Here is a 116,649-nt window from a genome sequence, read left to right as displayed (position 1 = left end):
GACTCCAATGTGACACTTTACCATAAACTAAACCAAAGCCTAGATCCCGGCCCCCCCACTCAGGTTTCAAAATGACCGCATGCGTGTTGCCAAAATGTCCTTTTCGTAACAAAAGAAAAAGGTCGAGCCGTATTGACTTTACACACCGGACTTTTGCTGAAGGGGGGGGGGGGGGGGGGGGGGGGGGGGGGGTGCGGAAAAAGGCTCGTATACAAAAGAAAAAGGTCGAGCCGTATTGACTTTACATACCGGACTTTTGCTGAAAAGGGGGGGTCGGTTGGAACACGCATATGCGTACCCTAAATAACACTGAGTGGGGGGGGGCGGGGCCTAGATCCTCTTATTTTGATAGTAGAGAGAACAGAGCCTATTGTAGACTCATAGTGCAGACACTTTACGCACGGCGACTGACACAGTGCCCCCCCCCCCCCCCACTTTGTCAGGTACCCCAAAGTGCCCCTTTTCCTCTGTAAACTAGAACTGCAGCCCTATAATTGTGATACCCCCCCCCCACACACACACACACACACACACTTTTTTGTCATAAGATTCCCTTCACTTTTTCATAAATGACTCTTTTCACCTCTGGTAAATGCCCCTATTAAGATCTAATAAGTTCCATTTTCCTTCGACAACTCGGCTCCTTTTCCTTTGCAATATGTGCCCCTTTTTCTCATAAATGCCCTTTTTCATCTGTGATAAGTGCCCCTTGTACGAGAAGAATCCCTTAACACCTCCTCAGTGATAAGTGCCCCCTTTACCTCTGATAATTACCCCTATTTAAATCTGACAGGTAAACGATTTAACAAGCCGTGCTCTTTTTCCTTTGTAATAATTGCCCCATTCCCCTTCTAATAAGAGCTCTCTTTCTTCTTTGGTGAGTTCCCCTGTTTACCTCTGGTAAGTGCCCCTTTTCCTTCTCATAAGTACCTCTTTTCCTTCTCATAAATGCCCCCTTTTCACCTTCAATAACTGCCAGTGCCACGTACTACCAAAATCTGACAGGTGCCTCTTTTCTTATATAATAAACGCCCTTTTCCATTCTCATAAGTGCCCTTGTTCACTTCTGATGAGTGCCTCTTTTTAAGTGCGAGATTTTCCCCTTTTCACCTCTTATTTGTTGCACTTTGACTTGTGTCCATTATCCTTTGTAATAAGTACACTTTTTTTCTTCTGATAAGTGCCCTTTTTCCTTCGTTATAAGAACCCCGTCCTTTTCTCTGAAATGCCACTTTTTTGTTGTTTACCTTTGATAAGTGCCCCTTTTATTTTGACAAGTGTCCCTTTTCCTTTCTAATAACCAGTGGCGTACCTGGGGTACTCCGTCAGGGGGGGCAAGCGACCGAAACAAACAAAAAAGGCGATGCTAATTTTCACTTCTGGCGAGCGAGCGAGCGAGCAAAAAAAAAATCTTTAAGTAACGTTTGGTATATAAACTGGTATTGTTGCAAGTTGGGGGTGGGAACATTCACTTGTTAGCGACGTTAATTTCATTTTTTTGCAAACTAGTGTAGCGAGCAAAAAAAAAAATCACTTCTTTTTTAATAATTGCCACTTAAACTTGGTTCAATTGTCCCATGCAGGGCGCGGGAACAATATTGTGTTTAGGGTGATTTTATACCCATTTTAGCTAGCGAGCGAAAATACATCTTTCTCTCAATGAATTGCTATATAAAATTTGTTTCATTGTTGCAGGTAGGGGGCGGGCACAATCGTGTTTAAGGCAATGTCAATCCCATTTTGGCGGGCAGGCAACCCCTACATTTCTCTTTTTAATGATATTGTAGCAGGTTAGTGGTGGGCACATAATTCCACGAGCTAGCGAGCGTAGCGAGCGAAAAAAAATCACTTTTCTTTTATAGGGAAAATATGGTACATAAAACTTGGGTTCATTATTCCATGTCAGGGACGTGATTATTAAAAGCGGTGTTAATAGCGAGCGTAGCGAGCGAGCAAAAAAAAATCACTTCTCTTTATAGGGAAAATATGGTATATAAACTTGGTTTAATTGTTCCATGTCAGGGACGTGATTATTAAAAGCGGTGTTATTTCTATTTTGGCGAGCGAGCGTAGCGAGCGAGCAAAATTTTTGTAATGATAATTGGTTCATAAATTTCAGATTTTTTTGTTGCAGGGCAGGGCTTACACAATCATGTCTAAGGTGATGTTAATTCCGTTTTGGCGAGCACGAGCACACCAAAACTTCTTTGAATAACGTTTCGTACATAATTATTAACTGGTTGTTGCAGGTTGGGGCGGGCACGTTAGCGGTGTCAATTCCATTTTGGCGAGCGAGCATAGCGAGCAAGCAAAAAAATAAATTCTCTTTTAATAGAAATTAATAAATAAACTTGTTTTTATTGGTGCAGGTCAGGATGGACGCAATCGCGTTTAACGCGATTCAATTCCTTTTTGGCGAGAGGGCGAAAAAACTCTTCCATTTTTAATGATATTGTTGCAGGTCAAGGATGGGCACAATTGTTTCCAAAGCAATGTCTATTCATTTTATTCGCGAGCGAGTGTAGCGAGCGAGAAAAATGAATTAGTCTCTTTTAGTAACATTTGGTACATATATTGTGTGTTATTGTTGCCATGGTTGCAGGTCGGGGCCCGTCGGGGCAGGCACAATTGTATTCTAGGCAATACTAATCCTTTTCTTTTTTCAGGGGGACGAGGAAGTGAAAACATTTAATACAAAATAGGCTAGCAAGCAGTTCGCGCCAGCGAAGAGTCTCAAATTTGTTATATCACTTATATTTTCCTATTTTCATTTGTTTTAATTTTTCAGGGCCGTATGCGGAATATTTTTCTGATGGGGGAAGGGGGAAAGATGCGTTAAAAGTTTTCGAAGAATCTCAAAAGCAAAAGGAGTGAAGGGAGTTCGAGCGACCGAACTGGTCATGAGGGTACTTTTGCATTTTCAAAAGTAGAATTGAAGGATTTGGTATAGGCCTACACTACATTTTCAGGAAAAAAACTGTACGATTTCAAAATATCTGGGGTCAACTGCCCCCCCCCCTGGTGCTTACGGCCATGTTCTTTATTTTTTTTCTCCCATTTTTATTCCTTTCCTTTTCTTTTCCCTTTTTCTTCCTTTTCTCTTCTTCTTCCTTTTTTCTTTCCTTTTTTTCCTTTTTTCTCTTTCTTTCCTTTTTTCTTTCCTTTTCCTTTTTTCTTTTTCTTTCCTTTCCCTTTCTTTTCTTTTCTTTCCCCTTTTTCTTTTTTCCCCCTGGAGCCCGTCAGGGGGGCACTCTGCCCCCCTGCCCCCCCATAGGTACGCCAGTGCTAATAACTGTCCTTTTCCCTTCTGATAAGTGCCTATCATTTTTCCTTTCTGCATAACATGCACCCCTGATTCATATAGCGACTGAGAGCATTTTTTCCATGCAAGCTCGCTTGCATTTATAGTCGTTATAATTAGGTAGCTTATAAAAGAACTTTTCAGTCCTTCTTCATTAAATAGTGCTTAAAACCCATCAGGGTTTGATTTTGTGTGCTCTTTATAAGATGTAATCCCCCCCCCCCCCCCCACTCCGTGAACGCTGAGGGACCGCATTCATGTTCCTAAAATGTCCGATAAAGGGTATACTTTATACCCCCTTCACATACACAGATTTTTCTTACGAGTCCTCACGGATCGCCAACTCGTAGACATTATTAATCCAAGCTTCTGTAAATAACTCGCTGGCATCCGTAAATAACTCTTCACAATTCGCAACAACTCGTAGACACTCTTAAGGATCCGTGAAAGGAGAGGCAAATTTTTTGATATGTCAAAAATCTTCTTACGATTGTCCACGGATTGATTTGTCCGTAAATAGCTCGTAAATAGCTCGTAACAATCCGTAACCATCCTTAAATAGCTCGCAACAACACGTAACTATCCGTAAACTGCTCGCAAGAATCCGTAAATGACTCGTAACAGATTTTGTGTAACGATTCGTTACGGTTAGTTTACGATTTTATTACAGATTACATACGGATTATTGCGAGCAGTTTACGGATGGTTACGTGTGCTTACGTGTTGTTTACGACTTTATTCGGGTCATTTTACGATGGCTTTATGGATTGATATGGGTTATTACGAGCATTTTACGTGTAGTTACGAGTACTTTACGAATAGATGCGTATACTTTACGTATGCTTACGAACTGTTTACGATTTGGGGAAAGGTATAAAAGCTGCAAATTCGAACACTTCATTTTAAGTTGTTTTTTTTTTGCTAAAAATCGTAAGGACTCGTAATCGTAACTTACTCGTAACTATTCGTAACAACACGTAAACAGGTCGTAACTAACACGTTAGTTGCTCGTAGTTATCCGAGGCAACTCGTAACAAATCTCGGACTGTTGCCGTATACATCGTAATAACTCGTAATAATCCGTAATAAACCGCAAACAGCTCGTAATAACTCTTAAACCGGTCGTAAAAGTGGCCAAATCGTAAGGATCCGTAAGAAAAATCCATGTATGTGAAGGGGGTATTACACGCAGAAAAGTCCGGCTCGTAACCCAAAAAAAAATCGGCCCGTATTGACTTTACTCACGGAATTAGGGAGGTGTTTTCAAAAGGAGGGAACATGCATACACGCGTACCCTAAATAACACTGAGAGAGGGGGGTGATTTTTCGCACTGCGGCCTCCCAAATATCTTCTTTTTTTTGCTCACTCTGTTTAATACCATCACATAATCACACCTAACTGCAAAGTATGTTGCTTAAAGGTATTACAAAGTTTTGGGAAATTTTGAAAAATGGGTGGATAGTAATTCTTTACAATTTTGATATATTTGGATGCCCCTGTGGATGTATTAAAAACACCAGAAATTTTAGCCCCTAAAACACTTCTACTTTCGAGAAAAATTGAATATAAAGATTTACCGGTGCTCCCGGTAAATTTTGATAAATTTCAAATAGCTCCTACGGCCGTTCACCCGGTGGGGTCACTCAATGTGACTTCCGGACCGCATGACCGTTACCAAAATCGCGGAAAAAGGGGTCAATTTCAAGCAATGTCCGCGGACAAAATATTCCTTGAAATAAAGAAAATAGGGGTGCACAGGTGTCCCCGAAATTGATAAATAGGGGTCAGGAAAAGGGAAAAGAGAAAACCAAGAAGAAAAATTCTCGGAGCCGAGTCTTGTCCTTTAAATATGGTAAAATAGGGGTAAATTTGCGAAAGTGTCCTTACAATCTTATAAATAGGGGTATTCCAAAGAAGGATTTTGTCCTTGTTTTGACGTAAAAAAGGGGGTTAAATTTCACAAAATTTTCTTGAAATTGACCGCAAAAGGGGGTTATATGCATTGGTGGTAACGGTCATACGTGTCGCTCTTTGCAGGGGAGTGACCCCACCGGGGCCGTTCAATGGTAGCTGCGACCATGAAAATCTCAGAGTATGTAGTTGGGGTATAAAATTTCCGAACGAGAATAGCTAATCAGTCAATTTTAGTCAATAAACATTGTTTTATAGCTTAATTAATATCTTGACCTTGAGAGGGAGCTATTCAACATAAAGAGTTTATTATTTACAATTTCATAACTTTAGAGTCGATTTCGACCGCGACAACGATCACTGAATATTGTAGGATCGTATATGCTTCCAATATGTTCATTTGAACCAAATTCATGACCCCATACCAAAACTTTGTATTACCTTTAAGCAGTATTTTGAACCACGTAAAGATAGAGACAAATATCATCCCTGCATGGTAGTGTAATCACAATCATGACGATGCAGGGATACTTACCAAATTCTAAAAATGGTGTATGTTAACTTTGAGGTTTACCTTTGTAGATGCCCTTTTTTTTAGAACTTTGCGTGCCTTTTTTGTTGGTGCCCGAAAGACGAGAAACCACAACCCTTTCAAGTATTTTGAACAAAAAAGGGTAAGTTTGAAACTGATCGATAATTTTGGAGGGAATCTCGGTCAAGAGAAGGTTTCTTCAACAATGGAGTTACATAAGCAATTTTCAATGAGGAATGAACGTTTGCCTTCATGCTCTAAACTCAAATTAACCAAGTAAAAGAGGGTGAAAGCGAATGTGGAAGTTAGAATAATCCTTTCATTTAGTGGGAACAGGGTACTTGATAATCTTTTCTGCGCCCAGCGTGATCTTGTCAATAATATTCCTTTTGTGAAAAGGACGAAGCGCTCCTATACCTTGTGGGTCTTTACACTTTACACCTCTGATAAGAGCCGCTTTTATTTTGACCCGTGCCCCTTGTCCCTTTCTAATAAGTTCCCGTTTTCCTTTTGGAAAATGCCCCTATTAAAAATGTCCCTTTTCCATTCTCTTTAGTGCCTTTTTCACCTCTTTTTTTAAAACTTTAACACTAGCTCCTTTTCTTTTCAAATATTTGTAGCCCCCACCTTCTTTTTCGATAATCTGTTCCCCTAATTTAAAGCAACTTGTTCTTCAATTTTCCCAAATGTTCACTAGCTAGGCTCGCTCGCATTAATAGTTATAATAATAACAATAATAATGATAATAAAATATCTTGTTAAACCAAGGTAGCCCCATTAGTAAACAAAAATGTTCTTTCTAAGGGCCCTGATCGATGTAGGCCTAATAATTTCTCGCTCTGCGACCTCACAAATCTTAATTTTGTTTAAATTGAATATTTAGACAATGATCATCACACCAAAATGATGTTTAAGCAGTATTTTGGATCATATAGTAACAAATATTGAAATCGTCCACGATAAAGGTAATAATATTTTAGTCCGTTCTCGTATAACGCATAACACATCAAGTGGAAATTTTGAATGGAAAATGAAGTGGAAAATTTTTGTATATATTATGTAGGGGTATATACCAATGTCTAAAAACAGGATGTTTTCGCTTTGAGCCTAGATGCTCTCTTTTTCCAGGAAATTGCCCTGTTTTGTATTTTGTAGGTGCCCCCACCCAGTGGCGGATCCAGGGTTTGCCGATAGGGGTGGCCTATAATGTGAAAATCGCGCCGACCAATAATTCGCTCAGTAGGGGAGGGGGGGGGGGGGGTAGTGAGCATAATATTTTTTTTTTTTTTTTTGCCCCCGGAAATTTAAAAATCGCTCAGATCGTTATTTTCGCTTTGTGGGGGGGGGGGGGCGGGAGGTATTTTGAGCACTAACTAAATAAATATAATTACATACAATTTAAGGGGAAAAAAAAGAAAAAAGGGGCCGGGCCCGTTGGGACCCCCGTGGATCCGCGCCTGCCCCCACCCCCATTTTGTAAGTTGTTCGGCCGCCTTTTAACACTTTGATTACTGAATGAGATTATAACATTTTCCATTGAAATTGCCAAACAGATCGATTCACTGAATTCTGAATCTGAGGTATATGCACATAAACAAATACATGTATGTATCAATATTCGATTCTTATGAATATCTTGATACTACATTTGTAAAAAAACAAATATTACTTAATTTATTTTTGTTTAACTCTTTATTTTTACATTTTTTCCCTCTAACATAATTTCCTTTTGCATGTTTTTCTTTAATAATAATAATAATAATAATAATAATAATAGTACATTTATAAAGCGCAGAAACTATCCAACATTAGGTATATATTCTACTGCGCTACAAGAGCTCCTGATATGCTTAGATTTACGGTACAGTTAATTAAAAAGAAGTGTTTTCAGTTTTGACTTAAAGACGTTTACAGATGGTGATTTCCTGACTTCAAATGGCAAGTTATTCCAGAGTTTTGGGGCTGCACAAGCAAATGCTCGATCACCTAGCGTTATCTTTGACATTGTATTACTCCGTCTGACATTTTTAATATCTGGAACAGGCAATTTAGAGTGAATAGAGGTCAGACTATAGGTCAGACCCCAAATAAAGCATACACTGCAGGCATATTGTAGATATGTGCACTAATTTTTGATTTTTGTTTCCCAATTCGTGAAGAAAAAAAATTGTAAATAATGTTTTCATATTTTTATAAGTATTATTTTTTTTGCCGGGGGGGGGGGGCTACCCCTGGACATCCATCCCCCGGATAACCACCCCAGTCAACTACCTCCTGAGACAACTACCCCCTAGAACAACTTCCCCCTATATAGGAAAACTATCCCCTAGGACAACTGCCCCCTAGAACCCCCTGGGACAACTACCCCCGGTCAACTACCCCCTAGGGCGACCTCGATCCGCCTCTAGGACGGCTACCTCCGGGGCAACATCCCCCCGACATCTGCCCCCAGACAACTACCCCCTACGACAACCATCCTCTAGGACAACTAACTCCCCCCCCCCCCCCCCCCGATGACTATCCTATGGGGTAGTTGTCCGGGTGGTAGTTGTCCGGACGGTGGTAGTTGTCCTATGAAGAAAGTTGTCCTAGGGGGTTGTTGTCCTAGGTGGTAGTTGTCTGGGGGTAGTTGTCCAGGGGGTAGTCGTCCTAAAGGGTGGTTGCCCTAGTGGGTAGTGGTCCTAGAGGGGGGGGGGGGGGGGTTGACCAGGGGTTGGTTATCCGAGGGTGGATTTCCAGGGGGTGTCCGGATCGGTCCTGATACGATTCCTGTGATGGCTCATTACCGACACACAGGCACTAGTACCCTAGGTACCCTAGTACTAGGTAGTAGTACGGTCACCACGTGGGTATGTTTACATTTTACCAACGCATTTCGCGAGACAAGCGGCTTCAATTGCAATTTAGTGTCTGTCGCTTGAAGATGATCAGCATCAGTCATGAATTTTTCATACAAGGTAATAAATTCATATACGAGTACAATTCATGTAGACAAGTGTTCACATATTAAACTGAACGTAAGTTTTGGTTGATTTCTGTCGTGCCGTGAGCGGTGCTTGTGGTAGAATATATGTTACACTGTTGTCCCACTCGTGCTGTTACATGTTTGTTATATTTTGGTTGTTATAGACTAGACTATAGACTACTCTAGTCTAGATTAATTCAAATAACAATTTACTGGTGCCAGTAACTTTCTTTTTCAATTTCTTTCATTTACCAGGGGGGTGGTGGTTAATATTGTAAACCAAAGAGGGAGAGATGATATAGATTTCTAGGTCTAGATCTACAGTGTGAAATTGACAAATTCAAAATGATTGTAAACTTCTCCAATGCCAATGGCAATGCCCCAATATCATTATATTATACCAATATAGGGGCACTCCGGCAAAGCATAGAGTCGTAGACAGCAATAACCATCTGATTTGGGTCATTTCTTTAATAAAACTGACATTTGTTGTCATTCCCCAATACAGATGGCAACCCAGAGATCTCGTACCGTGGGGGTAAATTAGAGCCACAGCGTAACAGCTTTTCGTTACCGACATTTCTCCCCCGATTTTCTTTATTTAGATCTAATTTCCTGATTTCTAAATCAGATGTAAATTAGGTTGGTCTATATATCTCCTAATTACAGTTTTCAAAATTTGCTAACCTATTATAGAATGTGAAATTTTCGGACTTACTTATATGAATTATCCAATTTGTTCCTCAGAACCGCGAAGCACTTACGTTCATGCATTCGAAATATTACCCGGCGGCCGATATATTTCCGGGTCCACCTACCAAAACATAGCCAATGGCCAATCAGAGCACTCGTTTCGTGGGAGTTCGTTGGTCAAGCCGGGCCGACTCGTATGTAGCTACGGTAGCTATTGGACGTTCGAAAAGAAAAAATTAATATTCATCAACTAAAACCAAGACGGATAATGTTGACGACGAGACTTTCTCGGATTAATCATTAATTTAGGATCTAAATGAGCAAGCTATCGTAAGTCAAATAAGCTATATATATGTTATTTTTAATTAGACTCTAATTATTGTCATATTGCAGCATGTGTGAGGATGTAAAGAGTGAAAATCTCGTAGCATATCTCATTCATCGCGGTCCTGCCGAACCGAACCATTGGTTCCGTACAGTCCCGATAGGACAATCTTCAGTCTCTATAATCGGAGGTCTAGTGGAGCCAGACGTAGTCTCAGTGGTTCCTAACGCTTGGTTCCTAACGGAACGTTGAGGAGTACTCCCGAAGAAGAAGAAGAACAACCGACGATTAGAGAGACTGAAGTTTTCGGTGTAAGAGAGTCGATGCTAATGTGTATTGACCTCTAGCACGTGAGGCAGGTATTATTATACCCATACACAAATATACACACCACACAATATCGCATAGACTCTACACAATCATGCTGATGCAGCTGTACGTAAGCAAAGTTTGACACTAGATTAGACTTACAATTTGAATTTTTAAATTATTCTTTTTAACATCAGTAGATTCTAAGTTTTAAAAAATGTATTTTACTGCTATTTAGGTGTCATCAATTGTCACTAAAGTACCGATTTTTAGTGAAATCAGTTGAGTTTTGTACAGTGGTGTTTGAAATGTTGAGAATCAAAAGCACAGCTTTTACTACACAGCCAGGATAGTGATGCTCATATGTGTGTATAGGGGCTGGTGTTGGTGAATTGGAAAATTACACATGAATCGTCAACATCAACCTCTGGAATAATGCGTTTAATGGTCCCTTTTCAGGAAATTATGGGTCTAAACCGACATCCATGTTAATAATCTTGCAGCCGTATTTTAAACTCTCGCTGCGCATGACATCATCTAAATCTCATCCCTTCTAGTTAGGCACATTCATGGGGCACTAGAGGGCGCTTTGCGCGCGTACGAAAATCTGAATGGCCTTGCTGCGGTGGGTCGGCAATAATCAGCCCAAAACTTGGATATGGGAGGGTGGAAGGATATATCTTTTTTTATAATGTTATCTGGTCTTACCCTTAACCATCCTATGTTTAATCTATGTAGAAATAACATGCGAGTACGATAAGAGAAACATCGGGCCCATTACTGATGCAACTTTTAAAATATTAGCCTAGAAATGACCACCAAACGGAAAAAATTGACTTTTTTTTCCCGACAAATCTTCATAAAATCTGATTTATAAACAAGTCACATCTAGGTACACTAATACAAATACGATTTTCTGAAAATTCAGGTATTATTTTTTAAGTTTCTTTCAAGTATATTTCTGCGCATTGCAGCGCCAATGTTCTTCACTGCTTCAAAATCACCCTTAAAATTTTTTTTTGGCAACGAATTTGTTACGAGGTCCGCGAGTGTTCCCCGTTCCTTGCGTGTTGAAAGTTTGGTAATACATAGTTTACATTGACTCGCGCACGAAAAAATGGTCGAAAACAAGATGTCAAATGAAGAAATAAACAAGCTTTTGTATAGTTATAAGAGTTCTACCGAGGTTTCTTTGTCGATTTAATTTATTATATACAGGGTGCTACAAGAATTTTTTTCACCACTTGCCCTGTCGGGCAAGTGGGTTTTCAATTTACTTGCCCAAACAATATTTCCACTTGCCCAAAACTTTAAAGCGAAAAAGGACTCGAGGTTAAAGCATTTATTATCTCGTAATGATAAGTTAGTGTTTTAGATAGCAAATTAATGCACATACATGTACAGTGTAACTGTACTGAATAATAACCTAATATGTCAAAGAAAATGGTCAACAAAGGATGGTTGAAGGTTTAAAAAACGCATTTTATTGATTCTCCATAAATAATCAGATTCACATGAATCTCGGCAAGGTAGAATGGTTCAAGCAGGTTTAAGTTTTTAATATTCAGTCATGTAAAAAAGCATAATGACCCTGTTGTAAAAAATATGATACAAACATGTCATTAATGGTAGCCACATGTACCATGGTGCAACATCACATGTGTGTCTGTGCAAGCCGCTGTCATTTGGAAACGTAGGCTAATTTTCAGCTGTTAATAATTTGGGTCAACTCTTCCATCAAGAAACGTCATGTAAATAATGGGTAATCAACTATTTTAAATAAAGTACGGACATTTTTATTTCATCATTCACTGCTATAAATATCATGCCAAAATTTGTAAATTCTTACTAAATAATAATATTGAAGATATTTTACGATAAATCTCGGATAAGTATGCGAAAACTAGACTAAACAACGTCGCTAAAACCATGAAAACAAAACAACGGCTTATAGACCTATTCTGAGGGTCTCGATACTATTATCAAAATGACTCGCTCGGTCGGATCTTGAGACCGCAGTAATAAATTGAAAACGAGACAAAAACATTCATCTGATTTATATGAGCAGCGAGTTTTAAATAATATATTCACAATCATTAACAGTCATTATGAATAAATATCAAACATTTGACTTTTTGTACTTACTAGAAAATCCCTGTTGTTTATTCCATTCCGATTCGCACGTGTTCATTTCCCTAGAATAATGACGTCATATTTGGCGTGATTCAACCAATCGGCAATCAGAGAATAGCAAAGGCCTGTCGGTGCGGCCTGCAGAGCTAGAGAGAGAGAGCGCGAATAAGCTCGCAGCTGGTACGATCGCGCTAGCTGTCTCTAGCTAGCTCACGGCCGGCCGTGCGTGGAGGCGGAGCGGCATTCATGGCTTGAAGTGTCACTGTTGCATGCGCGCTGAGCTAGCTGAGCTGGCTAGCTGTCTGTGAAGTTTTTTCGAAATCGGAACGATCGCTTTTTTGCTTCTGGATTTTGACGACGGGTAAGAAGTTGACGGGTGAATGGTAGAGTTCTTGGACACTAGGAAATTACTGTAAAAGTATCACTTGCCCGAATCGGGCAAGTGATAATTTGATTTACTTGCCCGACGGCTCAATTTGGTTGCCCCGGGACGTCGGGCAAGCGGGTTTGTCGCGCCCTGAGTCTCAATTAGAATTCAGAATTATCTCACTGAAAAGTTAAGAAACCGACGATGTTCTCGATCGTAGTTATTTTCATTTTGCCAGCAGCTGATCTAGCGTTGTTTGGGCTAGGCCGCTGCCTTCCCATCGCAAACCTTTCCGAGTCCCGCTAAAATGGCGTGCTGCGGAGCTCCGAAGCTGCGTTGGTATCGCTGCAAACTCTCAGCCGGCTACAGTAGCTCCCCAAGACGGACCATTCGCGGTATGGCGAGATTGTGTGTGTGAGGTACGATTTTGGATTCGAGAACGCACTTAATGCAACCGTGCGCGTCATATTCAGCTGTCGAATGTCTACGACCAATTTTACATGTACGATTTTTAGTACAGATACTTGGTCAGTTTTCTTCTTATATCTTTGGTTTTACATTTAAAAATATAATTTCTTCAAATTTGCTCCTGACTCGGTTCAGACTAATTGTGTGATGTGTTTTCAAGTCAATTTTTTTAATATATTTTTTTGCATGAATTTGCCTATTCTAGCAGGGTGTGTGGATGATTTTTTAATCTTCAATTTGGGATCGTTTTTCACCATTTTTTTTTTTTTGTGAATGAAAAATGTAATCAGAATAATACATTTCAAATTTCAAGGCTTACTGATGTTTCTATCAAAAGATACAGCCCCTCCAAAACTCTGCAATATTCATAGCATTTTGGTCAGACGAAAAAGATGTAAACGCAGAGTTACGTTGTTTTGCTAAATTTAGCCAAACAGCTCTATCGCCCAATATGCATGCGTATGCATAGCGTACGCATGTTGCTAAGCTGAATGTGCAAATTGAGCACGTTGTCTCGGCGATACCGCCATTGACTATAACGTGTATTCACTTCCGGGTTTCATTCCCCTATTATACATACGCGGTACGAATGCATATTTATGTGCAGATGTTACGCGATGTAACGATGGTTTGGGCTGAGCGAAGCACACGCCTCCCTAATTAGCTGATCCAACATATAGGGGAAGGGTATTTTTAAACTGTTGGGGGGAGTGATCTCCTGGGGCTAACAAAAAAATAAGTGCATATATATTTTCCTTACGTCTAGCCGGACATAAGCCCGGGAGGCGCGGTCTAGGAAAGTGGCAAATTTTGGAGCTAGGAAACAACATTTTAATCGCTGTTTTGACCAAGATATTTTTAGAATTTCGGGGGTGCGGCCTTTTGGGGAATATGGAAAAAAACCTGCTCTTTCATACAGGTATGACACCTCATTTATTGAGTTTCACCTTCAGGACACGAGGAATAAAGGTTTGAATTTCAATTTGTTCATAAAATCATTGACCAATTTTGCATGATCGCTCAATGCACGTGGACTGCATAGGGATGCGTGCAATCTCTATGGGAAGGATTTTAGCACACAACATCGGGTGCGCGATCAGACACCCTACTTCTAGTCTACGCACAAGACAAAATGATTATGAAGGAAAAACTGCACCAGCTACAAGTTATTTGACGTTATCACAGTTTTTCCTTCATAAGCGAGCCCCCTCCCCCTTCCCCCAAGGGGAAAACATTTATCTTCATGATTTTTGTCGATGGCTGAACGTTTATCTTTTTCTATACACATCCATATTCTTACCTCATTGCACCTCAAGGCCTCACTCAACACATGTTTAACTATGGGAATACTTTAAAAAGTAGGTGTTGCCTTGTTAAAATTATCATTTTGGAGGGGAAAGAGACCATAAAACAGAAATTTAATTAGTACTGGTACATGTTTCTGTTCATTTTTCACAATTTGATGTTTATATAATAATAATTAGAAAACAAAAGGAAGAATTGAAAGAAAATTGCTCTCACATTGATGCAAGGATTCAAAATTTGTAATGGAGAATTGAATATGGAAATTCAAAATTACTGTCATTTGCTGCCCTTTATATCCTAAATTTAAAAAAATTGGCCACTACTAGTTTCTTGTAATTTGAACTCTAGGCAACATTTCAGTCCAGGTTTTAGAATGAGGAATATAGTTTTTAATTGATATTTTATACTCATGTTAAAAAGAATAATTGATGTTTATGTTCCTTACAGTTTTCGAACCTCTTGGGATGTGTGTATCGCCGAGGCAATCTTGCATTCACAGCTGATGGTGATAGTGTAGTGAGCCCTGTTGGTAACAGAGTTACAAGATTTGATCTCAAAAAGTAAGCAGATTACCATTTTTTTTATATACATATCTATAGGTGCGTTAAAGTAACATGGAGTCTAACCCTGTAACCAATGATTGGGTACAGATCATCGGCCGATCAGCTGAAATCAGAGAATAGATAGATGAAAATGAAAATTATTAAAAAGTAATCAGTAAAATAAAAGAGTTTGGGGCTATCAAATACTTTTAAAAAATTGCATGGCTAGGATTATTTTGTCATTTGAAGTTGTTGTACACTATGTTTGTTGATACGTGTCTTTTCATGAATTTGAAATTAATAATATTAGTCTAAAAAAAGAGGTAAAACATGCGAGTTGCCATTTTGGATTATAATGTAGGCACACATTTTTATGCCTCCGCCACCGAAGGTGGTGCCGGAGGCATCATGTTTTCGGGTTGTCCGTCCCGTTTGACCGTTATCACAATATTTAAAGAACCATTTAAGATTTAAACTTAAGACTCGGGAATAGTATTTATCACCATAGGAAGACGATCTGATTAGATTTTGGAGTACGTAGGTCAAAGGTCACAGGTCACAGGTCAACTTATGAAATTCCTTGTATTGAGTTTGTTAGCGCGATATCTCAAGAACCATTCGAGATTTAAACTTCAAACTTAAGGATAGTATGTATCACCATAGGAAGACGATCTGATTAGATTTTGGAGCACGTATGTCAAAGGTCAAGGGTCACAGAGGTCAACTTATGAAATTCCATACATTGAGATTGTTATCATGATATCTCAAGAACCACTGGAGATTTAAACTTCAAACTTAGTGATAGTGTGTATCACTATAGGAAAACAATCTGATTACATTTTGGAGCACGTAGGTCAAAGGTCAAGGGTCAAGGGTCACAGAGGTCAACTTATGAAATTCCATACATTGAGATTGTTATCATAATATCTCAAGAACCACTGGAGATTTAAACTTCAAACTTAATGATAGTGTGTATCACCATAAGAAGACAATCTGATTAGATTTTGGAGCACGTAGGTCAAAGGTCGGGGGTCACAGAGGTCAACTTATGAAATTCCATACATTGAGATCGTTATCGCGATATCTCAAGAACCACTGGAGAATTTTCACTTCAAACTTAATGATAGTATGTATCACCATATCATAATATCTCAAGAACCACTGGAGATTTAAACTTCAAACTTAATGATAGTGTGTATCACCATAGGAAGACAATCTGATTAGATTTTGGAGCACGTAGGTCAAAGGTCAAGGGTCACAGAGGTCAACTTATGAAATTCCATACATTGAGATTGTTATCATGATATCTCAAGAACCACTGGAGATTTAAACTCCAAACTTGTTTAAATTGCTCTATGGCGGAGGCATCATTTTCGACTGCGCACAGTCAAAATTCCATCTAGTTTTCTAATGTCATTATAATCCAAGATGGCGGCTTGCATGTTTTGCCTCTTCTCTTGGACTAATATTATTAATTTCATAGTCATGGAAAGACCCTTAATATCTTTTGGAGAGGAAAGTACATGTAGGTCAAACTTCCCATTTACATGGTGCTTTGTTTCAGCACTTTATGTTGGTTCAATTTAATTTTCTGTGTTTTTAATAATGTTTGTATTGTTTTGTATGTTGCATCTTTCAGCAGCAAATCAGAGACCTTTGCCATCGAGTCAAGGCTGAACATTGTGTGTGTAGCATTATCACCAGATGGATTCTCTGCTGTTTTTGTTGATGAAGGTTTGTTTCTCATTTTAAGTTTTAAAAAAATTATATCTCAAGGGCTCATACTTTACTTTAAACCTAGTTTAACTGATTTATGGAATGCCAAGTATCAAGTTTTTTTTTCTGTCCAAATTCCATTTAACTACCTGTATGTGACAAAATGAATCAGACTACCGGTATAAAATAAAATGAGAAGTTGAAGTCACAAATATATGATTTTTATTTGTTCAATAGTATACAAAATAATGGTAACCTTTGATAGATGGAACATGTTGGTATTTGTTGCTTTGATTCTTAGGATTTTAGGGTCAGATGTTAGAAGTTATGAAATTGCTAGCCTCTTTAATCTCAATATTTAGAGCTCTGAGAGGCATGAGCTTCAAACTTGGTGCTATGATATATAGAGAGATGGACTGCTGATAAAGATATTGCAGTAAGTAGGTCCAAGGACAAACTAGATGGCTCACACCATCCCAGTATAGCTTCCTGAGTGAGCTGCCAAAGGGATTACCCAACCAAGTACCAAGTCATAAAGACAAAGGTCAATCAGTGCCTTTGGTAATGATGAGTTTCTAGTCATGTAAAGGAATCACAGTCTCATAAAACCCATCAATGGATGTAAATCAAGTAGCATGCAACATCAGAAGGAGGTACAGGAAGCTGAGTTTAGAGACAGGTCATATGATATAATTATGAAAATCCCACTTTTGGAAAGTATACAAAATGTAGTAGAAATTAGTAAGAATGAATTGACTGAATGTAGGCAGAAGCATATTGAAGATGCAGTCGCATTCAACATGCTCATATGTTTGCCACATTTTGTATTTGATTCCATTTCCTTTGTAGCACGAAGTATAAAGGAATTGAACATTCAGAGTTAATGTGTCAATAAATCATTTTGGATGTATTTAGCATGAATTTGAAAATGAGAAAAGAGCAAATTCGGAATTGAAAAAATATATATACATTGTAGTATAATATAACAACATGATTCATATGACTGTTTTGTTCCCAAGGAGGAGGAGCTCTTTTATGCAGTCTTCTGAGTAAGACAGTGCTCCATCATTTTAGCTTCAACCGTCCTGTATCATGTGTTAAGTACAGTCCCGATGGAAAGTGAGTAATAATCATATAGTTACACTAACATTGCACTGTCACATTAATCTTTCAGTTGTAGCCACATAGTCTTCTTTGTCAGTAAAATATAGCTAGTACACAAGACATGAGATCACAATTTCATATAACAAAGTGTAATCATATAGCAGATATTGACTGGTAGGGTGTGTAATATAATGGTTTTCGGACCACAAGGGAGTTTTATTTTCCCTCATCACTGCATGCGCTGTGAAAATATAACCCCCGTTGGCAGTCAAAAAATGTTACATTACACAAACTTCCATTCAATATCTCTGGTATTATTTTTAGTAGATATTGTATTATATTATATTGCTTTATATTGTATTATATTATATTGTACTATACTTATATAATATTGACTGGCCTTGAGGGGTATATCAGAAATATTGACCAAGCTCAGATCATATTGCCCCGAGTCGAAAGACGAGGGCAATATGGTCTTAGCGCGGTCAATATTTCTGATATCCCCCGAAAGTAAAGCCAGTCAATATTTTTATTGTTATCCAAATCAGACATCTAGAGCAAATACAGACATCCACCATGACAATCTCAAGAACTGAACAAACTTTGTCAAACCAACACTGTGCATCCAGTGCTTGACAAAATTTTCGATACACTACAAACAGTGTGTATTTGGTGTGATTATTACGTCACAATAGAGTGCGCGCAAAGTGCGCAGGTTCTCGTACGTATAATATTAATAGATGCGCCCTGAAAATGCGAGACCGTGGAAAATACCAAGGTATATTTTCACTCGTCTCTACACGCAAAGTCAATACGCGCAGGGAGGCCAAGGAAAATACAAAGAATATACCCCTCCGTTCCCACTGCTAGTGAAAACTAGGGCAATACGGTTTTGTAAATGACCAGCTCAGATGTCTGATACGGGTAATAATATAATATATTATACTATACTATAATATATTATATTACATTCTACAAAATATCATACAGATATATTATTTTTTGTGAATTTGACTGCTGAATGAAGTTACATTTTTACGAAGCGCGCAGCACTTAGAGAAAATGTTATCACGAGGGAAAATATATAACTTGTGTGCGTCCAAAAATGTTATATTACACATCCTACCAGTCAATGTTTGTTACATTAGATAGCAGCCATTACACTTTGTTAAATAAAATCAAGGATAATTGCGATCTCATGCTTTGTTTCTTTCTCAACCTTCAGTGTCAAATATGTGTGACCCCAAAGCAGGTTATATTTTCCTGGAGCATGATGGTAGTACTAGTATCTAATATTATCTTATATTATTGTTGTTGCTGTTGTCATTAGTAGTTGTAAATGTAGTAGTAGTCATAGTACAAGTAGTAGTAGTAGTTGTTGTGGTACATGTAATATTATTGTATTTTTAATGAAGTGTTCAAATTACTCAGCATTTACATAGAGAGTATAGGATAGCCATAAAAGAAAGGATTACAACAATCCAGTGTTACTTACTCACTAGAAGTGCTACAAGCAGAAGTACAGTTTTCTGTCATACAGGAAATTCAAGGTGATTGAAATCATGACAGGAAGCTCTATTGCTCTCTTTGTGTCATTATACAACCAATATAGAGTGGTCAAGTGTGACGTCATAACAAAACTGTTTATAGAGTTTCCAAATTTGAACTTCATTTTCCGAAAGAACATCAAAAATAATCTCCATATGTTGAAAACCAATTCAATATGTTAAGTGTTGGCTGAGATACATTATGGCCATCCAAATAAATAGAGTTCAATGGGAAATCACTGTTACTTTGCTCTGGCTTGTAATGTTATGAATCAGAGCAAAATAACAGTGATCTCCAATTGAACTCTATTTATTCGGATGGTCATATCTCAGCCAATACTTTAAATATTCGATTGTTTTTCGACATTTGGACGTTATTTTTTATGCTCTTTTAGAAAATGAAGTTCAAATTGAGAAATTATACAAATAGATTTGAATGTGTGATGTCACTGCTTCGGTTCTCAATCATGGAATACAGAAAGACTGTAAAGGTACCTACATGTATGTTTTATAAGAGTTGTTTACATGGATATGATGATTTTTTGTTAAAACCTATTGAAGGATAAGTAGATCAATTGGGGAAAATTATGTACATGTATAATGTAGGTGATGGCATTATGGTCATGTAGTCACATCCATATTATCATTATTCCTATTATTATTAATATTATTATTATTATTATTATTATCATTATCATTATTATTTATACTACTTTCTTAATTATTTGTATCATTATCATTATTATAATTAGTATACATGATGTTGGGTTATATTATATTATATTACATTACAGTATATTGTTAGTTGTTGTAGAAGTAAAGTAGTAGTAATAGTAAATGTAGTAGTACGGTTGTGGTACATGCAATATTATTTCAATTTTAGTAAAGATCACTCGACATTTAGAATTTTACGTACATTAAGAGAGTTTAGAATAGAAAGAAAAAAAAATTAACAAAAAAGTGTCATATTAGCAATGAAAGAGTTACATGAGTGTATAAAGCAGGAGTACAGTATTCAGTCACACAGGAAGGTGATTAAAATCATGACAGGAACTTGATTGCTTTTCTTTGTGTTCAGGAAGTTCACGATATACAGAAGTTAGTTTGTTGTATATTGGTAGAGTTATGTGCAATAGCAGAAAATAACTGCATCTTTTAATCATCCACCTACATGTAAATCGCAAACATACTGTGATAAATTTGTGAATAATATTCCATAGTTTGTAAAGGTCACTGGAAGCGAATAGAATTAAAGGAAAGTCAAACCTTGATAAACAAGTACATGTCCTCTAAAATCAAGCAGAACCTTAGCAAATGTATTTTAAAATACAGCATTACCATGCTCTTCTTAAGTTATTAAGCAAAAGTTGTATGTTTCAATTAAAATGTTATGCAAACTTCACAGAGTTCTAAGGTCAAAGTTTGTTTGTTTGTTGTTTGATGTTTTTTTTTCTGCATCACTGCCACTATTTTGTGTCATATCTAAATGTAAAATAAGTGGTCACTCAGACTGACCATACATGTATTTCATGCCCGTGGCTGTTCTACAAAACCATTCAAGAACTATTAGAATACTTTCTAACTGTCCAAGTGACATGCATGGAATCGCCCATCATAATGTTCAAGCTAGTGTAATAATATAACATGGTCTAAGCTGTCAAATGCCTTTGAATCTAGTGGAATGAATACATTTTCTTTACACTCCGTATTATCTGTGTTACTTCTTAACAATTATACTGTTTAAATATACTGAATGTTCATTACAAGTTCAAGGGTGTTCTAAGAATAATTGATCATGATCACCCATTCAGTACAGGATATAGGATCTAAATCCTTCAAGATTACAGTGCACCATCTCACAACCTGTGTGTGTGTGTGTGTCAATATGATGTACATGTAGGTGAACTTGGTCTTGTGACTGTTTTGTGAGATAGGTTCTGGTACAAAGGTACAAACCAGAAGGTGTCAACAAAAAAAACTAAACCACAGTTGTAGACAGTTTGCCTACATATACACTACACCTTATCTATTGGGCAATTCCACGGTAACGGAAGGACACTCAGACAAGATTTTTGAACTTCAGGTTCATACTAAAAGAAATGTTTTATTAGTATGTATTAAACTATGGGGAACAAAATGTGTTTCAGTCAAGTGGAAAGCTTCATCAACTTCACAAAGTTTGGATAAACACTAATTAACTGGAAAAACCATGTCCATTTTTATGTCCTTCCGTTACCGAGATAATTAATATGCACATTCTTAAACTACTTAACTATAATGACAATTTTTTTTTGGAGAATTAAAGGCACTTTTATAGGTATTATATCTGTACTGTTTCACATCTTATACTAATTAAACAGTTCTTTTAGTATGAACCTGAAGTTCAAAAATCTTGTCTGAGTGTCCTTCCGTTACCGTGGAATTGCCCTATTGACTTTGTAGCCCATGATATAAGTTTGTGGATTTTGTTTTGTTTCTGTTAGTTTGATTGTTGAACCTTGTATTTTTCTTGCAGGAAGCTTGCTGTAACTAAGGAGAATGTTGCCCTTGTATACACCACACCATGCAGTAGTAGTAGAGAGTTCAACCCTCTTACCCTTCACAGAACATACTATGGAGCATATGATGAAACAACATGCATTGACTGGACATCAGATTCAAGGTATGTTGATCAGAGTCAAATCAACTTTTATTTCAGGATTTTCTGCCTTTCTTTTTATTTGTATTAGTTGTAATGATACTAATATGGGATATTTTTATAGTGCACATAACCACAATGCAAGGTGCTCAAGGCGCTCCAATTTAACCTGGGCTGTATTGAGAATGGGTTAGCAGATTTCATGTGTTTAATTTTTTTTTCCTTCAAGATGGCCACCCAATGATGGTCAAAGGATTGTCTTATAGATTCCTCATAAGCAGAAAAGAAATGGCCGAACCCTGAATCATATTCTCCCCCCCCCCCCCTATAATATATCAGCCTAAGAAAGTGTGAAGGGCTTGCAATATTGCACAGCGTTGACAAGATTGTATGCACCACAAGTATTCATACTTTGTGATATAAAATAGGGTATTTGTGAGAGAGCATCCTATTGGTTGAGAACATGGTTGAAAATACACTGGGGCAATGGACGATCTCGCCCCCGTGAGTCTCAAAATAGCCCCCTAAAGTCCTTAAAACCATACTTGAAGTCATATGCATCTTTTATCTGTTAAAGTTTCAGTGTACTTTGAAATGAAACCTTACTTTGAATGAAAACCATTAATAATGATGTTGTATTTTGTACAGAGCATTTGCTGTTGGTTCCAAGGACATGAACACCAGGGTGTTTGCTGTAGATGACATGGATCATCTTATTGTTTACTCACTGGCAGGACATAAGGACTCTATCGTAGCTTGCTTCTTTGAACAGAATTCACTTGATGTATCCTTTTTAACATCTTATATTCGTAGCATGGTCTTTTTACTTTACTTGACATAATTGTTTTTCCTTTTTTAAGCACCAGATTTTCAGGGAATGCCAATTTTTGTATAAGGTCATAACAAAAAAATATACAAATAATACACAGCAGTGAGAGCATTAGTAAGAATTACCCACACAAGGTACCTTTGGAACAGCTAACACGCCTGAGGCAGTAGTCGAGGGTGTTTGGACTGTTTTGAAGGTACCGAGTGTGGGTAATTTTATAAATGCCAGAACAAAATGTGTATTATTTGTTTTATAACATTATTTGACTAATGACCGGTCATTAGAATTGGATAATGACCGGTCATTATCCAAATTACGCGTTAGGAAAAATAAATGCCTGGTCACGTTCACGCTTTCAACCAATCATTTGATTAGGATCCACGTCATCATCTTATAACATCCGTTAACCTATTTTAATTGATAGTTCACGGAGCTAACCATAAGGTAACATTTCTATGCCTCCGCCACTGAGGTGCTGGATGCTTTATGGTTTCAGATTAATCGTCCAGCCGTTCTATTTATTGTTACCATGATAATTTGAGAACTATTGAATGGATTTTAACCGAACTTGGCTCAAGTATTATAAACATGTATAACCATGACAAGACAATTGGATAATATTTTTAGGTAAGTAGATCAAACGTGGTAGAGGACGATATCTGAAATTACAGGTTTTAGCCTCATTTTCTCAAGAACCATTTGAGGCAAGAATTTCAAACCTGGTGGTAGTATGTACCGCCCATAGAAATACAATCTGACTAGATCTTGGGGTAAGTAGGTCAAATGCTAGAGGTCAATTCTCATGAAATTCCAGGCTCTAATAGCCCCTTAAAAATATGTCAAAGAACCATTTGAACCATGAACTTCAACCTTGGTACTGGTATGCCTCACCTAGTGAGGCCAATTGATTAGATTTTTGGTTAAGAAGGTCAAGGTCATAAAGGTTCTATACATATTATCAAAGGTGTTTTGAGTCATGGTATCACCATATAAAATATTTTAGCTGTGAGCTTCATAAAGTGGAGACAAGTGATCATCAGGTTTTGGGGTTGGTACATGTAGGTTGTAATTATCTAGGCTTAGTATTCCCATTGTTGGGATTATTCAGGAACAATTTGAGCTGGAGGCATATATAGAAATGAATTCCCATTTATCTTTTTTTATACAAATGTTTGTGAACGACCTTAAGCAACTCAGTATTATTATTCTCTCATTGCCTTCTGAGACAAATCCTATCCAGTAGGAAAAAAGTATTGTTATAGTAAAACCACTTGATGTGGTCAGTATTCTATTTTATGTTCTTATTTTAATTACCGGTAGATATTTACATGAGTATATCCATCTATTACTGTATTTTGAAAGTCTAGAGCATTTGCCTTAATGTATGAGAGCTATCTAGTCTTTTCTAAAAATAGCTGAATGCAACACAAGGTGGCAGTATTACAGGTAACCATGATTCTTTTGACATCCAGGATATTAAAATGGATAATAATGTGTGGCATGAAGATTACATTGATAGATTTGCAAAGGTATTTGCCTTAATTGATATAATTCAGTTGTACACATTAAGCAGAAGAGCAGATCTCATTGTGTGGGAATGTGACACAGACCTTGATGTGCTCCAACCTGCCACGCAACACAGTCACAACCCTCTGCACAAGAAAGGAAGGAAAGAGAAAATCAACAAGGAGGAGGAGGAGGAAATGGAAGAAGAGAAACAGAACAAAATCAAGTACAAGAGAATTGCCAAGTAAATATACAGCACTTTAAAAAAAGTTTTATACATTGGGGTAGAACTAGGAATGAGTCACAATGATAAACCACAATGTCATGTTTATTAAACCAGTTTAAAAGCCTCTTTGTAAAGTTAATTGAAAAGTTAGAAATTAAATAAATAATAAAATAGGAACCAATTCACTACATACAGAGTATTGTGCCAAATTGCTTGTGTAAATAATATATATAAAAAAGGTTTAACTCTTAAAATCAACAATCAAACACTAGGCCAGGCCCTAGGTTGTGTAACCTTTGATATTTTAATTCTCCCTACTGCATATAGCTGAAAGCAGGCCATCGTAAGTGGCGCTCTATTTCTACTAATGAATTTGCCGGCATTTTGTAGTCACTTGAACTTCTGGTCAAACCGGGCCACACAGTATTGGACACTTTACTGTCAATAGGACTATAATTAGAATGAGAAATAAGGTTTTGCCTAAATCTGTAATGATGCAAATTTATTAAAAATGTAGACCTTTGTTTTCTTTAAATATGTGACCCTGCTGTATATTACGGGAAATTCTTAAAAATTACTGACAGTAGTGCACAATAATGGCTTGGGAAAAGAAGTCACTTGTGTTGCAGCGTGCCAAGTTTCTGTACAAGTGTCCTATCCATGGCCTAGCTCATGAGGTCCATGGTGCCTTATCAGAACCAAAAAGGAATATTCAATATAATGGAGGAATTAGCTCCCTCATGCCCTGTTTACAACTAAGCAATCTAATGATCATTATACTTTGCAAAAATATTTGAAGTCTCATTGATGGGTAGACTTTACATTCATTACTTTTTTTCTTTCTTTTTATTGTATGTGCAAATAGAGATACATTTAGCATCCAATCATACTTTCAAAGGAAAAGTGAAAACACAGGAATCAAAGAATCCCTGTGTTGAATTAAAGGTGATCCCAACTATTATTGTTATTGTTGTTTTTATAGTGGAGTTCACTGTATTAATCATCACATGTCTAAAGTATAGTAAATACTGCACTGAAGCATCATGAATCTTTGACTTGTGAATTAAGATTGCTCTCCATGCTTTATGAAGAACACAAAGCATATGAAGGTCTTAAATAAATAACATTTAATATGATGTGTATTTTGATTTGCAGGCATTATTATAACAAATCTGGTGACTTTGATGACTTGACTTGTGCAGACTATCACAAGAAAAACAGAATTCTTGTGGCTGGATTTGCTTCAGGAGTCTTCCACTTACACGAGATGCCAGACTATAACCTCATCCATACTCTCAGGTAAGTATACAATCTCATCTGTACACTCTTCCACTCAAGTTAAATAGGATATATTATTGACCTGGCCGACCCTCTTCAAAAAGTATTTGGTAAATCATGATTAACTCAGGAAAATGGCAGCAACAGAAAAATGGTAAAGAATGGAAAAAAATCTGCATAGTGGAAAATCTCTAGAAAAAGGGAGAAACTGCCAAATTAGTTCACCCCTTTTTATATGCCCCGAAAGAAGTGCCATGTGGAGCACCCCCCCCCCCCCCCAAAAAAAAGGGCATGTCACTATGACAAAGTTCGACAAATATCTCTCAAAAGCTATACACGCCCATGTTAAAGGTACTTTACTAATTGATAAAGTAAATTTCCAGAGTTGAGTTCTCCGGCTTGCCCGCACTTCTTGTAACTTAGATAACCCATGCACCTGTACTCTTTCTCTAATTGTTCCATTCCACACCTGTCATAGCTCTTAACCATCTGACCCACCTGTACCCTTGTGCTCTTCCTCTCTCTCTCTCTCTCTCTCTCTCTATCTCTATCTCTCTTCCCCTCTCTCTCTCTCTCTCTCTTTCTCTATCTCTCTTCCCCTCTCTCTTTCTCTATCTCTCTTCCCCTCTCCCTCTGATGAATGCAGACAGGTCAGAAAACAAGTCCTAGAAAGAATCAATTCAAAATTGAAATTAGTACTTTGTACGACAAGGGCATGCACCTTTAAAGGACCTTAGGGGAGCCTTCCAAAGTTGCGACTGTGCCCGGACGCGTCGGGGCGCGATGAATAGAACAGTCGCGTCCCAAGAGACGCATTGAGGCGCAAAGGGGCGCGAAGGGGCGCAATAGTCACCCTCACCTGATTCTTGCATATGAAAAGAAACCGTCTATTGTTAGTATAAACCCGCTCTATTCTTCTTGCGCCCTTTTGCGCCCCACCAGGCGATGGAAGATTATCTCTCCCGTCATTGTTCTCGCTCGTGATGCGCGGTACAGCTTAAACTTGATATACAGAAAGTATTTCTCGGCCAAAGCCTGTCTTCCCCTCCTCCGGTTTTCGTTCTGATAAACTTTCCATTGTTTGTACAAAATTGATGTATTCTTCTCGCGTCGCGATCTATTCTTCTCGCGCCGTTTTGCGTCGTAACGGGCGGGGTATTACCTTTCCAATCATTGTGGCGAAGCTTTGCGATGTACATTACTACAGCACAGCATGAACTTCTCTGGTGGGATCGTCTTTGTTTTGGGGGGCAATCAACACACTCGTTCATCTTGATCAGAATACATTATGATTTATTTTTGTTGGGTTTAATACGCCTCCTTTTAATTTTTGTGACGACTGTATGAAATGTGAAATAAAGATGACTATGTACGAGTAATGGTTGTTTAATTGCGAGCTTAATTGTCCCCAACAAAAAAAAATAAAAGACGAATGATGTGAATGACTACATGTATGCGGTTATAGTCGGCAAATTGATTACTGTTTGGGTCGCTTGTGTATGTTTGTAATTTGAATGATTATCAACATATTTGTATAATTCCCACATCGCGATATGATTCTAGCATCGTATAATGGACAAAGGAATTATCTTTCTCTCCCGTCATTCATATTCACGCTACGCGTTGCCACAGCCTGAGCTTGGAAGAATTTATATTTTGTCAGTCAAATCCTTTTTTTTCTCCTCCCATGACTTGGTTCTAATAAATTGAAGGTTTGCTTATTAGGGATAAGAAGGATAACATCAAACAAACGATTTACTCAAGATGACGCTCTTTTCATTTCACCTCGCTGTTTGATAAAGTAGAGTTTTACGGAGCGAATACAAAAGAAAAGTTCGCTCTAAGGCCAAATAAAAAAATGTGTTATTAGTGTCCTGTTTTTTCGAAAACTAGGAAGGAGGAGGCCCTCTCTTTTCTTTTTTTTTCTTTCAAAATGGCCGCTCGGTACATTTTCCTGACAGTCGGGCTAGTTTTCAAGATGGCCGCCGACATCTTTTAACTTTTAAAAAAAAATCAGTAATAGATACATTTTAGTATTGTTTTTCATGTTGTTTTTTTCAAAAATTATTTAAAAAAAAAAAAAAAAAAAAAAAAAAAATTAAAACAAATTTCCCCAAAAATAAACTTAGGAGGCGGCCCCCAAAAAGAAGCAGCCGGGACGCTAAACATGAATATTTTGTTAAGTGGCCTCAGGGAAAAAAAAAACATAAAATGCCGTGGCAGGATTTCACGCCCGAGATTTGCCTTCGAAAATTGCCCGTCTAAAAGGCGTTTTAAATCATAATAATTCCATAGCTCTTTTTAAAAGTGGAATAAATAGACAAAAGAGTCCGGGAACTATATCGAGATTATAAAACATGTTTGTCATGAAGATGAAAACAAAAAAGCGTAGCCTGATGGTGATAAAGTTGAGCAGCAATTGGAAATGCAATACAAAACATTAATCAGTTCATGATGATAGTTAATCATTCGACACAAATACAAACATTGATTTCTGCTCTAACATTCGAATCATTTATTCGTAGATTTGTATAATTAAGTGGCGAAAGTGAAATTTTGAAATCTTAATGCACAGATGCAAAAACATACAAAACATGTTTTGATTCTTATTCTAAAAAAAAAAAAAAACCGGCAAATTTTAAAAGATCTTTTTAAAAGGAGGGAGGCGCTATAGCCCAGTGGTAGAGCAGAGCACCTCGTAACCGGGAGCTCCCTGGTTAGAAACCAAGTCGATATGCTATTGTAAGGCATAACTCAACATTACATTTCGTTCGGAGAGGATCTTAAACCCGCCGGTCCCCTGTTTGCGTAATTCAGAGCATACACATGCTTCATATAGCAGTCAGGAAAAAAAAGCGAACGGTACAGGAAGCTACCTTTTATGGATATGCCTAAATTGAAGGTTTGGCTTAACTAGGGAGAAGAAGGATAACATCAAACAATAGATCTACTCATGATGACGCTCTTTTCATTTCACCTCGCTGTAAGATAAAGTAGAGTTCTATGGAGCGAATACAAAAGAAAAGTTCGCTCTAAAGGTAAAAACATTTCACGCGGCCGAGCAAGACTATTGTTTGATCGCTATAATTGTCCGACTTGCTATAGATTCTTGTTTAGCTACACATTAATGTTGCGTATTATGTGTGTGTGTGTGTGAGGGAGGGGGGCGGCGAAGTGAACGGCCGGACCAAAATGGCAGAGGTCAATCACGAGGGCTCCGCTCGCTAGTTATAAGGACCGCTATTCATTGGACAACTATTCATGAAGACCGCTATTCGTAATTTGAGAACATGGTCATTATGTATAAGGGTCATGAATTCGTAATACGACATTCCCCCTCCCCAAAACTAAATAAATAAATAGAAAACATGAATAGATTAATAAACTTAACTAATGATACAATAACAAATAATGCCCGGTGATTGGGAATAGCCGCCTATGAGCGGAACAATGGGCGCAACAACTATTAGCTGCTCAAAGAGCTGTCTTTTGTCATTGCGTTGCAAAAACAAAGTGCTTTTAAAAGTTACATGTACTATAATATCCGTATGCTATATAACACCCAATGTGAACATGACGTGTTCAGGCCTTATAACTATATACAGTGCACGTTAAAACAAAAGACTTTACTAGCGCTAGCTAACAAATATGAAACGTCAAAACGTCACGAACATTGAAGATAACAAATTGTTAAGACAAATGACACCACCAATAAAGTTTCTTCGCGAAGAAATATTCGATCGAATTTCATGTTCGGAACAGATAGGCGATTTCGAATTGTTCCATCTACCGAAACGTTTTGATGATGCAGGCTCCCGACAATACGACTATCATTTTTGTAATATCTTTAATTTGCAGATGTTTGTTTGTTTTGTATGACATATTTATAAACGCCCTGTAATCTTATTTCAAGCAGAATCTTTCAATCTCTTTGATTATAAGTATCATTTTTAAATCACGGGTATTTAATACAATAGCTGATTTTGCGAAGATTTAGAGAACCTACGTTTCTATTCTTTAAATCGATCTTGCATGAGAAAGAACAGAGTGATGATATAGATATATGACCTATTTTGATCGGATGACAGAACAAAATAAATGTAATATGAAACAAATAATGTGTCAAAACATACAGAAGGAATACAATTATACATATCGTTTTTGTTTTGTTCGTGAAGAAATTAATATAATACAAGTATTGAACACATTGATGAACAGAAATGAACAATCATAACAACGTCAACGCCTACACAACTACGATGTTTGGGAGGAAAATAACAATCAGAACAACAATCTAAATCAATGTCTTGTACGTAAAATAATAATAAAACATATCAGTAGCCAAAGTGAAAATTTTAGAGTCAAATCTTTCAAGACGAGAGCGGACACACACGCGGGGATTACATGAATAACTAATGCGTAGGAACGGGCGCGAAAGCTTTTCAAATTCACAAATTCACAATTCACAAAAAGCGCTTCGCCTTTAAGCGCACCCCTCCCCCCCCCCCCCCACCCCCGAATGAGTGTTATGTAGGGTACGCACATGCATTTTCCCTCCTTTTGAAAACAGTCCCCTAAGTCCGGTGTGTAAAGTCAATACGGGCCGGATTTGTGTGTACTAGACGAGCCGGACTTTGGTGCGTGAAAAGTACCCCTTTACCAGATAGTAACAATGAGTCTCCAAACAATAGCCAGATTTGATATTCATATTGTGAGCATGTGCTTAGTTATATCAGGATTCCCTGGTTATATTGAAGACGTGGGCTAATATCTGTTTGCCCAGTACTTCTCGCTGATTGTTTGACCAACATTAAATTGCTATTGTCCAGCTGACTTTTCTAAAGGCTTTTCTACCCTCGGCGCTAAAGGGATTGCGGAAAATTTCAACACTATTTGTGTTTCTTGATGACCCAGTAGAAGAAGAATAAGGGCTACCCTGCCCCCCCCCCCCCGAAAAAAAAAGTCCCAAAACAACCCAATCATTATTAATTCCGTTTACCAACACGTGCATGATGGATCCCCCGGATGGATCCTTATTTAGACAGTGAGACAGTTCTGTTACGAGAAGCAATTCAACGAATTGCCATGGCTTGTATTTGTTCTAGAACGTACTACGCTCTTTCGATAACATGTGGCCCCTATTCAGCACAATATATACGCATTTTAGTTATTCTTAACAATGACCTAGATCTAAAACTGGCCGCGGATGTAACCCCCCCCCCCCCCCCCCCCCCATTCGTCGCAAAGAAATATTCGATAAAATTCTTTGACACAGAATGATAAACTAATTTCTTCTTGAGATATGTTTGGGGTGAAATTTCAAACATCATTTCCTGGTAACTCTCTTCTTTTTTAATGCATGCTCTATTCTTACGATTTAGGCATAATTTACTATGTTGATTTGCAATTGATAATCTCCCTGGGAGTTTTGCGATATCCCCGATGATACGGGTACAGTGTATTTAATTTTGTTCGTAACATTAGTGTTTTGCAAAGAAAGAACATTCTGAAAATGAGCGTCTTCCTTCTAACGAAACATATTGATGATGTTCCCGACAATACGGATATCATTTGCTTAAAAAATCGTAATACAGATAAAACGCTTTTTAAATCCAATTCAAGGAGAAACTATGACATTCTTGATTAAGTATCATTTTTAACATCACGGATTTTAAAATACGTTCTCTAATTTTAAGAAGATTCAAAGGATCTATGTATTGAAATAACAGACGGATGATATAATTATATGATTTATAATGATCATACGACAGAACTGTTTACAAGATGCAACAAAAATTGTTTAAAAAAAAAACAAGAAAATCGAAACATGCGATAACATCGCTATAAGGAAATATAAAATTACAATTAAAGTGTCAAAACATGCACGAGGAAAACAATGTCAGAGAGAGTGGGGTAAGTATAAAATAAATTTGTTTTTTTTTAACAAATCAATTTGTATTAAAGTATATTGAACACAATCATGAACAGAACAGGAGGAGATGAAAAAATGAACAATCATGCCAACGTTAACGCCTACAGAACTCCGATTTTGAGAGGAAAATAAACAAACATTGTAACCAATGTCATGTACGTAAAATAATATTAAAACAAATCAGTAGCCAAAGTAATGCTTTTCAGAGTCAAATCTCGCAAGACGAGAGCGACACACAAGCGGGCACTACATGAATAACTAATGCGCCGGACCGGGCGCGAAAGGGCGCGAAAGCTATTCAAAGTTTAAGCTCCCATTCACAAATGTCAAGTGCTTCACCGGGGCGCGCCCTGGCGGGGTAATTTCGTAACAATGAGACTCCAAACAATAGCCAGATTTTAATGAGCTGGCAACCAACTGAAGTCCTCTCCTATCCGACGCAAAAAGGCGCTAATGGGCGCATAAAGGCGCCTCCTTTGTTCTCATATCCTGCTCTGCGCCCCGACGCGTCGCGGCACAGTCGCAACTTTGGAAGGCTCCCCTTATACACTTTCTAAACACACGTACTTGCTCCTTCTAAACACCTGCCTAGTAAGGGGCAAACCCTAGCAACACTGGCAAACCAACTCCCCTCCCCCCCCCCCCCCCCCTTCCCTTGAAAAAAAACACAAAAACACAAAAATAGTATTGGTTATTCTCATTAATAATGCCATCAAAACAACACCCCAACAATAAATCTAAAATAGTTTTAAAATAATCAAAGATGTTTATTTCCATAGGGTTTTATATTCCTAATGTCAACCTGTCCCAGAAATTGACAACATAAGAAACTTTTCTTAATGAAAACAAATTGTGCAATTCTATGCAACTACATATTACATCTACCTTGCTATGAGTCTATCTACCACTATTTGCTACTTGCCAAGTACCTCAAATACATGTAGATACCAGTGTAAATATAAATCACTTTCTTTAATGGCTCTCAGCAATATGACAGGAAACAAGTGATATCCTATAATGCTTATTTTGTAAAAACAAACGTTTTCTGAATCATATATTATCCTGTCTTTTAAAAATCATATGAACCAAATCTAGAAGCCATCTACTAATTTTTGACAATTCATCACCAACCCCAAGGGAAGAAAAGTTGTCCTCATTTTCTTGTTGCCGTGTACTGTATAAACCTGCTCCAATTCTTGGAAGTTAGGGAAAAGTGTCGACTCTGTTTGTTTGTTTCAATTTTTGTTTCAGTCTATCAAATATCTGTATTATTTATTTTAATAACCATTATTAGAAAAGGGGTGAATTATTTGAACACAACTCTCTCAATGCATCATTCGTGTTACTCAGGTGATGGTCTTTTATCATACGTACGTCAACGTGCCATACCATACCCTTGTAAAGTAAGTCATATACATAGCATACCAAGTGAACAACTAGGTCTTTCTATATAAAGGGAAAATGTGTTTAAAAATATGCGTAATTTTTTACTTATAATGGTCTACCACAGAGCAATGGCTCAGTGGTAAAGCAGTAGTATCATTATTGGGATGTCCTGGGTTCAAAACCAAGTCAAAACACTAGTTCCCTTTGGTAAGACACTTATCCTCATTTATTAGGCCCTCGGAGATGGTTTAGAACCATTGGTCCCCTGGTTGCTTACTTACTCACACACACACATTCTTTTTAGCAGTCAGTTAAAAACAACCATCAAACCAAACCAGTTAGCAGTGGATCATTTCTGAGCCGGTAATTCCTTGTGTTTTGTTGCAGCATCTCTGAGCAGCGTGTAGCATCAGTAGTATTCAATGCTCCAGGAGATTGGATTGCGTTTGGCTGTCTTGGTTTAGGACAGTTGTTGGTATGGGAGTGGCAAAGTGAGAGCTATGTTCTGAAGCAGCAGGGGCATTTCAACAATATGACATGTGTAGACTACTCTAGAGACGGCATGCTGATTGCTACAGGTGCTGAAGATGGCAAGGTAGGAACCTCTTAGTTGGGGAGCAATGCAAGCCAGGCTGTTAGTGTCTGCCTACAATTATCAATTTATTGCTCCAATTATCTACCAGTACTTAATTTGTATATATGTAGATATTTTATCTAACATTGTTTTTATTCACACATTGCATTTATTGCACATCAGTATGTAGTTACTCTCCAAATTTAAGGCAATAAATTATATATAATATTAGCATAGATTTTGGGAGTTTTTGGACGCTGTAAACAATTTTACTGCTGCCTTTTAAAACCCGCTCTTGTGGGAAACAGCCAGGACCAGCCACAAAGCTGTGTCCCGCAGGGTTCATACATGTATGTAGAGAAATGCTGTATTTGTTCTATTATTGATTATTTCACATTCACGACATTGAAAAGTAAAATATAACAAAATAATCATCTTTTATTTTATAACAGGTCAAAATATGGAATCTATCCAGTGGATTTTGTTTTGTGACATTCAGCGAGCACAGTGGAGGCGTGAGTGGTGTGTGTTTTAATGAGGCTGGTAAAGTGGTGGTTTCTGCTTCATTAGATGGTACCGTCAGAGCATTCGACCTTCACAGGTGAGTCATTCTCATTGTAAGCTCCATTATACCATGTACCTACTGGGTTTGTTGTAATGGTTTCTGCTTCATTAGATGGTACCGTCATTCCCATGGTATGCTCATTATACCATGTACCTACTGGGTTTGTTGTGGTGGTTTCTGCTTCATTAGATGGTACCATCAGAGCATTTGACCTTCACAGGTGAGTCATTCACATGGTATGCTCATTATACCATGTACCTACTGGGTTTGTTTCAATACATCAGTATTAATGTTATAGATAGCTTGGTATTTTTACAACTTTTTATGCGTCCGTTACGAAGTAGCCAGAGGCATTATGTTTTCGGGTTGTCCGTCCGTCCCGTTCTTGTGATCGCGTTATCTCGAGAACCGACAGATGGATTCTTACCAAACTTTGGTCATGTATGTAACTTACAGAGCCAATGAACTGATTAGATTTTGGGGTCATGAGGTCAAAGGTCACGGGGCTCATTATGTATGCAAAAATAGCTTGTGACCGTGTTATCACAAGAACTGATTGATGGATTCCCGCCAAACTAAGGACATGTATGTATCTTGCTGAGGCAATGAACTGATTAGATTTTGGGGGTCAAGGTCAAAGGTCATGGGGCTCATTATGTATGCAAAAATAGCTTGTGATCGCATTATCATTAGAACCGATGGATTGATTACCATCAAACTCAAGACATGTATGTATCTTGCAGAGCCAATGAACTGAGTAGATTTTGGGGTCTTGAGGTCAAAGATCAAAGTGTCATACATGTATATGAGAAATAGCTTGTAATCATGATATTCTGAGAACCTGTTAATGGATTACATTCAAACTTCAATTTGAAAATTTCTTCTGTTATGGTTTGTAAAATTGCTCTGACGGAGGCATCATTTTCGACTGCATGCAGTCAAAGTTCCATCTAGTTTCTGTGGGTATAGTTGATCTTTCTTTATGTGTATTTCAAGTAAAATGCCGGATTTAGTGTGCAAGGTTAATCTGTTTTGTAAAACCTCATTTACCATCCTTCTCTGGGAATGTTGATCTGTACCATTGCAGGTATCGGAACTTTCGGACATTTACATCTCCACAGCCAGTGCAGTTCTCCTGTTTAGCTCTTGATGCTAGTGGTGAAATTGTATGTGCTGCAGGTCTAGATGTGTTTGAGATCTTTATGTGGTCAATGCAGACGGGAAGATTACTTGAGGTAAGTCTTTCAATGAACATCTACTGAATCCAGTTGGTTACAGATTAAATGCGACCGGCACCACAAAACTACAAAAAATTAAAGTTACCAGAAAAGATATTTTTGTTGAGATTTACAGATTGTCCTTAATTTTGGCACACAAATTAAGCACATTGTGTTCTATATTTTGTCCAGGTATCAATATAAAAGCCTACCCTTTTTTAAAGCCATAGGAGATCAAAATGAGCCAGTAGCCAGGGTCATTAAGAAATTCAAGCTACTACAGAAACCTCAAAATCAAACCAACGTGTAGGTCTGTAGATCTACCCAATAATTCATATTCATCTCTTAAATGATGCATTCCGACTTCCTGTGTAGGGAAAGAACAGTGTTGGAGAACCAGACAAGGGCATCATCTGATACAAGATAGAATTGCATGATATCACTTGGAAACATCTTTTAGTGTGTATATATGTGTCTCATGGTTTAGTGGATAAATCACTAGTAAACTTGTCAATTTCCGAATCTCAGTTACCACATTTGTTTTTCCTTTGGCAGAGTTATTGTATATATATAGATTGCCACGTCTTGTAGTTGTACAAGAGGAAATAGGAGACAATAATTTCTTTTTCAATTAGTGAGTGCCAAATATACTCACCTATAGATATGAGCAGTGCAAATATGCTTCATATGGAATTGAGATATCCAATTGACTAAACAAAAGGTTGTATACATGTAGTTCTTAATACTTCTTAATTACTCAATACGTTCCAGTGTATATGTTGATGTTATCATATTGCAGAATGAAAAAATATACATTATAGATTTGTTTCTTCTACAGGTCCTCTCAGGTCACGAAGCTCCAGTTTCTGGTCTAAGTTTTGGTCCAAGTGGCTCTCAGCTAGCCAGCTCTTCCTGGGATAAGTCTGTTAGACTATGGGATGTCTTTGGGCGCTCAGGATCTAGAGAGGCACTCAGGCTCTCATCAGATGGTAAGGCTCTGTTTCGCCCAACAGAAAAAACGTGGTCACTCAAATAAATATCAATGAATAAAGCAATTGTTCTATTTATCTTTAAAAATTGTTACTTATGACATTCAATATTTTATAAATTGAGCAAATGAAGTTGTTTTTGCAATCTACTCATCTAAAATTGTGAAATACTTGTATGAGTACATGTATGAGATGAGGGCAGGGGCATAGGCCATGACTGCAAAACATTACATTTGCACACACTTCTAAATATCATATAATTGCTGTTTATAAAATTGCTTAATATATTATACCGATTTTTAAAGAACATTTTAAAAATGCAGTTTGTGAGTCCAATAATGTGTGGCCCATTTTGACTGGAAGTTCATGTGACTGCAAAATAGAGCACCACTTATGTTGGCTCGTTTTCTCTATATTTGGTAGGAAGAAATGACTGAGAGGCTAATTGGCCACTGCACAATTTTTAATTCAGGGTAAACATTTTTCCCACTTTATTACCCCTTTTCAGTTAAACCTGTGAACTATTGAATTCTCTCCTTCCCATAGACTTGTTACAAGAACCACCATGTTCCAGTTAGTAATGAGTTAATCTCTTTTCCTGCTTGTAGGTATGTGCGTCACAATGAGCCCTAGTGGGGAGGAGCTGGCAGTAGCTACTCTTGACTACCAGATAACATTCTGGAATGTACAGACTGCTGTTCAGACTGGTTCTATTGAAGGCAAGCAAGATCTGGGCAGTGGTCGCAGGAGTGATGACATGGTCACTGCAAAGACATCTTCTGCTGCAAAGTAAGCACATTCTTTCGGAGTCCCAATCCCAAGATCTTACACAAGTTCTTTAATGACCTATAGACTTAGATGAGACTTCAGAATGAGATAGAAGTTGCAGACCTAGAATGTGAGAAAAAAGGGAAATAAAAAAAAGGGAAATGATAAAAGTGTCAAATTTGTGCCTATTTTTTTCTTTGATATTTTAAATCTTCAGTGTTTTATGTCGAAATTCCCTGGGAAAAGGTAGAAGGTAAAAATAAAAGTTTTGTTCTTATTTATTCATTTTGTTATTACTTATTATAATCATTTATTATTATTATTTATTTATCTATTTATTATTTTTTGTTGGAGGGGGCGACTAGATTGATTTTTCAGGCAGTGGGCAAGACTTAATCTTTTGAAGAACTAGATCACGCTATTACCTACATCCTTGTGCACCTTTAACGCATGGCTTGTTCAGATATGACGTGACAAAGCAATAGTGTTTTTTTTAAACAAAAAACGTTAATTATAATATGCTTCATGTTTCTGTATCTTCGAACACAGAGCACTTAAAAAAAAACTGTGGCCACTTTCTATCTGAATGAGTTTTTATTCAGTAAACCTTCCTAGTCATTATATACACTGTATGTTTCTTTTCACCAATTTATATGGGCTAAATAAGCTGATGTCACCTTGGATCCATGTAAAAAAAGCCTAGTTATAAGATTTTCCCTTTCTTATCACTGAAACTTTGGGTGCCTTTTCATAAAAGAGCGTGATGAATGGAAGATTATAAAACAAAATATCTACACATACATTGAATTTATATTGAAAATATAATAATTATTTTTTGCTTTATAGCCTCTCTTAACCCTTTCATTACTGAACCATCCAAGACCACATAAATGATGCACTGTAACTGAAAAAGTAGGGGATTTTAGGCGATTAAATGTTGTGTGTGCTATCTTAGAATGTTCCTCTTTTTGAGTCTGCATTGAATACAATGTGTTATTGAGGAAAGTCTTTTTGTAAGATAGAGAGTCGTTCCTGAACTAAGTAAAATCAGTTCAAAAAAGCTGCATGTGCATGATACTTTCTGACATGTTAATCTGTGATGTGTGAAGGTTACACATTTCACAAAGATATTGTGAGAGAATCTGAGGATTTTAGAGGAGGGATTCATGATAAATTTGCAAAGTGCATCAACATTTTCAGACTCAAATAGTACAAGATCTGATCCAAGTTTTTGAATGCAAAGAGGGGATGTGAGTGAACTCGGCCTGAAACAAGCCGATTTGAGTTTTGTTGCTAACTTATCTTCAAAAGGCCAAATATTCCAAAGCAGTATAATACAGTATAATTAAATGTTACGAATATGTGTTTTAATTGTCTGCTACTTCTTCTCATCTTGTTTTTCAATATGATGGCAGGTCTTTCACCACATTGTGTTACTCTGCCGATGGGTCTTACATCTTAGCAGCCGGACGCTCCAAATACATCTGTATCTATCACATTCAAGAACAACTTCTAGTGAAGAAGTTTGAAATCTCCTGCAACATGTCTCTAGACGCTATGGAGGTAAGAATCTTTGGCTTTTCAGTGCTTTTCAAAATCAAGAGAGAGAAAAAATCTTGGCTGGATATAAATTTTCTGTGACATTTGAGAGGGAGGATCTTTTCATTATAGGCCCAACCTCTTTCCAAGTATTGGTAAACATGCTTATGATTTCATGTTGTACTTTATGACTCTTTTACCCTGAAATTTGTTGGCAAATTTTGATACCATGTTTGTCAAAATCGGATATGAATGTCAGGTGTTACATACCAATTGGTATGTGCATGTCATAAAAATGTGCTATACTTGCATATACATGTACAGGCAGAAATATGAATAAAGACTCAGACATATTTGTTCATAAATAGAAGATGTGTATTGATATCAGATTGTTGGGTTCTTGTATAGCACTTGTGTTTGTCATACATGATACTCCACTACCATACATGGCACTTGACTGTTATTACCTCGGCTCTAGCATGGCTGCTATTTTAACGCTCTCTCATTTGAAGGATCAATTTCCTTTTAAGTAACAATTTACTTCACTCGGGTGGAGAGTGGCATATATGTAGATAATGTCTTGCCAATGGACCTTAGTGTGGTGACGGGAATCGAACCCTGTTGCGTGTGTTTCATAGTCGAGGGAATTATCCATTAAAGCACGACACCTCTTTGTGTTTTTCAAAGCAATTTTGGGAATTCTAGAACAAAAGAATACATTGAAAGTAGACAATACAATACAAAATTAATTGTTTTTCAAAAAAAGAAATACACATACATTATAGAATGAAATGATGAATTTCAACCCAATATTGCATGAAAACATTTTGAGGTGAAGCTAAGGGATGTATTAGGTGAAGTCTTGTTATTAGGGCAAGGGTTAGAATTTTCATCCCTGGAACATAAGTGAATTTGAAAAGTAGCACACAAGTTTGAGTAATATAAAGATCTCTTTAATACCTGTATATTTCTATGATTAACATGAATTTTCAGAAATATTGGTCACAGTAGGGTGATCATAGCTGCAGGATCTATTCAAATGTAAATCAATGTTCCAAGGGGAGAGATCAGTGATGGAGAAAAAAGAAATTGTCAAGTATGCTAGTTAAGGCTGTGCACAACAGTGTAATGAGGTACCGAGTACACTCCCAGGCTTACAAGCGAATACTCGAATGCCATGTTTTTATGCCTCCGCTACAAAGTAGCCGGAGGCATTATGTTTTCTGGTTGTCCGTCCGTCCGTACGTCCGTCCGTACGTACGTCCGTCCGTACGTCCGTACGTCCCGTTCTCGTGATCGCGTTATCTCAAGAACCAATTGATGGATTCTCTCTAAACTTGGATCATGTATGTATCTTGCAGAGCCAATGAACTGATTAGATTTTGGGGTCACGAGGTCGAAGGTCAAAGGTCACAGGGCTCATTATGTATTCAAAAATAGCTTGTGATCGCAATATCTCAAGAACCGATCAATGGATTCCTGCCAAACTTGGGTCATATATGTATCTAACAGAGCCAATGAACTGATTAGATTTTGGGGTCACGAGGTCGGAGGTCAAAGGTCACAGGGCTCATTATGTATACAAAAATAGCTTGTGATCGCGTTATCTCAAGAACCGATCGATGGATTCGTGCCAAACTTGGGTCATGTATGTATCTAACAGAGCCAATGGACTGATTAGATTTTGGGGTCACGAGGTCGAAGGTCACAGGGCTCATTATGTCTACAAAAATAGCTTGTGATCGCGTTATCTCAAGAACCGGTCAATGGATTCCTGCCAAACTTGGGTCATGTATGTATCTAACAGAGCCAATGAACTGATTATATTTTGGGGTCATGAGGTCAAAGGTCACAGGGCTCATTATGTATGCACAAATAGCTTGTGATCGCATTATAATGAGAACCAATAGACAGATTACTATCAAACTCAAGACATGTATATATGTATCTTGCAGAGCCAATTAACTGATTAGATTTTAGGGTCATCAGGTCAAAGGTCATGGGGCTCATTATGTATGACTATAAATAGCTTGTGAATGCATTATTATTAAAACCGACAGATGGATTACAATCAAACTTGAATTTTAAAAATTGCTTCCGTTTTGGTTTGTAAAGTTGCTCTATGGCGGAGGCATCATTTTTGACTGCGCGCAGTAAAAATTCCATCTAGTTTCATAATTTTTTTCATAATTTTTTTGATATTTTTTTTGAATTTTTTAGATTTTTGTTTGGATTTTTTTTTGGATTTTTTTTTTTGCCACCACCATTCCTTTGGAGCAGTATACCAGTTCTGTCGCCGAAAACGCCTGCAATTTTACTTCGAGTTGCAGTTGAAGGCACCGATTTAATAATAATAATAACAGTAAACGATGCTGTTTTAAAAACCAAAGATGGCAGAATAATCAATTTTCCTACAAGTCCAAACAGAAATCCAGACATTTGGTCCCAGTTTTTGAGTGGTGAGTTTGACAGTGCTTGAGTTGGGAAACATTTTTACCAACGGCACCATGCCAGCAGCCGCCGCTCACCCAGGCACGGGTAAGCGTGGGCCTCGACAGATTTTTTTTTTTTTTTTTTTTGTGGCCGAATATTCGGGTACAAGAAATTGTACCCGAGTAGTTGTCAACCGTGCAGGTACTCAAGCATTCGACTACACATCGCAGCCCTAATGCTAGTCAATCCCAATGGTCAACTTTTAGTCATTGATATTTAAAAAAACAAAAGTTTATGTTTTTAGCTAGTCTAAGTGAGCTATTGCCATCTCTTTTTGGCAATTGGCAATTGTCCGTCGTCTGTAAACTTTTTACATTTTCAACTTCCCTCTCAAAAAATGCATTGCTGGATTTTAACCAAACTTAGTAGGAATTATCCTTAGGGTTAAGTTGTTCAAATGGGGTACGTAGCCCTAAGGGGTCCTAGAGACAGCGCCGTAGTTCCTCAGTGGCAGTAATTGCAAATTTTCTTCATATTCTTGAAACCCATAGCTGGATTTGAACCAAAATTTGTAGGAATCAGAAGGAGTGGAGATCTAAAGTTATTTAAATGGGGTATATACCCCCAATGGCAAGAATAATCCTTTTTTTTTTTAATTCAAAATTAATGTAAAGATTTTGACTGAACTTGATATGCCCTCTGGCTTACATTTCCTTTTCAAAATGCAATCTCGGATTTTCAACAAACTTGGTAGGAATCATCCTGGCCAAGCATGATCTAAAGTTGTTCAAATGGGATATAACCCCCCCCCCCCCCCCCCACATGGGTGCTCAGGACAGCCTTCAATATCCACGATTCATACAACAATTGGAGCACAGCAAACCTAAAATGTGCACACATGAATCTAGAAAACTGTAGAAAAATGGTTTAGAAATTGTTCCATTTGAATCAAGGATACCTCTTCAAAATGGCTAGTTACCCTCATTTTCTATTTCATATTCTATTGGATCATGTAATGTAGATATGATTTCATATCAAAATGTTGATATGGATTCTGGCTAAACAAATGTAGGGAACATATTTATGTGAAGGAGACCTTAATTGATTTGAATGTGATACCTGCCCCTGCAGGGAATGTGGGAGCAGCACTCCTAAATTGCCATACTGTTCCTCTTACAAAGGGGATAGGAGCTAGGTACCTTATTGCGAGGCCTCTATTATCATCAGCTCAAGTGAGCGTAAGGCCCGTGGATGTCTTCTTATTGTGTACTCACATTTTTAAAAGTGGTTTTTCAATTTTCATGAATCTTTTACACAAGCATAACTGGGTAAAACAATGTGATATGAATTTCAGATTAAAGGTCAAAGTCAGTAGTTCAGTTAAGGTCAATTAATTATGTTTGAAAAACATAACCTAAGGTAATCTTTGACATTTTACTCTCATTTTAGAAGTATTTAAAAAGTAGAAGCAACTCACGGAAAAAGTAAGATTTACAATGTATTTGCAGCAGGCAATTAATAATGTGGTATTATGGTGAGCTAACTTTATCATTTGCATGTGATTTGCATAAATGATAGCCTCAAAGGACATGATCTGGGCAAGATGGACTTTACATGAATGAAGTTTACGCTGTTGTTGATTTCTTCCCAGGAGGCAATATATGTTAAAGGGCTTTTTGTCAATGTCACTGAGGCTTTAGGTAGAAGTACCCCATCTCTGTTCTCAAAGTGTACAATGTTCATTTGTACTGAATAAAAGTATCAGGAATTGCTACAAATATGATAGATAGGATGTAGTGGACATATTGCATTTATTCAGAAGTGGTGTTGAGTTTGATTTGTAAAATATTGCTCCTGTAATATGGATATTCTAAGCAATGACAAGCATATTGTCGGCAGTTTCCATGCGAAGTATGACATGATGCCCTGGCATCAAACTTTATGGAAGTAACCTTAGAGGAGAAGTCCACCCTGATAGTTAGTAGGTTTGAATAAAAGCAGAAATGCAAGAGAAATAGATCATTAAAAGTTGGAGCAAAATTTGTTAGAAATAAGAAAGCTATTAATTTTTTAAGTTGTAATCATTCAAACATAAATTGGCAATGCTGTGACATATTTTGTTAGGACCTTTTCCATTGCTGTGTAGAGAAAGTTGAGTAATTTCCATTTTGTTAGTTGTTGATGTACGTATATACATGTATATGTAGGAACATATATTTTCATACAGGGGTTGTGAAAAAACATTGAATTGTTATATCTAGGGGGCATGTGCAGTGCATGATGAAATAATCTGTACAGAATAAATAGAATTTTTGATTTTTGTAAAAAGAGAGCAAATGGAAGAGGACCTCGCAAGATACATTACAAAGGTACAAAATTGTGTCTGCTTGATTCAGACTTCAAAACTTAACTTCTTTTTTTGTTTTTGATTTTGCTCAAAGTTTTCATTGATCTATTTCACTAATTTTTCTGCTTTTATTAAACCAACTTCATATTAGGATTGGTGTCCCCTTACAAGCCTTGCACACAGCAAAACTATATGATCAAAAGTTTGTTTATAAACTACGGTAGATAAACATCAACTAATGAGATATATTACAAGTTAAAAATGTTAAATATGAAAGTTATAAGCTTACAAAAATGATACTTACATGTAACTATACGTGTAGAACATACATGTACTTACAATTCATCATTGATACTACTCCCTTAATACATGAAATCGTCCGTTGTTCGTTGTTCATCCACAATTTCAAAATGCTTCTCCTTCATTTTTTTCTCATCCAAATTTGATTCTGTTTGCTTTATATGATAGGGCTAGGTGAGGGAATGGAAACTTCTACAAAAAATTGTTAAATTCAGTAATTATTCTATTTTATGCAAATTTTGTCAAATTCACAAAAAAAATATTTTGATTTTTGTCTTCTTCTTTATCTTGTAAAGCTAAGGAAGATACACAGAACTTCTGAACAGAATAATATTAACATTTTGTATCAAACACGACTTTCATAAATTTATGCAAATTTATTCACCTAATAACAAGGAAATACAAAAAAAGCTTTTTCTCCATCATTTATTGACCGATTTTGATTTAGTTTGTTTCTTTGATAGGGCTAAATTTATAGATATATAGAAATTCTACACAGGATGTTGAAATTTTTTCTCAAATATTGATTATGATAATTAATACAGATTTATTAATAATTTCAACAGATTCTTCGTCTCCTTCATTTATTGCCTTATTTTGATCTGTTTGTTTCAGTGTGTAGAGCTAAGTGAGATACACAGAATTGTACAGGGAATTTTGACATGTTGCGTCAAAAATTAGTTGTGATAATTTATGAAAATGCATTAATTTGTAATGCTTACTTCTTCCAAATTACCCAACCAATTTAATAGAGAAATGAAAATCATGGCAATTGCTATAGCAGGATGCAGGATGAGCACTACATGTACGCCATTGACATTCTCGTTCTTTTTTTTAGCAACAATGATATGTTTTTTTTAAGTTCAAGTATATTGATGATAAAAAGAAGAAGAAAAGAAAGAGAGCAAAGGTATGTTAGTTTTTTTAGAAATGACGTAATGATGTATCCTCTGCTCAGAGCCAGAACGGTGTTCACTCATTTAACATTTGATACAGGGTTCATGTCTTTCTGGCTGACAACAGACAATATAACTTATTATAGACCTATATTAAAGATAAAGTTGAGTTCTGGTCATGCGATTGCATTGTGAAAGAAAAGGTGTGGAATGGATCAGGAAAAAAAGTTGATCATGTAGCATGTAAGTATTGGTGTGTACTGCAAGGTTCTGGAGTCATCAAAATCATAATAAATTTGGCCTGGTCTTGGTAAAGTAACAAGCACTGTACACAGAAAGATGTATATGGGACTACACAAATGGTGTCGGGGCCCCACACCTTGATTTTCTTATCTTTCTATGCTCATTACTCAGCAATTAAACATTTTCTACCAAAATTGTTTGGCAAATGACATTTATTTGTAATCTTGAACATTCAGTGTAAGTTTCGTTTGATTCTGTGAGAATTTCTTTTCTTTTTTTACTAGAACTCAAGTTTATCTCTTTAATTTGGCGGGTTTAATCTTTAGTTTAAGTACATGAAGCAAGTGGGATATCAGAATGGAAAATAAAGAAAATATTCTTGTATTGTTCCACCTGTATATGCTTCATCTTGGATTTGATGAATTTTCATGTAATAACCTGAAGAATCCCAAATGGATGTCGATGTTGTCCCTGTCAAAGCGTAAATGCAGGGGTTATAGAGGTTGGTACAAATCTGTGCACACATACATGTAGCTGTTTGATGGTGTAACATTGTACATGGCAATAAATAACCTTTTTGAGAATGTCAACTATTTATCACCTCTTGTTTATGTGTGCATAATTCACTTGTAAACAGTGCAAAGAAAGTTCACTGCAGCTTGGTAGTGCTTGTATCTACAGCTGTGGTAATAATGTTCAAAGTCCTCTGGAGGTGCATAGAGATGGTGTATCAGATTCATAATGTGAAACATGAATGTGCTGCACTACAATGGAATATTGTTATTAATAGTATCTCGCTATTCAAAGAAGTCTGATAAAGTCTGTTGGACCCTAACAAAATCAGAGCTCAAAGTGTGTGACGTCTAAGTATTTCATTAAAATTGATCAAAATTTGATGGATAAAGCAGATTCTGACAATTACAACAAACCTGTGATCATGTGTATAAGAATCCATTTTCACTTTTGTCCATCCATCTACTATTCTTGGCTGCATTATCAAATGAACAAATGAAATGAACTTTAATTCAATTTAATTCAGTTCAAATATATACTGGTAACCAAATGCTTCAAATCCTAACCCATACTAGGGCATTTTGCTTTCTTGTTTCTGTTTGAATGCCAATTAAAGCAATATTTTACCCTAATGTTAAACCCTTACCGACTGATATTGCATTGAAATTGGCCTTGGCTTCATCATTTTGTTTGTCCAGTTTAAAAGTACAATATGAACGAAGAGCTTCAGAGCTGAGCTCCTATATAATTACATGACTTGCCATTTGATGAACCTTAATTGTACTTTGCCATGCGGTAAAAAAAAGAGGACATTGTAATTGAGAGGAGGACTATAAAATGAGAGAGTAGAATCGCAGACTTGAATTTTACTTGAATAGACCAAGGATGCCTTTGTCAATCAATCAATGTCCATGGTAATAAATCAGCAAGTGGAATCAGTTCTTCCTCTTCTTCTTCTTTGAGGGGGAAAAGCAGCAAATGTGTATTTCCTTTATCACAATAATCACAATAATGCAAAAAACAACAACATGGTATAAAATACTGAGGCTTACAATGTAAAGAGGTATGATAGCTAAGTGGTTGAGCAGTGGTCTCAAACTGTCCTGGGTTTGAAAACAAATTGACATCGTAGTGCCCATGTTATGCCTCTGCACACCAAAGGTGGTGCTGGAAGCATTATAATCTGGGGTTGTCCATCTGTCTGATGAGCTATGAACTTCAAACAACGCATTACTGTTTATCACCTTTAGATTTTAGTTTTAAAAGGTCAAATGTCAAATGCCAGCAAGTCAATTGACATGAAATTTTTTTAAAAATTAACCTTGTTATTGTCAAATCAATGACTTTTTAAAGCTATTTTAGGTGTGAAGCTAAAACCTGTAACTATAAACATGTAGTATGCATCACAGTAGAGAGACAAGTGATGACATGTGTTCGCAAAGTTGTGATTACAAATAAAAGAATATTATTATTATTGTGAATGTTGTTTTATTTTGTTGTGGGATGGTGCTCTCACTGCAGTAATTCTATCAAAATCGTTTACAGCAACCCAGTGGTGACTGTGACGTATCTAGGTATAATGGCGCTTGTGGAAAACAATGAAAGTGCAGTTTATTTTTTGCCTTAAAAAACACAATTTCCTATGAACTTTCCCCATTATAAAATTTGCATGGGGGCACTGAAGTCATGGGCATACATGTATTTTCATTTCAGGGGGGGGGGGGGGGAGGAGGCTTTTAAACCCAAGCAATTTAAAACCTTTTTTCACTCTGCATGTATGTATAGCCTGTTTGTTTACATCATGTTATTCCAAGAATAATTCAAGCCGTGAACTTAACCAAATATAGGTGGGGGCATATTGGAGACACATTCACATTTGTCTTGTACCAAGTTCCCTAGATGACTAGCAATCACATTTTCTAAAGACTTAAAGATCTATATATAGATAGGATGCATGTATAATGTGGTTTAAAGGGGGCTTTATATTTTGTTTCCCTCTCTCTCTCTCTCTCTCTCTCTCTCTCTCTCTCTTATGATTACATACTTAATTAAGAATGAATACTCTCCAAGTATTTTTTGTACATTCCATCCCTTGCAGGAGTTCTTGAGTAGGCGGAACTTAACAGACTTTGGAAACTCTGCACTGATCGATATGAATGTGGGCGAAGATGGTCAGCAGATGGCCATATCACTTCCTGGGGTCACCAAAGGAGACATGAGTTCTAGGTCCTTTAAGCCAGAGGTCAATGTTTCCTGTGTCAGATTCTCAGCTACAGGTACGTCTTTTGATTTTGATTTTGATTTATTTTCTTCTGCATTCATATAAGATTACAGTTTTTTCGATAACAATAATAATATAAAGTACAATAAGTATTTTTCTGACAATGAATCATAAATAAGCAAACATATATATATATATAAATTGTTATTTTCAAGAAAGAAATGATAAACCGACATAAATACTTAATTTCCTCAAACATAAAACATTTAAAATTATTTGCGGAAGAAGGACTGTCATTGTAAGCAAATTGCTTGATAATCTGACAGCCCCAGACAAAACTCATGAAAATAAATTAGCACATTTATTAAGCAGAAACGGATTTTGATGATGGTGATATTGACAATGCAGATGAGGATGATGATGATATTGAAGATGATGATGATGATGACGATGTAAGATTCAAAGCCTTAGGTATAACTATTCACTCATGTCAGGTACTCAGCCATAGGTAGGTCTATTCCAGACCTGCCAACCAGTATGATTTTGTCGATTGTTGATTTTAACCCTAAAAAAAAATTCTTCCTGTGGGTAGAAACTGTAAGAGGCATTAATCCGCGTAACAATCAGTGTTTATTTTCAAGAATACAACTTTTGTCAGTAAAATACAACTTTTGGGACTAAAGAATACAGTTTTTGAACTCCAGAGGTTGGCAGGTCTGCTATTCACACATGTCAGATACACAGCCATAGTTAGGTCCATTCACACATGTCAGATTCACAGCCATACATGTAGGTAAGTCTATTCACACATGTCAGATTCATAGCCATAGGTAGGTCTATTCACACATGTCAGATACTCGGCCATAGGTAGGTCTATTCACACATGTCAGATTCACAGCCATAGTTAGGTCTATTCACACATGTCAGATTCACAGCCATAGTTAGGTCTATTCACACATGTAAGATTCACAGCCATAGGTAGGTCTATTCATACATGTCAGATACTCGGCCATAGGTAGGTCTATTCACACATGTCAGATTCACAGCCATAGTTAGGTCTATTCACACATGTCAGATTAACAGCCATAGGTAGGTCTATTCACACATGTCAAATACTCAGCCATAGGTAGGTCTATTCACACATGTCAGATACTCAGCCATAGGTAGGTCTATTTACACATGTCAGATTGACAGCCATAGGTAGATCTATTCAAACATGTCAGATTCACAGCCATAGGTAGGTCTATTCACACATGTCAGATACTCAGCCATAGGTAGATCTCTTCACACATGTCAGATTCACAGCCATAGGTAGATCTCTTCACACATGTCAAATACTCAGCCATAGGTAGGTCTATTCACACATGTCAGATACTCAGCCATAGGTAGGTCTATTCACACATGTCAGATACTCGGCCATAGGTAGGTTTATTCACACATGTCAGATACTCGGCCATAGGTAGATCTATTCACACATGTCAGATACTCAGCCATAGGTAGATCTATTCACACATGTCAGATTCACAGCCATAGGTAGATCTCTTCACACATGTCAGATTCACAGCCATACAGTAGGTAGGTCTATTCACACATGTCAGATTCACAGCCATATAGTAGGTAGGTCTATTCACACATGTCAGATACTCAGCCATAGGTAGATCTCTTCACACATGTCAGATTCACAGCCATACAGTAGGTAGGTCTATTCACACATGTCAGATACTTGGCCATAGGTAGGTCTATTCACACATGTCAGATACTCGGCCATAGGTAGATCTATTCACACATGTCAGATACTCAGCCATAGGTAGATCTCTTCACACATGTCAGATTCACAGCCATACAGTAGGTAGGTCTATTCACACATGTCAGATACTTGGCCATAGGTAGGTCTATTCACACATGTCAGATACTCGGCCATAGGTAGATCTATTCACACATGTCAGATACTCAGCCATAGGTAGATCTCTTCACACATGTCAGATTCACAGCCATACAGTAGGTAGGTCTATTCACACATGTCAGATACTTGGCCATAGGTAGGTCTATTCACACATGTCAGATACTCGGCCATAGGTAGATCTATTCACACATGTCAGATACTCAGCCATAGGTATGTCTATTCACACATGTCAGATACTCGGCCATAGGTAGGTCTATTCACACATGTCAAAATCTGTTCAGATTCAAACAGTTTTTTGGGCTTCAATATTACACCATATCACAGACACTAATAACACGTAACAGCGTAGGGCAATCCAACTTCTGTAAAAAAAAAAAAAAAGCAGAAAAATCAAAGAATCTGAATGGAAAGTTAAGAAATATATCAGACCAATAATCAGGGAGATGTTTGAATTATAAGATCACTAAATTTATGTGAATCTCAGATTGACAATTTGGTTAGTGAATTGTGACATACTCATGGACTACTCTACCGTCTGTTGTGTACAACAATGTAATTGATTTATGTTTTTCTCATGTGCCTACTCTCCTTTGGAATACTACTAAACATATATCCTCCCTATTTTCACGAAGTGACGGTAGTGAGGAAAATCGTACGCAAAGTGAATGCAAATTTTTTTCACTACCGTCACTTCGTGAAAACAGCGACGATATTATGGATAGCATACTCTTAAAGGTACTATGTCCCATTTGCAGGCCAAAAAAATGAAATTGTTTAATTCCAACAGCATTTGAAAGATAATATTAATTTAGAACTTCCCTAAAAATAGGGGGGCTTGAAAATGTCTTTAAGTGGGAAAATAACAACTATTAGTTGTTTTTTCGACTTAAGAGCTATAGAGACAGTAAGTAATAGTCTGATTTTCAGACCATTGTACCGAATGGTCGTACGTTTTATGCTGCACAAATATTCAATCAGTTTAATTTTGTAAAGGGCTTTGTAAACAAATTATTAGTAGTATTAATGTTGATATTGATGTTATTATTACAACTATTTTTGTTATAGCATACATGTACTCTGATCCGTTACTATTTGACAGGTTCCCAGTGGGCAGCCACCACAACTGAAGGCCTGCTTGTATATTCTGTAGACAGTAGTTTAACCTTTGACCCCTTTGACCTGACCCTTGACCTCACTCCATCCGTTGTCTTTGATGCTTTGAAGCAAGAGGAGTGGTCCAAGGCGCTTATGATGGCCTTCAGACTCAATGAGAAAGCAGTAATACGACAGGTCATCGAAGCAATACCATGGCCACAAGGTGAGCAGGATTCTAGATGTACTTTTGTTAATTTTTCTTTTATTCATCTTTCTTTTTATATTTTCTTCTTTCTCTTTTTCCACCTGTCCTTATGTATAAACTTTTGTAGTGTTTTCCTTGATGTTTTTTTATAATAATAATAACATATTCATTAGTAAAGCACAATAACAATCTGGATATATTCTACTGCGCTGCAAGAGCTTGTAAATGCTGTGCTATACATACTACATGAACAAGTGAGTTTTCAGTCTTGATTTTTAAAAATTCTAGTGATGGGGCTTTCCTTATTTCCTTGGCATTGCCAACCAAAGGTGGTGCTGGAGGCGTTATGTTTTTTGGATTGTCCGTCCTACATGTACTTTCTCATTATCGCAGAACTTCAAACTTGGTTATTGTTTCATCAAATCTTTATTTCCAAAGTACATATTACCACAAGAACATGATCTAATTAGATTTGGGGTTAAGTAGGTCAAAGATCATAGAGGCTGAATTCCAAAATTGCAGGTTTTAGACTTGTTATCATAATATTCAAGAACCATTTGAGTTCGCCTTTATTTCCATTATTTGGCATTCTAATTAATATATTTTGGGCATATTTTTATCACTTTCGATGTTATGGTTTCACTATATAAGCATTTAAGAGTGTGATAGATAAAGAGTACCCATTGCAGCATGGATGCATTGTTTGAAGTTAATTAGTAAATATTATGATTTCATTCCTGACTACTATGCAGTCATCTTTAGTTTGTGTATTGTAATTAAGCACTCTGTCATTGATGCCCCATCATGACCACTTGAATAGCAGTGCAATTTCCTGTCTCCATGAAACAAGACACGTCTCCTGTGAACCTGCAGGTTAGAAGTCTTTGGAGACGGTTCTCGTTACCTTTCCTCCACATTAGGATGAAAAAGAAATTCAATTCATTCCTGTATCATAAAAGCCATTTATAATCATGCATGCATCACCTCAAAGAGAAAAAGGCATAATAAATTGTATTATTGAAAACCAAATATAATGCAATAGAAGTTTTATGTTCTTACTTTAAGGTATCATATAATTATAATGATAATGATAATTTATGATGATAATAATAATGATAACAATGATATTGGTTATTTTTATGGCGCACATATCCATTAAGCACGGTGATCGCAGTTTTCAAGAAAATTTGTCCTACCATTACCCTTTAAACACCTGGGTGGAGAGTGGCAAATGTTGATTAATGTCTAATTGTCAAAGAACACTAGTGCCCCTGCGGGACTCGAACCTTGAGTTATGTGATCCACAGTCCGAAGACATATCCCAGACCATGATATATTTACAAATATTATGTATCAGAGTAACTCTTGCTGCTGTAATTCAACATGTGATCATTAATGCACACACATGCACACCCACCAACACTCAACCCAACTCCACAGCCAAACCCCACAGCCCATACCTAGAAAAAAATTAACAGTGCAAACATTTTAAAGGGTTGAAACTTTTTTTTAAAGGAGTGAGAGATATATAGTTTGAGTTCAAATGATTCATACTAGAAAGAAAAATGAATTAAAGGCCCTCTCAGAAAAACAGTTTTAAAACTGAGAGAGTTTAACCCTGTTCAATTATAACTGATAAATGAAAATAAATGAACAAATAAAATGAATGAAAACTAAACAGAGGGGTAGTAAAAAGTTAGGGAAAGGGGAAAAACATAGGAAGAGCCAGGAAAAGTGATTTTCTTCCAGCTAGTTATGCACCAGCTTATTAGTTAAAAGGGAAAAAAAAGATAATTAAAATATCTTTTTTAATGGGGTCTTACATGGTTTACAAGGGTCTCATTTACTTGTCCTTCTTTAATTACTATCCTTATATCTATGAATCATGTCACAAAACCTTATCCTGAACAAAATTTGAATTTATAACACACTACTGCTACAAAATCAGATAGAGTGAGAGGAAAAAGAAGAGATAAAAGAAACATGTAGAAAGATTTTGAGTTTTGACATTGGAAGAGAATCTGAACCAAATCAATCTTGACATGAATGACCATACAAAGATTGGTTATCTTGAAAATTGAATCTTGATGTCATTACCTATGATCAATATTGCCATGTCTGGGCAGATAATTGAGACCATAAAACCACCTGTTTCAATCACCTGTTTCAATCAAGCATTCCAAAGTGATCAGTTCCAGCACCTAGTCAATTTGTAACTTTTATTGAAGAGGGAGATGATATGAAATGTTGCGATGGATAGTTTCTTACAGGTGAATAATTTCATGGTACAGTTCGGTTGATTGGATGCCTACTAACCTCTGCCATCAAGGCTCATTCAGATGCCTGCTAACCTCTGCCATCGAGGCTTATTAGGCGCGTCTTCATCATCTCGAGATTGCCAAATATCTCGAGATTGCCAAATAGCCCGCTATTTGGGAAATAATCCCGAAGAAACAAATCGCGTCTTCACTATCTTGAGATTCGACCTCGAAACTTGAAACTCGACCTTAAAAAATTAGCTCGAGATATTTTGCTCAGCGTTATCGTGTATTGCGAATCTTCGGTCTAGTGAAGACGCACGGGACAAATAGCTGGATATTTTGCCAAATAGTGGGATAATTTGCAAACTATCCCAAGATATCTTGGGATGACAATCCTGACCAAATATCCTTCTAATTGCTACTTCGGTCTGATGAAGACGCAAATTAGCTGGATAGTTTGCGATCGGGATAGTTCAAATAGCTGGATATTTGGCAATCTCGAGATAGTGAAGACGGGCCTATTCAGATATGATGCGGTAAACCATTGCACTAATTATTTTAGAAAACCTTCTTGTGTTTTTTATATGTAAATGAAAGGCAACTGCGTGCAACAAAGACCTTGTTCATATTCACTTTGCTCTACATGTATGTTATCAGATAGAGAAGTATATACACTTTACGTCATCATAAACAAAAAACTGCTGCCTTTTTTGTGTGTCATATCTGAACAAGGCAGGCTTGAGGTGCTTGTTAATCACATCCAACTACAGGATGGTGGATTGATGTTGAGCTTTGAAATTAAGTGACTGTATTCAAGGTCATTTGGTTCAGTTTGGAAGGAGGATCATAAGGTATGAATTGAAAGGACTTTAATAAGTGAACACTGTATTTCAGAAACCTCTCAGTGGACATACACGTCTTTGATGAGATTAGTACATAGTATTGTTGGCATGAGAATGTGTGTTTTGGCAGTGTGTTAACACTGTTTTCAAGTCTATTTTAAACTATATGTTACAGTGTGTGATTTTATGAAAATTCATTTTCTATCATTCTAATACACAGTCTTGGTCGGTGGTTATGGTGAATATAAATTGTTGTCATGCATCTAGTTCTAAATTCTAAGACCAATTGTCCTTATCTTTTGTCCACCCATCTGTCTGTTCGTATGAACATGGTTTGATAAAGGAACAACCTGGTTCCAGTAGTCTTTGGGTTGAGAAGAATCACAAGATTCATACCACAGGTACATCTCTTGAAAATATAGGTCAATGTGGATCAAGTTCAAAGGTCAATGCATTCCCTCTCAAAAGCACCATATTTTCATTAACTTTGTAGAATGAGGCGAGACCACTCGGGTCTCTGTACATGTAAGATGTCCTTGCATTGTGCTGGGACACAGTGCCTGGAGGCAAATCTTGTATTTTAAGCCTTACTATCTGTATGGATGACAACACAAATCAGGATTATGCATCCTGATTGCAAATCTCTTTTCATCATATGAAGGTACATACATACATGTATACGCTGTTCTCTTGTAGGAATTCTCTCTTTTTTGAGATTTTCATGTATGAATAGAAGTTTCCTTACCTGTGCATATATATATATATATGAATTTAGTAACTTCAGAAACAATTCATGTGGATGATATTCCTAATTGAACGGATTAGCAATGAAGAGATAGAGATGACAGGTAGATCCTTAATATTCATTGCTACGCGATTTCTCATTAATGCAAGCGTTCCAGAGTCGCCTTTCAAAGGGTTTTTTTTATATGCTTTTTTAATAATAGGAACTCTGCATATTAATTATGGATGAGTTGACTGTTGTCCATTTTTTTTTTACCAGTTATTTCTCAAAATGCTTCTGTGTCTCAGTTTTGTAGGATAGAACAGACATGAATAAACAGGAATTTTACTTTAAAAGCTTTTCTTTCTTTTTTAATCAGAAAATTAGGCATGTTCCATGTTTATTTTGGTTTTCTTCAGATGTTTCAGATGCAAGCATGAAAGGAATTTTATTTTTAATACTGAAAAAAAAAATCTTATATTCTTTTTCTTTATACTGGTTATTCAGCCTGAGATATGTATGTGTACATCTCTGTTTTATATATATATGCATACCTTGATGTATACCACTAAGAGATGATTACATAATGGGAAAGGGGGTTTACAAAATATTAAATCTTAATGGTAGTAGGTAGACCCAACAAAAAAAATCATATACAGTAATGTCAAAATATGATGACAAACAAACATGGCCAGTGTGTTTTCATTGCTTGCATAAATTAATGCACTTTTATGATTAAAGAGTACACTTGGATGCAAGTAAAGAATAAGAGAAACAAATTGGTGGAGAGTAATAAGAACTGGACAAGTGAAGTAAGAAAACATTATGAACTTCTTGCATCTATTTTTTAAACCCTTTTTGCTATTAAAGATAATGTGTAAAAAATTATGAACTCTTCAATAAGTGCAATATTACCGGTAGCTGCAATTGTAATTTATTTTAATTTGAGACCTCCAATGATCTGGGGAATTCTATGTGGTATCATGTTACATTTATCACATACAAGTTACCTTTAATATATTATGGAAAAACAAAGTTGTGCACAAAAAATTAATCACCTGAAAATGACAGCATTTACAGTATGCTCAATTTTGGTGTCAATATAATTTTATTAAAAATGTATCTCATCTATTTTTTTTTTTTTAAATATATGTACGGTACACACACAAAAGGATTAAAATGAAGAGGGTGCCAACTCAAAGAAGTTTGGGTACCAAAGAGTTGGAGGTTTCTCCATAATCCAGTACAAATTCTCTTATCAATAGCAGCAATTTGGAATTCAAATATGCATAATTTATATTGAATTTTCATTATCTGATTTTAGGGAATTTTCGCTCACTTGTCTGAATTCCTGCGCAATTCATATTAATAATTATTTCCCCTTTGTTTGGGTTTCGTTTGTTTTTGTTCTTCTGTTTGTTTGTTATTATTTTTTAATGATTTGATATTTGATGTGTTTGTTTTGCAGTGGATGTGATATGTAGCAGTATAGCAGATACATACGTAGAGAAGATGTTGTCCTATGTAGCAGAGCAGCTTACATCATCACCTCATCTTGAGTTCTATGTGTTATGGGCTGAGAGACTTCTTACCATCCATGGATCAAGACTCAAACTCAAACATTCATCTAACCATCATGCCATGCTTACAGCTCTACAGAAAGCACTCATCTCAAAGACTGATACCATAGGCAAAATGTAAGCAGTTTTTGTTTGTTCTTCATTTCAACAATAGACTATTATAAATGTAATGCTTCCTGGGAGAAATTTCAATTATTTAAACATATTTGTGGCTTTCACCCAGTAAATAAGATCGATTTGATTGATCTGTAATTGAAAAACAAGTCAGAAAAAATCTTTGAACCAGCTGCTGCCCGGTAAGCAGTAGATGGCAGGTTCAAGTCCCTCTGGTTTCAAGATTTTTTCTGACTTTTTTTTTTTTTCAATTACAGATCGATCAATCAATCTTATTTACTGGGTGTAAGCCACAAATATGTTTGAATAACAATAGACTAGTTTGAATTTTATTTCCTGTATGTTTCTTCCCTTCTTCTATTTACGTGTTATTATATATGGCATCTATTTGTGGTTCCAAGCATCAGGAAAATCTCTTTAGTCATTAAAAGCATCCTTTGTTTTGGAAGATGCATGAAATATGAATTGTCAATTGGTCTATTCAATGGATGATATAGATTGAAGTTATTATACCTCATTTGGCTGTCATTCTCGAACTCTTCACGTATGTATGAACACATCAATAGAACAGATGTTTTCCTCAGGACAGGTGATCATCTGAGTAGTTTGGGGAAGGGGATGAAGCATTAAAGGTCTTTATTTATCCAGTTGCTTGCAATTTTCCAATACCTGTCTATCAGAATTAATGAAATCTTTGAAGCATTCTTGTTTTGTGAGATGATACATGATATTTAGGGACAGGCATGTTTTGTTGATCGGTCTAAGGCATCGCTTACAACATTTTTTAAGTCGCACCACCCTCTTAAAGGCATTGTTTAACAATGTTTTCAGTTTTACAAATCTGAGATGCATGGCTCTACGTGTTATCAGTGTCTGTTATATGGTGTAACATTGAAGCCCTACAAAAATTGTGCTTCAAAATGATCATGAATTGCCTCAAAAAAGTAAACATCTTTGAGTGACTGGTTTTCGGTTTTTGAAATTTCGAATTCCAATCATAAATATCTTGATAATCAGACAAGCGATCGGCTTGTAAATGTCATGGGATTCCTGACTGATCTAAAGGTTTATAATTGTGATTGCAGCATGAGTTAATCCAGGATTTTGTTTAGAATCTAAGACAAAGATACCCAATCCCTATTGAGAAGCAAAAATGTCTAATATTTGGTTGTCATGAAGTCAATGTTATTCTAAAATAATATCTAGATTTCTCTTGCGGCACCCCTAGAGATGTTTGATGTTTTGCACCTGTTTGAAAAACACTGGTCTGAGGCCACTATCACATTTTGTATGATGACCAATAGAAGAGTTACTGTGGTTTAATCCCTTGATGGAGAATGCAGTATTTTCCATGTTCAAGCCCTAGCAGCAGCCCTAGCATCAGCACTCAGTCACAATTCTACAGCCTCCGTGTGACAAACATTGTCAACCAGGGTTGTGTGTAAACACGGTTGTAGAGGCACTAATAGTAGGGCAAAGAATAGCCAACCATCTATAACCAGTTTGTGATCCGTCAGTGACCGGTCGGCAGGTGGTTGCGTAGTTTGGGATGAATTATGAACCCTCTGCAACCGATCAGAGATCTATGTTTAACCTCTTTTCTCTTACTGATCAGCTACCAGGTGCAAAGAAAATTTTTTCTTCAAATTCTAGATTTTTATTTTACAGACTTTGTTGATGGCAGCAGCTTTTCTTCAGTTGTCACTGGATGGCAACTGTTATTGTGGTTGGTTTAATATGATCTGGCCTCTACAAGGTGACTGGCTGCCACTTCACCCAGTGTAGTGGAGAGTGTGTGTTGTATCTTCTGAATCCTAATTGAATCTAGTGACAGTTAAAATACAACACTTATGATCAGTAATAGTAACCAGAAAGGGGTTATAATCAAAAATCAATTATTGTTGGTGAAAATTTATGATGACAGAAAAAATATCACTTATAAAAAAAGATAATTCTAACCACGGTACATGTGCGAGCTGCTGTTATTCCCTTGACCCTGAAAAATTAAGATATTTGACCTTCTTAAAAGGTATATAATTATGACCAAAGAATCCTCACTTATTAAAAAAGAGGGGGGCTATTAATCATTGTTTGAAAAACTTGTAAGCTCCCTCGACTCTAAGCAAGCTTATTAAGTGTACCAATCACCAACAGATATTCTGTGCACCTCCAAATTCAGAATAAGTTCAAATATTACTTCTTTAAAGAGATATTGAACATTCAAGTACACTCTCTCATTACAAAACAAGACGACTTATGTGTTACCTACTTGACGCACCTGTATGTGCTGGGATAGAATAGGGCCTGCAAGGAACCCAAGTCTGAATTTGGTGTCATGTACAGAGTAGTCTTTAATTGTTCCCATTCATTACAAAAATATAATGTCCATGGAATTAATCATTATTGCCCAATATCAATATTATTTGTATTCTCTTAAGTATTTCTAAAATATTGCAAAGAAGACTTTATTCCTTTTTGTTTAAACACTATATTCTGAATGAAAACCAGTTTAGATTCAAGAATAATCATTCAGTAATTCAGTTGCCATGGCATTAATAAATGTATTGACTCTATTTGTAAGTAATTTAATAATAAAGAGAATTGCTGGGAATTATTTATTGATCTGTTTAAGGCATTTGGCAGCATAGACCATGTTATATTGTTACACTAGCTTGAAAATTATGATGGGTGATTCCATGCATGTCATACAGACATTTAGAAAGCATTTGTCATCATGTTGAGTGTTGTTAACAATGTACAAAGAAATGCTGGGTTCCTGAGTACTTTGTAGAACAGCCATAGGGCACGATATATTGGCAGTCAGAGTGAATACTGATTTTACATTTATATATGACATAAAATAGTGGCAGTGATGCAGGAAAAACCTATTAAAAGACAAACAAATAAACTTACCCCTTAAAATTCTGTGAAGTATGCATACAATTTTAATTGAAACATACAACTTTTGCTTAATTACTTAAGAAGAGCATGATAATGCTGTGTTTTGAAATACATTTGCTTGGATTCTGCTTGATTTTAGAGGACATGTACTTGTCTATCAAGGTTTGGTTTTCCTTTAACTAAGCCCATCTTTATGAATAGGATACAACATACAGTTTATACGCTTCCAGTGACCTTTACCAATTATGGAATAGTACACAAATTTACTGCAATATGTTTGCGATTTACATGTAGGTGTAATGATTGAAAGATGCAGTTATTTTCTGCTATTGCACATAACTCTACCAATATGCAACAAACTAACTTCTGTATATTATGAACTTCCTGAAAACCAAGAAAAGCAATCAAGTTCCTGTCATGATTTCAATCACCTTCCTGTGTGACAGAACACTGTACTCCTGCTTTATACACTCATGTAACTCTTTCATTGCTAATATAACACTGAATACTGTACTCCTGCTTTATACACTCATGTAACTCTTTCATTGCTAATATAACACTGAATACTGTACTCCTGCTTTATACACTCATGTAACTCTTTCATTGCTAATATAACACTGAATACTGTACTCCTGCTTTATACACTCATGTAACTCTTCATTGCTAATATAACACTGAATACTGTACTCCTGCTTTATACACTCATGTAACTCTTTCATTGCTAATATAACACTGAATACTGTACTCCTGCTTTATACACTCATGTAACTCTTTCATTGCTAATATGACACTGAATACTGTACTCCTGCTTTATACACTCATGTAACTCTTCATTGCTAATATAACACTGAATACTGTACTCCTGCTTTATACACTCATGTAACTCTTTCATTGCTAATATAACACTGAATACTGTACTCCTGCTTTATACACTCATGTAACTCTTCATTGCTAATATAACACTGAATACTGTACTCCTGCTTTATACACTCATGTAACTCTTTCATTGCTAATATAACACTGAATACTGTACTCCTGCTTTATACACTCATGTAACTCTTTCATTGCTAATATGACACTGAATACTGTACTCCTGCTTTATACACTCATGTAACTCTTTCATTGCTAATATGACACTGAATACTGTACTCCTGCTTTATACACTCATGTAACTCTTTCATTGCTAATATAACACTGAATACTGTACTCCTGCTTTATACACTCATGTAACTCTTTCATTGCTAATATAACACTGAATACTGTACTCCTGCTTTATACACTCATGTAACTCTTTCATTGCTAATATAACACTGAATACTGTACTCCTGCTTTATACACTCATGTAACTCTTTCATTGCTAATATAACACTGAATACTGTACTCCTGCTTTATACACTCATGTAACTCTTCATTGCTAATATGACACTGAATACTGTACTCCTGCTTTATACACTCATGTAACTCTTTCATTGCTAATATGACACTGAATACTGTACTCCTGCTTTATACACTCATGTAACTCTTTCATTGCTAATATAACACTGAATACTGTACTCCTGCTTTATACACTCATGTAACTCTTTCATTGCTAATATGACACTGAATACTGTACTCCTGCTTTATACACTCATGTAACTCTTTCATTGCTAATATAACACTGAATACTGTACTCCTGCTTTATACACTCATGTAACTCTTTCATTGCTAATATAACACTGAATACTGTACTCCTGATTTATACACTCGTGTAACTCTTTCATTGCTAATATAACACTGGATCATTTATGTACTCCTTTCTTTTTCTTTATTTTTATTTTTTTCTTTTGCTATCCTAAACTCTGTAAATGTTCGTAAAATTTGTAAATGTTGAGTGATTTTTACACTTCACTAAATATAAAACAAATATTGCATGTACCACTACTACTTAGACTACTACTACTGTACTACTACAACAACTAACCACAATATAATGTTTTTTGCCTAGAAGGAATATAATAAGTCACATTTCATATAAAAATACATTTTTTTCATCAACCTTTAACAATGTTACTGAGTAAGTAAAAAATTATAGAGCTCATAGTAATAAAATAATTATTTGATATGACTGAAGTTTAGATGAAAAACTATATTGAGAAATAACAAAATCCCAGATATAGCTAACAAATGAGGGAACTCGAGGCAATCGACTTACCCTAAACAAAATAGATCAATTCATTCCCGTGCAATTTCTCTGCTCAAATAACTTCATCCTCGCATTCCATCCTTTTTCATCTCTCCTATAGCTGTCCTCTGTCTCTCTCTCTCTCTCTCTCTCTCTATTTATTTTGTACTTTTCCATCTCTCTTGTACCTCTTTCATCTTTTATCCCCAACAACATGTATGTCCTGGTCATACTGTTGTCTACTAATTAATTGTTCTATATTTTTTCGTCTCTCTTTGGTTCATATCTTTCTTTTTCTTTTCTGTTTCTTACATCATTCATCCTCCACTTTCTCCCCTCCCCCTTTTTCTTCTTCATTTAATATCTCACTCCATTTCCCCTCTTTGTGTGCACTATCTCTCTCTCTCTCTCTCTCTCCCTCTCCCATTTTCCATTTTATCCATTTTTTCCCCTTTTGTCAATATTACCCTTTCATTTCTCTCCGTTCTTTTATTCTTTGTGACCCTTTTTTGGTCACTCTTTCTTTATCTCCCCTCCTCCCTCTCCCCCTCCCTCCCTATATCTCTCTCTCTCTCTCACTCTTTCTTTCTCTGTGTCTTTCTCTCTCTCCCTCCCTATTTCTCTCTCTCTCTCTCTTCCTTCCTCTCTCTCTCTCTTCCTTCCTCTCTCTCTTCCTTCCTCTCTCTCTCTCTCTTCCTTCCTCTCTCTCTCTCTCTTCCTTCCTCTCTCTTCCTTCCTCTCTCACTCTCTCTCTCTCTCTTTCTCTCTCTTTCTCTCTCTTCTCTCTCTCTTTCTCTCTCTTTCTCTCTCTCTCCTACTCCTGACCACCGGACCCTTCTCTTATAATCCATTTAACGTTGTTTTTCTAATCTGAAATTCAAGAGCACCTAAATTGCCTTTCTATTAGATCTGCCAAGTTTGATTTCCCAAGGAAAAAATGAATTGGATTCATTTGGAAATTTCTGATACCAATACTGCTTCAGACTTAGCCATAATATTTTGGAAGCTATTAAAGGGGCACGTACTATTTTTCTTTGTTAATCAGTAATGTGTATTGGCTTGAGGGTGATGGTTATATAAGCAGTGATTGGAGGATAAATGGGCTTCCATTTTAAAGGTCCAGTTGGAACTTGCTGTGCAGTTATACATCATGCTTTCATTTGGGGGGGGGGGGTATTTGTTTTTAAAGCATATTTTCTTACCCAGGACAGCGATGCTTAATTCTCACTAGATTTCATCTACCGCTCCCACTTCCTTTCATGCTCCCGAATGATGTGGTATCATTTCTGACTAATTGAATTTCATGAGATTGTAACATTATACCTACCGGTATTGTATAAATGAATTGAAGAAGAGTTGAGGCTTGCTTGAAGAAAGTAAATCATTCATACATCAAGAAAATTATTCAGGCTAATAATAAACCATATTGACTCTTATACAGACATTTTATGGTAAGATATAAGGGTTATATTTTTTTTGTTAATGGAACACAAAATGGGAGGCAAGTACATGTACTTCATTAACAACATAGTTTTGTTTATTATGTAGAAATGCTCATGTACCTGTACTGTAGTATTACATATTTTATTTTTATAGTACAGAAATTTGTCCAGTAAATGAGTAATCAATAATGACAGCTACTGTAAAATTGAAAGTTACTCTTAATGAACACAGTTTCAATTTGTGAAAATAGGGTTAGGATAACATATAAATAGCCAAAATATTATGAGTTATATGAAGAGTGTTTCCCTTTATAGGAGAAATTGGTATATCTTATACTTTGAGGTTCGCAAACATGTTAAAAAAAAGAAGAGAAATATGCTTCTAAATTCACAAAGGCTAAGACAATGGGTGCATGCATTCAGCCATTTTAAATTGCTTGCAGAGCTGCCAACTAGTACGGATTTTCCGTAATTGGTACGGAAATCAACGGCAATTACGGAAGCACGGAAACCCCTTCAAAAATTACGGATTCCCCGATTTCTGGACATGCCTATGTATTAACACATGCATTATGCATATGCGAGTGTTTTAGCGGTAATGATCGCGATACTTCCCGTGCCTCGGCCCGGTGGTTAACTTTTGAGCGCACGGAAATATCATCCGCGCCTCAGCCACGACCACTGCACACACATGTAGCTACCATCGAAAGATATGCACACCGCCCTGCCTATATGGGCTGCGTGTGCTAGCTTTCAGCATGCAATATATATCGGGGAGACGGCAAACTCGTCCCAAGTCCATTTAGCCACCTTGCAAACCAACCCGTACGGTACCATGTCCATGTGTAGTTTATAGCAGGTCTACAATTTTTTTCCCCTTAGTGATGGGTTCTCATTGTTATGATAATAAAAGTACGACTCGACTAATGATGAAGATGATGATGATGATGATGATGATGATGATGATGATGATAATTGTCATAAGGAAAATGAATGTACTTCCTTGATTAAACTTGAATTTATATTCAACAATTATTGTCATTGTGTTTTATTTCACATTATTTGTTGGATCATGTTTATTCATTTCATTTTATTCATATACCCCTTTTCATTGTTGATAACAAAATATGATACACGAATAAATTTTGAATGAGCTGACACACAAAGTTTTGACCGATACGAAAGCGCATGCATGGTGGATGTGCTGAAACAAGTGGCACGATATTTATCTGGGCGAAATATGCATTGGCCGAGTGTTACACTACCGCATGTGCAGCAGGTCGGCCGTGGTCGCGTCAAACTTCGAGTAACCGACGGAGAAAAATGACTTCAACTTCATCGAAGAAGCGTTCTAAAAAACTGCAAACCTTCTCAGGTGATTACACCAAGAAATGGTCATGCATTGTTCCGTCGAAAAGGAATACAAACAGTGCCTGTTGTACACATTGCTCATCCGATTTTGGAATTGGTCATGGCGGTTCGAACGATATCCAGGTACATCTGAAGTCGGTGAAGCACCGGACTGCAGCGGCGGAGGCAAGTTCCAATTCCCGCAGTCATGACATCGCCCAGTTTTTCGTCGCAAAGGACAATTCTGTCACGAACGCCGAAGTGAAGTTTACTCAATTTTTGATAGAGCACAACATCGCGTTTTCAGCAGCAGACCACCTTTCACAACTTGTCAAAAATGCCTTCCCTGACAGTAAAATTGCAAGTAAATACGCGTGCCGTCGCTCCATTGTTCCATTATGTTTGTAGAGCCTCTATGTTAATTGTAAAAACCTGAAGTGAATATACACACGTAAGTGAAACAGGGTAATGATACATCAATCCTCTAATAACCATTGTTTTTTTTTATAGCACTTAAAATGATGTTATAAACAGAATGTTCTTGTTTTTACTTCAAGTCCTGTCATTCAGAGTGATGCTATTACCATGGTACTAGTAAAGTAGTAGTTTGTGTTGTGGTGTTGTGTGCAGCTCTACAATGTACGTGCAAATGCAGTCTTCTTGATGTTGAAAGCGCCGCGCTTGAAATTACTGATTTCCATCCAAAATTACTGATTTTTAGCTTTCAGATTACTGATTTTGGTTTCAGAGGTTGGCAGCTCTGTGCTTGTGAAAGTACTAATTACACTGGATGTTTTTCTCTCGTTGAGGTATTAAGTTTCATACAATTAATAATAATGATTGAGTTGCTTTTTTTTTGTAAGACACAAAGATTTATCACACTTGCCTTGAGTATATTTCACTAACTGTGCTAACTATGAAATATGCTCATCAGCTGTTGTACTTGCTTCTGAAATATGTCACTTGTCATACATGTACCTACTCATGAAATATGCCAAATCTGTGCTATATACAGTGCGTCCCAGAAAAAAACAATGTTTTATCATAACTTAATCACAGTAATAATTAATAAATGACGTATACCGTGTGAGTCAAAAAAAAGTTTACACTTAGAAAATTGCTAATCATTTTGAAAATCATCTATGAACAGTAAATTATTATACATCTTATGAAAGAGTGTTTTATCCCTAATCATTTGGTACCATTTTTGTGTGGTATGTGTTCACGATTGAATGAACAGGTGGCATTGTTTGCGAGAGTGCAAAAACCGACTTGCGCCAAAGTGATGCCTACAGTATGTATTATGTTGGGATTTGCGGAGTGAGAGAATGAATTAAATGTATCAAATGAAATGCATTGCATATGTTTTTTGCAAAGGGCAAAGTCACCACACCCACACACACACGCACAAATGTTCGTTGATATTTGATATTCGATATTTGATGTGTGTGGCATGATTAATTTTGTTAAAGATGTTATTTGGATCTGCAAATACCGAATTAATACCCAAATCCCAAATGTTTTATTCAAACATCACATAAGCAACTTTGGCGCAAGTCGATTTTTGCACTCTCGCAAACAATGTCTCCTGTTCGTCCAAGCGTGAACACATACCACACAAAAATGGTACCAAATGATTTGGGATAACATCCTTTCATAAGACATAACATTTTAATGTATATCAAAGATTTTTTTTTTAATAATCAGCAATTTTCTAGGTGTAAACTTTTTTTTGACTCACACTGTATTTGTAAAGCTTAGATTCTCTTCTTGAATTTGATGCAACTCATATGATGCATATTTCATGCTTGAGTGGCCAAAATCAATTTGAAGAAAGGGTACCAAAAAGTAATATGGTGAATGGTATCTGAATTTCAATGAGAAAATAACATTTCTAGAAAGTTCATTATCTGCCCTTTCATATGACACCTCAATCAGGAAAAATGAGCCAGGAATAACAAAAATTGTCTGTTTGTTAAAAGTAATGCTTGCATTCCCATAATTGTAATAAACAAATTCGCTTTCACTGGCTGCCTGCCATAGCAACAAACAGAATTGACAAAAGACTTAACACTATTTCGTTGACGATAAGCCATAGACAAAAGACTTCATGCATGGCTGCTCTCACTCATGAAATATTAACTGTTACTGGCATTGTTCGTTTCTTTACGGGAACGGCTAAAATTACGACTCTAATTTCGACCAATCAGATGGCTAGATTTGTAAAGAGAGGTATGTTGCATAATGACTGGCTATTGTACAAGCAGAGCCTTGAACCAACATCCATCCTGTTACTCTGGCATCTCAAAAAGGGATTTCTCTGAGCAGTTCTATTTATGTCTTTGTCCCTCTTTTGAATAATTGGCAGAGCTTTGTCTGACCATGCAGCAGTTTATGCATGTCAAACGTGCTTAACAAGAGAAAGTGCTGAGCCAAATATCTTAGACGGTATGTTAGGAGAGAATATCCATTCATTTAAATACGTTACCCAAATGATATCAATAGGAAACCAATGTTATGATTGCATTTCACAGGTGACTGTTCTATATTGCAGATAAAATACAGGTCAGTGGATACATCACTAGTTGTATCCTTCAGTACCTAAATGTGCTAAAAGAAGAAAAGTCAAAGTAGTAGAAAAGGGGAGAGATGAGAGCCGACTCACCCAAGTACTTTATCCTCGCCATATATTAGCATTTACAAACAGTGTGTGGTGTCATAGAGCCCGTCAGCAGACAAATATACCATTTGAATACTCAAACACTCTTTGTTGTGTAATAGATGAGATGGACAATAACTTGAGGCAATGTTTGACATAACTGGATAGAGTCCCTTATACGACTGAAGTTCACTGACACTCACTATGTCAGTGTATCAGAGCTCGTGGAACAAGTCACCTAAGTTTAGTGTTCCTAAATACAAATAGCATTGTAAAATTTCAGGTAGTGCTATAAATGTATCAGAACTTTCACAATTTTGTAAAAATATGTGGGGGTTCTAATTGGATGTATTTGATTGAACTTGAAGAGGACAAAGTCAACTCCACTAAACATGTGACATATATACATGAAATTAGTAACCATCAAATTCACCAACTACTACCTCTTAAGCCATGCATGGTCTCCTCATCATTTTGAGTTACCTTAATTCCACCAAGTAGGTCTATGACTCCACACACACCACTTTTATGTCATTTCTGAGAAATACTGGGTGAGTTATTAGACAAATGATAATATAGACTTGTTTCAGGTTCCCATTTGCTATTCCTGGGTACAGGATTAGCTTTAAGTCTTTTATGATCGCTAGGCTCTGCATTCCCTCATATGGTAAAGTCATTATCTTTGTATCTCCGAGAGACTAGGGGTAATTTTTGTATTAGACTTGGAGGTTTGCTCTGGTGTAAGCGAAATTTTACTTTTTGCACCTGGAAACTAATTTCGCTGCATAGGGCAGTATGTAAATAATAACAAAAGAATCAAGGCATTGATTTGTCAACTTTTTAGTTCAATCCTCACAATGGTATTCAAAAAACAAAACTTATTAACTTTGAATTGAGGGGGGTTAGAACATGGATTTAATCTATGGTGAAAATTAACACTGAAAATATCCTCCAAAATTGTAATTTCATGATATCTGCATAATTTTTCCTAATGAAATTATAGTTGAGGGTCTATTCAATTTCTTCGCTAAGTTTGTACTTCCTCTAGTTTGCTCCCTCCCTCACTCTCTCTCTCTCCCTCCCTCCCCCCCCCCCTTTCTCTCTCTCTTTCTCTCTCTCTCTCCCTCCCTCCCCCCCCCCCTTTCTCTCTCTCTCTCTCTCTCTCTGTCTCTTTCTCTCTCTCTCTCTCTCTCATTGTGGGCTGTAATTTTCTCTTGACATCCCCCTTTTTTTCTCTCTCTCTAACCCTCTCGTATGCTCTAAATCTTCTCAGCATCACTTTTTGAGCTCGTGCAACAGCTTCCTTTCTGCCCTCTTCTCCTCCTGCTGCAAACCATGCTCGCTTGCATGATCCTCATGGGACCATCTGCAAGCACAAATCATTTATAGGCTTTCTTATCCAACTCCCATTCCCTTCTCAGTTCCACTTCAGTTACCTCAGCCGCTGGGACACAAACATGAGAAGCTGATCATTGAATTTATTTCATCAATACAAAGTTTTTATTTCATCAGCTTTTCTGAGCAAATAGTAAGCTTGGGTGGATATTAGGTTTCATGGAGTGCACAGCATTAAATTGTGATGTATATAGACCAATGGGAGTATTGATGATGGCCAGTTTGGATTAATAGAGAGTCAGTCATCTACTTCCTTATGTGTATATGATTCAGCTAAATCAAATTGTTATAGTAGGCAGCCATTCCCTCATGAACCATTGAGAGATGGAACAAGAAGAAATGTGTTTCTTATATGCTTACTGCTGCAGAGTGAAACTTATGTGAAGCATATGGAGATGTTGAAGTGGTAAAGAATAGATTTTTCTTATTTTCAATTTTCTATCACAGTCCCCTAAATTCTACATTTTTTGATAGATCAAAGTTTCTGCTGTTTGCTGCACAGAAGATTCTTACCTATATGTTCTCTTAGAGCCTGTAAGCTAATTGGAAGGGGAACAAATCCTCAAATTTGGTCTGGAACTAACTAGGTGCACAAAAATATACATATATATATATATATATATATATATATATATATGTGTGTGTCTGAAATTGAAAATTTATATAAGAATAAGGAAGTTCTTTCAAGTCATTGCCACTTCATTGACAATTCATGAAAATTAACAATTAGGTATGTTAAAGGCATTGTTTAACAATGTATCCATTTCTATAAATCTGAGATGCATGGCTCTACTTGTTATCAGTGTCTGTGATATGGTGTAATATTGAAGCCCTAAATAAATTGTACTTCAAAATGATCATGAAGTGCTTCAAAAAAGTTTTAAAAAATGAGTGACTGGTTTTACCATATTCATTTTCCCCAATAGACTGTTGTTATAAAAACCGTTGGGAAAACTGTTTTTGAAATTTCGAATTTGAAATATAAATATCTTGATAATCAGACAGGCGATTGGCTTGTAAAAGTCATAGGACTCCTGACTGACCTAAAGGTTTATAATTATAATTGCAGCATGAGCTAAATCCAGGATTTAGCTTAGAATCTGAGGCAAAGATGCCCAATCCCTTTAATTCACTGCTGTAGGTGTAGTTACAATACTGAAAAAGATGCTGTATCATAAATAAGTTTTTTAATTCAAAATTTTGTGTACTCGCATGAAAGTAAAATGAACAGGATGAAATCAAACTAGATTTGTAATAGACACACACAGATAACCATGTATACCAATTCTATTAGTGGCATCTCTATGGGTATCGGAAACAATTATCAATTGGATTTATGAATCAAATGGATACGGAAAGGTGATCATGATAACATTTCATGCTGTAACATAATGCCAATATTGTGTATTTGGATTTTGAAAGTGGAAGAAAAGTGAGAATACGCAGAAGAAAATTGACAAGTACTAAGATGTACGTGTACCTTCATTAGAGGGTTTTTTGTTGTTTATTTTTTTTTTTTTTTTTTTTTTTTTATTTGTTCCATCGTACCAAACATCTTCATTTGTCTTTCAGGTAATGCCCATTTGAAAAAGGGCAAATGATCATGTGTTTTTATTTTAATCTAGGTTTGAAAATAAATTCTACTCTTCTTGATAGATGATATCACCTTTAAGTGTACTGCTGTTCTCATATAGCATGTCAGGTAATCTCATCTTATTGCCATGTCATGATCCACAATATGGCATTATCTTTAAGCATCATCCACTTAATTACCTTATTTTGTCTGTTGCTGTCCTGAAAGTCAGTGTAGCCAATCTCTAGTCATTTGTTTTCATTAATGTCTCATTATATCGGGTCCTTGAGAAGTCGCCATCAAGTTGAATTAGGACGCTTTGGAGTTCCATCTAGGTTTATTGCCAAGCACATGATAAAGTTCATGCGGGGCAGGGTTATTGTAATATACTCTGCAAGATAATCAGGGATGAAATGTTCAATAATAAACAGTATGAGCTTGATGATTTAATTACATACTTAAATCAGGAAGAAGTAAATGACTTGTACAGTAACATCACACATTGAATAGCAACAAAACCAATATACATGCACTATGTGGCAAGGTATTTAACAGTTCGGTTGCTTTCTTTGCCCCTCGTTTTCCACATGTGCAATTTTGCGCAAAACCTGAACCTCCAATTGGTGTAAGAATTGCTTTGAGCAGCACAAAGGCTTTGCAATATTACCAATTTCCGGTCTTTATTGCCTCCATGATAACCTCCTCACTAGTGTACTTTAATCTTGTTCTGGAAACCCTTAAATAATCTTGAAGCATGATAGATACAGTATGGCACAGGGAGAATATTTGTGGACAATATAAAGAGTTAAAGTCCATTTATTGCGTAATTTCTGTTCCTTTTTTTTTAAATTTCTCTTTCATGATCATTAGTATGGATCAAATTTGATGAAACTTTTTCTTTTGTTTTGCTAATAGGGTGATATACATGTAACTGTCATTCCATATATGTGATGTAAAATTTTGACAAATAAGTTTATGTGAATTTTTTTTTTTTGAGGGGGGGTCTTTATTTTGTTTTGTATGTTGATAATAAATGAAATAAAATAATAAATGCCAAACTTCCAGTAATTTGTTTTGAAGTGACCATTAGCTTTGAACTTTCATCCAGGAAAAAATGTTATTTCTTCAACAATTAGATTTTTTTTTTTTCCACCAAGCATTCATTAATGGGGAATTGTTTTCATTATTTTTTGCTGTTTTTTCTTTTTTTACAGATGTGACACTAATCGGTACACACTTCAATACCTCCAGACTTTGGCTAAAGTCCAATCTAGGAAGAGAAAGTTGATGCCTCTTGGATCAGAAGATGACAAGGATTCTGAGGAGGAAGAGATAATGAGTTTGAGAGAAGTAGAAGACATTGACAGTGATGATTCTGATACACAGATTACACCACTCATCAATTAACATGATTAAGCATCATTAAGTAGTTGAATCATTTGATTGGGTATACCAAGGTTTGATCCTGACATGCCACATATACCTTTATGTCATGTGCTTCTCTCCACCAATGTAGCATGCAAGTGTCAATCTAGCTGGAATTGTTACTATTATTATTATTATTATTATTATTATAATTATTGCTATTGTAATTATGACTTTTATTGTTATTATTACAATTGTTATTTTTATCGGTATTATTGATATTAGTGAATAGTTTTGTTTTTTTCATTGTTATTATTGTCATTATAAATTTATTTAATATTGTTTTAATCATTTTATTTCAATGATAATGACATTTTGACTGGATGTTACACAGATTATGATTCCAAGACATTACCGTACTCTAGAATTGAAAAGTTTGGTGGATATACCATTAGGTTCAACAAGCTTGTCTTGTGCAAAGTGTGTAGGGCAGAGGAATGATGTCATACACTCCATGGCAGCTCTATATACCTTTCAATACTAGGATTATTGTACTCTTCAAAACAATGTTCTTTACTGACGAAAGTTGTTTTTTGTGGTTTAGTGTGATATCTCTGTGCCTATGCCTTTATATCATTTGCACAATCATCTTATAGTATGAAATTTGTACTCTGTATTATACATTATCATATTTTGAAATGCCTAATTTTAGATCTACATGAACGTGTGTATGTTTATGGCATTTTTTGTTTACATTAATTTGGAGCGTACATGTATTTCTAATTGGTCCCAAACCTGTTTGTTTAACATCATGTTTGATTTGAATGGATCACTAGGACAGACCAAGGTAAACTCATTGTCTATGCAACAAACATGGAAGTGGCCACTGTAGGCAAGTGAATTTAGATTTAAAATTTTATGTTATTATTATTTTTGTTAATACCTTTTTGTCTAAGGTACAATAGAAATAATACTGTGCTGGAAATCACATTCGCTGAAGAGCGAAATGACTAGCTTGATTTTCTCGTTATTTAAATATTACACCTTTTTTCTACCAAAACCATTAAGGTGGTATTTTTCTTTTAATTCAATTCAATTCAATTTTATTTCATTCAGTTTTAAAAAAAAACATTTCATATAACAACCAGCTATATAACATAAAATACACATTACGAACATATTTGACATTTGGACATAAAATAAACTGAATAGGTTGCAACCTGAAAGGAAAAAAGTAATCCTTATATAAAGGTTGACCCTTTTTTTATAATAAACAAATATGAAATATATCCGTTACTAAACATTATACTTTACTCAAATCAAGACAACAAACATACATACAACAAACAAATAAAATATGTCTTGAACTTAAATGATTATTGCAGTTTATCTAAAAGAAATTTCTTATACCTACGTTTAAAAACATTTACACTAACAGAATTATGAATATAATGGGGAAGAGTGTTCCATAAAAAGGGTCCTTGGAAAATAATTATTTTTTGGTTTAGTACTGTACGAGTCAATGGCAAGTGAAATTGTTTAGCATTTCTAGTATTATAACTATGAACATTACGGTTTAAAATAAACAATTTGGAAATAGAATCAGGGATAAGATTGTGGTGACATAAATACATAAAAACACCTACTTGTAATAAATATACATCCCTATATTGCAACATGTTTAATGAGTAAAATATTGGATTGGTATGGGCAAGAAAAGAAGAATGATTAATAATTCTTATTGCACGTTTTTGTAATTTAAACAGTCTATCTTGATAAATTAATGCAGCATTGCCCCATACAATAATAGCATAATGTAAGTAAGGGTACACAATTGCATAGTATATCATTTTGAGTATAATTTTAGGGAGAGATTTCAATCTGTACATGACACCAATACTTTTAGATAATTTGTTGCAGATGACACCAATATGATTAGACCAGGAGAACTTATCATCGATAATAACACCCAAAAACTTTGCTGAAGAAACTCTCTGAATGTTTGCTTTACCTAGTTTGATTGTTATTGAGTCTTTATTTAGTTTCTTTTTGGTAAAAATCATAAAATTGGTTTTCTTTTCATTAATGGAAAGTTTATTAGCGTAAAACCATTGAACAATTAATCCAATCTCAATATTAAATGTAGTTTCAAGAGTATGTTTGTTTTTGTGTGAAAGGAAAATACTGGTGTCATCTGCAAACAGAATACATTTTAAAATTTTTGAAGCATTGACAATATCATTTATATACAAAATAAATAAAAGTGGTCCAAGAATGGAACCTTGTGGCACTCCACATCTAATTAGCTGTAACTGTGATTTGTTTTTATTTAATGCAACAAATTGTTTTCGATTTGATAAATAATTTTTAAATATTTTCAATGTTATACCCCTAATTCCATACATATACAATTTATCCAACAAAATGCTATGGTCAAGCGTGTCAAACGCTTTAGTGAGATCAAGAAATAAGCCAATTGTTGTTTCTTCATTATCTATTGCACTTCCCACTTTATGAACAAAATCTATCAAAGCTGAAGATGTTGAGTGTCCTGCTCTAAATCCATACTGGTTATTGTTTATAATATTGCACTTTGTAATAAAATGTAAAAGTCTGGTATAAATACACCTTTCAAAAATTTTGGAAAAAACAGGTAAAACAGATATTGGACGATAATTAGACATCACTTCTGGTGGACCACTTTTAAAAATGGGTATTACACGAGCTATCTTTAACGATGTAGGAAATTCTCCACATTTAAGGCATTGGTTGAATATTTCACTGAGATGTGCACTTATCTTATGTATAATCGGTTTTACTACTTTAATATCTATTTCATCATAACCTGTACTAGAATTAGGCTTAAGTTTGTCTACAATATCTATAATTTCCTTACTAGTAATAGGTTTAAAAAATGCGGTTTGATCATTTTGAATTACATAATTTTTAAAATTATTATTACACGAAGAAAAAGAAAGGTTCAAGTTATGACCGATGTTTACAAAATGTTCATTCAATATATTACAAATTTCCATATCAGTTGTAATATTTTTTTCATTACATTGAATACATTTAATAACAGATTTTTTATTCTGCTTACCAAGAGCCTGATTGATAACGCTCCATGTTTTTTTCATATTCCCTTTATTATTCCGAAATTTGTTTCCATAATACGCTCTTTTCGTACTTTTTATCATATTCGTTACTTTATTACGACATTTTTTATAAACATTCTTTCTATATACAGTGGGATTTTTCAAATATAGCTTATAATATCTGTTTTTCTTTGTACTCAATTTCCGAATATCGCTTGTAAACCAAGGTTTGTCCATACGCTTTTTTTTATAAGATATAAATTCAATAGGAAACAAATGTTATATGCATCCATGAATTGTCTAAAGAAATCATCATAACTCTTATCAGTATTATTTTCACTGAGATTCCATCGTTGTAATTCCAACAAATAAGCAAATCTACTAATATTATTATCATGTATTTCTCTTCTTTCATAAATTATTTTATCTAAAGTATTTACTTCATTTTCGCACAAACAGTAAACTTTTTGAATATGTATTTACAGTTTTAGTTACAATTAGCAAATTAATTTCTGTTTTCACCTGACCAGAACTCAAAATCATATTATGATTATCATATTAACATAGTACATTTAGTTTCAAACACTTTCCCTATCTTACAAGGTTAAATATTTCGACATTTCACAAAGTATGTTTTTCATGAAAATACAGATATGTATAAACCAAATGTTAAAGTACAATATAGGAGAGTACTTTTAATACAGCAGTGCTGTGTGCAATGTGCCTCTCAAGAATAGTGCATATAATTATGTCTGGTTAAATTCAAGTTCAATAGCATCCTAATCATAATGGAAGTACAATCAACCCACTATTTTTGTAATGAATTATGAGTAAAAAAAAATGATAATAATAATGATGTAAAATTTGCTATTTCTAACATATTGAGAACAGTTTGCCATTCCAGTTCGAAGCATTTGCTTACCATTTTGTGTATTTCCTGTGTTAGTCAAACAGTTTTCTCCAAAGGTATCACATTACACTTTAGTGTGTTATGATCCCAATAACTAAATCAGTTGACTTGACAAGAATATGTATGTAGAGTTAACGGGTAAGGGAAAGCCATGTTCATTAATTATCAATCGTTATCAATCATCATTTTTTTCTTCTTCATGGGGTGGGGGGGGGGAGGTGGGGATCATTTCATTTGTTTATTTCTTTCAAAAAACTCCTCCACATCATTGTGAGTGGGTGGTAAATCACTGAAAAGACATAACACATCGCATCAATGAAACAGATGTTATTTATTGTTAATAAAGACTGTCATGATAACTAGAAATCTTTAATTGATCTGCTGTTGACTTGTCTGTTAATTTGTCTTCTCCAACTCTCATTAAGTTTAAGTTAGTCATTGACAGAATTTTCATGACAGATAGCCTTCAATGAAACCTTCTAATCATTCTACATGTAGGCACTCCAAATGAGGCACTCATTGGTTTATCGAGACAACGCATTCAAGATTTTAATTTACCACACATAGCTATTCCATTTTTAAAAAGATATCAATGAGAGTGGTAAACATGTATAACAAAATACAGAGTTAATCTTCTTCATTTTTTTTTTTAAGGAGGGGGCTGTTGGACAAAACTTGAATTGCAGAGCTTTGTATCAAGGAACTCTTTGATGTGGTATTGAGAGAAATCGAGAGTCCGGGGAAAAGGCATTCAGAGGGGGAATTATAAAAGACAGTAATTGAACTGAATTGAAACAGCTATACTATAAAATGGCCCGAGTTTTTATCTTTATACGTTTGTGATGAGAAGAGAATGGAAGTGAAGAGTGCTGTCACTTGAGATATGAGAAGAGGAGCAGGGATAAGTGAAGTGAACAGATATTGACATTAGCTCACATTAATTTGTTTGTGCCTGGTTTTCAATTTAATGTTCCTTGAAATGAAAGAAGAAGATGGATAGCCTCAATCATCAGATTACAATTTACAGGCCTCTCAAATTGAGAAGTAATGAAGAAACCGGTCTCCCATCTTAATTGACAAGAATACATGTACATGTTATTAGTAAGAGCCAGTGTTATTTTAGTTTCTTTGTAAACATGGATTAGAAAAAAAATAGGACAGAAGTCGTTTTTTCGACTTGTGAGCAAGTAGAATATTCTGTAGATCTGAGTTTAGCAAATCTTGATATTACACATTATTTTATAAACTTATGCCATTCAATTCAATAAAAATTAGCAAAAATTAGCAAAATTTTAATCGAAAGTTTAACACTGCATTTTTACACAACAGAAGACAAAATGTACTTTAAAAATGATAACTTCAAATTCAATGTGGATTCAATTTTGTACTTTTGCAGCTGGAAAATAAGTATGAAATTACAAAAGTTTGTATTCGCTTGTTCAACTCATTACACTTTCAACAAATGATGATAAATCATTGAAATGGACAGCGAACATTTGCTGAGATACCATTTTCTGATGTAGGAATTCTAAATCCTGATATTTCATGCGCTCTTTTATCTCGCCACCCGGTCGACAGTTGCAGATAAGCGCATAACTTTTAGGCGGCTTGGAGCATTGGGTCAAAGGAGAGCGGCTTGACTCCACACCTTCTCTATCACCTCCCTAAAGATGCAAACATGATTGCAAAGACAGAAAAATCAACCCGAGCTAGGTTAAGCCAATGTCTATAGCCTTGTGTGTCGCCTATTGAAATGGCACATTTCTTAAAATCCCCAAAAATGTATATATAGGAAATACAAGTGTATTGAAATGAATAGTTGATTTCTAGAATGTTTTTTGGTGTTGTGTTTACAGCAGAAGAAATGTGAGTATCTCCCTATAGTTTCAAATAAAATCAACGGCATGAGACGATGGTTATTGGTTGCCGGTGGTTGGGGGGTGACGCTGTTTCAAGTAGTTACATATCGTTATAAATATTAATATATCAAGATAAAGTTCAATTCAGGTTTTAAAAAAAAATCATGTTTTACAAAGACTTACTCCGTTCCATCGGATCTTCGCGTCGGGTTGCAGCACCTTTCGTGAAAACAGAACCCAATATTCACGAAAAGTCGCATGCTTCACGTCGTCGGTTTACCCGATACATGTAATTTGTGGAAACCTACCCCTGAATTAAAGAAAATTAGGGTTAAATGAATACAAATAGTCATAATTTGTTCAAAGATGGTCCTTGAGAAAAGGCTAATCTTTGAGGGAAAAAACACTTGCCCATTCAATCAAACAATAAAGAAATGTTGATCGCTTGCCTTTTCACGAACTCTTGTGATTGTTTATCTCGTGTTAGAAAGTGACGGGTTGAAACAAGAGTTTTCGTAGATTTGTATACAGGGCTCCAAGTTTTTCCATTTCCCCCAAATTGCCCCTTTTCTGTCTAATAGATGCCAGTTCCACATGTGTATAAGTGCCCCGTTACATCTCTGATAATTGCCCCTTTTATTTTTACTCGTAACCTTTTTCCATTCTAATAAGTGCCTCTTTTTTTCTTGTCATAATTGTCTGGTTATGAAGGGCCCTTCCCCTTATTATGCTTTTCACCTCTCATTAATCCCTCTATCAAATTATGGTCGGTGGCCCTGTTCCTTCATCAAATGACCCTTTTGCTATATAACGTGGCCCTTTTACCATTCTGATTAGTGTGAATTTCCTGTTACATGACAACACTGGTGTGGCAGGAATCAAAATCTGGGCCACTGTTGTTCGTAGAGCGATGCCTTGTCTACAAGACGAACGTAAAAATGTATTGGACTTGTAAAAATACAAACCAATGGCACAGAGCCGTGTCATCCCGGAGGCCCAGAGAAAAAGATATTTGAAGTAGGTATGACACGCGGACAGATCTCCTCACCCCGCCCCGACACCCCCTCCAACCCGGTCTACAGATGATCTTCCACTCCCTGAGTAATATGATTTGCTGGATACATTATTTCAAAAATAGCAGGAAGAGAAGAATAAAAAGAATTAAAAAGTTAGAAGTTAATTATTATCAGACACACGGCGTCTCTTGAGATTACCAAATCATATAAAAATAACAAATGTAAGGTTTTATTTGGTTCACTAAACAAAATATCTATAAAAAAAATTAAAAAATGGGTGAGATCCTTTTAACTGATTGAGATCTCCTATGAAATTTCATTATTTCCAATGGATCAATTGTATTAGGGGCTATACTGGTACATGTTTCTTCTTGGCCGCCATGAGGAATAATTTTAACCTGATGAACGTCATTGGCTGTATTCCAATCAAGCTACTTTTTTTTCTTTTTCAGTGGACGATTACAGAAGATTATGTTGTCGTTATGCTTTGATCTGTCACTCGCATGATTGTAGGTTATACGTGTAATAATTGTCAATCATCCATAAACATGAGAGAGTCACATGTCTAGATTCTTCGCGAAAAGTCGGAGACTCAGCCTATGCTGATGCAGTGTGCTTTGTTTCTTAGTTTGTTTTTAATAGCCGTTTTGTGCACAGAATTTCTGCATGACAGCATTAAAGCTTACAAGAGCATCAAACTATTGTGAAACAGAAGCCTTTTCGCTTGCCAATCACATAGGGTTCATGTACTTTGCACTTTGACACCACCACTCTTAACGCCCCCACCCCCTCCCCCCCCCCCCCCCTCCCGCCCAAATATATATAATATATATAATATGTCAGAGTTGAGAATTCTCGCACTTTTATATATATATATATATATATATATATATATATATGCTAGTTTGTTCCATATTCGTATGGTTGAGTGAAGGCCATTTCTGTTTCATAAGGCATCGCCATAAGGCGCAACGAGTCATATATATTACGCTGGCGACAATACGTCTACGATATGCACCTTATTCGCCTAAAATGTATCCCATTGCCGCAGTATGTTTCAAAATTTGGTTTTCTCTCTTTAAACGTTTAGTACATATAAAATTATCTTCGCCCTCGGTTTCTTTAATATTTTTGTTTTAATATTCTCTCTCTATCTCTCTCTCTCTCTCTTTCTCTTTTTTTTTTCTCTCTCTCATGAATCTCCGATCTCGTGTTCATCCCTTCTTCCATCTGCACCCCTTGTTCTTGTTCTTAATGACCACCAACTCCTTCAACAGGTCATAGCATCTTCTCACATTGGACCCTCTTCATTCGCTGGGTTTCTTCTGTGTGTGTGTCTCGGTCTTTGTTTCTCATTCCATCTCCCTTGAGTTTGGAAAAGGAAAGGGTTTAGTTTTCCGGAAATCACCGTTTGAATATTCACAAGTACTCATATAGAGTGGCTTATTTTTGTAACCTGAATGTAATTGAATCCTCACATCTTCATTCTTAAAGAGAAGGCGGCAGTAGAAAACAGGCTGAACATTACTCCTCTTTTAACATGTTAATCCATATCAGTGTCCGTATAAGTACATCGGTCGTGTGCGGGCCTGAAGAACGTTCAAACTTCTCCATTAACAGAACAGACTAAGCAGTATGGCAAAACAGATAAGGGAGACCTCAGTTTCAGTGCAGTTAACAGAATACCATAAATACCTTGTAAAATCCTGAAATTGCCGCATTGGCCTTATAAAACCATTGTGAATATTCACAAGTACTCATATAGAGTGGCTTATTTTTGTAACCTGAATGTAATTGAATCCTCACATCTTCATTCTTAAAGAGAAGGCGGCAGTAGAAAACAGGCTGAACATTACTCCTCTTTTAACATGTTAATCCATATCAGTGTCCGTATAAGTACATCGGTCGTGTGCGGGCCTGAAGAACGTTCAAACTTCTCCATTAACAGAACAGACTAAGCAGTATGGCAAAACAGATAAGGGAGACCTCAGTTTCAGTGCAGTTAACAGAATACCATAAATACCTTGTAAAATCCTGAAATTGCCGCATTGGCCTTATAAAACCATTGCTATTGTTACATATCAATATCATGTAAGTAGTAAAATAACAATAATATTCTTCACTTTTAGTACCAAACATAAGATATGTTTTGTAAGCATAATGCAAAATAAAATGTGTTTCATACCTTGGAGTCACAATATACTGAAGCTCCTCTTGACCAATCTTTAACACAAAAACAGGAGAAAGAAAAAAATTCCAACTTTTAACCTTTTTTCCTTTGAGAAGACACTGCGGAGGAGTGGAAAAGGATGAAATTAAAGACATAAGTAATATTGGTTACCTCTACAGTCTGCACTACTTACAATTTAAGTAGTGCTTGGAAACAAAGGTGACCATCCACAATTTTGACATTTATTTTAAAACTGGCATTCATTCCCATAATTATAGTACAAGGGTGTACTCACTTTTGTTGCCATTCTTTTTCACAGTGATCCTTCATGCGGGGTACTTCTCGCATGGAATGAATATTTTGTTTACTTACAAAGGTATTACAGAATCTCAACTTTGTCATCGCTTTAAAAAGGACTCTTTGTTTTTAATACCACTTTATAATAATTTGTATTAAAAAAATTATATTTAAATATTCCACTTTTTGTTAAAGGTATATACATATACCCCCTTCCGTTTGATACCGTATATATTACTTAGGGTGGATGGAGCAGAAGATCCTCAGATTTTATATCATTCAGACGTATTGGTATAATGCACATAATGTAAAATCTGAAGGAAAATATGAATGATTGATCCCCTTTGGTTGGGTGAGGGAGGATTCCCTTTGCCAGATTGGATTTTCCGAAAGAAAAATTGAGTGTGGGTGTCAGTTTAGTTTTCTTCTTTACAGTGAAATAACAAAAATCAGTTAATCGCAACATTTCCCTCCCAGTAACCCCGCCACCTTTATTTTTAATTAATTTGCTTGAATCCCTGGCGTCAGTAATAATATCAAGAATTATATCTGCCTGTCATACTTACTCGTTTTGAAAACTCATGAGTATTTTGCCTAGTGACATATTTCATACTTCGCTACATAATTGCCTTTTTTTTCGAAACGGAAGAAGTGCCTTTGGTCGCGTTGAAACATTTCCTGATATTTCCATCCCCTCGAATAAAATGAGAGCCCTAGAGAGGGCTTTCTCTTAATCATCTGACGACTTACTGATTTTGACTGGAAGGATCATTCTTTGGTTACCATGGCATCATGAACAAAGAAACAGATCATACGGAATGTCGCCTGGAGAACTAAAATAGACGAAGATTATCGATTCTCTATGGGGGTATCCTCAACATCTAAAGTTTCCTGTTTTACGATTTTAATCTTTCCATTTAAAAAAAAAGTTTTCTCTTTCTTTTCTTCTTTTACCCCGTTGAAGGAAATAACCTGATTAATTAAAATCAATGGAGGTCTGCAAGCAATATACAAAAAATAACAGAAATAATGATAATGATAAAAATATTTAAAAAATGATGATAATAATGATATTAATAACAATAATCATGATTATTACATAAACAATAATCAAAATAATAATAGTAATATTTTAATGTTAATAATAATAATAACAATGATAGCAGTAACAATTATAATACTATTAGAAGTAACAAGAATTATTCTAATAGCAATAATAATAATAATGATAATAATAACAGTAATACTAATAATATTGAAGGTAATGATCTGATGACGATAATATAGGAGTTACCGGCCAATTATGCACTTTTTTGTTCAAATTACTTTTATTATTAATCCTATCATAATTGTTACTATATTATCATTATTACTACCATTGACAATTATGTTGTTATCGTATGTTTTAATGTTGATCCTTACATGTTTTCTCCCTCTTTCTTCAATTTCAAGCTTGATCACGTCTGTCTTTTTCATTTTCCTGTCTTTTTCCATTTTCTTGTTGATTATTTTGTGAAATGTTATTTCTACTTTGTATATTACTGAGCATATTACTGTATTTCCTACTCTGTTTCTATGTACAGTACTTTAGTATAATTTGTATGTTTTGTAAATGCAATTCGTTTCACCCATTTAAAAAACGTTCTCTCAAGACTACAATGTACTTCTGTTATTCAATGAATGGGGCAAGGGATGTCACACTTTTATAATTCGAATTCATTACGTATACCACGTGTGCATGCCAAGATTCATTTCATATTCATCAGCACCTGCCGGAAGGACGTCCACTGATCGTGCGTGTCCATAGCAAGCCGTTTTAAACATTTATTCCCATTTCTTGATATCACTAAATGATTTTTCTGTTGTAATGCAATGGTAATTCTTGATATCAAGAAATGATTTGAAATTACTTACAAGTAAACGAGTAAACGAGACTTCCCCCCCCCCCAAAAAAAAAAAAAAAAAAAAAAAGATGAATAAGTTATTTTTTCAATTTCAGCAGGTATAAATGATCTGAAAATACACAATAGTGTTGGTGGTCTACCTTCATGGCAGAGACCACCCCCCCCCCCCCCCCCTCCACGCGGGTAGTGGAATAGATGTTTGAGGACATACGATACGAAGGACACTTGAATTTGAGAACTCTTTGGTGCTCTGCCTCTCTTATCGTTTAGGACATCTTCCCGACTCGACACCTAGTCTAGAGAGCCAATGCTGATTCCAAAATGAACGCGATCTTTACAGGAAAACGGTCTGATTCTAATTTAAAGGGTCTTGAATAGGCTAATGCTTCACCGACATATATTCTCATAGGTTGAAGCATTCTGCTCCCTCACCCTCTCTCTCTCTCTCTCTCTACATTTTAAAAATATTTAACTTTTAATTTGTACACATTTTTATGTAGGTATCATAACAGAACTTGACTTGGCCTTTCTAGGAACTGGATTAAATCCTCTTCAATAATAATAAAACAATATTGATTATAATAATAACAATAACATTTATATTAATGATGTAAGGCGCGAATTCCATTTGAACTTAAATGCTACAAGCGCACTGTCTAGTGCAACAAATAATGAAACAATAATTACAGTATAAACACAAAATGGCCATTAGTGTAGGATTCAACATTATGAAGTATACAAAGAAGAAAAGGTGAAATTACTTATTAGCCAAATTACACGGATTGCTTTTGAGCACTTCAGGTTATCTGCTAGTTCTAATCTCTCGAGGGAAATCATTGAGATGATTATAACGAATATAACAATAATATTTCGTATTATTGTTTTTCTCATTGTCATTTTCTTCATCATTATCATATTGATTGTTATGGTTAAAGTGATTACTTTCAATATTATTTGAATAATCAGGGTTACTATTCGCGTTATTTTTGTTATGTTGAACAATTTTCCCAAGTGTCAAATCATCAACATATTTCCATCGAGCTTCCCAATCACATACAGCATCGTTAAAAAGAACCAGAAACAGTACCTGACCTAACTTCGCCCCTTTCGGGACGCCGCATGGTAATTCTAGTAAGGGAGAGTAAGTGTGTAGACCTTGTGCTCTGAATACGTCCAGTTAGGAAGCTGCGAATAAATGGGATAATAGATAATAGCTTAAAAGAATAAGCTTTTTTAATTTAAACTCAATGATTTACCCTATCAAAAGCCTTAGTGAAATCATTGGTAGTAAGATGGAAAAATAGGATAAACTTGAGCATGTGAACCATGTATTGTATAATGGAACAGTCCTTTACATTCCCAACTGTCTCTTAATATGGTTTGATTGTCATCTACTACCCAGTACCCACTTTGCAACAAATGATTCCCGTGCTCTAGTGAACAATGGGGTGAGAGATATCAATTAAATTAAATTAAATTTATATTTATTTATTTCATTTCATTTCCAACAGAAAGATAAACAAAGGTATTACATTCGTTCATACATAATTCATTTTTCTGGTAAGTTACACTTTGCACAATGAAATTATTACAAGAACTTCTTAATTTTTGAGGAAATGGGGGGGGGGTCCACTAAACAACAGTGCTTGTAGTGTGTGGATCCCCCAGAAAAAAAAAATATTTCAAATGTTTGCCTACGAAGACTTGGAAAATACGAGACAATATTACAAAACAACAAACAACCAGGAAAGGACAAGGAGAAGTAAAACAGATAAGAAGAAGGAAACGGGAAAAGGGGGGAGAAGAAAGAAACAGGACAAATCATGACCGAAGTAGAAGTAGTTAAAATAGGTGATTCTGGGAAGGTAAGATCATAAGACCAACTAAATATTAAATTAATCGAGCAGATGATGAAGACCTAAATTTAAAAAAAAATAAGATGATTACGGTCGTATCTGGTCAAAGAAAGGGATTTCTTTCGGTACGGGGGTGATGCACGATGGTTTGGGGTTAGACATTCTGCGAGCTCCGCAGCAGATTCCTTGACTAGGCATGTACTAGGTAAAGTCATTGTGATGAAGTGCTTTGATTTTTTTTTTCTCGCAGAAGACAACATTTGTCCCTAAAATGTAGTAAGAGGAGAATCTGCAGGTAGGTATGCTGGGAATAAGTTTAGATCAAGAGGTGGCAGTTGACAGGATATTGTAGCAAAGTGGGTATTGATGGCTCATGCTGAAGCAACTGGTTCCTTATCAGTACCAGGGAGAGCAACTCTCGTATTACTAACCTTAGTTTACATTATGTGTTGGTGCCAATTTACTGGCTGGGAGATCTTCAGATCCTGCGCCGTCTGTTTGTAATAATTTGCTTTGGCTTTTATGATTTCCCATTGTACCCGCGCGGTTCATTTTTAGTAACTATATGTAGTTTGTGAATTTGCTTCAGCAAAATGAAACGGTGGTCGATAGCTCCAGTAGGCTTGGAAAGTTAGTAAAAACTTTGTCCAAGATCAAGTCGTGACGGGTAGGAATCTTTAAAACCTAAATGAGGTCCTACTCACTTGTAGAGAATCAGTCTGAAGATCATTGAACTTCTAAGGAGAGTGATGACTGCAGAGCAATCTATGGACCGTATTTCATGGATCAAATATTGAATATGCTCCAGAATTTGTATGCTGTAAGGTGCTCTAGGGTGGTAGTATATAACGCCAACACACACGTTCATGATACTGCTTCTAGCTGGCTTTCCCAAGGTTGATAATGAGCCAGAGACACTCATATTGACAGATGTGGCTTGGTACGTAATGAACCATCAAGCTTTCAGACGTATGAATAGTAACGAAACCACCAGGTTTATCAGTTCTATTTCTGCAGTGCTGTTGGTACCCAGAGACAGTGGCGGATCCAGGGGGGCCGGGGGGCCCGGGCCCCCCCCCCCCCCTTGAGAAAAAAATCATGTAAAATCACGTGATTTTTACCTTTTTAGGGGTTTGGGCCCCCCCCCCCCCCTGGCGCTCAAGGGGGGGGTGCAAATTGAAATTTTTTTGAGGATCAAGAAAAAAAAAACTACCCCCCCCCCCCCCACTGAGCTAACTTTTGGCCGACGCATTTTTCAAATTTTCGGGAGCAAAAAAAAAAATTGTGCTCTGTACCCCCCCCCCCCCCCCCCCCCCCCCCCCCCCCCCCCCCCCTCCCCCCGCTGAGTGACTGTTCGGCCGGCACGATTTTCAAATTTTCGGGAGCAAAAAAAAAAAAAGTTGGGCCCCCTCCCCTAAGAAATCCTGGATCCGCGCCTGCCCAGAGACATCGGCTGCTCACAGAGAAGCATCAGTCAGCTACATTTCAGTAACTACTCCAATAACACCTGCATTGTGTCTGTTGATTATTTCCCCCAAAATGCCAGAATCCATTTTGTTTTTGAGGGAACTAGCATTGGTTAGAAAGATTGTAGGTAGTAGCGGCAGCCTGTGTACATGATGAAAGTTTTTCTTGAAGTAGGGGTATATATACTACTTTCATACAACTCACTCTATCATGTCTGATTTACATCCGATGAATGTGGGGGCTGATAGTTCTGTTGTATATGTTGTTGCTCTAGTTCACTTGCATATTCTTCTTGAACGGGGGGATTGTGTTCAAATTCGATATTATGGAAATAGGTATAAGGTTCATTTACTTTCCGTTTCTTGTATTACTTTTCATCTGGAGGGTGTGGTAGACTATGTGGTGGATGCCACAATATGGTAGACTATGTGGTAGACTATGTGGTAACTATGTGGTATCAACCACATAATCTTCCACACTGTGATCCCACAGTGTGTTATACCAAAGCGTTACCACACTGCGGTACGCACCACATAGTACACCACAGTGTTACCACATGTCCCAAAATCACATGTGCCTCACATGTGGTAGCACGCTGTGGTACCACACTATGTTTGACTATGTGGTACACAGTGTGGTTCACTACGTGGTAGCACTGTGGTTGTTCATAAGGGTATGTCTATTAGTTTTAGGGGTGGGACCGGGATCGGGGTCGACATCACCACAACGTAGGCCTATTAGCGATGGACAATTGATGTGCAGTTATGACAGAAAAGGATATGTGATGCCAAATACTTCAGTACTTTTACTTTACTTGCAGAGATGGTCCCAATTACATTATCGCATACATACCGTGTAGAATGCATAGTACATGAGCAGTCTGATGTGCAGTCTGGGATGTAGCAATACAGGATATGCAGTATGGCCACTGGTGACTGAGAAGTCAAACTGTCGAAGAAGCATATCGGGAGAGGATCCCCTTGACGTCTCCATCGATCATAGTTGATGTCCAATGTGATCCATGCCCTCTTGATAAAACTTAGCTTCACAACTTATGAGAGTATATTGCAGGAAATCACAGCAAAACCAGCACAAGGTAGGAAAAAAGAGGGGTAATCTTCTCAGGCCGGTGCACTCGCTCTTGCATTAATTGCAGTATTACAATTGTTGTTGCTATGACAAAATATTATGTCACCCATCCACTCTCGTGTAACAAAACATTTATCAACTCCTCCCTCGTATGTGTTCCTATTTTAAAGCAAGTTCTAGAATTTCTGAAAAGGTCGCTTTCATTTCTATTTTATGCAATTGTGGGGCCTTAAAGGTTTTTTTCGTTCTTAATTAAATTCTGCTTAAAAACCCAAGAAGATTGGTTATTTTCTTTTAATACGATGTGACCGTTTGCAAGGTGACCTCACAAATGTTTAAAATATGTTGTAATAACTCTTCTTAAATTGATTTAATTTATTTAAGAAGATCAGCATTAAAAAGTTTAAGTATGATCATTAAAAATTGAAAAGGAGAAACTTTAAATTTCAGCTAGTTAGATTGTGTTTTTCTATAATGTATTTTGTTATGAATATAGGTGATTGTGACTGTCTTGTGAATTCCCGGAGTAATGAATCCTCTGCACCTGTCCAGGTGAATATGTAAGTGTTTTCTTCAAAATCCTAAACAAATCCTACACTCATTTTGCGTTTTCAGCTCTTAAATTTCGAAATCTCCATAAGACATCCAACTCATCCCCTGGAAAACATGATGTTTAGCCTATTTTCTCAAGGAAGACTTAGCCGCTTCCACACATCAAAAGAAGCTTTTGAATTATATTCGGCGAGCGCAGATACTGAGAAAGGCCTGCAGCTTACACGCGCGCATCTGGTAGGTTTAAATTACCGCATTGTATATAACAGGGGAAAGGGATATTTCTGTAGGGAAAAAGAGTTGGTGTACAAGGAATATACCCCCAAAACAGGCGCGGATACACAGTGGCGATGGACCCGGCCCTCCCCCCCCCCCTCATAAAAAAGAGAAAGGAAAGGAAAGGAAAGGAAAGGAAATGAAATAAAAAGAGAAGAAAGAAGGGCTAAAAACACGAGTTAGAAATGCACACAGGGCACTCACTTATCCGCATAAAGGCCGAGGCCCCGGTCCAGCTAGCCATGCTCCGACATTTGTGTTGTACTCAGGCCCATATGATATAAACAAAAGGCCGGTATTTGCCCTACACTACAAGTTACAACGTTCACAAGTATGTCAGGTCCATCTGCCAAATCGTCATGCCGGCCGTTATACAATGTACACGGCCCGCGACCCCCCCCCCCCCCCCCCCCCCCCCCCCCTCCCCCCTCCCCATTTTTTTGAAAAAGTATGGTAAAGCTGAAATAGAAAGAAAACAACCAAGGCCCCTGCAAAATGCGAGACCACATTTACCTAAAAGCGCAATTTAGCGAACCTTATTCAGCAAAAAAGCGCGAAAATAGCAAATGCGAGAAATAAAAACACGGAGGCATCGTCAAGCGTGTCGGCAAAGCATCCGAATTTAATAGCAGTTTGCCGATTCATAAAATCAGTTCCGTAAAAGCGATCGTACAAGCCTAATGAAATATTGCTTCAGACCCTGATTTACGTAATTATACAAAAATATAAATGTCTGCCATTGTCGCAAATAAGATACAAAAAATTGATCATCTGACCGTAAGCAAATGCCTAACGCCCCCTAAGTGTCCTTTTTCCTTTGACAATGAGCCCCTTTTCCTTTCCCATAACATTTATAGCGATTAAGATTAATTAGTTCTATAAATTCACCCAAATCTGGCTCGCTACGCTCGCTCGTATTTAAAGTTGGCAAAATTATGTATTTTATTAAAGATCTTTTCAGTCTTTCATGATTAGATTGTGCTTAAAACCCCATCCGGATTTTTTTTTTCCCTCTTTATAAGATGTAATTTTTTGCACTGCGACCTCACAAATCTCAAAAATTTTGCAAACTCGCTTGCAAAAATGTATTAATTCCATCACACCCAACTGCAAAGTACATTTAATATGCTTAAACAGTATCTTGGACATATAAAGAGAGAAACAAACATTAAAATCATCCCTGATAATGTAATCACAATGTAGGGGTATATATACCAATGTATAAACAAATTTGTATATTTTTTGCTTCACCCCTGCCCCAAAAAAGTCAAGCAGTCGAATGTCTTCAACACAATATATCAGCCTACAGGCTTCTCCTGCCCTTTTTATTTTGTCAAGACAGTTACTTTTTTTTAATTTTCGGAAAACATGAACATTACCCCGCGATTTCTTACCTTTTAAATTCCTTTTCAATTCGTGAGAGAAATGATCCGTCAAAATAATATAGAATCCCTGAAAAAAATTATAATATAAGGTAATCTTTAGAGCCGTGGAGTTATTAACTGTGCTAGCTTGGTGTTAAATGATTAAAGTGTGGATCAAACCAAAAATCAATTAAAGTGTTATTTGAATGTAGATTTATGTTCATTATGCCATAACTCTAGTTAATGACACGTCAAATGCCCAAATAGACTAGACTTGCCCGTATAGGAACACAAACGTTGAACTCATATGTCGAGATTCTAAGTTTACCGACAACCGTGATTTATGATTGAAAAACTTCAGCTTTTCGGTAATGCATGACTTCAATTTGCTCCGGTGTTTTCAGAGTTAAGCGTGCACTACTTCTCTTACCACTGCCATGCACAATTAAAAATGTATATATCGATGTCATCTTCCAAAAATGTAAGCTTGTATCCAGAAAAAAAACAGGAGAAAAGATAGCTACAAGAATGTTTATCAGTAAGTGAATGCCTTGAATTTTTCATTGAACTTTAAATTTTGAGAAAGTCAAGGCTAATTCATGTAACCAGAATACAACGATTGGGAATCGCCTTTATTCTTTAAATCACCTTTTGTCGAAAACGAAAAACGGAAAATACAGAATAAGTCCAAAATAGGACTACGTAACTGTCGGATGAAAAAAATGAATGAATTTATCTTCGTAACCATTCGTCGAGACTCATTTAATATGATTTTTACTATGGAACTATCGACATACTGAAATCCCTGAAATGATAAAATCACCTTTCCTAAAACATTAATTGTTCTACACCCCACTGGCATTTCCCTGGGTTATGTCTCGTGTCCCAGTCTCATGGATGAATTGTTGCCTGCTTATACTGAATTCAATCCCTATGGTTTTCTCTTTCAATTTGGTTTCAATATGTTTAAATTTTCATTCCTCCTTTTTTTCTGTCATAATTATTTCTGAATTTCAACTAGGAAAGTCTGAGTTTACTTTCCCGTTTTGTACTATTACCACGACTTGTGTAATTAACATATGAATTAGAAATGTAATATGAAATAATTTTCTCATATCAATAAATAATGTACAACTAAATCCGAACTATTTGGAGACCCCAACAGTCTCTTTGGAATGTTTGAAAAATAACTGCGTCCTCGTTCAGCATTGATAAGGCTAAAAGTTGAATCTTCGGCATAATTGACCAAGAATCTTTGACGTATGTCTTACAGGCACTGTCCTGGATTGGCTAAAGTCCCAGCAACAATAACTTAGTAACATTATACATGGAACGCCACAGGTTCGCTCGTGATCTATCAGGCAGCCACGCTCCTGAGCGTATTTAGTTAGTTGAGAGCGCCATCTGTTATATTATCAGTCTCTTTCATATGTCTTCAATTTTGTTCAACTGAGTACGTTAAAAAAGAAGAAACTACTGTTTATTGAAAAAGGAAGTAAAGTGATTTTGCGATCAGCGTAGGTGTGCCGGCACATTTTGGCGAGGGAGCGACGTCTCTGTCTGAATTTGCCAGATATCGAAGTAACCAGGATCCAGGGCCAAAATGACACTTTAAAGAATGCTTTTGCAAAGATGACGATAAATTATTTCCAGGTTTAGAGTATCTGTAGGTCACACAGCTCCAAGAGAAAACTTAAAATACTCATATGAGGATACTCGGACATGACGCTCCCTGAAGAGGAGATGACGATTGCCCGAAGATTGGTATTTTGAACATTCGGGGCCGCAGCCGCTACAACCTACAATCTTTCTAACCAATGCTAATTCCCTCAATAATAAAATGGATGAATTTGAATGTTTAATGATGCATGCGATCGAAGAAGGAGTTGTATATATTTTCATGTTTGATCTTGACAGATCCTTAAACTAACCATGATATGTGACATCATGGAAAGTTTAAGGATCCATATCAGGAAGAAACGTTACCGGGGGATTTAATAATTTAGAATTTGTTTTGAATTTTCGTTAGAAATTCCTGAATGCCGAATATGCTTCATGTTCCTGAATGTCTGTGAAAAATATCATACTTAAACGCTGTTTAGGGACTGATGTATTTTGGCTTGGATGGATTTTGCTCTGCCTATTTTTAAATAATTCATCTTTATTAAATAAAAGGCAAATCTAAAATGAAATAGGGGATAACGGGTGAATTTGGTCAACTGTTACAAACATATAAAATAATTAAAGGTAATACAAAGTTTTGCTACGGGGTCATGAATTTGGTTCAAATAAACGTATTTTACAATATTCAACGATCATTGTCGCGATGGAAATCGAGTCTTAAGTGTTGCAATTCTAAACAATAAACTGATATTAATTTAGCTTAAAACTAATGTTTCTTGACTACAATCGACCGATTTGCCATTCCCGTTTGGAAATTATATATCAGAACTATGTATTCTGAGATTTCATGGTCACAGCTACCATGGAATGGCCTTAAGCGTTATTTGAAATATTTTTAAATATTTTCACTTCACCCTTGACATTATCCCAATTCACCTGGGGGTGGCTCATTTTCCCCTCTTCTTCAAGATCCCTTTTAAAATGATCAGTTGCATCAAAACTCAGCAATTGGGAGGGTTTTGTATGAGTAGTATATACACTGTCGCTCATAAAGTTCGAATATTTTAGTTTTACCCCAATTTATGGAATTATTTTTAAAATAATTTAAAAATAATAGATCTAGATAATAGTATACATTCTCAGATTTTATTGAATAATAATTTGCCAATGTGTGTTTTGCGGGACTGCTAAAGCATGTGTATGCTACCATGCTTATCAAATAGGGGACTTACGCCCTCAAGTCATAAATGACAGTAATGAGGATTAATGCCCCACAAAAGGGCACTAATATAGCACTTCGACACGGTTTTGATCCTGGGGCCTCACAGTTAAGAGGCCATTGATTTGTCACTGAACCATGACTGTACGCAACGGGGGCTAGGGTAGGGGGCGGTTTCCATAAATAAAATAAAAAACAGAAATGCAATAAATTTTCAATAATTTATTGCTTTTACCCCGGTTCCCAACATAAAAAAATCTTCTGTGTGCCCATGCCTTGAGCCATAATGCATGGCTGTCCAGAGGCTTTTTTATGTTAGGGACCGGGGTAAAATGCAATAAATGATTGAAAATGTTTTGCATTTTCTGTGTTTTTTTTTTTATTTGTGGGAACTGCCCCCTACCCTAGCCCCCGCTGCGTACAGTCATGGTTCAGTGACAAAGCAATGACCTCGTAACTGTGAGGCCCCAGGATCAAAACTGTGTCGATGTGCTATATTAGTGCCCTTTTGTGGGGCATTAATCCTCATTACTGTCATTTATGACTTAAGGGCATAGGTCCCCTAGTTGATAAGCATAGTAGCATACACATGCTTTAGCAGTCATGCAAAACACACATTAGCAAATTGTTATTCAATAAAATCTGAGAATGTAAACTATTATCTAGATCTATTATTTTTAAATTATTTTTAAAATATTTCCATAAATTGGGGTAAAAAAAAAATATTCCACCTTTATGAGCGACAGTGTACGATATAAAAGCGGAGAGGTTACAATAAAAACAATACAATGTAAGAAGTCTTTACGCTGTCTGTACATTGATAAAGAAATTTGCCTTTTGTCTGTAATTTTTGTTATGCCATCTCAAATCATATGTTCTAAAATAATAGCTTCGAACCGAAGTGAAAAGTCTGTGAGGCTGACTTTGATATGAAATACATGTAGGTGAAGATTTGGTGGACGGTGAGAGTGATGTGTCATCTAACACTGATGGTAGAGCGACTAATCCCATGAGCGACTCAGATTAATCCTTAGGCGAAATGGAATCAGAAATGAAGTGCGTTACGGAGTAGACAGGTGCACAATATGCTGAAGCTCCATCTAGGGCTTTTCAATCTCTTCTGGTCCCTATGTTTATCAACATCCCACGTCACGCTAATCATGCAGACGGTATGCCTCCCTGCACGCAATCTGACACTACCTGTTGCCCGCCAACTCTCCAGTCGCCATCTTGAAATGCACACTTTCGTATTAGATGTCATACCCAGGAGCGTTCCCTATTCCAACATCCTTACCACGACTGAGAAAGAAGGTTACACTGTGGCCTAAACTTCCACCAGGTCTTTGGCAATACAAAGGCTATGCTTCAAGTAATGCACAGGACAAACCCTTTTTGATGCGGGGATATGATTCCGAATAGCTGGTAGCAAACCGCCATCTCAGGTTCAAATTAATTTAAAACGAAGAGCGCGCCAGAATGTTACTCACTCCAAAAGTGAGAGTTTTTCAAACCTCGATCTTATTCTGAAATGCATCAAATGTAATCAAAGCAAACATAAACAAATATAGAATTTGTCAATACATGTTGTCTAAGGAGTTGGATTTCAATTGTTCACACCTGACAAAGTGCTCAATCATTATCAGTGAAACTCTGTTTTCCCTTTGTTTTATTTGAACCAAAATAACAACATTAAAACAAAATATCAAATAAGATATAATCAGTCAAACTCCTTTAGCAATCGGAGGAAAATCGGATTAATGTCATTTACACAAAATGCTCTGTATTTTTTACTTCAGAAGTATAGTGGCCATATCATATAGATTTTAAACTTTAAAGGGTTTTTAAAGTTAAGCAAAATGTTCATCAACTTCTGAGATGTGTTTCATGAAACTAGTTTCCATCTTCACTTGATGTTAGACTGCAAGCTAGTGGTATTTGAAGAGGTGGATAATTGAAGCAGATGTTATTTGTTATTGCTTTCTAATGTGCCGTTGTTCCCTGCTGTCCATTGCTCACCGTATAATGAATGAAATATCATCTTAAGTAAATCATCTGTGACACCACAAACTTCTCGGAACATTTCTCTCATTTCTTCTTCCTTGTATTTTACAAAAATATTCCTACATTTTAACATTGAAATATCGATCTTAGATGTGTCAGTGGTGATTCCACCAAAATATTAAGGAAAAGCTTTAGTTGAAATCAACCAAAATTGATTAGTATATTCATATATTTGCAATTTTTATAATTTTCTTAATATACATTAAAAATATTTTTAAAAAACTGTCTTGATAATGATAGTATCATACAATGTTTATCACCATCTTTTAAGACGTCACAAATGTTACTTTATGAATTTGGGTTTTTCGAATTTGACCACTTTTATTATGCAATTTTTGCTGATCCTGAATATTAGAATTGTGACCTGTGCTATAAGTCCTTTGTGTAAAAAAAAAAAAAAAAAGTAGCTCCGTATAAAACACTAAGATAGCAAAGACTTTGAAAAACTCAACCTAAACCATTTTAGATAATTATAGCCTAATGGTCACATATTGATGTCGGCGAATATGCCAATTGCATATCACATTCCAAACATGTTTTCTTTAGGCAATACAATATGGTATTTAAATCATCCTTATATTGTGTGTTATTGAAAGTCTTTGCGATCACGTTATAATATAATCACGAAAAATATCAGACAATAAGAAAGTTATGTACTTTTGAAATATATGATCACTAAAACTCAAATTGGCTATTTGGTCAATGGATTGTGACATAATGGCGGATAACTCTTCCGTTTGTCGTGATAAAAATATAATTGATTTCTGTTTTTCTTTTAAGTACCTTTTCCCTTGGGGCACTACTCAACATATATTATGGATTACATGTAATTATAGATCCTCTAAAGAGTAAGACCCTCCTGAGTCATTCAATTTTATTAGATTGACAAATTTAGTCATTTTGTATGTTGGAACAAATAGGAGAGTTGTCCGTCACTACATCACACAGTCATTACTGATTCCGCAAATTAAACGAGCCCATATCTAAAGTGATATCAATTTGTTTTTAAACAGAATTTTCTCACATTTTGTTCGATTTCATTCAAACTTTCGCCAGTCTACTTCTCTGAATTTATTGCTCTTTTTTTAGTTTAGTTTGCGATCAAGGTTGGATTTCCCTTTAAGGAAAATATCCTAATGTTAATGTCATGCTGAATTTGCTTTCTCCACCCCCACCCATCCTCTCTTTCTCCTTCTCTTTCTATCTTTCTCTTTCCTTTTCTCTCCCTCTTCCCCTCTCTCTCTCTCTCTCTCTCTCTGTCCCTGTTTTTCTCTCTGCTTCTCTCTCCTTCAACCCTTGCCCCTCTCTATCTCCCAACAGCTCTCTCTCTCTCTCTCTCTCTCTCTTTCTGTCCCTCTCTTTCTTTCTGCTTCTCTCTCCTTCAACCCTTGCCCCTCTCTCTCTCCCAACAGCTCTCTCTCTCCCTCTCTCTCTCTCTCTCTCTCCTATATATATATATATATATATCTGTCCCTGTTTTTCTCTCTCCTTCAACCCTTGCCCCCCCCCCCCCCTCTATCTCCTAACGGCTCTCTGCCCACCATCGCTCTTCTTTCCTCTCTTCCTACCTTCCGTTATGAAGTACGCCACCTTTAAAGAAGAGGCAGGTGATATGTTCAGTTTGCACGAATATGTTGACAAATTTGCATGGACCATCAATGAAATATTGGATTTCACCACGAGGGTGATCGTTCGCCGTATTCGTCAAGTACACGATATTGACATATTTCGAATAAAAGCTTATCGTGTCCGAATACGTGAAGGGAATATAATACAAGATGATAAATCTGGGTGTGTCCTGAATTGAAAAGCAGGACACGGTGGTGGAGAAGAGAGACTGGTAGAGCACGAGGAAAGAAAGGGAAAATATAAAGAAGGAGAAGGGATGAGAGAGAAAAAAAGAGAAAGATGAAAGAAAGAGAGGAGGGGAGAGAGTGGAAAGAGAGAGCAGTAGAAGATGTATAAAGACAATGATTTACTGATATATAGAATACTGAATACATACAAAGGACATATGAAATGACAAAGCAATGCGAAAAGAGTTATAATCTGTCTTGTCTGTAAATCTACGTCAGCAATATTTGTTGTTTGCAAGTAATAACATACAAAATATAATATACAAAATATGCAATATTTAATACTTAGTTCCTGAAAATAATCTGACACTTAGTTTCCATTAATTACAAGATAGATAAGACCTTTCTTATTATCAATTATATGTTGAAATGTTTAAAAATTTCTTGTTTGGTCATACTTTTTAAATCAAATTTAAATTTACCAGAACACAAATAGGTGAAACTTTTTCTTTAATCGGATACAAAATGGCTTAAGATTTCCATTTTACCCGACAGAGGTTCTTTTTTATTTCTAATATTCCAATGCACCATACATATTTTTTTTAAACACATTTAAATTTAAAAATAGATCATAAATTATGAAAACTTTTCTAGAGCATCGTCAAAAAACTTAATATTTTATGTTTTCCTGCTCTATATATTTATTAATTTTTGTATGTGACTTACTTATTTCTTCATTATATATGTATAATATGAAGAAATAACAAATAAGTAAGGAAAATATATTAATGATGAATAAACAAATAAATAAATTAATGACAAAATATACATTGTTCAACCTTCTAACGAAGCTCTAGAAGCTCTAGAAATTCAGAATTTGCCGACAGACAATCGTTGAAGTGGGTTGTCACGTCACCACACCGCTTCGCCCTTGATCATGGTAAATGGATAAAAGTATTCTAGTAATAAATCATCAGTCCTACTTTGACATATTTTAGTTGATCATGATATTTGTTCACAAATGTTTTTCACTTACACACATTTTTACAACAATGAACATGGATACAATTTTCGGTTTCATTCCTTCAATTTGTCGTTGAGACTTTGATCAAATCAAACATAATACTTTCACTGAAGCCTAAAGGTACTTTGTGTTTTTAGTGGATCTATTGAATCCCTTCATTTGATGATATCAAATATAATGCATCCCAATGTTCTGTACTGATGACTAGGTAACAGATTTTATTCAAGAAATCATTGTTATGCGATGGATTCTACCCGTTGCATCTACTCACACAAAGCATCGTATTTACTAGTTTTGCTTTTTTTAATATTACTACTAAAGAAACGACAACAATAAACAATCAGTAGAAGTATTATGTTAGAAATGAAAAAAAATCCAAGTATTTTAGACTTTTAATAAGTTCTACATCAAGAACATGAAATCTCCTTGATAATAAAAAAAAAAAATGAATGATTTCAATCAAAATTGTATGCCTTTTCAAAATAACTTTAAAAAAAAAAATTAAAAGATGCTAACGGGTTTCCATATTTTGTAAGTCCAACTTAAAGATAAGTTCAACTTAGAATCTTTGTGAAGCACCCCCCAGTTCATCCAAGCGTGAACACATGCTACACAAAAATTATACCAAATGATTTGGGATGAAAACACTCTGTCATAAAATGTATGATAATTGACATAGATGATTTTTAAAATAATTAGCAGTTTTCTACGTGTAAACATTTTATTGACTTGTAGTAACAATAGTTGTAAGTAACAATAGTCGTAGTTATAGCCGTTTTCGTAGTCGTGGTTGTAGTTGCTTTTATTGTTGTTTTCGATTTATTATTATTATCAGTAGTATAAAGTATTCGTAGTAATAGTAGTAGTAGTAGTAGGAGGAGGAGTTGGAGTATAAATAGTAGTAGTGGTTATGGTGGCAGTAGTAGTAGTAGTGGTAGAAGTAGAAATAATAGTAGTAGTAGTTGTAGTAGTAGTAGTGGTAGTAGTAGTAGTAGTAGTAGTAGTAGTAGAAGTAGTAGTAGTAGAAGTAGTAGTAGTAGTAGTATTTGTAGTAGTAAAAGTAGTAGTAATAGTAGTAGTAGTAGTATTAGTAGAAGTAGTAGTAGCAGAAGTAGTAGTAGTAGTAGTAGTAGTAGTAGAAGTAGTAGTAGTAGTAGTATTTGTAGTAGTAAAAGTAGTAGTAGTAGTAGTAGTAGTAGTAGTAGTAGTAGTAGTAGTAGTAATGGTGGTAGTAGTTATAATGGTAGCAGTAGCAGAAGCAGCAGCAGTAGTAGTATAAAAAGGCATGTCTTCTCCTTTTCATTGCTTCGTTAAAGGGCCACTCTAACCCAACTAACATAGCCTTTTAAAACATGAATACACCTCTACTTTTTAATATTCCAGCCTCTGATTTTTCAGAAAATCTCTAAATTGACCAAAAAATGATAATAACCATCCATTTTTTACAGATCTCACGCTTGCTGGGCTACGCCCCTCGAAAAAAGGTAATACCGTCACGTGGCTTGATGACGCTTTTCACGCCATTGCGGGCATGTTCGATTTGATAATTTCATAATAAGGAATGACGAAATTCCCCAAAACGTACTAGGATAATCATGTGCATACTATTTTTCTGATCAATGTCTTTATTTTCCCAATTAATATCATAGTTTGCCTTTTTAAAGACATTTTAATGTCTAAATCACCCTTCTTTTCACCGGAGAGGCTCCTGCAGTGACGTTATATGCTATTGCGCAATACAGCTCCGAATTTTTTTTTTTTTTTTTTTTTTCCTGAGCGTTCCGAGTCTTCATTTTTCAAAGCTAGATTCCAGAATTATTGATGATTTCTAAGAAAAATCATTGCCATGGTCAGAATCTCCGTCAAAAATTATTCTACATGTCTTTTTTTTCATTTTTTGCCCATTTTGGTTAGAGTGGCCCTTTAAATATTCATTTGTCAATCTATACTGTTGTTGTGTTCTATGTTCGAGGCTATACTGTTTTTTTTCCTTCAATTTGATATAAAAAAATATCCCTTAAGGCGACATTGCCTCAGGCGTATCCCGTATTTTGTTTATAAAAAAGAAGACATAGAGTTTTATGCTGCACCCCTTTCCTGTTTTATATTTTTAACAATTCCAAACCCGTAGTAGCCCCTTTTTGCATTTAAAATGGCGACCTCCTCGGTTACCGTATTTGTTAACACAGATAAAATGACACAAATTGATACGAAAATCTATCTGTCATCAAATTGGATCCAATATCAGTTCTATATCCGGCGACATGGCTATGAAAATACACAGGTATTGAATAACCACGACCAAAACCGGCGCTGTACTAGCTCTGCTTGGGGAGTATGCGCAGTGTGGTGTGCTGTGAGCTGAATACTAAGGGGGGAGCAGTGAGAGGGCTGAGAACAGACCATTGATACATAGTTTGTAGAAAGGAGAGAACATGCGGCATAGCTGTAGGTTTACATGTTCTTTTCTAAAGGGGTTAAAAGTCATTCGTTCATGTCACGTAGCCCACGAACTATAGCTATACTTTATCAAAGTAAATGTACCATTGAACGAGCGGAATCTTACATAGCTGTCAGAGTTCAATTTGCATCCAGTCCAATTTATATATTTATATATATATATATATATATATATATATATATATATACATATTTATTTATTTGTATTTATACATAGGCCCTCGATACTATATGATAAATTTTGAAATTAACTAATTACTGAAAATATCGCGAAAATTCCACACTTTGACCCTTATTGAAACAGGTTGAAAACCATGGTTACTACTTGTATTTAATGATGGTGGTGATGATGAGTGTGATGAACCAGGCTTTGTCTTCTATTTCTATATTTCTACATACATAGACTGTTTATCATTCTAATTTAGCAGTCATCATCACCAAGGAATTTATAACAATTTGCAGAAAATCTCACAAATCATAAGAGAGGCCTATACCTAAAAAGAAATACAATGATAACGCTCACAAATTATTGTTCACCTCTTCCCAGAACTCAACCTTCTCCATAAATGATATAAATGATATCTTTCTCAAATAATCAAGTTTAACAGCTAGAAGGCTTAAAATGGCAGGGTGCTACATCCTATGTCGTGAGTCACTATTAGATGGTTGTAAAATGCTTGTTAATGTATGATTTTATGCAATGCATGGTTTAAAAGAGCACGTGTTTTAAAAGTAAGTATTATCCATATTTGTTAAAATCTCACAAAACCCACATATTCAGGGAAAAAAACGTGTAAACATCGCATTGCTCAGTGTGTTAACACAAGTATTGCCTTGAATTGGAAGGTACCTAATGAAAAGGAAAATTCATGCAATCATAAACGACAAATAATCAATTGTTTGAACCTTCTTGATTTTTTTCTAATATTTAAGGCTGAAATTGCAATTCAACGATATTTCTGGTCATCTAACACTCATGATGTATGCTACGACCTCTCTTAAATTCGTCTTTTTGACCACCCTGCGCTCAATTTCCTTTTCATTTCCGACGCAAACTCGTCCAACGTGACTCCTTTCATGTGCTTTCAAGGCTCCCACTGGCATCGGGCATTTCGTACATCCAGCGTACTCACAAGTGTTATCTGTGGCCAGAAAGAAATTAAATAATGTACTATCCTCTTTGTGAATTGTGACTTTGGCTGGCTTCGTGACATGCTCTAGCACAAAGGTGGGACAGTGTAAGAATGATAGCAAGCTTTAGCTGTGAAAATAGTTGAGAAATAATCAATCAAACCAAATTTACCCATCCATGTACATGTATAAACACGACTATACAGAGAAGAGATGGGTTATGTGGCGTCCGTTGTATACATCGTTCCCCTTGTATGCAGACTTTCGGTTCTTGTTGAATTTTCTGATGAGATAGTAGGTGATAAACACGTCTCATAGGATAGAATTGATCAAACTAATCATCGCCTTCCATTAGACAAATTGGAAGTGTCATCAATTCAAACCAATAATAAAAACTGAAATAAACAAACGTTACACAAGAAAGAAAACGAATGTCTTAATTCAAGAAATGAGTAACAGTTGCAAATGGAATAGACGCAAAGTAATTTGATACTTGTTTATAATTCACCCCTGGCTTTACTCTGTCGTAAATGGTTTGTATATGTGGAAAACTATTTATTATACTAATGCGTCACGATATCTATCACTCATCGGAAAAAATAACATGCTGTTAGAAAGCCAAAGCTAAGGACAAGGAGGTTGTATTATAAGAGAAATGATAGGGAACTGTGTTCAGCCAGTGATAGGCTGCCTGTAAGACAGGTATGTTTAATCAACACCTCTTCATTTTATTTAGAGTTTCTCTCCATTTGAGCAGGATGCAACATGTAAATTTGAATATAAAAACACACACAGTTAATTAATTACTATTAATGCGAGATATTTTTAAAAAAATTACATTTGAAGGTCAGGCCTATAGGACCTAGAAAGGCTGTAAGTTAGATGCACCAAGGCGACCAAGCCAACCAAATATATGACCAAATTAAGTGAAGAAAATTACGTTGTGAAAGTGAAAGCTTAACAATGTCAGCACTGATGAGTTAATTTATTACCGATCAAAGAATTATCACATAAGCTCTTCCATGTATGCTTGTTTCTGTCTCTCGTGTGGTTTTAAATTTCCATCTGTAATGCGTAATCATTATATGTTGCTGCTTAAAGACCAGTTTGTGCTTTAATAATGTGCCCCCCCCCCCCTCCTTGAGATGAATGAATAGAATATAAGTGAATGCAGTTTGTGGTCAATTTATCACATTGGTTTCTCTATCTTTTCCCTATAGGCTACATAATTATACAATAGCATAACCATATTTTGATGCACTTGCCTTATACAGGCAAAACCAAACTTAGAAGTCTTATCATAGGCCGCCTCTCTCTACTCGTGAAATTATATCGACGAAAGAAAGCAATTTGAGTTTTCTGTATTCAAAGCACGTGTTTTATCTCCTTTCCAGTGCACTAAATTAACGAGTCATGTAGATGTAATGGACGTAGCACGTGCTAACATTCCGCATTTCTCTCTGAAGTCTGGTCTTCATTTATCACCGTCTCATTTCATTCTTTGACCCGCTTCTACGAGCAAACCGGCTAGCTCGAATGACTGCCACCAGTCTGCCTGCAAAATATCTCAATTGAAGTGATGATGTGGGCAACATCATTTCATTTCCCTCAATTCAGCATTTCTTGTATCGTTTGTAACTCCCGAACATCGGAACGGAATAACTATAATTTGCTCAAAGCGCGCTTCTAGGGATTGGGAGGCACTAGTACTACGGAGGGGGAGCAGTAACGGTCATACTAGATGGATAAAGATGCGAATTAAAAAGGCTACCGATGTTTAAGGGCATTTTATTTTCACATTCCCTTTAACCCCACTCCATCTCCCCCTCTCTTTAATAATAATATTTTGTTTTGGTTATTATTGGTATTTTTATTATTACCATTATTATTATTGTTGTAATATTACTTATTGCTATCATTTCAATTATTATCATTCTGAAATTTATATCTTCTTTACAAATAAAGAGCCGGGTCTAATTCATGGACCAAATTCATATGCAGAGGGATGTCAAGTTAGTTTACAGGTATACCAAGAAGTTACCAGCCATAGGTAACTTCTTGGGTATACACATATCAAATTCGGGCCAAAGGACCACCATGGAATTACACTAGCCCTACCCGATCCCATACTAGATAATATATGTCAGCGGCCTGTGTATCACAAGGTCCGCGCTTCAACTCCCGCTATGGCACTAATGTCCTTTGGCAAGACATTGATCTTCATTTGCCACTCTCCATCCATGTGTTAAATGGGTACCCGGTAGGATGCGGGAGTTAATGTGGTTAGATGAGCAAGTGTGCGCTTGTAAACATGACGTCTGGCTGGAATGCTCCCCAGGGAGTAGCTAATGTGCATACATTGTGTTCGGGTAAACCTTAATCCGACGACCGGGATAATGATATATCTGAAATGCAATTTAAAAGAACGAACTATTTTTATTATTATTATAGAGCTCCTACAACCACTGGAATTCTTCCAGCCTTCATACCCCGCATCCTGCTTCCTTCAATGTCAAGGTCTTTGTGCTTAGGGTAAGTCAGCTTCTCGGTGACTTTTACAGATGTGCTGCTTTCCTAGGGCACTGCCATATCAATGATCATGCGTCTTCCTTTCTTCTTATCCTTGACACCGATTTCCGGTTTGATGGCTTTTAGCTATCTGTCATTGTGGAATGGCATATCCCAGAGAATGGAGACTTCGTCAGTGTCAGTTACTGTTGGAAGCTAGTGTTCATACCATTTTACAGATGATATGATGTTGTAATACTGGCAGATTATCCAGTGCAGATATGCTGCTGCCTTGTTGTGCCTTGTTTTTGCGTGTACTGGGCAGCCAGAGACAATGTGGTGCATGGTTTCCTCATATTTCCCACATATCAACCTTGTGGTTGTGTTCCATCTTTGATGATATGATGGCGATATGATCTTGTAGCCAGACTCTAATCTTGTTCTGCGATAATCAGGCCTTCCGCCTCTGCAGTCAGGCTAGTAATTCTTAGTCATCAATGTGTCTTGTCGTGGTCCACATCGCCTTCTTCTGTCCTTAGGGGTACTTCCCGTGTAGAGCTTTGTCATTACAGTTCCCAGTGAGCTGCTGCTGGTCCATCTGTGTTGCCTTTGCCTTCACTCGTTTGGCATATAGGGAGTTGCACCCTCAACCTCTGTTGGTGGTAGATCTAGGATTTGAAGCTTCTGCCTGAATTTCGGAGCTTCTCTCCGGATCGGGTACAGCTTTTTTCTGTATTCATGCCGTTTTACAGTCTGAACTAGTATGTCGTACTCTGACCATGAAAGATACACTTCACGTCCAATGATTATTGTTAAAATATTTGTTTAAATAAACATTATTTTTCTTTTTTGTATCATCATCATCATCATCACCATCTTCAATATTATCATTCTTATCATCATTTTCGATGTTAACGATCTAATCAGGCTCATTTTTAGATTTACCTTTAATGACAATAGGTAGAAGGCTAATCTCCTTATAAAATACATAATTCGTTTAAGTTTTGAGTTTTGAGTTTTGAGTTTGTCCATTGGTTTCGGAAGTTTCCAAAGTATGTACGTTGTTATGGTTTAGCAGAATCCGTTTATGTCTGTTATGATAAATCAAAATATATAATACAACAATTTTTCTTATTCTTGTTCTAAACGCCAATTAAAAAATGAACTTGTTACTTAATTGTGGTATCAGCACATATTGAGTAAGCCGGATAGCCCAATTGGCTTGAAACATAATACTTTCAAGAATATCCTTATTGGAGATTAAAATTAGATCCCATAATTTTCGTCCCTCTCATCAACATCATTTAAATAGTCCGACAACTGTACTCCTACCCTTTCAGCATATTGATTCCTTCCAGACCTTTTCTTGGTTGTTCAACTTATTTAATTAACTAGTGAAATCCGTTGAATACACAGGTAGCTAGAGCAGATAAGAAATACCCTATATCAAACTTGACACTGCCGTATTTTGTTGTAATAAAAAAAATAGGAAAATTCAGAGCAATGGAAAGAGAGAAAGGGGAAAATAGAGTTAATGTGTATGTGTATATATATATATATATATATATATATATTTGCATATATATATATATATATATATATATTTGCATATGTATATATTTATATTTAAAGAGAGAGATGTACTTCCTGTACTTATAACACACCTCGTTACAGTTTATGACGTGCTTAGCAACCATCTCCATTTCATGTATGTCCATGCGGTAGCTTTCCTTTGTTACTGCGTTTACCTTAGACCTGCTCCCCCAGGATATCCCATACGCTCTAGAACACAATGACACTTGCTTTTCGCTCTGAATGAAACCCGGGCACCTTGACCGATAACTGCAGAAAAACACAAAATCGTCTTTTTCGGTCCACATAAAGCATTTCTCGAAGTATGAACCCTGTAAACCACAGTTTTATTGCTGGTCTCAACCGTTTCCAACAAGAACGGATTTCAAGAGCCTGCAGCAATAAATGTTCACGTCGTCGAACGCCCCTAAACCCCTGCGCCATTATTACATGATGATCATGATAATAATATGATGATTACAAACGGTTTAGCAACATGTCTGGAATTCAATTTCACTACTAAATGTAAGCCTGCTACATGCCATAGCAAAATAAAAAGGAGAAAGAAATTGAGAGAGGGGCTTTTGAGAAAAATACAACTTTGTTATGCCCATTTAAACAGCTAAAAAATCGCAATCGGATAATTAAACTAGGCCTATAAAAAAATAAAAAAAAGTGAAAAGCGTTTTTCGAAAGCTGTGGGGGATTTAGTAGAATGCTAGCGACTTTAAGAAAAACCTGGACATTTTGACTCCCGTAAAAAGGAAGCATTCATAGGATTCAAGTTGGCAATCTTAACGTAATTTGGAAATGTCTCTTACCTATGTAACATAACAGAATCAAGAGCCCGTCAGAAGTATTTTGTCAATTTCCCTGCAGTATTCTATCAAGTCCATCATCATATATAGACGCTCTCAGTTGGGGCAAGACAAGTTGTACTTATTCCACATTTCATTTTAACAATATGTTTCTTCGAGTCATAACTAGCTCACATTCATACTCCCTATCATAAACTACGGGGAATTTCTGAATATCTTTAAAGGGAAAGATGAGTTTTGTTGCAGAGGGCGCTACACAAAATAATTTGTTGGTGAGATAATGAAATATTGAGTGTCAAATTTGAAAGAACATATAATTAAACATGACAAAATCATTTTTGTTTGATCAAAATTGGTTCAGAGACGGCTGAAATATCCATGAATATATATAAAGATTTCTAATATGCGTGGTGCCCCACAAATATTCGATAATTTGAACCAGCCGTTCAAAAAACGGGATAGCGCCTTATACGTTTTATTCCAGCCAATGCAGCGAATGCCGATGTTGGCTTCTTGTTGGCTTTTTTGTGTTGGTTATAACACGCACAACCAGTCGGCCCGTGTATTGTTATTATTAATTAATTAATTAATTAACGGTCACCGTATCATTTTGAAAGTGGAGCTGTATTGGTATGATCGTATTGGCTAAATTTCACACATTTTGGGGTCTAAAATTACCTTCAAAGCAATTTTAGGTCCTAAAAGGGCATGTAGTAATGTCATAAAAAAAGAATAAGAGCAATAGCCATGCACTTTGAAGACATTTGCGGACTGAAACAAGAACACAACTATCCCTATTGGTTTTCATACAGGGGCCAAAATACCAATATATTTCACAACATGAAACATTAATCTTAACTAAAAGCTTAACATAAAAACACTCATTAAGGACGACAGAAATGATGTTACCGATATCACTTAAAATTGCATTGATACTCTTATTTTACAAACAAACATTTACAGATGCCTCTAAACTATATATGATAAAGTGGACATGTTGACAGGATTACATTCGTGATTACATGTAACAAAACAGGCTGAGTCTCCGGGTTAGATACTATGAACAGGCTTTATTATGTTTTGATTAATCTAATTTAAGATTTCACGAGGTCTATTGGTGACCTAAAGTGAGTCACGTTTCTTGGTTGCTTCGCCGTATATTTTCTGGTTAAATGAAGCGGATAGGTTGCCGTACTCTGACCATGTTCAAGGTTTGATGATTGTGTTTGCATAAGATGAACAGACATCTTTATTCATATACATAAACCCATCAAGCATTAAGATATATTTACATGTGACCTTTAAAATGCAATATATTCACAATGCCCATTGACTGTAACTCGTAGACACAACATTAACATGCTTTATTTATAAGCGTTCACAGTTGTATATAAATGTTTAAAAGCACTGTAAATGATTAGTAGCAGAATAGACGAGAAAATATGTGTTTTCTATTAATGATATTTTTATTCTATCTTGTTTTTTTCTCACAATTATATTTTGATGTTTGTATTTAAATAAACGCCTAACTTATCATATATGTATTAACAGTTTATGTCATGTTCTACATATATTCCATTTTGTCGTCACAATTCAAGAGAGCGGTTTGAATTATATATTTCAAAGAATACATAATCATTGAAAAGTGTGATCTCATACCCATTTTTTTTTTTGTTAAACAATGTCACGAAATATGAAAAAGGAAACGTTTTTACTAAGTTCCATTGAAACAAAACTTTGCTCGAAACATTTTAAATCAAGCTCTTTCATCTTTATACTCTTTGACAGATCAAAACGCCTTTTACCTCTTCCATCTTCAAGATTTGTATTAATGGTTTACAATCCTTGAAAGGGATAGGTAAGACCTGAATCTCTAAAAAATTATTTCAGTGATGCCACTTCTGAAAACTCACACACACCCACACCCACATCACAATAATTAACCTTTCCTCATTGCTTCCAGACAGCGCGTTTTACAGTGCAATCGTATGCATCATTAAGATCCATTCCTATATAATGGTAATATTTTCGTTAAATGAATGTATGTCAGTTTGTGTTTATTTTTTAGGATACTTATTCATCATGCCCTCCATGTAACTCTGCTCTTAGGCTTCGATATGGTTTTGAGTGAACGTCTTTTCAAATCAAATAGAATGCGTCGTTGTAATACTATAACAGTAATGTATTTTTGTGTGTTATTTTTAAAATATGGACAATTGATTGGAGTATCTTTTTTTTTTAAAGGTTTATTGATGTGTAAGCCGATGAAAAACTTAAAAAATTGATCTTCACTCTCCCAAACATCCATTCAAAAGTTACTTGGTTTAAACAAAATAGTGTATGATAAGTAAATCCATACATACATATCATTATATAACTAAATGTGGACGTCGATATGACGCTTAATTGACAAATCCCTATGGACTGGGTATGAATTACCAAATAAACGAGGTAATGACAAACAAGACAATCATAGGCAACATGTGATTATATTAGGATTTGCGCGTGTGCGTGTGTGTGTGCGTGCGTGTGTTTTATTTTTTACTTTTAAACAAGTTTTTGTGTGTGTATGTGGGTGCGCGTCTTTGGGTGCGTGTGTATCTAAATTGAGAGAGAGAGTGGAGGGGCAGAGAAAGTGAGAAAGGGAGAGATACATAGGAGCCTGTGAATATACCTTACTAATCGAACCCCTGCACATCACATAAATCACACAGTAAACATTTTTGTCCTCCACGAGCATCAATTATCTCGGATAGTATGTAAAATAGCAGTCTGTTTGCGTGATCGGTTTTATACCACGTATTGAATATCATGTACAACAAAAAGAAGAATGTAGAAGTATTAGTAACAAAACAAAAAATAATAAATTTTTACAGTACGAATACTTTTCAAGAAATATGTTCGTTTTTAAACGAGGTTTCCTTCTTGTTGGTTCTTCGAGTCTTTTTTTCTGTTTAAATGCGATGCATATATACTGCACATGATCGCAGTCCCATTTTGGCAAGTCAAACGATTGTAAACTAATTAACACGATTCACTTTAATATCAGTCAGCTCTGTTTAGGTAAACGATTAGATTTCAATCATAAGTGTATGTGATTACACGTTACAATTGATGAAAAAGATTATATCAATCGATTGTTAAGAAATGAAGTATAAACCCTATAAATTTCCCTTGATATTTTCTCTCTATGAATAAAATGCTGAAAAATACAAATACGGTAAGCTAGACAAAAGAAAAAATTGTTGAAAATAAGGGTAACTGCTCTGACGTCTAAATAAACGCTGATCGCAGCAATGCTAGACATTCAGCCAAACCAAATATAGAATTTCAATAAAAACACGATTTCAATAAGCAAAATGAATTTTGACAATCGTTGTGTCGTGCCGAAATTGCAGATTACATGTGCTAGCTGGAATACACATACATTGAACCCAGCTAAAGCAGTTTATTTGTCGAAAATTCAACTAGTGGATCACCTATTCAACAAGATGATACTATCCTTGCCTTTTTAACTGAAATGTAAGTTTGACCAATCTGTGAAATCAATGGACAGCAACAACAAAGATCTTACAAATATATCTTTCACATCACCGCTAACATTTTATTTCTTTACAGCCAACCCTAATAATAAAAAATCTTTTTGAAATTCCAGAATGTGCAGACATTATTTAATTAAATGCTAGAACATTTATATCAGTACATTGAAATCAGTACATTGAAATATATTGTTATCCTCACTGTGCCTCTGAATTTGAGGCCCGTGCGTACAAAATACACAAGTTTCTCGCTTAACAAGCCATGCTATGAAAGGTCACCACTACAACCTAACCCATATAACATCGATTCTCACCTCTGTGTTAGAAGATTAGACAAAGATCTTGAGGCGCTCTTCTAGAGTTTCAAAGTTAAAGAATCAGATAAGAACCGGCATGTTAAAATGTAAAGGTTTCTAAAAGATGTAACTCTTTAAACAGGATTAACTAATCTCGGGTAATTTAATTCGGTCACCATTGATATGGCCTTGCAGAAGGTGAATTTAAGAGATTAAAAAAGGTTGCATTGAATCCTTAGCCATTGAAATGTATTCCCGATAGATTTGTGCGTACTCGAATTTTGCCTCCTAATGTATTGTAAATGTGCCGCCGTTTGATGTTTCGGGTCATTTTAAAAAATGCATTGCAAAGTGAAACATAGTTAAATTGAATTGAATTAAGTAATAATAATAATGATGAAAAAGAAGAAGAAGAAGCAGAAGACTTATAATAATGATAACAATATTAATATTGATGTAGCAAAGGATGTAAGGTAGAGTGGGACGTCCATGTTGGATCGAGATGTTCGGTTCGTTTAATTGCCTATTGTTTATTGGTATTGTTAGTATGTGGCTCTTCTTTTGAAACTGGAAGTATAAATTGATATAATTGTATCACGTTTTAACGAAATACACAATAAGTGTACATTTAAAACAGTGTTTATTAATTCTTCATGCTCTTATTCTGATAACAACGTATATCGATATGTTTAATTTTCAAGGGGCAGTCTATATCGAGGGGTGATCTGACCTTGTAGGGGCATCAAAAAGTCCAAGTATCGTTATAATTATGACAATCGGATGGGCGGCGTGCCTTTATTTGTTAGTATTTTACTTATGATTTACTAGAATGCACGCAGTCGTTTTGATTGACAGTTTTTCTTCATGCGTTTTTGAATTTTTGTTTTATTTTATTTTGTTGCGATTTCTTTTCTTCTTTTTTTGTTATCCTTTTTTTCTTGGGGTTTTTCTGGGTTTATTCCAGCTTCCATTCATATTTTTACAAAGTAGCAACGACCATATCCATGGAAAGACGTTCGGGAATTAACCCTACTCTATGTCCCATAGAAATCATAGTTTTATTATGTAGTCATGTCACGCATATGACGTTATGGATACTGGCACGTGACCACAATCCAATCTTTCGTTTTGATCGTTGCCTGTCAATATTTACATTTTGCTCATTTAAAATGTTTTGGTCCTCTAAGCGGCGATGACAGTGATTGAAAAGTTCCTTCTTTTAATTTGTCATAAACGTTCCGCTAATGGCATACACTTTGTGTAGAGTTCACAGCTCCATTATCATAACTGTAGGACACCCCTGTGTTGTATCAACCTTTTACTGTAGTAAATATAGCACCCCTCCCCCCCCCCCTCACACTCATTTCAACTAATCATCGTGTGTGGTCAACTGTGAGTTTCTGACACCTTTAAACAAACTTTGAAAGAAAATATTCTTTGTTTTATGGGTGTATCCGGAGCATTCTTCATAATGACAGATTTAATATTAAGCAAAGTATTTCTCAACATAAGTGTATATAACATAGTGATTTTTTTTAAATATATAAGAAGCTGTTATTTATTGTATTGTATTGTTTTTTACAGTAATGTGGTATTTTACTGTTGACATTTTATTTGTCTTTCTTCTGTAAGTCTTTCAAAAATAGCAAAATCTCAATTTGAAGGAAAAAATGTCAAATGTTTTAAATCCTGTATTTAGGCCACACCAAGTAATCAGCTATTAACCAATTAACCAAATTTTGTTCCCTCAACTTCAACCACGCCACGAAATTGAGTGATATTTCATAGCATGCATGTGTGCTGTTTCTTTTTTCCTTCTCTAATAACACAATACTGTTCTTCATTTTCAGAATTATGTACTCAACTGCATATCATATTCAAAGTGCGTTCTTTTCAGGAGCGACTATTCATGCTTCACTCATTCAGATCACGTGAAATACATTTATATGTGGTTTCCTAGTTGCCATCCTTTGAAACCAAATTTCAATATTCTATATCAAAAGCATATTTTCTTCTTTGAGAGTAGCCTATGTCTCGTGCATGGCGCCTGTCTGATCCATATGCCATGGTACTTTTCATGTCGCATTCCATTCATTACTGCTCAATTGTTTTTGGTCGAATGCGTGCAACGTGGAAAACAATATTACACGTCCGTTTGCAGTAATGAGTGAAATTAGCATGAAAAGACCGCCCCGCAAGCGAGATCGTACCGTGCGCATTTCTCGTGTTTTACCCTTAATTTGCTTTCATTCCAAGTGAGGCTTGCGACCCTTGGGGTAGGGGTTATTCCACTTTCCTTCAATAAAGCCTAGCAAGGAACCTGACTACGTATCTTTAACTGTGTAACAGTCAGCCCACTTTCCATGTCTGACAGTTTGCTAATATTTAGGACGGGAAATTGATCAGAGAATCATCTTGATGGAATAAAATGAGAGAAGACTGAGAGAAAACGATGTCCAATCGTGTTATAGTGTCTGACTGGTGGACTCCAGTGCTTACATTGATGATGCACAGAACATGTACGTGATAACATAAGAGTAACCTTTCATTTCTTCTCACAATGCATGATTCATGTTTGGAAAAAAATGTGAAAGAGATGGCATTGATCTTTTATTATTCATCAAAATTCCTGTCTGCTTAAAACAAGAGTGGAAATGACTTTGTAGTGTCTCCAATACATTTTAACGAAATAGAATTACATAAACTACCAACGCACTAATTTGTACCATAAGTAGAAATATGTGAGAAAATTTCAAGTTTCAACACTATGGTGTAGCAAAGTCTTTCCAAAATACCTTCATTAATGAAATAACCCTTTTTAGTGACACGGCCTGTTTTTCATTGGAGTTATGTATGAATTATGATATTTCTTTTGAATTTTCACTATTTCTACATATTCTACTAAATGTATCATTTATTACTCTGTCATCTACTCTAAAGTCTTCTTGTCTTCTCTGTGCATATTTGTGAATTGTTCTGACACATTTTTACCTATTGTGCCAAGTAGTGCGTTGGTCATTTTTGTCATGCCTTTTGAATAATTAACTAATTAGTTAATCTTAACTTTTCCGGTTTAAAGTCATATCTGAAGAAGTCCGATGAGGAACGAAAGCTTATTTGAACAAAGATATCCTGCGACAGTGTTCTTTCACATTGTCTGTTCAGAGTCAGAAGGGCATTTGCTCTGTGTTAAAGTATTTGAATCAATGCCCTTCTAGCTTCAAACATACCACAGTATGATCCACGCTGCGTTAACAAATGCGAAAGTTGCAATTTATATAGATAAACAATACATACGCTTTGAATATTAATTGGTTTCCTTGTAAACAGATAAAGACCTTGGTTTCTTTACTGTGTGACATATCTTAGCATCTCAATTGACAGACAGGTTTTGAAGGATGAGTTTTAAAACAGCGCAAACAAGAAAAATAAAAGCGCTATTTGTTGTCGCCACATACTTTTGTAGCCATTCTTTTGTTCTGTTGTCGGTTCGTTTCTACCGACAGATTTCAAAAATATGTAAACAACTTCGAGAAAGCTGTATGGGCGACCCCTCCCCCCCCCCCCCCCCAATCCCGCCATATTTCGTTCTATTCATTTCTGTTTCAACATCCAGTGCTTGCTACTAAGAAAACTGCATTTTTAGTCATTGCTAGCTAGAACTGAAGATAACCTTTAATATGTAAAGTGCCTTCATTCGTATTCCGGTTCTTAAAACATTGGGCTGATCAAGTCACATGACCTATTGGAGTGTAGTAAAGGAAGTAAAGTAGAGTGGGCCGTCCATCTTTGAACGGAAGAAAACAAACAGCCCACTGTCTTTAATCGATGCTACACAGCCTCTTCTTCTTCAAGGATGGAGACTTAGATGTGAGAGATGGGACAATAAATGGGAAGAATAAAAGATAGGAGGGTGGGAGGGTAGGACAAGGAATGAAGAGAGAGAGGGGGCGGTGGGTAAAGGGGAGAAGGAAAGATGTAAAGATGCAAGGTTGTAAACAAGGGGTGAAAGGAAGAATGGAAAAATGGGAAAGGAAGAAGAGTGGAAGGGAAGACTGTGATATGAGAATATGGAAAGATAAAAAGGTTCAGGGTAGAAAGAAGAGAAGGACAGAAGAGTGAAATAATAGCGGAAAGAAAGGAGGAAAGAAGGAATTGAGTGGAGAAGGGAAGAAGGAAGGATGCAAGGGTGGGAAGAAAGGAAGAATGGAAGAAAGGAAGCAGAGATGAAGGAAATATTGGAAGGTGGGAATTTGGAAAGATAGAATATAGAAAATGTAGAGGATGAAAAGAAGAGAAGAAGAGAAGAATGGAAGAAAGAAAGATGGGAAGGTTGAAAGGTGTGTGTGTCTCTCTCTCTCTCTCTATCTTGCGCGCGCGCTCTCGAGCAATAGCACTTTTGTCACTCGCTGTTGTAGGTCTCCTTTTCTGTTTTCTTAATGAAGCATTATATGTAATTGTATCATATTACAATCGTATACAAATATTATACGAAACTTCAATAGCTTTATTGCAAATAGTAACCAATAATCTGTCTGTTGATTCCTTATTTATCACTTTCCTGGCACGGATGACTCATCACCAGGATTTTTAAAAAGATTCGTCAAAATCTACCTGTAGTTTGAGCTGATCAATCAAACGTATTCTTTAGGTAAACGCCGTATGCCTGTTTTTATACTTTATTTTGAAGTCATTCTCAACGTCAAACTTTCATTCGCCCTTCATTGTATCATGTTTAAATAGATTTTATTTTTAAATTATAAGCTTACACTCGGCCTTCAATTAAATTCATAGGGTGGTCGTTGTCCGCTTTTAACAGCCTGCAAAACTTTTCGTCTTTTGACATTATCTTTCTACTCAAACCGTCTAGTATATGAATTGCATCATCTCCCATGAAATAATTGGTTTATGAGCGAGTAAGGGGATGCATTGATTGTTACATATGCTGATGGCTACCAGACTAAATGAGAGTAATTAAAACAGTATCAGCTGTGAAGGACTAACTGATGAATTGCATATGCCTACCATAAACAAAGAATATGAACAAAGCCATGAATGTGGCATGAAGAACACCGGAGAATTTGTTTTCATAACCATTTATTTGATTTAGGATTAATAAATCCTTGTTTTGAGGTTGAAATCGCCCTTGCAGAATGGTTTTTGACCTACGCGCTTTGCTAGAGTCAAAACTTCGTACAAGGTGATTTTGACAACGGGCTTTTTAAAAACCGCGGTGTACACATGTATTCTCCTGAGACAGTTAAGTTATGATTATGAGAACATTCGATTATCAGTTATTCGTATAGCTATCAACCAATTTTCTTATTAAGAAATATTTTACTTGGTAACAAAAGATGTACAGGTAAAATATATCTACCTTTTTTATTCGTACAGACTGTATAATACACAAAATATGCACATATTGCTCCAAAAATCTAAAATCGTTTTTTGATTGACTCTTTGTTTTTCCACCTATCTATGCCTCTTGTCCCCCCCCCCCCCCTAAAAAAAAAGCCCGTCTCGCTCTCACTTTCTTTCTCTCCGTCTTTCAGCGCTTTACGTTGAGCTACGGTCACAAAGGTTCGTACGAATCTCCCTGTTCGAAGGAATTCCAGAGTTCATAGAGATTCTTAGATGGGGCATAGTTTCTTACGTCCTTCTACCGGCCTTCGTACGAACGCCGTTAATTTTTGTTCTTTTTCGTAAGAATGCCTTGAGTTATTCTTACCTACGGCCATCTTACGAGTTTGTGTTCTCGCAAGATGGTCGTACGTGTAACTGACGGCATTCTCAACTCATTCGTAAGCGATTTTACGATTATTTTTTTAATATAAGTCAGGAGTCATTCGTACGAAAGCATTACGAATCTTTGTTCGTAAGGCGTTCTTAAGAACGCCGTAAGATCATCGCAAGAAATGTCTCTCGACCCTGCAAATTGTACGAAAAACTTCAGGGGTTCTTAAGATCATCGCAAGAAATTTGAGGCTTCTAGATTTGTCTCTCGACCCTAAAAATTGTACGAAAAACTTGTGTAGTTCTTACGATGTTATTACGACGTTCGTACGGCCGACAAGACCATCGACCAATCTGCAAACTTATGAACGGTCTCCGAACGCTGGTTTCGTACGGCCTTCTTATGAAATTCATACGAAATATTCTGAAAATCGTTCGTATGGCGTCCGTAGCAGCCCGTAACGGTATTTGTGACCGAGGCTTTACTTTCTTTCTCTCTCTTTCTCTCTTTCTCTCTCTCTCTCTCTTTCTTTCTCTCTCTACTGTCTATGTTCTTCTATCGCTTTTTCTCCTTTTATAATATATATATATATATATACCTCTTTCCTCTTGTTATTCTCTCTTTCTCTCTTTCTTTCTTTCTCTCCCTCTTTCTCTCTCTCTCTCTCTCTACTCTCTACGTTCTCCTCTCGCTTTTTCTCTTTCTAAATATACCTATTTCCTTGTTATTCTTTTCTCTCTCTCTCTCTCTCTTCCATCTTCTGATACCACCATTGGTGTACTTTAATAAATGAAAACAAAACACTATTTTCTATTCTGCAAAAGAAAAACATAATTTATTGTATTTAAAATGAAGTACCTGTTTCACGTTTGGAATACACATAATTATATACTGTTTGAACAAACCTATTTCTCATAGCGATCATTTCTATAAGTCAAAGGATATATTTTAACTGGAAAACTTCCGCTTCCCTTTTCGGGACCGGAATTGGGATTCCCCCCTACAGCAATTTCAAATTCACTAGAAGGCGCATTGGACGCACCTGTAAGCGAAACTCTTGTTTCGTATATGTATAAATGTAACTCATTATCATTCATTAGAACGATATAAGATATGTTATGATATGTTGTGGTATGTCCTCACTACTACCAGCACTCATATTGCACCTATCGACGGATCGATATGAAATATTGGTATATGTCGACAAAAACAAGGATATATTTGATCACTTTATGAAGCATATTTTAGTTAAAAGGTATAAAAGGTCTAAAAGGTTGCGTAGTGAGCAAAACAAATGATGAGGCTTAGTCAGAAAAACTTTAAAATCTATTTGGCACCAAGAACACGGGTTTAAAGGCCTACACTTAGGTCATGTCACCTACAATTTGATGCTTTAAAACACATTTCTTCATTTCGACAAAAAGAAACGGAATTCTGTTTACACTAAATCAGTGGTGATTAACCAAGGGATCATGATCCCAAAGCATTAATTGGAGATAGTGAGACAGTCATGAAATAGATCAAGCGCCAATTGTAGGTTCGTCATAATTTGAAGTGGAAAGACCATGTGATGATAACAATTCCCCACCCAAGAAGAAAATATGAAATTCTTAATTACATAAATATTTTGACTTAAATCAGATAACACTGGAAAGTAAGAAACATACACCCCAATAATTGGGATTCCCAACAGTAATTGCAATACATGACGAGTTGCATTATAAAGAAAACATCCATACAAGCGAAAATTTTGTTTTATCGTAATCGTAACTCAGCATCGTTATAAAATATTTTATGATAAAAATATTTTTTGAGATTCTTATG

At 36.1% G+C, this 116,649-nt stretch overlaps 1 protein-coding gene across 2 annotated transcripts; it reads left to right on the top strand.

The window, feature by feature from the left end:
• Positions 1-8,577: 8,577 nt before the first annotated feature.
• LOC752047 (periodic tryptophan protein 2 homolog) lies at positions 8,578-71,425 on the top strand. Of its 2 annotated transcripts, XM_030981217.1 has the most exons (18): positions 8,578-8,702; positions 14,758-14,870; positions 16,492-16,586; positions 17,588-17,687; positions 21,735-21,881; positions 22,506-22,641; positions 24,243-24,436; positions 25,574-25,717; positions 33,402-33,609; positions 34,041-34,189; positions 35,241-35,388; positions 36,209-36,359; positions 36,968-37,148; positions 38,543-38,690; positions 47,497-47,674; positions 50,622-50,840; positions 56,118-56,346; positions 71,039-71,425. In XM_030981217.1, exons 1-18 carry the CDS (start codon positions 8,685-8,687, stop codon positions 71,229-71,231), a joined length of 2,751 nt encoding a protein of 916 aa, XP_030837077.1. In that variant the 5' UTR covers positions 8,578-8,684; the 3' UTR covers positions 71,232-71,425. The 2 variants fall into 2 exon arrangements, with proteins under 2 accessions (XP_030837077.1, XP_030837078.1); XM_030981218.1 differs by lacking the exons at positions 8,578-8,702; positions 14,758-14,870; positions 16,492-16,586; positions 17,588-17,687 and adding an exon at positions 21,090-21,115 and having other exon boundaries at positions 71,039-71,424.
• Positions 71,426-116,649: the final 45,224 nt, after the last annotated feature.

The sequence above is a fragment of the Strongylocentrotus purpuratus genome, unplaced genomic scaffold, assembly GCF_000002235.5.
Source record: "Strongylocentrotus purpuratus isolate Spur 01 unplaced genomic scaffold, Spur_5.0 spur5_scaffold_11, whole genome shotgun sequence".
Classification (NCBI taxonomy): Eukaryota; Metazoa; Echinodermata; class Echinoidea; order Camarodonta; family Strongylocentrotidae; genus Strongylocentrotus; species Strongylocentrotus purpuratus.
The sequence above is the reverse complement of the archived record's forward strand: the minus strand, read 5'-3'. Positions and strand labels throughout refer to the sequence as shown.

Bases quoted from the DNA above. Each gene is read 5' to 3' on its own strand.
- LOC752047 (XM_030981217.1), top strand. The intron at 33,610-34,040 runs GTAGGAACCTCT...ATTTTATAACAG, and splicing joins CAGGTGCTGAAGATGGCAAG to GTCAAAATATGGAATCTATC. The intron at 56,347-71,038 runs GTAAGCAGTTTT...CTTTTTTTACAG, and splicing joins ACTGATACCATAGGCAAAAT to ATGTGACACTAATCGGTACA.